General features: G+C 42.3%; 7 protein-coding genes, 1 long non-coding RNA gene and 1 other non-coding gene across 19 annotated transcripts; 5 read left to right on the forward strand and 4 right to left on the reverse strand.

The window, feature by feature from the left end:
* Positions 1 to 3,032: 3,032 nt before the first annotated feature.
* Positions 3,033 to 13,044, reverse strand: SOD2 (superoxide dismutase 2). Of its 2 annotated transcripts, none has more exons than XM_075146250.1 (5): positions 12,814 to 13,044; positions 11,029 to 11,231; positions 6,853 to 6,969; positions 4,917 to 5,096; positions 3,033 to 3,558 (listed from the first exon to the last, which is right to left on the reverse strand). In XM_075146250.1, the coding sequence occupies exons 1-5, from the start codon at positions 12,945 to 12,947 to the stop codon at positions 3,413 to 3,415; spliced, it is 780 nt and encodes a 259-aa protein (XP_075002351.1). In that variant the 5' UTR covers positions 12,948 to 13,044; the 3' UTR covers positions 3,033 to 3,412. The 2 variants fall into 2 exon arrangements, with proteins under 2 accessions (XP_075002351.1, XP_075002352.1); XM_075146251.1 differs by lacking the exon at positions 12,814 to 13,044 and adding an exon at positions 12,391 to 12,562.
* Positions 13,045 to 15,729: 2,685 nt separating this feature from the next.
* WTAP (WT1 associated protein) lies at positions 15,730 to 45,277 on the reverse strand. Of its 2 annotated transcripts, none has more exons than XM_075146249.1 (8): positions 45,012 to 45,277; positions 41,103 to 41,140; positions 40,957 to 41,012; positions 33,678 to 33,736; positions 31,592 to 31,719; positions 23,879 to 24,057; positions 18,904 to 19,058; positions 15,730 to 16,953 (listed from the first exon to the last, which is right to left on the reverse strand). In XM_075146249.1, the coding sequence occupies exons 2-8, from the start codon at positions 41,130 to 41,132 to the stop codon at positions 16,370 to 16,372; spliced, it is 1,191 nt and encodes a 396-aa protein (XP_075002350.1). In that variant the 5' UTR covers positions 41,133 to 41,140; positions 45,012 to 45,277; the 3' UTR covers positions 15,730 to 16,369. The 2 variants fall into 2 exon arrangements, 1 of the variants encoding a protein (XP_075002350.1); XR_012673046.1 differs by lacking the exon at positions 15,730 to 16,953 and adding an exon at positions 23,104 to 23,667 and having other exon boundaries at positions 18,972 to 19,058.
* A 9,182-nt stretch (positions 45,278 to 54,459) lies between these two features.
* On the forward strand, positions 54,460 to 64,033 carry ACAT2 (acetyl-CoA acetyltransferase 2). The gene is made up of 9 exons (XM_075146260.1): positions 54,460 to 54,598; positions 54,694 to 54,828; positions 56,062 to 56,243; positions 57,092 to 57,209; positions 57,964 to 58,107; positions 59,128 to 59,250; positions 60,895 to 61,049; positions 63,086 to 63,196; positions 63,792 to 64,033. Exons 1-9 carry the CDS (start codon positions 54,550 to 54,552, stop codon positions 63,957 to 63,959), a joined length of 1,185 nt encoding a protein of 394 aa, XP_075002361.1. The 5' UTR covers positions 54,460 to 54,549; the 3' UTR covers positions 63,960 to 64,033.
* Positions 64,034 to 64,214: 181 nt separating this feature from the next.
* TCP1 (t-complex 1) lies at positions 64,215 to 73,253 on the reverse strand. 2 transcript variants are annotated; one of them, XM_075146252.1, is made up of 12 exons: positions 73,063 to 73,253; positions 71,433 to 71,518; positions 70,519 to 70,647; positions 69,948 to 70,045; positions 69,479 to 69,589; positions 68,606 to 68,787; positions 67,835 to 67,961; positions 67,326 to 67,501; positions 66,452 to 66,575; positions 65,249 to 65,441; positions 64,769 to 64,932; positions 64,215 to 64,516 (listed from the first exon to the last, which is right to left on the reverse strand). In XM_075146252.1, exons 1-12 carry the CDS (start codon positions 73,133 to 73,135, stop codon positions 64,303 to 64,305), a joined length of 1,677 nt encoding a protein of 558 aa, XP_075002353.1. In that variant the 5' UTR covers positions 73,136 to 73,253; the 3' UTR covers positions 64,215 to 64,302. The 2 variants fall into 2 exon arrangements, with proteins under 2 accessions (XP_075002353.1, XP_075002354.1); XM_075146253.1 differs by lacking the exon at positions 73,063 to 73,253 and adding an exon at positions 72,094 to 72,149.
* On the reverse strand, positions 72,048 to 72,183 carry LOC142081515 (small nucleolar RNA SNORA29). The gene has a single exon (XR_012673377.1). It is a non-coding gene; the product is annotated as a small nucleolar RNA SNORA29 (small nucleolar RNA).
* Positions 73,254 to 73,457: 204 nt separating the features above from the next.
* Positions 73,458 to 77,234, forward strand: MRPL18 (mitochondrial ribosomal protein L18). Of its 2 annotated transcripts, none has more exons than XM_075146263.1 (4): positions 73,458 to 74,325; positions 75,074 to 75,254; positions 76,534 to 76,768; positions 77,032 to 77,234. In XM_075146263.1, the coding sequence occupies exons 1-4, from the start codon at positions 74,262 to 74,264 to the stop codon at positions 77,101 to 77,103; spliced, it is 552 nt and encodes a 183-aa protein (XP_075002364.1). In that variant the 5' UTR covers positions 73,458 to 74,261; the 3' UTR covers positions 77,104 to 77,234. The 2 variants fall into 2 exon arrangements, with proteins under 2 accessions (XP_075002364.1, XP_075002363.1); XM_075146262.1 differs by having other exon boundaries at positions 73,780 to 74,325; positions 75,041 to 75,254.
* A 664-nt stretch (positions 77,235 to 77,898) lies between these two features.
* Positions 77,899 to 90,343, forward strand: PNLDC1 (PARN like ribonuclease domain containing exonuclease 1). 7 transcript variants are annotated; one of them, XR_012673048.1, is made up of 19 exons: positions 77,899 to 78,328; positions 78,869 to 78,926; positions 79,043 to 79,116; positions 80,060 to 80,093; positions 80,216 to 80,339; positions 81,067 to 81,155; positions 81,446 to 81,546; positions 82,852 to 82,931; positions 83,921 to 84,058; positions 84,977 to 85,046; positions 85,302 to 85,387; positions 85,613 to 85,668; positions 86,744 to 86,811; positions 87,690 to 87,743; positions 87,957 to 87,999; positions 88,567 to 88,683; positions 89,152 to 89,327; positions 89,500 to 89,598; positions 90,168 to 90,343. XR_012673048.1 is itself a non-coding variant. In XM_075146254.1 (19 exons), the coding sequence occupies exons 1-19, from the start codon at positions 78,253 to 78,255 to the stop codon at positions 90,238 to 90,240; spliced, it is 1,599 nt and encodes a 532-aa protein (XP_075002355.1). In that variant the 5' UTR covers positions 77,899 to 78,252; the 3' UTR covers positions 90,241 to 90,343. The 7 variants fall into 7 exon arrangements, 5 of the variants coding, with proteins under 5 accessions (XP_075002355.1, XP_075002356.1, XP_075002358.1 ...); XR_012673047.1 differs by having other exon boundaries at positions 88,567 to 88,666; positions 89,500 to 89,738; XM_075146254.1 differs by having other exon boundaries at positions 88,567 to 88,666.
* A 9,367-nt stretch (positions 90,344 to 99,710) lies between these two features.
* LOC142080584 (uncharacterized) lies at positions 99,711 to 106,290 on the forward strand. The gene is made up of 2 exons (XR_012673049.1): positions 99,711 to 101,320; positions 105,683 to 106,290. It is a non-coding gene; the product is annotated as an uncharacterized LOC142080584 (long non-coding RNA).
* Positions 106,291 to 110,931: 4,641 nt separating this feature from the next.
* MAS1 (MAS1 proto-oncogene, G protein-coupled receptor) lies at positions 110,932 to 117,303 on the forward strand. The gene is made up of 2 exons (XM_075146261.1): positions 110,932 to 113,044; positions 114,745 to 117,303. The coding sequence occupies exon 2, from the start codon at positions 114,782 to 114,784 to the stop codon at positions 115,769 to 115,771; it is 990 nt and encodes a 329-aa protein (XP_075002362.1). The 5' UTR covers positions 110,932 to 113,044; positions 114,745 to 114,781; the 3' UTR covers positions 115,772 to 117,303.
* Positions 117,304 to 128,851: the final 11,548 nt, after the last annotated feature.

A 128,851-nucleotide genomic window follows, 5' to 3' on the forward strand; every position in this document is an offset into this window, starting at 1 on the left:
GCAAGTAACTTCATGCTTGTTGATGAGAGATACCCTGCACAGTTCAGATTGGAGACAACTTTACACACACAGCTACTGTTTTTTACCATTAGGGTCAGGAAGCTCTAGGTAGAACAAACTGCATTAGTAGTTTAATTTTTGAGTAACAGCTCTTAGACTTGTCTGTTCAGACAGGGCACGTGAGATCGGCTGTAATTATTTACCTTCCTGTTTCTCAGTTCATGTAGGGAGAGACACACCTGCCCGCCTCCACCCCAACTTTTGTAAGGCAAAGCGCTAGTTCTGAATAGCAACAGCGCTTCCAAGTTTACTGTCCAACACGGATTAGTATGAGGTTTATGCACTTTTACTGCCCAGACAGTTGACAGCTTTGCTAGCAGACTTGTTAAATTACAGGCACGTACTTCACTTCCTAGTGTCACAAGAACCACTAGGACTTTTTCCAGATTTCACAGAAGTTTGGAGTTAAGACAGTTTAACCAAGCCCTCCCTTCAAACAAACCACACAACCAGCCTTTGTCCTTTATAGTTGTCCACCAGAACAAGCATTAAATCATTTTCATTGCTTCAGTGTTCCTACTATTTGCCTTCAACATTTAGTAAATTTTCATCTTCCTATTCCACAAACATTCCTGTTTGTATACAGCTTTGAACTTTCTACATTCAGACCTAAAGACAGGATACAAGGCATCAGGACAAGTCCACTAGCTGGCTGTAAGCAGGAGATGAGCGGAGCTGCTTCTTAACCTGGTGCGCTGCAGAAACTCAGCATTACCAGCACGTGTTGGGTCTCACACTACTGGCTTTAAAGCCTCAGCAAGAGCTGGTCCTGCTTGAGGAGCTCTGCACGGTTTACCTCCTCAACGCCTTAACTTGGGCTTCCTCCGCAGCTTAAGCACACCCTTCCAGAGCACCAGTGTGTAGGCACGTTTACCTCTCTGTTTTTTAAGAGCATGCAGTACCAAGAAGATGCCCGACATATGCACTATGGCACTCGCCAACAAAGCCCTGCCTCGACATTCACTCACGGAGGAGGAGCACTCCACTAGGGTTTTTTGATCTCTGCTACGTGGTCTTTCACCATATCATATAGTATTTCACCATATCATATAGTCTTGAATAAGGAAAGAAAAAAGGACTCCGCTGTTTTCCTTTATCTTCAGGCAGACTCCACGGTAAACACAACATGCCTCCTCTGTACTTTGAAGGTACTTCCAGAAAGCAAGCAGCAAAGGATTCTCTTTATATCCGAAGTGCCTGTTCCTCCTCTAAAAAACCGCCACTGCTTCACCCCCACTCAATCCACCTTATCTGCAGGATTTCAATAAGCTGAAGTCTGACAACTAAAACCTAAGTATAGGCCTTTACTAATCCAGATGCCAACCCACCTTGCTTAAATTAAGCTTTATATCTATAGCTAGCTCCACATGATTTACAAGTTATGATACTGTTCCTTTCTACAATAATCAACAATATTAATCAACTCTGTAACTAATAGCAAGTCCTTAAAAAGGAGTTACCTCAATAGCCTTGCAACAAGAATACTGTGGGCTACATGATGTATTTTGCATTAATTTAAGCATTCTGAAGTGCTTAGAAGGAAATACACAAGGACAGAGGCTGGGAACATTAAGTTAGGAAGACGGGTTTCAAAATAAACTGATCACCCCAGTAAATAACTACAGCAAAGATTTAGTTTTGAATTGCCACCTAGAAAGTATAATTCTTTCTGCCAGAAGCTTCTGTCAGGGAAAAAATCTAAGTGATGCTAGCGTTTACCCAGGCTTCCTCTCTAAGAAGAAAAGCTGAGCATAGTTTGTGACAGAGACTTCGTTCCCCAGCTCTCCAGACTTACAGAGGATTCTGCAGACAGCGAGAATACGGACCCTTCAGTAGGCTTTTTTTTTTAAAAAAATCCAAGTCAAAAGCTGTCAGACTGATTACCAATAGACTTACTTTTCTTCATCACTGCTCTCACGCCCTCGGAGGCAAACCAAGGATGTGAGGGATGATGATGTAAGTTTTTAAACAAGATTATGAAGCAATCCAGACTTAAGCAGAAGCTCAAGCTGCAAACCTGAGATGAGAACTAGGCCTAGAGAAAAGATATTCCACAGTAGGAAAAAAACCCCACACCACTTTAAATGTGAAATAAGCCATGTTTGCATAACTCACTTTCATTTGCAACAGAGGTATCTCACCACTCGCAGCTTTGGTTAGTGACTAAAGACTGTTCCTATGGTGGTGGTAGTTTCCCTCCCTGCATCTGCTAATGAAAGACATCTTTCTTTACAAACACTTCTCCCCTTAATCTTACTTGATACTTCAAAATAGCAGCCTAGCAGTATGGTAATGTAAGCCTATTCCTTGTTTCCCTGAGAATCCATCCTGAACTTAAAGGAGCATACTAAGAAAGCGCAAAGAAAACTTAGGCGCAAGGTACTATGTATGTCCAGGAGCATCCACTCTGAAATACTTGCAACAGAATTAGCAAAAAAAAGTAAAACACACCAACAATTTCTTGTATTTTTCAAGACCTTTTGGGCATGCTCCTTTATACCCAATGGTACTTCATACCCGCCTGAAGCATTAAGTTTAACTTGTTATGATTGCTTCAGGAACTCATCTACACAGAGACAATTTATACTTGATATATGCACATCATCAGGCTCTTAAGTTAAAGGATGTTTTAGGATATACTTGAACAGCTAGTATGGAATGAGTATCACATGCTGTCATTCAGTTCCTATGAACAATTTAGCCTGACCCAGTACTGTAATCTCTTGCCCAGGGTAACAGTGCATCAGTGCCATACATGAAGATCTCACTTAAGAGATCCAGGAAAAGGTAGGAATGACCAAAAACAGTCAAGTCAGGCAGGCACCTATTTCCCTTTCACCTATCTTTTTAATCTGCAAGAAAGCTCCATACCCTCTAATACAACAAATTACAAAAGACGTTTCTCTTCTCCAACCATTTTCAAACCAAGTAACCAGACCAGCTCTTACTAAAAAGGAGTCTCTTATAGACAGTTATAGAAGATTCTTCTTTGAGTTTTATTTGTTTATAGCAACATGAAGTACATGTTCCCACTTAGGTATTTTAGTACAACAAGGAAATCCATTACCTCAACAAGCTTCAGCAAGGTGATCTATGTTTCTATATGCAATGGAAAAGATTATTTAAAGTGTCTCCCTTTGTTGCACAACAGTTCAAAGCTTCAAAAATCTAAGTAAATAGCTCTCACAGAATTAAACAAGCAGACACTTTGCTTGACTATGAAATGCTTTTGTTGGATGAGCTAAGTGTTTTCTGCAGTAGAGCAATTCATTTGTAAGCCACAGGCACTACTACAAGAGTGCTATCAGAGCAGAAGTGGTAACATTTTAGTAGTCTGTGCAGGAATTCCACTCTACTTTTTGCAGGTAGCATATCTTGAAGATACATTCTCCCAGTTGATCACGTTCCAGATGGCTTTCAAATAATCAGGTCGAACATTTTTATACTGAAGATAATAAGCATGTTCCCATACATCGATTCCTAGCAAAGGAATGAGACCTGGAAAAAAAAGAGGAGGATAAATTTTGTAAATCTGTGAAAACACTCTTTACATGTAAAGTCTTATATTGCATCTCAAAGTTGCATCCAATTTCTGAGTCTTTATCTGCAGAAAGATAAAGAGCTCTCCAGCACATAGGTGCTTATTGCAACACTTTACAGAATTATTTGCTCTCCACACATGCACGTATTGCATAAACCAAAAAGGCTGATGAAGATAAACACCTATGAATACTCTAGAACTGCCTTGAAGACATAACTGAAACGAGATAAAGTAATTTTTGAAAGGTTTACATCTTTTGCACAGTTATGCATTTTCATGAAAAGTTACACCATGAAGGAGTGTCTTGCCATGTCAATTTGCTTCCAATATTTTAATCACAAGTTATTAATTGTCTAATTACTTTCCTTGCTTTTGTGCTAAAATATCCTTCTCACTGAATTTTTAATGGAGAGTTTTCATGGGGGGGAGGGGTGAAATTTACCCATGTTATGCTGTATGTCCCTATAATAAAATTATTCTTTTTTTTGTCCTACTGATAAGCAATACATGGATTGCTGGCAATACATGAAATTCCTTGCCATTCTCTATGAATTCTACAGGACATGTTTTAAAGATACCTGCAATAGGATTTGGACAAACTGCCCCTGAGGGCAGGATTCTCATTGGCCATGAGCTCCTCCCTCTGTCAAGGGTTTCCAGCCTGCCATCATCACTGCCATGTCACTCTAAGCAAGTAAAAATATCTTCAAAAGTGATCTTAGCCAGTATTACACTGCTTACCTAGCTGTAAGATTTATCCCCATCCAAGGCTTATTTAATTGACACTCATTACACTTTACCAATATTAAGGAAGCAGATTATAAGCCATCCATTTTAAACCCAGCCTACATAGTAACTAAAGTTACTATGCACACCTGCCCCTCTCCTGTTGTCTGGCTACACTGCCAGTTCTGTGAATAGCCCCTCTGCCAGAGAAAACAATCTAAAGGCAAGAGGCTTAATCTTCCTTGATACAGGCAAGCTACTCCAGTTACTCAAAAATAATCCAAAGGAGCCTATGCTAAAAGTATTGTCTAAGAGAGAGCACTTTCACAATATGCCCCATCTATTTCCCCTTTGACTAGACAGACTTTAAACCCTACTGCTCTTCACAGTTTTTAAGTCCTGCTTTACAAATGCTGTTTTAAAAATTGCAACTGTTTCTCACTTCTGCTAGTAGTGATATTCAGTTTTCCAGCCCTATTTATCCAGCAATTTCTTCTCAGCATTTGTCGACAAACCCCTTTTCAGATCTCATACACTTGCCTATGAGATCTACAAAGAGAGAAGTAGAAGGGAAGGAGAGAAACCTGACCTGTTGTTCCTTGCAAAGGGTCTTGATTTGCACAAGCTGCTATTTGTAGGCGCCCCTGCTCTTTGTTATAGCCAAGCCACCCCCAGCCTGATCCTTGAACACCAACTGATACGGCTGTCAGCTTGTCCTTGAAGTTTGCGAAGGAACCAAAGTCACGCTTGATGGCTTCCATCAATTCTCCTTTAAAAAAAGCACAGAAAGATCACAGAATGTCAGGTACTTAACATCTTTCAATCTCCAGATATCACCTGGAAATAGAAGGAAAGAGGAGCAGAAGCATTTGGGCTCTGTGGGACGGAAGTGTCTAGACAGAGTACTTGCATCATGAATTAACAATTCTGTCCCAACCTGCTTCAGAGGGCAAGCAGACTGGAAAGAAATTAGTGCAGTTGTCAAACATGCTGTCCTCAAATACACAGTCAGGGTGCTATCAACAGGACACTCAGGTGTTTACATTCTTGTCTAAAAGGAAAGGAGGACTAGGAAAGAAGGTAAAGAGCTAGTTTGCACATCTAAAAGGCAACACTAAGTGGCTGTGATTTCTTTGTCTTAAAACAAAGAAGTATTTGGACATCTTTAGTATCAATATAATGAACCTACACATAGTAAGAGGTATTTAACCATTTCCCTCAGATTTTAGATTTACATCTGCTTCTACAGTTAACTAGTCTATTTGATATAGATCAGTAGGCTCTGTGATTAGATCTCTTCTTTATTATACAGTTAAGCTAACCTATGCTGGGGCAAAGGGAACAGAAACTAAAATCGTTTAGTGTAACAATGCACTGTCAAACTACTTCCTTTCCCCTAAACGCTAGCACACTTGTGGTTTTCAGATATTTAAGTGTTTGCTCAAAACCTGAAGGTATCTACGCTCCTCTCTAATTAGCATGTGTAAGAATACTTCATACAGTGCAACGCTGGAGAATTCTTCATTCTTCATTCCTTCCACCTTCAGACAGATGGTCTTGAAAATCTCTTGGTGATAGCTGCAAGTGCATCTTACGACAGGCTTTAGCAGGCTTCCTACCAAAGCCTTGGACCATTCAGTTGAAACGAAAAATAGCATTTTAGGCTTATTGACTTTCACAGAAACTTCACAGAAATTGGGAGACAAAAATCAAGGCTTTAGAGCATCTTTTCTGAGATTGTCATCTAAACCAAAGCTCTATCAGAAACGGACCGATACCAGAACTGCTTGTTGAAATTTCAGCTTCGAAGCTTCAAAACTTTATGCTCTAGTCTTAACTAGATCATCTTCACAGCATCTTTGTACTTCCATGGTAGAGTCAAAAGTCACAAGCAGATGTCACCTATGAACACTGAACCGGAGTACAAAGCACCTGAAGCCCACCAATTTAGACAGGCATATGAACCTCATTCAAAAACCCTCAAGTTTATCACAACAGCTTTTGTGAGATCTGTATTATAGGGCCTTTACTTTTAATTGCAGGTCACTTGTAGATGATCACTACTCTATCCTCCCAAAGGGGATTTCCTCCTTTAGGCTTTAACTGCTAAACTATCCCTATTTCAAATTGGAGCATAAATCCAGTCACTAGGTTGGGTGGTCTGCAGCACATTTCTTCCTTTTCTGTGAATCGAGTACATATATGGGAACTTAATTAGCATAGCTTTGGAAAACTGTTTTCTCATATGGAGATGAAAAGGGCAATATGCAGCAATAGCCAATTATTTTGCAGTGTACAGAACTGGCTTTAGAAATCAAAAATACTTAGCACAGGGCTAGCTTTTTATATTCTTGGCTTGCATCTGAAAACGGCTGAATTCCTCAGAACTGTTGTAACTGTCATATAGACAGGCAAATTAACTCTGAAAAATAAAGATCCTTTAGACTCCTTCAAAGAGAGAAAAGTTCATCAGTTGTATTCGTCAATTAAAATTGATGCAATAAACCATCATAACAAACACTAACCTTTAGGCTCTCCTCCTCCTTTAGGAGAAAGGTTTGTCCAGAAGATGGTGTGATTGATATGACCCCCGCCATTGAACTTCAGTGCAGGCTGAAGTGACACTTGAGCAGTAACATCACCTAAGGACGCAGAAGATAAAAATATATAGATAAATAAAAACATCATCATCACTACAGTGGTCACTAAGTTGCCACTAAACCTCCATCGATCTCCAAAATCTTTCAAGTGTTACTAACCTATAACATGTCTATGGAAAAGGTAAGGTTTGTGACTGTTACCCATGTTTCTGACATAAACTACATTAAAGTTTTCTTTGACCTTTCCTTATCCTGTAATGATATGTGATCTACCAATATTGCACCTATCAGGCAACCCATATTACACATATAAGATCTACCGCCATTCTACAGCAGAATAAAGAAACTAGTAGAGCCAAAACATTTTAAGGACCCAGCACTTATAAATTGCTCAGTATTACCACTACAAGACAAGAACATTGTTCACCCATTAGCTCACTGATTTGCAAATCAAGAATTTTTAAACGTCTTAAATGATTTACAGGGTAAACAGTTTGTGCTTCAGAGAAAGCTGATGAGTACAGTGAGCATGTACACGAACAAAATGTTTTTCTCCCTCCTATTTTTTGTTTCGTTTTGGTTTTTTTTGGAATGAGGTACTTGCAGGAAGAGAGTGTGACCCAGATCATTTTACTCCGCATTACTGCATCTGAAATCAAGATCAGACAGCCCTGTACTTCCTCCCTCTCCACAAAATGTCATATTCCTTAAAGAATCCACTGGTGCCTTGTGCCTCTAAATGGTGTTGCACCACTTCAACACAAATGTTTTAAATGCTGTTATGGCTTTTAAAATAATTGAAACATTTCAAAGGTTTTTGAAGCTTCTTCCACCACTCCAATACATTCTCTAATAAGAAATCAGTGGTGGCAGCTGTTTCCTCCACTCACTTTCAGGAACGAGTGGTAGAAGTCTTCCTATAGCAATAAATGAGTCATCTTAACACAGACGTGAAGGCAAGCCACAAAGCAGCAGCACACCTATTACTAAGGTTTTAATACAGGATTCCAGGTTCTCAGCATCTCCTCCTACCATTCAGAAATTAGAACAGCCCTGGTAAGCTTCATACAAATAAAGTATCTGGATGAAGCTCTTCCAATATAACTCACAAGTCCCCCAAAAATACAGAATTCAATGCTTTGCTAAAATAAATTACAGTAGCACTCAATCACACACCCGTGGCTTTTTGTTTTTGCTGGAAATAACCAGTTATAGTAAAGAGTTTCCTTAAGATGTAGAAACGAAACAGTTTTCTATAAACTTTTCTTAAGAATAATTTTGTCCCCACACCAATTCACTTTCACATGCAATACGGTTTGTTTTTTTTTTTCCCATTCAGAAAAATATCTGTGAGTTAAAAAACAGTCTATGACTAATGTGTGGTTAGGACCTCCAGTCCTAATAATACACAGAGCAACAAAACCAGAGGGGTACAAAGCATCCAATGCAGTTAGTACAAATCCTGCTGAATTCAGGTATCAAGTTAAGGGTGAGACAGCTCTTGCATCCAGTCAAACGGCATCTTTGGGACATTTTCCTTGAATTTCGCATGCCTTAATGACACTTTTAAGTTCATCCAGAGCATACAACATATCACAAGCCAGAAATCCAAAAATAACCCAGGATGTCTTTAATGTCTTTATCACTGTTTATTCCACCATTCCTAAGAGGAACCTATTCCCCAGGACCACTAAGAACCAGAGATGGCGTTTGACCATTGTCCTTAAAACACAGTATTTGTGGTGCTGTCAGATCAGTCCTGCTGAACTTTGCACTGGAAAAGACAATGGAAAAAAAGTAACTTGCCCTTAAGTTACAGCAAAAGTATCTTGGAATTTATTTGTATACAGAGTCCCTAGCCTTTGCTCCAGCTTACCACACTCCTCAACACAGCCATAGAGGACAATTCAGTAAACCAAGACAGGCAGGTTAGAGGTGCTCCAGAGACTAGTCCTCAGTTTCTCAGTCTACCGAGAGTCATTTGTTTCCTTGTAAGAGCAGTAAGTAAAGCACCACAGGTGATGCGACTGTCAGAAAAGAGCAGGGAAAATTCTGGTGGGCACAAGTTTTCACTTAAAGTAAGTTTCAAGTTTATATCCTTTGATTAGCCAATCCTGCACATTTTGATGAATCAGTAATCAGAACCAGCTTATGCTGAAATAAATAACAAAGTCCTGTGCTGCATCCTATCACAGAAGCGCATACTCATTTTCAAATGAGCTGACAACACAAGCCAATGGGACTCAACTCACAAAGCAGATATAGATAGGTGAAGAAGATGTTAAAGATGATCTGAAGAGAATACTTTACTTTCTATTGCTGAACAAAAGCCACTGACAAGGTTCTGTTATCCAGAAGAGATATGAGATAGTGACCAGACATGCTGTGTAACCCAACACTGAAATGCAGCACAGAAAGATTTTTGATCATTCTCAGATCCTAAGTATGGAAAAAGAATGAGGTGACAGTTCAGACTTTGCCCTTTCCTAAATCCTGGTCTTAGAAGCCTTCCTAATGAGGGTCAAAATATTACACAGAGTATACTGGGATACCAATTAGGGGGGAGAAAAAAGCCAAACCAAAACACACACAAATATCGCAAGCAAGTATTTGTCTGCTTTGATGTGCATGACCACCACCAGTACATTATCCATTTGCAAAATAATGCCTGCAAAATCCTTAACCTCTACCTCTAGATACACCATTTCCAACAGCAAACGATGAAAGCCTATCAAAGGATAGTATTTTTAAAAAATCTGTATCTCAAAGGATCCACAACACTGCAGATGTTTCTGCTAACCACAAATTTTGCCTCCACTAGTGGCTGAAGTCTTGGTCATTAAACATCATAAGTAACATCAGCAGCAGATCCACTGATTTCTTCTATAGTTAGGTTCCCTCCCCAATTTTGTTTGCACTAATCAAATCTCCAGAACACAACTTTCCTGGATCCACCACTGGCAGGACAAAGCAACAGCCAATCTTGACTGTCTGACTCTTAATTGAACCTCATTAGTTCATTTAGACTGCACAAATTATTTTTATGCTTACTTAGGCACTTGAAAATCTCTAAACTTACATAGGTAATCAACTTTCTCTATTCAAGCACACTAGCATTTATCAAGGGCTGCAGGGCTCAAGTTTACTCAGATACTGACAATTCTCACTTTCATCCAAGCCCAAGCAGTTAAGTTGCACTGTGAACCCACCTGGCAACCAGACAGAAGTGAGCCTATAAAGTAATCACTTCTCAGAGGTAAACTGATACTCTTTAGAAATATCATCACAATAGAAAAAAACTTAGAAAATATTCCACCTTCTTAAAAAGATATACACGTTATTTCACACATTTTCACCAGTCCAACTGAAAGAAGATTTGAAAAAAGTATTTCATGTGTTTCAGTGTTGCCCAGCTAGAACAACTGTAAAGTTTTCATAGAAGTCAGCATATCTCAAGATTCAATTTGAGATCTTAACAAAAAATTCCATGATGGCTTGCTGTATATTTTAGTGTCTCACACTGGCATGCAAGCTACGTGACTCCTTAATCGGATCCACTGGCAAATTCAGATCTCTTCACCGGCTGTCGTATACATTAACTGCCCGTTTGTCTTATGTCCATTTGTAGGCGACTAAGATTATCTCACAACAGTCAGCAGAGCATCTCATGTGAAAACAATCAAGGTGCACAAATTTTACTTCACATAAGTTTATTACTACCCTTTCATTACAAAGTATTTGTTTAGTAAAATCACTGCAATTTCCTATTGACTCAGTTTTTGGTTCAAGTTACTAATGTAAATACGGACTAAATCCACAACAATCAATGAATTTTCTTTTAGTTTTACAGTACTACAGAGAACAAAATTCATGCTTTTTAGTTACACATAGTTTCTAATTATCAGCACCACTGAAGCTTACAATGAAAGCTTGTTCCTAATACCGTATCATTTTATTAAAAAAAACCCAACTTGAATTAGATAATCCAAAACTTTTAAAAGAAACTATTTCCCCTGGAAAGAAGGGCTATACATTTTTTTTCTCCTGTATCATCTATCTCAACTAGCTTCCATCTCATCTGTTGACTGTGGATATACAAACCCTTTGCCAGTGCCTCTTTGTATTTCTCCTCTGTGACATTCAGGTTGTTCACGTAGGTGGCATGATGTTTGCTGTGGTGCAGCTGCATGATCTCTGCATTAATATGAGGTTCCAGAGCACCATAGTCATACGGCAAGTCAGGAAGAGTGTGCTTTTGCCTAGAGACCAAGCATCCCAATGGTGCTATCAACTTGGCACCGCTTCTAGAAGAGAAAAAACAGAAGTAATTAGTCTTATTCAGTACTTAGGCTTTACTGCTGAAACCATGACTGTTATGATCAGCTGCTATAAATACACAGGGTGATATCTTAGATAAAGAAGTCAAATGTCCATTTTTCCAGAGCTCAAAGCAAACACACTCTGTAGCTTAACTGCAGAGATGAATCCACATGAAGGTCACAGATCTAGGGCCATGCAATGTAAAGCTGCCATTTCTCAAATCCAGGCCCCCAAGCCACTGCAAAGAGTCACATGCCCTCCCAAGCATGTAGGCAAGGCAAAGGTGGGGAGTGGAAGGGAAAGCCAGCAGTAACACACTGACATTCAAAGCTTCACCTAATCTTCATTGATTAAAAATGGAAGCCAAGATGTTCCTGATAAGTTTCCCTACCTCACTACGCAAAAAGTCCCTGCATTGAAAAATAAAAAGGTTGAAAAACCTGGGCTCCCAGGACTGAACCTCTTTAGCGTTAATGTTCCTGTGCCAACACACATGCTTCCCTGTTCCTATGGCTGCTACTGGAAAAACCACACGCTGCGTGAGGATAGGGCAGCCGCATTGTCCAGCACAGAAAACCACGCAGGCTCTGGTTACCCTTCCCCGTTTTAACACCTTACACTTGTCATGAGACACGACAACGACCATGATAAAGGGAGAACCACTGGGCTGCGACGAAGGCTAAGTCCTGAGGCCCTTTTATGTTTCGCTGGTGACCTTGGCATAAAGCAGGGACAAACCAACAGCAAAAACCCTCGGGGCCCTGAAGAGAGGCCAAACGCGGCGACCCTGCCTAGCAAAGACGAGAGGATCTGGCAGTACCATGTCAAGCAACGAGAGCCCCTACGCGGAGGGCGAGGGCAGAACCTGGGAGGGCGAAAGGACAACCGCCAGCAGTCCCCCGGCCGCGCCGCTGCCCAGGCCGGCACCGAGCCCTGCGGAGCTGTCGGCAGCAGCGCGACCTCCCTCCTCCCGAAATGGCGGGGAGCCACTGAGGGGCAAGGAGGGGGCGACCCCACCGCCTTCCTCCTCCACTCCCACCCATCGCTCGGCCGCGGAGGACGAGGGCGGCCCGGCCGCCGCCTCACGCTGCGGGGCTCTGGCCGCCATTACGCTCCCCCACCCCACCGCGGCGCGGCTCTCACCTGCCCGCCGATGCGAGGCGGCACAACATGGCGGCTATCTCGCGGCCGGGCGCGCTACACCGACGGCGCAACCGCGTATCCGATCGCCCTCGGCGCCGCCCGCCGCGCCGGGCGGCGCCGAGGGCGGGCGAAGCTGAGGGGGCTGAGCTTCGCTCCCATGGAAGGTCGGTTGGCGTCGGGCCTTGCCCGCCTCAGCAGCTGAGGACGCGGACTAGCCTGAGAGGAGCCTCTACCAAGCAGAAAATTGCCTGCCAGGAGCCTCTGCCTGTTGAACGGCTGTTGGGCACCAGAGAGGATACAGCAGTACAAGACAGCTGTAGTAAGCTCTGAAAACCTGCCTGGCAAAGAAATGTTTCTGTCAGTTTACTGACCGGAGCAGCAGCACTTACAAATACCTTTTCAGCTATTTTGTCTACAACTTACTTTTTTTGGTTCATTTCTGTTCTTTTCCTCATTTTTGTGCGCATCTTGTTTCCCAACATCTGTTTTCCTCCTGGTAGCAATTCAACGGCCTTTAATGCTGATGAAAATCCTTCATTCCGGTACCTTAACCCCATCAGCTAAAATAATCGGTGTAGTTAGTGCAAATGAGTTCAAAGACACATTAAAAATTGGTTCTCCAGAAAAGGTCAGTGAGGGGAACTCTTCCCTCAGTGTTAGGAGGCACTCTGCAGACAAGACAAACATTAGGTAAAATTTTAATTGTATGGAAATAATCTCTGCTACCACAAAACCCTCAACCTTTCGGTTTTTGTCTTTTTAAATAAACACATATATTCTAAGATCTTACAGAACCCACATTTATCAGACTATAAAAACACGTTACAAAAATTCAGTAGGGGTTAGGTCTGAAAAACCTTCTTGAAAATAAACTACTTTATCTTGAAAATAAATTACCTTATCTTCGAAATTGCCAGGAAATCCACCTAGAGACCCCTATACAGGGAATCTCAGCCCACCGTGAGGCACAGTACAGTAGTGTGTGTCCATCCCCCCGCTCTTGAAGGACCCTAGAAAACCATGTTAATTTATTTTCAACTATCAGCCAGCGGTACTTTCCAGAAATCAGCAGTGAAAATAACTGCTTTATCAATAGATACGATAAAAGATGCATTGTCCCAAAATCAACAGGAGGTTTGGAAACAAGATTTTCCCTGAATGCTGAAAATCTATACATAAAGATTTAGGCAGTACCTAATTTTAAAGAGGAATATGTTGTATTTATTGGTGATCAATAAAATGTCATCATTTGTTAAAATGAACCAACTACATTCAGGATTGTTAAATGTCGTAATATAGGCATTGACAGCCAGGCAAGAACATGAATATTACTTGTTTTAGCATTTCTCTATGTATTACTATACTGCAATTCACTAATGCTTTGCAGTAAGTGTTCCAAGAAAGCAAGTCAACTATATGATGCATTTTGTTACTAACTGGTGCAGTTGTTGAGTTGCTTTCATTTTGAAAAAAGTCAAATAAAACACCCCAGCCTGCTTATTTAGAAGATACCCTCCAAGCAGAGAAAGACCTTGCCTTACAATTGTTCCTTCAACTAGTTAAGCTAACTTCTAGTCTGAGCATAGTTTGTATTTCTGATTTTAGCTCTTCAGCTAAGCTTTAATTTACTATTTAAAAATTAAGTACCACACACACTTGAGAAAATTAAAATCATCTTTATATGAGGTTTTAAGACATGAATGTCCTATACTAACAGATTTAAGTAGCAAGCTATCTCCACCTGAAATCTATGCTTTTTGTTAACCTTAGCACAATTAATAGCAATTACTGTAACTCTAAAGATATTTTACATCCTTCCGATTCCTTATATTAGGTGAAAAGATGTCTACCATTTTCTTGGCATGAGTTGCTTTCAGACTGAGATTTGAACCATGATCAGAGATTTCCCCACAAGGCTTTTTACCATCTATATTATCAGATAAAGCCATTGTTAAATCTATTATCAGCATTTTAAGCTTCTTACAAGTATTATATTCTACCATGTACAGGATCTGTACAGGGATAAACATATACACACGCTATGGATAATCAAGCAATATGACACTAAAACCAAATATAGTATCACCAGCAACTACAAATCTAGATCACCATCAGGGATTTTTGTTAACTAGAAATTACTTTGGTGCCAGATGCTGGTACTTCTTTGTATAGATACTTGTCACTTCCCTTTCATGCATTCAACTAATAATTACTATTCTTCAGGCAATGAGGGCTAAGGTAACAAAGAACAACCAGGTATCACTAATGGAATTTACGCTTCCAGTGACAACTACTAAGTGGCTTTAATACATTGAAGTGAACCCTATGATATTAAAATAGCAGTGGTACATGGACTAGCATGTCTCACATAGATGACACTAGCTAGTAGTATTGCAATTACATCCATTTGTCTCGGACAATACTACTGCAGATGCTAATGCTCATGTAATAGGCCACTTAAACATGGTACCACAGAAACCCTTCTATAGTCTAGGAATTTATTATAACTGTGTAAGTTTGAAACAAATTCAAGTATGTCCTAGAACTTTGGAGAAATACTGCCTTCAAACAAGAGTCTCGCTATTTCCAGTGAATTGCAAAGCTATAAGCTGTTTACTATTGTTTTAGTGGCTACATGAGATAATTTTATTAGTTATCTGGTAATTACAAGATTCACAGGTAGAAAAATGTTGAAACTGGACTTAAGTGTACCCAAAAGTATACTGCTAAGTACTTCTATTTTCCCTTTGAACAGTGCTTAAAAGCCAGTGCTTTTCCACCTCCTTGCTTATGTGCTACCATCACTAAACTAGTAGATAGAAAATAATCACAAGAAATTCAGGTTCTGAGAAATTCATAACTCCTTGCTACTGAACAATAGAAGTATGCTCAATTAAAGGTAATTTTTCATTCTCTGCACCTGTTAGGAAGTCAGTAGGCATTTAAAAACAACAGGAGTTACACCTGGTTTCAGAGGCTGAATTACTAACTCAAAGTTTTTTGATTTGTGTATGTACCTGTTGGATACTTCTAGCTCTTTTTTTTTTTTTTAATCTTTATAAAAGCCAGGTTCCAACTATAAGGTTTACTTTTATTAACTTTTTCCTTTTTTCTTTTTTTTTTTTCCTCCTTATCTGCCAGTAAGGACAAAATCTGTAGAATAAGTGCTATCAGGTTGGCCTGAAATTAGTATGATAGTGCACACCTGTAACTTCAGGTATTTGGCATAAGCTGTATCAGACAGGATCGACACAGGAACAAATTCAATAAAAAAAGCAAGTACTGTAAATACACTGCATACAAATAAGCTATGTAAGCCAATGCAGAACAATGAGGAAATTACATTATTAAAAGTTTTTATTTAGGTTTGGTCAGTACAGGTAAGATAATATTGGAGTCACAGAGCAATATGCATAAACAGGATACAACAGTTCTTAAAAACTGAGTAACTATGCACACAATTCATAAACATTCGGTCACCTAAGGAGAAAATGCACAGATGTATGGTGGGAAAAACTGTAATTAACACTGAAACTACTACAGGACTCCTTCAGTAAGTCCCTCTTTTAGTGATAAAACTACTGTACTGGGCAAACTTGGCAGTCATAAACCCACAGCTATTATGACAAATCTTGAAGGTGGTGTAAGTATAACAGTATGAGTAAGAATGCCCTTACACAGCACAGGTTCTAGATATACACAGATTTGTACAGACATCATTTATGTTATACTTTATGGAAATAATTTCCATTTCAACTTCACATTAACTCATATAAAAATAACTTGAGCTACACAAACGTCCTTTTAGCAACATTCAACGTAATTAACTGTTAAAATTTCCAAAGTGGCAGAGGTATTGAAGCAAAAAGAAACCCACAAAAAGGCAAAATTGTGACAAGTATGCACTAATTTAAACGGCTTCTGGACAGCATCCTCTCCCAATTTAAATGACACTGTATAAAAATGTTGCAGAAAAACGTTACAAAACTGAACCCTGCACATTTACACTGGAGTCCAAACCATTCTGGACATGACGAGAACCCACAGTTCTGTTACCTTTCATGCTCACTGTTTTCTCCTCTTGAGGATCATGATTGGAGTCTGTGTCATTTGAGTGGTGAGTGAGAGAGTTTTCACTGCCAGTGGGAGAGTCTACACTTTCATACCCAGTACTGAGCTGGTTTATGTAGCTACCACCTCCTCTACCAGTTCTATCTTCAGAGTGGTTGGACAGCTTATTACCATTCCCTGGAGAAGCCGGGAAGTCATCTTCCGTGCCGCTACCCTCCCTATAAAATCCAGGCCCAGACGTCCGCTGATGGGAGGAGCTACCATTGCTTGGTCCGTTTGCCAGGCGGCTGCAGTCTTTACCCACAGCCTCTCCCTGGTCTGTGGGCTCAGAAGATGGAGTCCTGCTGGTACCTGGGTTGGAGGCCTGGGACTGCTGCTGCTGGTACTGCGCCAACTGCTGGCGAGTCTCCTTCAACTGCTGCTGAAGAACTAGAATGGTACTCTGCATACCCTCTACCTCCTCATCAAGCTGGATGATGAAGTCATTCAACTCTATATAAAGAAAACACATTTGTTGCAAACACTTAATAGTCCATATATAGCTTGAATCTCAAGACAAAAAAATTAAAACCCTGTAACTCAACATTTTATGCTGTGATTTTTCAACAGACTATTGTTCAGCCATCAGGTATGCACTGGTTTTGATATTCTGCCTCTGAAGGAGGAAATGCTTAACTATTATCTACATACTTGTTATACTGCTACTCAGAATATATGAGAAATATAGGAGAAGAAATTAGTTTCTGGGCAAGAAATGAGGATATCTGGAAAACAGCTCAATTCCAACAATTGATATTTTGCAAGTAGATCCTCATGTATCTACTTTTACTCAAGTATAAAACCTCAGCAGAAATACTGTAAAAGTGCCCATGAACCACATCTGTATATAATACATCTGTATAATTACAAAAGCCTACTCAGTGACAAAACAAAGATTTTAGGCACATTTCAAGGAAATTTCAGCTCTTACTGCTCTTAATCCTTGAAATCCTGCATAACGGGACACTAAAAGAAAGACTTTCTTACCAAAAAAACCTGCTAACTAATTCCACAGGGTGTTTTATTACTTATGTACCAAGAAAAAGGATTTTACAATTAAATTGCATTTTGGAGCAAAACAAATTTGACCTGAAAACAGTGAAAGAAATACTGAATCCCTTAGTCTTCAATTCAACTGCATCATTGATATGATGGAGCAAATAAAATGCAGACTGCTTATTATTGTAAAAATTCATAAAATTAAAGTGTTCTTGCTGCTATGGAAAAAAAATCATTAGGAAAACTGATATTGCAGGATTATTATAGTCTTTGTTCATATGGAGAAAGAAGCAATAGGGGCTAAGAAAACACCTCAGTTCTGGAGCTTACTTTACTATACTGCATTCAAGAGCAGAAATCTTTAAAGAATGTCCATGCTTGCTTCAATTATGAACTTGATAAATTCAGATGAAGTGCATTATCGAAATAGTATTTAAGAAGCAACAGGGTAACTATTCCAACAACATGTAATTACAGAAAGAATAATTTACCTTAAGAATTCTAGTTATTGTATATTATTTTATACTGCTACTTTCTCAAAAATATGATCCTATGGCCAGGAGGGGAATCCTTAAAAATACAGGATATGTCAGACTTGGATAATGCCAAATCAAGTCTGTGCTATCTTATGGACTTCAGTTATAAAACAAAACATATCGAGCTTTATGTGTCTAAATAGCTCATGTCCCAAGACTTACTGTAATAATCGGATAATCTACTCTGTAACATTCTGCCAAAAAAACACTGATTCTATGCAGAACTCTCAACTGAAGATTTTTTGAATTTGCATTTTCCCCTCCATTTAAATTATGCAAGAGGTCAGAGTTTATAGGTAATTTCAATTTAGGTTTACAATGCTGTAAAATTTGGACTGTGAATGCAATAATGAGGTATTTTTGTTCATCTGAGTTACCTAAACAAAAAAAAATATCTATTTTTATACTTAGGCATTGTTAAAAAGTTGTTGATTTCTTAAAATCAATTTCAAAATGAGTCAGAGTTAACAAGCATTCTGTTCTCAGTGCATGCTTAGCTTCATGCAACGTTAACAGCTTTCATCTTACCAATTCACCAACAATGTGTGCAGTCTAAACATTCCCTATTAAATAGCAAGACCTACAGTACGAAATCTGGCAATTTCAAATTCAAACACTGCATTACTGGAGCTGCAAATCCCATCAGTCCCCCAAAGTTAAGTGTGGTGTTTTGTTTTTTTGTTTGGTTTTTTTTTTTTTTTTTTAAAAAAAAAAAAAAAAGACTACCAGTGAAGACTTACAATTGTCATATTTTACTCAATATTGCCTTTTCATTCTGGCAAAGATGGTTTTACAGTACGTGTATCATCAGGCAATGAAACTAGCAGAAGTGCAAGGCATCTTCCATTTTCTTAAAAAAACCCCTTACCATCCTGACTGCTTTTAAGTTCCTCACTATATTTCTTCTGTAAAGCCAACTCTGCCTCAAGCTGTGCAATACGTCCTTGGGACAGCTGCCTTCCAAGCTCTTGATTCTCCTGGATAAGCATTCGACACTTCGCCATTAACTTTTTGCCTGTTTGGCTGCAAAGGAAAGAGCCATCTATCACAAAATGAATATAAAACCTTCAGTAATCTTCCTCAATCACAATTACAGACAAAAAGGAGATGCAATTTCTGCATGTCACAATTCAAGGAACATTATGCCTCAACATAATTGTCATAGCAGAAAGTCTCCCTATAGTTACCACGTGCTGTTCCAACGCCAGTTGATCTTCTGTCGCTGTCCCATAAAGTGGAAGGCAAGTTTTATTACTGCAAATACGAATAAGCATATTGTTCTTTTTTTGATACCAACATCTGGATTATCAGTATGCACAATCTTGCATGTGCTAATTCTCAATGGAGTTAAATATTTGATTAAAGATGTGCCTTGTAATTCAGAAGATCAAGCACCGCATAAAAATTATACGTGTAAACTGAATTATAAACAAAAACCTTCTTCATTTATTGTGCTAGTAAAATTTAATATTTAAATTTGGGTGAAGAGAAGAAAGTTGCTTGGGGTAGAATATTAAATCCCATGTTCATTTTTCATAGTGACATCCATTTTCCTTTAAGAGGCTTAGACATTTTTTTGAATGCTGTCCAGGTACTCGTTTAAAAAATTAGATGTCTGTTTTTCAACTCAGTTTATATATTTGACAGTAATGTACACAGTCTGTTTCATGATTTCTATGGTCAGCTTTTCCTAAGCACATCTTGCATGGTGAGGAGAAAGTAAAATGTAGTTAAAAATTGGTAGGAAATTAAAGGAAGGAGTATATTATTAATCTACTTCCTTTAGAAGGACAGATTTCAGATGATGAGTAATGATCATTAAGATGTCCAGTTTCTGAAAGAAATGGGAAACACGCAGGAAAAACATATTTTGAACTGACAAGATTTTCTTTACTAAATGGGTAACATCACACATCTTTAATCTTCAATATAAAAATTGCATTGTAAAGCATTATAGGAAGTAGTATGCAAATTAATATATAGGCAATACAGCTGACTCCATAAAAGAGAAGAATTAAAGTCCTTTAAGACTCTTGGTCTGCCAAAGTCAGGATAGCAACCACAAACAGTTCTCCTTTTAATAGGCTCAGCAACATTATGAAGCTGTCCTCTTCTCTACAAAAGTGTAAGCTCTGCCAAAGAAAAAAAAAAAAAAAACCCAAAAAAACCAACCCAAACTTGAACAGGTTTATTGTGAACTCAATGGCAGGACTTGCATTACTTTTCAAGACCAAGAAGGTCATTGAATTTTTTGTTTGTTTGCTTTTAAACAAGTGACAAAGATTGAAAGAAATTTTGAGGATTGAAAAAGTAGAACAAGAAATTTCTGCTACAATTCACAGCCACGGTTCTCTCCTGCAACCGAAATACCCAACCGAAAGAATTTAAAATAATAATTTCCTTATCAACTACCTTTTAAGCATTCAAGCCTTAGTCAACTTTTAAGTTCTGCCAACTCTGCCCCATTTAACATTTTCCAACTGACTGTCCCAAATCTTTCAGATGGGCTGCTCCAGAAGGAATCTGGCTGTGTAAAGTCCTGGAAGCCTGAAACTCTGCTAAAGGCAGCAACCCGTTTTCTTTCTTGATGTGATGTCCAATGCCAGGTCCTTGAAGTTTAAATTGTGCTGACCTAATACAGTCCCAGGCGCACACTTAAGATGCAAGTTTCCTTAGAGATGTTCATTCTGTGTAAAGCAGGACCACTTTGGAGATAACCAATGTGACATATCCCAAAAGTTACTAGGCAGACATGCAATGATTTTTAGCCATTTGCAAATTCCTGTTACGGTATTCATGACTACAAGTTGAAGAAGTTCACAGTGCTTAAGTCATTTAATGCTCTTCTCTTCACAAAACAATGTCAACTGTAGAATTAGCAAGTACCAGTTACCTTGGAATTGGGACAATTTTAGAATCCCATTAATTTCTTCATGTTAATTCCTGCCAAAATGCAAAATATTTATTACCTGTATAGAAATTTGCATAGTTACCTATAATGCTATTTCTTCCCAACAAATTTTTCCAGATGTTCTGAACTAGTATGGCACCAAGTAACCTCCCGTGGCAATTTATAAAAAAGACAACACATGCAAGAATATAAAATCCAGTAACTATTAAGATAACTCCTATTAGCTGTAAAACTAAGTTTGGAATTTTTTCACAAATCCTCTTGAACACACATGCAACAGAACCTGTAAGAATATAAGTGGTTAAATTTCGGAAGACTAGTGTTTGTTGTACTAGGCTTACTGCAAATGACATTTCTATTAATTTTTAATCCAAGTGTATACTCTGTGTTTAATGATGGTTGAAATAGCTTAGCATAGCCATTCCTTTGATTACATGCCCTTTTATTTCTCCCTCCAGACATCAGCAACGATTATGCTGTACACCCTTATCTACGGTTAAGGCCCAGAACTAATACCGCTTAGGGCTGCAGTGAACACATTGCCCTAAGAACACCAGTTAGTGATCTGAATCAGAGCATCACCTCTTCCAAAAACTAAGTCAGATGCCGTGAAATAAGAGTAGTTGCATACAAGGATGGACAATTAGAGCAATTAAAAGGGGGGGAATGAAAAAAATCCTATAAATACTTTACATGAGTCATCATTTCTTTACCTTTCCAGAAATAAAAATCAGTAACATCTTAACCCAGTTAACGAAGACAGCCTCAATTATTTACCAGGAAATAACTCTAATTTTCTGTATTTCAGCTGCTGCATATATTAATTATGCACATTCACACCACTGACTTAAAATTGTATGATGCATATTAGGGTACATTGTAGCTACAGAAATAACAAAATTGTCTTTTGATACTTTTGCTTGAAAGAAGGTGGTAAGTTACTTGTCTCTCCTCAGTTGTACCCACGCATTTAGAGCCTGAGAAAACAACCAACCTGTATCTAATGTATTAAATAATTTTCTGAACTCCAAGTTAAACAAGCAACTTGCACGGCATGCCTCTATCCGCACATTATAGTGAGCTTTACAAATGGCTTGGTAACATGTTAACAATTTATTAATGCAAGTCTTACCTCTGTTTTGATGCTAGATCATTAAAATCTTAGATACTGCTATAGTAAAATCATTCCAGATGTATCCCTTTTAAAAAGGTAAAGTTTTTCTGTAGGTTTTTCTTTTGCTGTTAAGTCATTACTCATGCAAAAAAAATAAACCTGCGAAGTACACTACTCTTCGATCCCATATCATCTGAAGCACAAACAGTTAAGATACTTCTGAGTTAATATACTTCTGAGTTAAAAAATACGCAATGCCATCTTAATAAAAGTCATCAAAACAGTTAGAATACATCACCTTCTGTGTCAGCTGGATACCTTTTTTTTTTTTTAATTTAAAATTGAATTTTCTAGGATCAGACTGAGTCATAAAATGTTGCCCAACTGTTTTGAAAATAAAAATCTCAGATTACTAAATAGAACTCAATTCGCTAAGGAAAAAAATAAACACATAAATGCTATATCAAATCTGTATTTCGCTTTACACACCTCAGACATGCACTCCCACCTGTCCCGGATTGCTACTCTTACAAGTAACTTGGGACAACAGAACAGAGGCATCAATAGAGTAGCAAAGGCTCCTTCACTGATTCCACCGAGGAAAATGCATGCATTTACGTTTTTTTGGTTTGTTAAAATACTGACTTTGTTTTCAGAGAACGAGACAATGCAGAAATAACAACCTGTTCAATTCTCGTTCATCCCAGGAGTTTCACAATACAACAGTATAACCAGCAGTGTTCCTTGAACTATGTATTACAACTATTTCAAGGCACATTTTATATAGAAGTGCAATACAAAAAAACCCCAGGTGTACAAAGGAATAAAAACACCCCACCAACACTGAAGACAGATGCCATCGTGTGCCTTCTGTATTGAGCATTTGAAATCAGTTCTTAGTATAGAAGATTGAAAAATTCTCATTTCTGCATGTAAACATGCAGCGAAATACTTATCACAACCAGTTTTTCTTATACATGCTAGTTGTGATCAAATATATATTGCTTCCAACAATTTTAAACCTGCAATTAGATAGAACGTACATTTTCGTACAGTCCTAATTTTGAGGCGTCCACAGTATTACCAACCATCCAGAAAACAGTTCATTATTTAGCAACATTGACTTAAGGCTCCGTCAAGTGCTAGAGAGCCCAAAGGCTAAACAGTCAAATGTGTACACTACCACTGTTGTGATATCAAATAGCACTCTCACGGCTATTCAAAACTGGTTAGCAAGTAAACTCTTTAACGCAAAATTCACCTCATCGAGTTTTGACCCAGCAGTTCAGTGAACAAGCAGGAAGTCCACAGTCTTATTGGCAAAACTGACTTACAGTGTCTCTAAGTCACTAGGCTCAAGGTTAAGAGCGAAGCATATTCCACTTCTACATTTTACGGGAATTTTACATGTTCAATTCATGATTTATAATCTCTAGGTTCTCTCTCCTCCAAACTGTCTGTAGACACAGTGTGCCACAGACTTAAGACTTCTGTTTCTCCCTCTATTTTCTTCAAATAGAACAATTTTGCAAATGTCTACATGTTCTAGAAAAGATTTTTTTTCGAAGATGGCCATTTCTTCAGAATAGTCCGACGCCGTCAGGCCTCTGAAGCAAAGGGGGAGAAAAAAGCTGAAACACAAGGTTCATCTGGTAAGTTTTACATTAAGCATTACAAGCTGGACAGTATAAAAATGTGGCTTTTGCCTCAAAACGTCTGAGTCTTGGTGTGGAAACGAGTACTTGGCTGTCCCACCATAGCATTCTCGTAGTGGGACTGTCAGGGAAGTCTTGACTGGGGAGTATTTGTTTTGTTTACCTATCAGGCGTAAATTTCCAGGCACTCAGTTCATTTTGGGCTTGTTCCAGTTTGTCTTTAGTCTGTTCCAGTTCACCTTTCATTTTTAGGAAAAACAAGTTGATGGCTGGGTCCACCATTGTTGATCTCAGTTGGGCAACACTAGGCTGCTGGACTTGCTTGAGGTACTGAATCTGATTCTGCATAAAATAAGAAAAAAGACTGTTATTTATACAATATTAAATAAAACTTTAAAGTCATTTATATACAAATAAAAACAGTTATTTCAAAGATAACATCGAGGAAGCTTGCCTTCTTTCAACACTGTAACCTGAAAAAGGCAGGATAAAAATCACTTTTGCCCACCTGCACCCTATCAATGTGCGTATTCACCCAATCCCCCATCCTATCACCTGCCAAGCTTAAACTTTCAAGGCCAATTTTTTTTCCCCTCTCTCTGCTTCAAATTGTTTTCTACATGTCAGTTTACATTTACCAAAGCAATGATCGGAGCATTATAATTCTTCCTTTCTTTTATATCTGCCTGTAGTCTTTTTTTTGGGGGGGAAAAAAGTATATACAAAGAGTTATCTGCTTAAAACAGATCGCTAATTTCCATGTAACTTCAGTAAAAGTTATTATGGAACATTACAGCTAATATTAATACATAATATTTTTAAACAACTACTAAAAAAGTTTTTACAAACGTTTAAGTTTCTTGCGATAGGCACTTATGATGCAAGTTTGCATGTTTATTTTTTAAACAAAATAATTTAGAAATATTAATATCAGCTGAACAGATTTTGGTTGGATTTGATTCTCTTGCAATAACCACAACCCAAAAGATCTACCATGTTATAATTTCTAACCCAGAAGACTTACAATACAATCAAAATTTCAGAAGGAGTAACTGTGAGAGGATTCCTTTTAAATACAGCATTCATTAGTCAAAACTTGTATGTATTTAAATAGGATTAATGTTTTTGAAAGTTTCTTGTATTTTAATCCCATCACAACAATCTTAAAATGTACTAAACAGTACATGTTTAGAATCCAGCTAATCACTAAAATCACATCAGCCTACACAGAGAGTGTTCATTCTTAAGTTCAATTTATTATGCTCCCTGTATCATACACATTTCTTCATCAGCAAGAGGTGAACAAAATTACATGAGATTAAAAAACAAACATTAATTGAAAGTCGGGAGTTTTGCCTCCTGCTGCACACACAACCCTGCAATCAGACTTCATAGCAACAGAACTTCACTGACAAACAGTACAAGGCATCACCAGCAAAATCCCTCCGCACTTTGCTTTACTTGGGACAAGCAGCACAGCCAAAAGCACTGTCAGTTTAACCACTGGGATCGAGTGCACCCTCAGCAAGTTTGCAGGTGACACCAAGCTGAGTGGTGCAGTCAACACACCTGAGCGATGAGATGTCATCCAGAGGGACCTGGACAAGCTCAAGAAGTGGGCCCATGTGAACCTCATGACGTTCAACAAGGCCAAGTGCAGCGTCCTGTACCTGGGTCGGGGCAACCCCCAGTATCAATACAGGCTGGGGGATGAAGGGATTGAGAGCAGCCCTGCCAAGAAGGACGTGGGGATACTGCTAGACGAAAAGCTGCACATGAGCCAGCAATGTGCACTTGCAGCCCAGAAGCCAACTGTATCCTGGGCTGCATCAAAGGAAGCGTGGCCAGCAGGTCAAGGGAGGTGATTCTGCCCCTTTACTCTGCTCTTGTGAGATCCCACCTGCAGTACTGCGTCCGGCTCTGGAACGCTCAGCACAAGAAAGACATGGAGCAGGTCTAGAGGAGGGCCACAAAAATGATCAGGGGCATGGAATGCCTCTCCTATGAGGACAGGCTGAGAGGGTTGGGGTTATTCAGCCTGGAGAAGAGAAGGCTTCGGGGAGACCTTATCGTGGCCTTTCAGAAAGATGGGGACAGACTTTTTAGCAGGGCCTGTTGTGATAGGACAAGGGGTAATGGTTTTAAACTAAAAGAGGGTAGATTTAGACTAGATATAAGGAAGAAATTTTTCACAATGAGGGTGGTGAAACACTGGAACAGGTTGCCCAGAGAGGTGGTAGATGCCCCATCCCTGGAAACATTCAAGGTCAGGTTGGAAGGGGCTCTGAGCAACCTGATCTAGTTGAAGATGCCCCTGCTCATTGCAGGGGCGTTGGACTAGATGACCTTTAAAGGTCCCTTCCAAACCAAACTATTGTATGATTCTGAAATTTTCCTGTATATAGTTACTGTGTTACGGGGTCTTTACGCAGCAATGGTGAAGAGAAAGTGTAAGTACAAACGTTTAATTTACCTTAAAAATGTGCAGTGGTGACCTCAGTCACTTCTTGATTGAGGACAACATATGTTTTAATTTATTTATTGTTAAGTAGCAACAATTCTTGCATTTTATTTCAACTAAGTGATTTCAAAGTTATTGAAATAACTGAAATATTTCCATTGACTTCACATTAATCTGATATGATCAAAATAAAAATATTTAGCTACTTACAAAAAAAAATTGAAAGAATCATCATATTTTAAGTTTCAAATAGACAAACTTTTCTGTGTCCAGAAAGAAATATAGATAAATAAAGCACTGCATTAAAATATTTTCAAGAAATAAAGGACTCAAGAACCCACTTACAAGCATTACTTAGAAACAGAAAGTCCAAATTAAGATTATCCTAACATTTCTTAGATGGCATTTTACCCCCACAGGTCCTTTGCCTCACTGAATGCACAAAATGTTGCTCACTGAATAAAGATCAATCTAATTTATTGTTATTGATATATCTTTTCTATCCACTCAACTTTTTGACGCTTGCACTACTGGAAGTATTTCAACAACCTGTCAATTCTTTGTGAGGGCTAGCTCTAGTAGAGGGTGAAATGGCTAGTTTAACAGATGTCTGCACACATACAGACACTCCAGCTGGCAACGTATTCCAGGAATATAATTATGCTACAGCAACATGGTTCCCAACCTATTTTTAGACAGGCATCATTGATGAAAAAAAAAGACCACGTTCCTTGTCTTACCTAGGCCCAACTCCCTCCCTCTTCTACTGCCAGTCTAAGAACTGTAACATATTCCTTGGATGAGTAGCACAAAGAATTGCCGCCACCTGCTCCTCACTCATGCCAGAAATGCACTAAAACACTCAAGAGGACCCAGCTGATTCTGTGCAATGTCAGTTACTTAACAGTCTCATGTGGGTATCTCTACCTTATGCTCCTAGGCCAACCAGAGAGCACTTGCATAAGCTCCACATAACACCTCAGCTGTCATTCCTAAAACAGTAGCATAGAAAGAATTTACTTACTTGAGCTGAACAACCCTTGCTCATTCCCTCCCCAAACTTAAAGACCCCATTTTTCCAACTCAAATTTTCTCCATGCCTCCACCAGTGCTTTCTCCAGTTGTAACTTCACAGTTCTCACCTGTCAGGCTTTTCATCCACCCAGATCTAGCAACCTTTCCCCAATATGACCTGCTCCCAAAGCAAGCCCATACCTCTTAACCCTTCTGCCTACTTCCTTATTCCATTCTTCTTCCTGCTTAGCCAGTCCAAGCCCCTCCCTCTAACCACTCCTCTGGTATGTCTCTCCTCCCGTTGATATTCCAGGTAGTAAGGGGTGGGGAGCAGAAGACTTTGCCTGCATTCAGGACCAACTTCAGATTAGAGCTGAATATACAGGAATAGTCATGTCCAATGCCAGAGCCCAGGACGTATCCACTCTAACACCTGAAACACCCACTGGCTGTTCATATTCCCAAATGTGAAAGCACACACTAGCTAGTATTTTTCAAAAGCCCGTCAGATGGACAAATAGGGATGAATTTTCGCAAACAGAATAAAAACCTTGGTATCAGCTTTCCCTCTGCTCTAACCCAAGGCAGGAGAACACTGAAAGTAGTCTATTTAGAGGACATCAGGCTGTGTGGGGTTTTGTTTGGGTGGATTTTTTTTTTTTTTTAAGACAGACAATAACATTTTCAACCCCTCTGCTTCTCACATATTCTTCAAAACAGTTGAATCCTTTCAGCTGAAGTTGTCCAAAGACATCCCCAAAGAACAGACCCTCTGACATGAAGAATTTAACAGAACAGAATACAGGTGCTTAACAGAAAATGTAAGCAATCTAAATAAGTACAACTATACATCCTTCTTATAGAGAAGGAGTAGGAGGGAAGAAACTGTATAATGAAGAAGAGATAAAACACAACAGAGCTGTAACTTAAACCACAAGTAGGTTAAGAGTAATGACTATTTAGGTACTATAGTCCAACTGCACCCACAAGAAGCTTCCACTCATTGTTATCTGTTCCATGGAAAACCTATTTCAGCAAGTAGCAAGTATTTCCAAATGCCTTTCTGCTTATTAACCTACAGTAGCTGTGCAGTAGCTTGGGAGGGGGTTAAGGCCTTCCCCTGAAGTTGCAATAAATTCATCACCACCTCTGCCAGAAATAAAGCTTGATGTAGAAACAGTAGCCAATACCTCAACCTGCACTTCCCTAACAGCAGCAACCCCTTTTAGGGGGTTGTTTCTGCTAGGGGAAAGGTAGCTCAAGGCTGCTGCTGACAATAGGGCACATGAGGTATTGAACACCTAAACGTCAATCTAGTCCTTTCATTAGCCACCCTAGACTATACAGAATAAGTCTGCAACACCAGTCAGACTCTCAGTAAGCTCCTAGCTCAAAAGAAACCCATGTATTCTGCTGCTAGACTCGGCACAGAGCACAAGAATGGAGCTATACACTCAACTACCATCTTGTTTCTTCAACAAGTACTGAAACAGAATCAGGACAATGATTTTGCTACTCCTACTCTGACATGTACACCTATACTTTCGAGACGATGACTGGTGACTTTTATAAGCTGAAGTAGGTTTTGTTGTTTTTTATCTTTTTAAAAGAAGGGTACAAATTAAAACAGCAACTAAGACAAAGTCTATCACACCTTATTTTAAAACAGAGCTAGTATACTTTAACTAGCAAAATGTTTTACGCATCAATAATCAGAAAACTCACTTATGTCTTTGTCAACTATTACCATTTGAACATGGTATAGTATTTTTAAGTTTTTATCCATTTAAATTTGCAAGACCTGAATGTGATATGTTTGTAAGTATAAAACATGTCCAAAAATACATTAAGAGTAATATGAACAGTAAGTATTATATGGTAAATATTCGTCTGCAGTTTTCAAGAAGCTTGACACCATTGATGTTCAGTCTTTCTAATTAAGATGTGACAGGAAACATTGAAGGTTTACATATAAATAACTGTCACTGGTACATTTTACCTGTAAATATGGATTATAAAACATTGTTAACTATGCTAAAAATAGAAGTTATTTTATGGACTAATAACTTATCATATGGTGAATAGTTTTTGTTCATTTATGAAATGATTTAGCAACCTATAGCTTAGCTTTGCATCTCATCAAACATGATTTATTTTGCTACTGTTACTTTACTGGAAAAATACTATCTAATAATACAAAGCCAAGTAGTCCTCCAGAACTTCTTGAAACTATGTACATTTAAACTTGGAAACACTTCAAGGTGCCAATGCCTCTATTACAGCTTTTACCCCCCCTTCTTCAAGGATGCATCTTCCTACCTATAAGCCACCTGGGGGTAGGGGTGGGGCGTTTGGTTTTTGTTTCTTTTTGGTGCATTGCATCGTGTTCCCCCCCCCCCTTTTTTTTTCAAGTACACTGAAATCAATAAAAGCTCTTCAGAAGTTCTTCTACACAGATATTCCGGAAAGCCTATGCATCACAACTATAAACATCTATAACAAAATACAGCCAAAAATCCTATAGTCTTCATGATCTTGTCAAAACTCATAGTCTTAAATACTTGAAATTTTTGTCTAACTTATTCTTTTAGAAATAGGGAGGAAGAAAGGTAAAAATAGTACACACAAATTTGGTTTTGGTGAAAAGCTTACATTTCTTTTTATTTTTTTTTTTAGTATTTATTGCTTCAGCTATATGCTCAGAAGTTCAAAAGAAAAAAGCTCCTATTACTGCTGTTCCTCACAGCAGAATTTATCAGTAAAACTAACAAAAGAAGCAGGATCAATATAGTAGTCTTACTACTAGGGAAGTCTTGCAGTATAGTACCAGAACAGATCTTCATTAGCATCCTGGGCTGCCTTAGGAGGAGTGCTGCCAACAGGTCGAGGGAGGTGATCCTTCCTCTCCGCTCGGCACTGGTGAGACATCTGAAGTACTGGGTCCAGTTCTGGGCTCCCCAGAACAAGAGAGACATGGACATATTAGGGTGAGGCCAACGAAGGGCCATGAAGATGATTAAGGGGTTGGAGCATCTGACATACAAGCAGAGGCTGTTCAGCCTGGAGAAGAGAAGGCTCAGGGGGATCTTATCAGTGTGCATAAATACCTGATGGGGGGAGTAAAGAAGGCGGAGCCAGGCTCTTCTCAGTGGTGCCCACTGAAAGCACAGAAGGCAATGGACACAAATTGAAGCACAGGGAATTCCATTTAAACATAAGTAAATGCTTTTTGCTGTGAGGGTGCTTGAACACTAGCACAGGTCACCCAGAGAGGTTTTGGAGTCTCCACTCTAGGAGACACTCAAAACCCAACTGTGCACAGTCCCTTCCAACCTCAGTGATTCTGTGACTCATTTTTTGCCACTGCAAAGTAAACTTTACCCCCTTGTTTTTTCTTTTCATACCAGTGCTTACTACAAACTAAAGTCATTTTATGGTCTTAAAGGCAGTGAAAATAATGTGTACAGAGTTAAGCATCACACTACTATACCTGACAGCTCTGAAAACCTACAGGAAAAAAGAAAGGAAGGCTAGAAGAAAATAACAGAGGAAAGCTACAAGTTATTAGTTTTGCACAGAGCTTGTATTTTTCATAAAAGAAGCTCTCAGGAGTATGTTACACAAACTAGCAGTAAGAAGTTTTTTTACAATCTTCTCTCAGGAACTGCCAAATTAAAGCAGCAGGTGAAAATTATGTTAAGAAGGTAATCCAAAAAAAGATCAAAAGTCCAAAAGTGACAGAAAGTAGTTTCAAGAAACCAAAATGAAACACAGAAGAAAAAGTCACAGAAAGCCCACAGAAATAAAGGAGAGAGAAACAGAAACAACCACAAAAAAGGTATTCAGTACAAAGAACATTACAAACCCCAAGAAGCAGATCTGCCAAATTTCAAAAGCCCTGCCTCTGAAAAAGTCAGTAGCTCTTTCCCCTACCTAGCCAAATGGATGCAGAAGCTTACAAATACCTTGTTATCCAAATCCAATGTAAATATCAGCCTAAAACCTCCTAAATGAAACTTGGTAAACTCAATCTATCCTTACGTTTCAATTTGTTCCTGCATCCAGTGATAGTCAGAAGTAACATTTTTGGTAAATATGCACAGTTGATAAATGCTAGAAGAAAGTAAGCACAGCTCATGCAAGGATTAGCTTGGTTCTGAAGCAAAAGTCCTTCCAAGCACAACTGCTGCTGAAAAATCAACTGAAATAACCAATATTAAAAAAGCAAACTTTAAGGAATTATCTTTACTAGGTTCAGTGAAAATTTAAGTGCCCTGCCATTTCTTTCAGCACAGAAAATGGGATGCCATAGATATACAAAAAACATAGCACATGGGTACTGGCTCAAAAGCTGATATTCCTGTAACAGTCTGAAAACACTTATCCTCTCTAAATACTTACAGTACACTCTTGCATCTCCTGTTCCTTAGTTGCCAGCCTCATCACCAGAATATTTTCTCTTCGGGCAGACTCTTGCTGTTGCTGTTTCAGCTTCTCTTCAGATTCTCTCAATCCCGTCACATCATTAGCTAATACAAGTAATAAAACACAAAAAGCACATGTTTTATAGCATCCTCTCATGAACAGTTTTTAAAGACAGCTAAAAGACTCTGAAAACCAAATTCATAAACAACAGAAGAGCTAAATAAATAAGCATGACTATAATAAGCATAATAAGCATAAATAAGAAAAATAAAATATCATTAAGTATTAGAAAAGCTTGACAAGTTGGTTTTAAATACATCTTTCTGATCTTTTTTACAATCTTCTCTCAGGAACTGCCAAATTAAAGCAGCAGGTGAAAATTATGTTAAGAATGACTATAATAAGCATATATGACTATAATAAGCATAATAAGCATAAATAAGAAAAATAAAATATCATTAAGTATTAGAAAAGCTTGACAAGTTGGTTTTAAATACATCTTTCTGATCCTTCCTTAAGGCTGACTGAAGTTTTGAAAATGTTTCCATGTTTATATAGGAAATAACTTTTAAATTGCTGGCTTAACCAACTACTACTACAACTTGCAGTCTGAAACTCGGGAAGTTGGAACTGCCCTGCTATCTATAAGAAATGTTGAGGCCAGAGTGGGGCAGGGGGGAAGTCTACACTCTGGCAAAAAACAATCCGCAGTCTGTACAACAGTGCCGTTTGTGGTCTATCCTCAGACTGGTCTCAACACTCCATGAGTAAACAGTAAGACACTAAAGAACTTCAGAAATGGCAGTTCAGTCGCAACTAGAAGAATTCTTCTGATCCATGAATATTTATGAAAGTTTATATATGAAATATGAGAGAAAGCAGCACAGCACATTTGCAAATGACTCGTGCAAGCAGCCTGATACAAACAGTATACATTCACTCTACTACGTGTCACATATAAAATGATGAAAAATCTTAATTATTCCAATTTTCATTTTTTCTAATTACTTGAGAATGATCGCATGTAAATGTAAACTAAAACATCACAAATTGCTTCAGGACAATTTTTTCTAAATAATTCTTTGCAGATAATTCACTAATACTGGTTACTACAACCTGTATTAGTTTCTAAAATTGAGAAACTGGGAACATTAAAACAACTTATTTATCTATGTTATGACAGTTTGAGATTAGAATGAAATCAACTGCTTATATTTGCTATATTTCAGTCTGTCCAAAACTCAAATATTACAGGGTGGCAGCATAAGAGGGATGTAACAACAGAGAAAAGAGAGAGGATATCCATTTGGACTGACAGAAAAAAACCCTTCAAACTCAGTGGTACTAAGCCTGTAAGTATTTAGACTGAAAAGGTGAGCGGAAAACAGGAAAGAGCCCATCTCCAGCTGCCAACACAATTTTTAAAAGTGACTTAGGATTGGTGATTCAGTCACTTCCAGAACGTATCCAGCTTTTCTCATTTGCGAGTAGGATGTTTTTCCTATATTCTCTTGTGAAAGACTCAACTGCAGACCAAGTTTTAAAGACCACATAAGACTGACATTCAAATAGTTAATGTGCCTAATCAGATCAAACATTATTTGGGGACTGATTTTAGACCTTTACCTCTACAAACTATTCCCCCTCCCATGTGGTTTACAATCCTGTAAGACTACTGAAAACACAAATATTCATGGAGTATTTTGGTAGAGAATAACATTTCCTTTCTAACAGAAAAGTCATGAAAACACACCTATTTGTGGGGTTATGTTTTGGGACTTTTCCCCCCTAGCAGTCTGGGTACAGATGGTCCTACACACACAAAAATAGACTTTTCAGAAGCTGTGTAAAATCTACAAAGGAAAATAAGTGGCTGAGAAAGTTGGGAAATGCTGAAAACTTACACTAGAAAAAACAGGGATTGTTTTCCGGACAAAAAACTGACATATAGATGATTATCTCTTATTTCTAACAGTTTTAGAAAGCACAGACATTACTTGCACACTCTGCTTTATACAAACATTCAGGTAACTTGTACCATTTTGAAACTTGGCTAACTTACAATTAAGGTCTGTGTACTTGCCCTCCAGAGCTTGCACGTATGCTTCATACTGTTTCCACCTATTGCAGAGATGAAGAGAAAGAAGAATTTTCTGAGGCTCAGTTTATTAAATCAAGGCATCTCATTTCTAAACTTTCAGAGTATACATTTATACCATAATCAGAAAATGTCAAGAGGGAATTACACAATTGGAAAAAAGTCAATTCCAGTTTTAAAAATGGGCCTTTTAATCATGGAAATAGTTAAATCCACTTTGAATCTCAAAAGGCTAAAAAGGTAGCTGTGCGTTACAGCACTTAAAATTGACATCTTAAAACTTACTGTAATGTTTTCGACAAGCATTGCAATCAAACACTTACTAATTAGTTATCTGTGTAAAGTACTTAAGATACATCTCATTCTCAAAGCAGAACAATTCAAACAAAATTCTGTAACAGAAACCATAATACAAAGACAAGATCAAGTCTGTTACCAAGTGAACAAGACGACAAGCAGAAACGTATTACAATATACTAGAATTCAGTCTAGGTTAAGTAGTTATACCAGCTCATTCAAACCAAGACCATACTCTGATTATATTCATCAACCAGAAACCAAACAGTTTAATAACTCTTTTAAGGCATGTTATTTAAGCACTTAATCCACAGTCAGAAAACCTCATACTTAAAAACAACATTGCATCTGATACAAACCGTCAAATCAATACCAAATACAACTCTGCAGTAAAGCTTAGCACAACACGCCTCACCAAAGTTCACAGGATGACGTTTCAGGGATTTTTTGTTTGTTTTTAAAGAAGTACTTTGCTTCTATCTATGCATCTTCCTCACAATGGTACAATTCCACATTATGAAACAAATTCATCTAACAGCTTACCACTACAGAAGGGGAAGGTTTCTGTTCCCTCCTCCCAACTACCCTTTCTCCCTGCCACCTATTTTATGCCAGACTCAACGTAACTGCTCTATTTTAACTCCCTAACCTACTACACCACTACCTCAATTAAAACTATAAAATCTAACTCTAGATCATTTTTGACCATTTAGTGAATTCAAACAGCTTCTTAAAGAGTCTAAAAAGCATCAGATCTGTAACACCAAGTGAGATCACATCACTGGGAAAAGCAAAAGTAAGCACAAGATTTCTTCCTCCTAGCAGCAACAAAGTTTTGCATCTCTTCAGCTGAACATGAAATCACCATTAATTAATCCTCTTAAGCTCTGTAGAAGAGAGCAGTTGTATTCCCACTTAACTCTTAAACTTATCTCTCTGCTCTAACAAGAACATTGTTAGAAACAAAAGTTTCACTGTTTGACCACTAGAAGTTCTATGTTAGTTCAGGAGATTTCAATCCCCTAAAAGTAAAAATGAAACAGTCTACTAAATAGCAAACCCGGAAAGAACGAACCTAATTTTTACACGAAAGAATTACATGAAATAAAAAGAGTTGGTCTTCAAATACAGCTGCAGAATTACTTGATTTCTAGGTTATATCACACACACACACACACCGTGCCCCGATAACAGGAGCTATACAAAGAGCAAGTGAAATTAAGACCTGAAACACAAGGTTAAATAGATGTGACAGACCACCACCAGAAAACAAAAAAACCACATAGCCTATGGTCTACCAAGAACATTGGAGATAATACCTCTAAGTCACCTCTCAACAATTGCTACTGTTTAAGCAAGAACTGAATTCCTGGAAAAGAAAACCCAGAAGTGCGCTAGCCATGTCACAGACTTTTGAAGTCACGTGCCTGCCAAATCTTCTAGAAACATGACTCTTCAGACATAACGTTTTGGCAAAAACCTGGCGAAGACTGTTGCAGTTCATCTTCAAGAAAGTTTATGAAATTGTACAGAATAAACTTGTGATCACCACACTGACATACTCAGAGAGAACTCTTCAACAATCAAGCCATCAATTTTAAAACTTGAACTTTTTCTACCACAGTACCTTTAATTTCACACACATGCACTGTCTCAATTTTGCTACAACTACAGAAGATCTCAGAAGCAATTTTTTCTTCTAGCAATTAATCTGGATTTCACATCACTTCAGGCAAACCAGAAAGATAGCAACTATAGAGACAAAAATCATAAGCAGGCTTATTTCACATGATTTAAAAAATTTATTAAAACAGACAATTGAATAGACTAAAAGCATCAAAACAAAAAGTGAAATGAAAGTTTAAAAACATTCACATTAATGAAATAGACCATTCTTATAAATAACTTCAGCTCAGGAAAATAAGCAAATATATGGGTAGGCCCTTACTGAAAGGGGACTGATTCCTTTTCAATCAAACTTGCAGTTGTGATTCTTCATCTGATGTCTATATATTTTTGTAGTGATCTCAGTAATCCTAACATGTCAAAATATTTACTAAATATATCAACAAGACAGTTTCTCAAGAACATTTGTGAAACCAAGTTAAAGGAAGAAAAACAAAGATTTTCTTTTGAGGGACAACTTTGACTAGTTTTAGGTATTTTAAAAACAGTCTATTATGGCCCTGATAATTTTGTTTTCACTTAAGTGTCTATTAACTGACTTAAGACTTTAAACACCTTTTATAATTTCCAAGTTCTCAGTCTTCTCTTGTAGTAACTTTTGTTGTCCATTGCCTTTAATAACCTATTTTGCTAAATACTGTCTTTCCAGCTTATTTCACTCTGATTGTATTCTCTTGTTAACAGTAGTAGCACAGATCATTATTAAGGGAATTAAAATGGAATTCTGATCTTTGAAAAGCTAAAGTTCAAGTTGTAGCTTCTGAAGTTATGCAAAAGAAAATAAAAAGGAAAATAAGGAACTATCACAGAATAAAGCATTTTAAAAAAAGAAGATGCTGAAGATGACTGACAGTATTTTTAGTGCTCCAACTTTGAACATTGCTAACACCTGTCTTTTTATTCCTTCTTCTCTGTTTGTTATGTCTACACTGGTAGAGAAGACCAGATGATACTATGATCAAACAGAACAGGTGTAAAACACTGTATTTCTAGGTCTCGGAAGACTACATGAGTGGTGCTTGAATCTGTAACATCATTCTCTAAATGAACAATTCTCACAGAAAATCTGTTTTTACCTGAACAATAAAAGGGCAATATTTCTAGATGCACAACTTTGGTCTTGCATTGTACAACTGAATCTCCATGCATAACAGTTTTACTTCTATACTTTTTTCAGTAACGTGGACTCCCAGCTGCTGATATGCAAGGCTGAGGTGAGCCTGCATCCCCATTACATGAATCTCACTTGCTAAGTTTTCATACAGAGCTTGAAGGAGGTTACAAAGACAGCAAGTTTGTGGAATGTTGTGATTACGCCTTTGCTCAGTGATGGAATCTCAGCCATGCCATGTTGAAACTAGACAGCAGAAGCTGAGGCTAACCTAGCAGTGGATGTGGCATCACCTAGAAATGCCAGCTACCAAGCACAACTCCAGTACAGTCCAAGGGTTCAGAGCTACAAGTTCTTTTTTTTTTTTAACCAAAAAAAAAAGAAAAAAAAAAAAAAGGCAAGTATGATCTAAAGCCTCCATTAGGCCCTCCTGCTATCAGGAAACAGGTAGGAAAAGTCAACTCACAGATGTCACCATATACCACAGAGTAGGTCTTTATTTCAGATCCAGTTAGAAATTTTAATGCAAACTGTATCCAGAAATATTGTAATTCTCTGCATAAAAACATGCAACTTCCACATAAGACACCAGAGCACATTAAAGACCTCTGGTAAATTGTGAAAGTTTCTATATAAATAGCATTCCTAAAAATTACATCCTTCAAACGTTTTCCAGCTAGCTTGCATTACAAGCCCTTCAGGGAAAAGATTCTTGACCCTAAATACATTCTAAAGTTCAGTAAAAGAAACATGTTCAAAAAAATCAGTAGTGCTACAAACAGAAATATTCCCCCTCCTCCCCCGCAAAAAAATTGTCAGAATTAAAATTTGAAGATTGCTACTAGCACATCTTCAACTACAGGAGGAAAGCATTTCCCCCGGGAAACTTTTTTGCCTTACTTGAAGATGATACATCCCTTCTACCAGGTTTCATCTACATATAATACCTGCATTAGTTTAAACTTTTTTTAACAGACATAGGTAAAATCAACACTTACAGTGACATGAAAATCCAGTTTTTGGTTAACCTATTTAAGACTTTGCAGATACTTGCAAAAGTTTCTTTAAATAAACCAGTGACTTACAGGAACTTGCTGGCTAGAAGCCTTATGTCTAAAGCCTTTCTTCCCAAGATCCAAGAAAGAGAGCGTTCTCTTCACACTTGTAATCCAAGAGATGCATTGGTCTAAGCAAACTTGAGAGTTGCCTTGACCTCCTTACCCCATATTGCCCCTTCTGGTACATCTGTAGGAGACTCAGGCAGTTTATCAGTGAACTCGAGTGGGTAAAAAGACAAAGGCTAAAAGCCAGCTTTTTTCTCCAATCAGTTTGGTTTCACTCAATATCAGCTCTTGATCTGTTTAGTAGTTCATGTCAGTAAACTGATGGCTAAACAGTGACAATCTGAAGAGCTTCACTGAAGTGCTACTTGGAAAGGCACTAAAGAACAGAGACAGAGCTGTACACAGAACTAGGAATCAGCCCTGAATCCGATTTACATTCAAGGGGTCACTTACAGTGTCACAAGAACTGGAAGATAATTGGGCAGCATTATGTAGGTTAGTTAATTCCCTTCATTCTCTAAAAATATTAAGCAGACTTTAAGACTCCATGGCTTCAAAATACCTCCATAAATACCACTATTCTTCTTGGAGCACCCATTTTTTATGCTGAGCTTTGGGGTTCACTTTTTCCAAGAATAAATAATAAGCCCTTAGTGGGTAGGGCGCACACAGCATTGCACCTAAGCCGTTCCAAAAGTGACTGGCTGTAAGTCCATGTTGACTGAAGTTCAGTAAAAGCACTGTATTTCCTCAGAACTGCTTGTGTAAATCAGGGTGCTTCAGTGTTTTGCAGACTAACTCCTAGGCTAAACAATCACAGCGTTTTACAGACTAACTCCTAGGCTAAACAATCAGGGCAATACTGGTCAGATTTTTAGCTATGATCCAGAGTGCTTTGTTACTGTGTTCCTGGCTCTTCTTTCTTCACAGAAGCTCCTACACAGTCAAGCTAAGTAGCTACTGCATTAAAAAGGGGAGGGGAAAGATGAAGGAGATAAGTACACAGCAACAAGTAATGAGACAAGCAGAAATTCCCAAAAGGCCAGACTGAAAGGCTTCTTGTTGATCCTGCTCACTTTTAATCAACAAAGTTAAAATGAGCAAACCTGAATTATGTACTTCATGGAAAAGAACAGTGAAATTGGGATTCATGGCAGATGAACTGACAAAAAAAGAATTAATATTTTCTACATATGTATTTTATCAGTGCAATTGTACAGCGATGATGATGTATTACCTAAAAGATCAAAAGCAGGTACCACATGTCTGTATCTTAAAAAAGCATTTGCCCCACCAAAGCATGGGCCAAAAAAAATGCATTCCAAATCTTAATTTAAGATAATCCAGTAGTGGTCAACACATGCTTTTCTATGTCTGAAAGTGGTAAAGATGCCTTTGATTAAAATATGATATACATATAACAGTGTTATATTTTACTCCAACCTACAAATGAAGCCAGCAGTTAGCGTAGTAACTGCTACTTTTATGTGAAATCACAATTAAAGGTGAACTTACTATAAATCCATTAAATATGCACCCCATTCAGAGAAAAAACAACAGCATTCATAGGACTGCTTAATACAAGCAAATAAAATGGACACGGCCAAAACAGCATTTAAGTTTCCCCTTCTGGGTATAACAGACAGTTCTCCTTAAACCCATCAAGTGGCCTTTTTGAGAGCAGAAGTTGCTTTGTCTACACTAAGAAGATTCGATAGCAACACATCTGTCATTAGCAAATTCCCTCCTGTCTCTTGATTAACACAGTTTAGCTGCTGACATACTTTACCTCCTTAGGTGTATTTCATCACATTCTTACTTGAATATACGCTTGTCTTGTCTTCTGTGGTGGCAACTAATCATTGCAAGTTACAGAAACGGATTACAATTGGAAGCCTCTTTTTTGTTTTCACACTATCAATCAGAAAGCAAGTTGCACAGAATCTATGCTTTGGTACTTTGACAGGAATTTTATAGCTGGAAGTAAGGGCATAGCTTTACAGACTTAGGAGTTCACTATTCCTGGAGATAATCTTGAGTACAGAAACTTTTATGAAAAGGTTCACAAGGCCTAAAACACTTAACATCAAACAAGCATTTTTTCCTACTGTTTAAATACATTATCCTTTACTATCCAAAAGACTAGATACTCAGAGGAAGCCAGAAACCATTTTTAAACATATGGAGCCAGACTCCCCTGGAAAGAACTGTGACCCCAGAAGTAGCTGGCAGGATAGTTTGCCCAGAAGAGGGAGTAGTTGATCATATACATTAAGTGTTGCACTTGTATCCTCATGTTTCTACACGAGGCAAGTTTACTCTTTGGTCTATGAAACAGCAATATTTAACTTGACATTTAATATTAACATTTAATAATGCTTACAGTGTACAAAAAAACAAGAGCTGAAGTTTACCAAAACACACACACAAACTACTATAGCAGATAAACAGATGACCCACAGATGCCTAGTTTAGTTAGCTCCTTGTTTTCAAATCAGGAAATTTAGGTAATAGAGAGACAAGTGGCTTGGGTTGGTTTCTTTAAGCAGGCAGTCTGTGTGACGGGATTGCCTATTATTTTTTCCATGGTAACACTTAGCTTTCTAAAAAGCAAAGAAGATGGCCAGGCTCTTCTTTATGCAAGTTCTAGGTGATAAAAACCTCATTTTAACATTTTACTGTTAATAGCTGAACATGCTGAGAAGATGACTGTGCAGACTAAGAAAAACTAAAACCTATTGTAGGAGTAAGGAGTTAACATTTTTCTGCTGTTTAAAAATAACTTGCTATCTAGCAAGGAATGCAAGCAACCGTATCTTCTAAAGTTAAAAGTGAAGAAAAACACTCCTACTCACGTATTACAAAATATTGTTCAAGATTTTGTCTCTTTGGAAGGTGTTTCCTCCCAAGCTATACATAAAAATATTTGAGACAAGATGAGAACTTTACAGAAGAGATGTATCATGAAAACGATAAAATAGTTTTTCAGAACAAGGATGCTAAAAACAATGGAAGAGGGAGGTCACACATCTTCCATTAAAAGTTCATTAAAATGTTGAGATGGAAAAACTGCTTTTTACTTTACCTTAGGATGAGCTCGTCTCTAGGTAAAACCTTAAAATCTGCTTCACTAAGGCGAACCTATGGAGCAAAAGGAGAAGCACAACTTTTCAAGCTGTCGTGATGACCTGGGGGGGCGGGAGGGAAAGTCACAAGTATTTTTAAACATACCTTCTTTGGGAGAGGTTCTTCATTCGTCATTGTGAACTCTGAAGGAGGAGGAAAAAAAAGTTTTATTTAGTGTAGTCACTACTGTACATGAACTAGTCAGAAACTTGTACTTCTAGCCTTTTTTTTTTTAATTTACAATATCAAGACTACTGAAATATTGGTTCCACACAATGCAGAACCAGAGTACAAAACAACACTATGACAAATTTGCTGCTGTAACCTAGATACAAAGTCGGATGCATTTTTTCTAAAAATTAACCAAAACTTTCTTTAGATTTCTAAAGCCTATCAGTAATCAATTCTTCCTACTTAACTAAGCAAAACCACCCAACTTTGTCCATATTTATTTAGATCAAACTGATGTTTCGTATGTGCCTACATCTATTTAACATTGTATTTTACGAGGTAGAGGATAATCAGGGTTTAGGGAAAGCAATTTATACTACTACTTCAGTATCTCTGTGGAATAAAAGTAAATAATTCATGAATATTACCACTAATGTTTGGGTTATGTCAAAACATGTTCTTCCAAGTACTTATTCTCTTACTTTTAAGATTCTGATAAACAGGAAGTATTAAGCAGTTATTTTAAAATCCTTGTGAATATTTTTAGGAAAAGTAAGACGTCAAATGAACTGCTTCGATACACCGTCAAATTCAGTTCCTCTTGTGTGTATGTAGCATAACAGGATTGCATTGTGCTAGGTTAAATATTCACACTGCCTTGAGTTACAGGACATGCTTCCTTACCTCAAAAGGATAATACACAGTATTTTCTATAACTATGATTATATGAAAAATATTGAGTCTGCAAAGATTATAAGTACACAAATGACAATGAATGCAAGGTTTGCTAGAGGCATGCATCTCTGCAATATGCTTTCCAACAGAAAGGTTGCATACAATATTAAGATTCCCCAAGCTTGTAAAGCTGCTGCAATGCACGTATACCAGGGAAAGGATGTGTCAACTCCTTGGTTGTGAACGCTTAGCTTCACAAAAACAATGCTCTTAAATAGTTAAAAAAATATTTTATTTTCTCAAAAAGACTTTACAGACTACCTTAGGTATTTTCACAACGACACCCAAGGAACTAATTTAACTTTTCCAAATCCTACGACAAACAAATCCTAGAATTGTTAGTCAATGAGACAAACAAATACACACCCAATGAAGTAGAGCCTCTTCAATCTACACCAACCATTGACAAATACATAGCACTCTACCAAACAAGGCCCTGGTTTAAAAAAAAAGAAAAAACACCCCCAAAAAAACCCAAACAAAAAATCCCACACCAAGTACAGTGCACAGATGAAACAACTTCCAAGCCTTTCATAAAATAAAAACTGACATTAGAACCCATGGAAAGGTTTCCAAACACATTCAGTAGAAGCATTTCACTGATGAATGGCAGCTTCCTGTTCCTAGTCTAAGTAACACGCAGGCACTTAAGTGCTTCCCTAGCCCCTAAGAAGTCTTCCCCCTCCCACTCCCACCACCTTCCCTCTCGCACACAAGAAGTTACTAAAGCATTTTGCTTTAACTTCAGGATGAGCTCCTTATTTGAGACTGTTTTACCAAAAACGTACCTTAAATATATTCAAGCATAAGAGGCTGTCGATACAAACTGCTGGTGCCCAACTCAGTAACCCAAAATAACACTGAATAACTTGACATCACAGGGGGAATGCTTGTGACCCCTGTATATAGGTTGCCTATCTCTCCCACTATAATTTTCCTAAAGATTTCTAGAATCTTTTAACTCCTTCAGTATTTGGAAGTAGTCTTGAAGATCTCAGCAAGATTTAAATCCCTGCCAGAGAGAAACATGCTTTTCAGGTGTCCCACAGAACTACAGCTAACACAGATGATGTCAAGTCATTATTTGTGTGTTCCTCAGAAAAGTACCAGAAGCATACAAATACCAAAAAAGGTGAGATTCCCCAAAGACTTGGCTGCAGCAGCATACAACAATTATAAACGCTTGATTGCTCCCACAATCATGACTGAAAGAAATCAAAGGCTGATGCTCCATCTAAGGGTAGCCTACCTCCTATCTCCAGACCTTGCACAAGGTTCCAGCATTCAGTTCTCTACAGCAGCACCAGACCTGGCTGCTCTAACCTCTACGCCCAGCACACCACCATTTACAAAGCTATCTCTTGCTTTCCAACAAGTACAAAAGTGCTGAAGACTGAGCTTACAGGCCACTGCATTACGGACGTTACCGTTACTGTCTTACTGCCACCTATTATCACTTGTAGTGATAGAACCGTACACCAAAAAAACCACACTAGCTAAAAATATTCTGCAGGTTATTTTAGAAAAGCTAGGTTGATCACATCTACAGATAAACACTAGCACTCTTTCTGTATGTGTGAATTTCACCTCACTGCTCCCATGCAACAGCTTTTCTGGCACTTACAGTAACTTAGCAAAAGCTTAGAAATGTATTACTGCTATACATTTCTACCATTGTGCTCAGTGTTTTTCAGAAACATTAAGAGCATCAGGCTGACTACATCAGTTGTCACAGTGATTTGCCTTAGGTTTCTTTTCATGTAGAAATTAATTTGTATGCTACGGACAGTAACATTACAACTGAAATGTTCATTCTTTGAATTTAATACAGTAACTTTTAAAGCACTGTGCAGCAAGAGGTGCTTCTCATCACTTGGCTCTCCTCTGAAAGAGAAGATAACGTCTCTCCTACGCAGATCAGAAATATTTTGCAAGAGCATGATGAAGTGCCATTTTCTACAATAAAAAGAATCAACGAAAACAACATTCCTGTATAACTGGCTATAATTAACACAATTATATTTTGTGATTTATATGATGAACAGCTTAACTGTACTATCCTAACTAAGCACTTTCATGATTTTGGGGAAACGATGGCTGCTACATGCCACTCCTTCTGCATATCTGCTCCTGGCAACGAGCAATATAAAACCATATTCCATACTTAAGATAACATTGTCATGAGCACTGAAAGAATTTTCATGTAATCTCATCATGTTTTAGGCTTTTATGGCACTTCAAATATGAAGAGAGATGAAATAGGGAAAGTGCATTTTAATTTTGGGAACTCCAGTAGTCTGTACAGCTTTTATTACAATGTTTAGAAAACATGGGATTTAAGGATTAAAAAAAATAAGAAACAAAGTAATTAAATAACATCAGGTATGCTGCTTTACTAGTTAAACCTGAAGTAACTGCCAGTTATTTTAACGATATGAAAAAGAGTTCCGTGGGGAAAACCCCGGCATAGGCTACCGGCTCCCGAAATACGAAAAAAAGCTTCAAAATAACACTCTGCCTGGGCAGACTTCACACTCGCCTCAGCAACCGCGGTCTGAAGCCAGCTCCCGCGCCCACCCACCCCGCTACAGACAGCGAGGCCCCGCCACGCAGCCCCGCCTCCTGCGCGGAGACCCTGCCGGCTGCGGGCCAGGCGCAGCTGCAGGCCGCCGACCGGCTGGCTCGCCGCAGACGCTTGACAGACCCCGCTGCCGCCGCCGCCCCCCACAAGCTCGGGCACTGCCCGCCCCGGCGGGCCGCCCTCGCTCGTCTTCAACAAGGGAAGAGAGAAAACGCGTCTCCCGCGCCCGGTGGGGCGGCGGCGGCCGTGCCCGGGCGTGGCGGTTGCCGAAGGCTGGGGGAGGAGGATCCCAGCGGAGCAGCCGGGCCGGGCTCGGGGCCTCGCACAAAATGGCTCTAAGTGCTTCCGCTCCTCCCCCCGCTCGAGGTGAGGGATGGAGCCGCCGCCGGGGTTTGGCGCCCCGGGACCGCGAGGTGCCCGGTCCCTCCCGTGGGCCCCGCTACCTCCCGCGAGGGGGGAGACGGCGGCGCCGGGGAAGGGAGGCGGGGGGCTCGGCGGCAGGGAGGAGCGCTCGCGCGGCCACTCACCTCCCGCCCGCGGTGCGGAGGCCTCGCTCTCCCAGCACACTAGCTGCCTGGGCCGCGCCCGTCACATCGAGGGCGAAACGCCGCCACCGCTCACGCCTGCCGCCACCGCTGCACCCGCAACCAGCTCTACAGGGACCGCTGCTCCGGAGCCGGGGTCGCCGCCGCGTCCCCCCGCCCGGGCTCCCTCGCGCGCCGCTCCCGCCCGCTCTTTATTTGCGGATTCTCTGCGCTACAAAATGGCGCCCAAGGAGGAAACGAGCGCCCGGCCGCCCCGCCCACAGGCCGCCCCCCACGTTAGGGGCGGGGGGCTGCGCGCGCAGCTAGCGCGGGGCGGCGGGAGCCGCCGCAGTGGTGCGCGTCGGTGTAGCATGGCGGGCCCGGCAGCGGGCGGCTCAGCCCCAGCCCGCTTGCGGGGCTGCCTCTGGGGAGCTCGCCTCTCGCCCGCCCGCCCCGCCGGAAGGCGGTATCGGGGTACCCCTGCCTTGCCGGTGCGACGGTTTCCTTGGGTTATTTGAATGTTGATTTAAAGTCTGGCAGTTAAACAGGCAGAGGCGTGGGGCGGGAGAGCGCGCAGCGGGACGCGGGGCATCCTGGGGCGGGCGGAAGGATACCGGCTCCGGGCGGCCACCTGCTGGCGGGAGGCGGCGGCGGCGCCGCGCCGCCGGGCGGGTGGGCGGGAGTGGGGCGGCCCCCGGGGGCCGTGCGTTCGCGCCTCACTGCGCCTCAGCCTGCGCCACCGCCATGGCCTCCCCTGTGAAACCAGCTGACGGGGAGCGGCGGCGGGAGCCCTGGGGGGGCCGCCTGGGAAAGCTGCTTGGCGCCTTCTGGGAAGGCTGGCGGAAAAGATGGCATCTCTAGCAAGGAGAATTGCGCGTAGCAGTTAGTAACGTGCAAGGTGGGCGCCGGGCTTCCCAAACTGACTTCTGGGGCTTTCTGCCCGTCTGCCAGGTCGGGGAATGATCGTTTTCACCACTCGGTTACGCCGAGCTCAGCGGTATTAGTCAGCGTCATCAATCGACAATGAAAGAAAAGGCAGTTATATACCAGCAGCTTCCAAATAAATTGAACTTCACTTTCAGCATTGGGGAAAAATAAATAATAGAGCATACTGTTTTGCCTTAATTGCGGTCTAGCAGTGCACTGCTATTTCAAAATCAAATTTATCTTCCTTATTCTTCTCTCGAGCAATGTTACTAGGACAAGTGAACACGTTCCCTTCTTGCCAGCAAAGTCATAAAGCTTCTGTAGGCTAAATTAGTCTGTCAGCTGGGGTGTGCAGGTGTAATTGATTGTCACTCACTACGTCGCTGTTGAAGATGCTTCAGAAATACGCCTTCTTGGCTCTGTTACTGGTAGCAGAAAGAATGTATTTGCTACAGAGTAGATTCCAATGTACATGTCCCCATGTCTGTCTGTCTGTCTGTCTCTGTGTGTGTGTGTGAACACACAGATTTTCAGTGAGAACTTGAAACTTTGAAACCCATGCCACGCTTCAAGTGATTTGACATGGATACCCAAAAAAGGGTTAGGATTGTGTGATCAGTGACCACAAGGACAGAGGGCTTGAATTAATTCCTTTGAACTCTTACCTTGTTTTTAAACTAAAAAAGATCTGCTGTGATTACTGTTCTGGGTTTCCTGCTCCTGCCTTTGGTTTCCTCCAAAAATACCTTGCAGGTATTTGTTTTAAGCTTTCAAGATACTAATTAACAGATGAAGCCACCCGAGGATAAGGTAGCATGGACGAGGCGCTGAAATACCAGAGTAGTCCTTAATATGAACATTAACGTAGCAAATTCACTTGATTTCATCATGCACAAATGTAAACATTACAATACTAAAAATGCTTATAAGCCAAGTGGGACAAGAAATGAAAACTTTTTCCATATAAAAGTGATGCAGAGTTGTATATAAGGTTGTTTCTGTTCTGTGTATTTCTATTCTCTATATAAATTGCCTAACATTTTCTGTATATCAGTGGTGATTGATTTAGACACAAGATCTCCCAATATTTGCCTGGAGTTTGGCTATTCTTTATTATGTTCAGAAACCAGGCCTCCCTTGTGTCTTTTTAATAGCACAGATAAAGGTCTCGCTCAGATACACTGTAAGGTGCGGGACCTTAAACCTTCCACCAGTGCCTGTTGTTTGTGTTCATGAGCATGTAGAAAATATTCCTGCATTTTTTTTTTACCCCTTGTCAGCACTTAGTTTTTTAAAATTTATCTCTACAAGTGTAGATTACATTTGTGGGAAACATGCTAGCTAAGCAAGAGGCAGCCAGCCAGAGACATCTAGAGGTAAGAGGAATCAGTCTGCAGAGCTTTATATTCTGGCCTGCCTTCTTTCTATGCCTTCAAATTAACACGTGTATTATCGGCCTACACTTACACTCTTTGTTTGAGAAAATGAGAGCAGCAATTTGTTAACCGGTCCTCTGATACTTTTGGGAAGAGGACATATAACTGAAATAGTCTTTTATTCTCTTTGCACATGACCTAACGCAATGAGAACTAACCTGGGATTTTTTGGTGCTATTGGAATAAACATGTTGACACCTGCACTGGGTTGTGTTTACAGCGTGATAGCAGGAGTAAATTTGCTTTTCGAATAGGTGCTAGCACAACCCTCGGCAGCATCTTTTGTCCTCAGATGAGAGGACACATAACGACCTGTCCAAGCACCAACAAAAAAGAAAATTCATATATTCATTCATCTATAACAATAAGATGAAATAGGAACCAGATTATGAATGTGTGGGCAGTACAGCTTGCCATAATTAAACACAAGAAAAATATGTGTATGGTGAAAATAACCACTGCACTTTCATTAAGTATATTGTGTTTGTATCTCTGTTTAAGAGGTCACGTGAATTGTACAGAAAAATTGTTGCAGATTCTCTCTCTTCTACGTTTGGCTTTGATGGAACAGTCGATGTAAAAAAGAAGAATGTCCCGGCGAGGCGGTCGTTCGGCACTGGGGCAAAGCCCCTGCGCTCCCGCACCACTGCCCACGCTCCTCCTAGCGCCGCCTTCACCCTGGGCCTGCGCAGGGGGTGTTGATGGAAACGGTGCTTATTTGGGTGTTAAATCTGTTCGTGTTGTCTCATCTGGTTTTAGGTTCCTTGAATGACAGTGTGTTGTTCATTAACTTAATTGTCTATTAACTGGAAGGCTTGTAATTGTTTTTACCTGCCCAGTTCTGGGTTTCCTTTTCGCCCCTTGGTTTGGGATGGAAGCCAGCTGGAGCAAGGCAAACACCAAGACGCTCCTAAACTTGGAGGGATGCTGTTTGTCACCTTCTTTTTTTTGCCTTATTTTTCTGTTTGCAGTCTGTCCCGCCTTCGCATGTGCCGCTGCCCTCCCATGCCCGACGGCGGCTGCAGGGGGGGGACGCTGCGGCACCCCGAGCACGGGTCTCCGTGCTTCCCTCCGGGACCACGAGGGCCGCGTCCCCTGCTTTTCATGGCTGAACAGCGAGAGGCAGGTGAAAGACTGCAGCGTGGGAAACACAGGCTTTAAGAAAAACTATTCACTGGTATAAAAGACTCATAAAATAATAGTCTGCAGGTCATGAAAGCTAGGAAATAGGAAAAAAGTGAGATAAAGCATTGTTCAGAAGAAAAAAAATGTTTGGAGAACTGCTATGTACATTTCTTAGCATTTTAAGGTACCTCAAAATATCAGGAACTAAAGAAAGGCTAATCAGCTCTTGTAAAGGTTGTCCTTGAGTTGTAAGGACACGAGATGGAGGACAGCAAAACAGCCGTACGTCTGCTGCTGGAACAGAGAGTGAGCTCTTGGGGGACACTACAAAAGGCTGCTGTAGCCTACAGGTGTGGGGGGGAAGAGAAAATGTATGGATTGCTGCACTGTGAAGGAAGTGGTACAGAGAGGTCTTTCAGGTAACTACTAGGTAAAGATCTGGGCAGCAAAAAGCCCAAATTTGACATCCATGAACTCTCCCTCTCTTACAGAAGCTTCCTGAACAGCAGGCTGCAGGCTTAATGCTCTCTTTATATCCCCTGATAAGACGTTTTTAAGGATCTTACTGGAATTGTCACGTATTTTTCTTCCATTTTTAAAGCAAGAAGTAATTAGAACTTCTTCAGAAAGCTCTTATAAGTACTTCTCTTTTAATTACCAGTAATTTTTTATGATTATATATATAAAAGACTCCATGAAAGCATATAAAACCAGCAGTATGATAATGTACAGCTCCACAGAGCCAATTTGATATGCAGCTCTTGCCTCCAAGATGGCAGCACTTGCGATGCTACCGCACACCTGTGAATTGGTGTGTGCAACATAGTGGTCAGGAATTTTGTTCCTGATGGGGGCTGACCACAGCGGTGAGTGAACTCCAGAGCCTCTCCTGAAGACATCCCCTGACTGACAATCAATCAAGATACAATTACAGCCAAATGGTGATTCGAGTTAAATTCAGTTTTGGGATGCTTGGTAAATGCTGCAAGCTTGCATTTGAAGTACAGGTGTGCATATAGTTGCTAAGGGTATAAACCCAGGTATTGACTATACCTTTTTTTAAGCCATAGAAAGGCCATGATGGTCTTAATAATGCAAAGTTTTTCTGTCTGTGGGGAAGACAGCATTTTTTATTAAACACTGATTAGATTATGAGCTTTCCCTGACAAAAATAGATTCAAGGAAAACACAGATTGCTCTAAACACAGCCAAGAACATTTTTTGCCTATCAGGAACTTGATTTCCAAGGACCCAATCAGTCAGGTTGGTGTTTGAGATTGAGGAATTTTAGAAAATGTAAATCTCATCCTCACTGGGAAAACAGTTCATTCTTTGAGGCGTACCTTATGTGCTGAACTTACCCGTAGACAACTGAGTGTCAGTCCACTGGTAAAACCTGGAAAAAGAAAGAATTGTCTTTCTAGACCTGAGAAAGGTACTAAAGATGCTCAGCAAGCCTGAGTGCCCTATATATCCTGATACGATGTGGAGAAAGGGAAAGGCTTCCTCAGAACTTTCCCAAGTGAAAACGGCTCTGTTTTTTGTGAAATTATGCTTCTTGTTGAGCTTACTTGTTTTGGTAGCTGATTTAATTTTTTTAAGGGGGAAAAAAGGGTAACTTCGCTCTCCCTTTGTCAAAGAGCAAAAAGCTGGCTTTTTGCTTAGTCCAACTAAAGAACAATTCCTATTCCCTATCAGGAGTCAAAGTAATTTCAAACACAGACAAAGCACAGGAAACCTGTATCTAAAGGGTGAATGCCTCTTAAATGCTTTCAGATGAGAACTATGGACCCCAAAAGTATCAAGGATTATGACGTGTCTTACATAATTACTGTGACAAGGTTTGAATCCTGTCTTTGAAGACACCGGTTTTAGTGTACATTCCTGCAAAAGTAGTCAAGTGTGTTCCAATCTGCTGGCAAAGAATAAAAAACAAAAGAGAAATAAGGAAAATCAGGATACTTTTATCACTATTAGTAACAGAAGTCCCAAATGTTGGCCAATTATTTGACATTAAATGTAAGTATCAGAAGTATCATATCCTATAGCAAAGGGCCAATTCCATAAAATATAAAGATGGATCGCTTCTGCTTCAAAACTTACGTCTTGATCATGGGAACACATTGGCATTTGCTTATTTCATTGCCGTGAGCGTTCCCACACAGCTGCAGATCAACTGAGCACCGGAGAGGACGTGAATAATGTTGTACCTCCGTGAGTGACCGGAGTTGCCCACCAGTTTCTTCTGGCTGTACAGCATAGAATGATGCAAGGCAACATCAGCGGGGAAAGAGAGGAGCCACATCTCCTTCCCTGAAGAATCCCATGTGCATTTTTTTCTGTAAGGATCCCAACAAAGCAGATATTAGTACCATTATTTGTGTATAACATTTTAAAGACTAGAGAATTTCCTATTACAGGGAAGTTGTAAAATTAAGGGTTTTTTTAAATTATAGAAAGATCTCCTATCGAGATTTATGAATTTGAAGTAATTGTTCTTTGCCATTTTTTTGCCTATAAAGGGTGCAGCTTAGTTTTTATCAAACTCAGATCCCCAACAAAAGCATTTTTGTAAATACTCACTGACCAAGTGTCAGATTTATGGTAAAAAGCAAGGGTTTCACATTTTGGTAGCAACACTGATCTCTGTAAAGGTTAAATTTAGAAAATATTTTTTAGCAAATTAGTGAACACTGAAATGCTCTAAATTTTACCCTATTTCTAAAAAAAACTGAGCCACCATTACCAAACGAAAATGCCAAAATCTTTGCACTTTGAGTATTTCGCATAAGGCACAAGTCCATTTCATTGCGTTCATAGAAAGGTAATAAATAAACTTTGCGCAACATAGCCTTGCCCTACTCTTTTACTGATAGCAAGTAAGCTCTCTGTTCTGAATTGACATCCTAATTTTTACTGACTGACTTAATTTCCCAGAGCTTAGATTTCCAAGAAATGGTAAAATGTACTAGCATAGGGTGGTAGTTTGCTATTGAGTATTATGCTGCTTATTAACTACCCTGAATTTAAAAGCACAGCTGCATATGTTTAATAGGTTTTTTCCTACATTTAAATAACTTAACTTTGAACTGTACCATACATGTTTCATAATTGTTTGCCTTTGTGCAATTGCTACATTATTTTGTTCCTTTACATGTCCCTTTTATGCATTTGGATCTCAATCCTGGACGCCGTCCAAGCAGAGTTAGATAGGGTACTGCAAGTCTGATAAAGATACCAAGATAAAACTCATTCACCTTTGTTGTTTCAGGGTGGCCCAACGTCGTGGTCTGGTCCGTCACTCGTGTCGAGTTGCAAAACAGCTCTGCTGCCAGAGGCTGAGAGCGAGGGTGCAGCCGGTCGGCCCATTGGGATGAGCCAGCCTGGAGCCCCTGGGCCTGCTTCACATTCAAACTCTTTCCCTCTGTTAGTGGATTAAAGGTGAAGTGTGGGGAGGGAAGGGGCTGAAGCCTCGCTTTATATTCTATTCAGTGATTTATGATGATATCACCATTCATACCATTTATGGTGATATTTGTAAAGTTTTAAATACAAGGGAATCCTGTCTGTAAGGCTTACTTCAGGTGTATTGTCGTTTTTGGACTTTGCACACCTGCTAACATTTAGTGTTACATTATTGATTTTGTATTTGCATTCATGACCTTAAGTTGTAATCAGTCAAATATTACATTAAGAATGATGTGTTGGTATATGGTACAGTTGATAAACTAGCTTACTTGGTGCTGCCCTCATGCATCTATATTACTCATTCTCTACTGAATTTTGAAAAGATGCAGAGACTATATTCAGTTGTATAGGGTTGCTCAGGAACTGTACAATATTTTTCTAAAACAATGACTCTGTATTACTTAAAATCATATATTCCTGAGTTTTGCCTGTATGGTAGATCTACTAATTACTTACTGACAAGTCTTTTGAAAAGACACCAAACATGTTTTTCCCATCCAGATTTAATCTGAAGTCTTTGTTAGTGTTATCAGCTGCCCTGAGTGCACAGCATCCTTTAAGAAAAGCTGTAGCGCATGCCTGTTGCCAATTAATGCATCCTTAGGAGACTGGTAGATCGGTCCACCTGAAGATTTGGCTGCCCACAGGATTTCCCAGAGATTCCCTTTCCTGAAGACATCTGAGGGGATTCTTCTCTTGTCAAAAGCTGGAAACCCCAAAGTAACTGAAGAAATCTTATGACACATGGTTCCCTCCTTTGGCCTTACCCTCCAGTCAGACTGAAATATCTAAAAGGAGAAACCTATTTTGAGTGTTGGAGTTACTCTGATCAGCGTGGTTTAACAGAATTATTGGTGAGATCTAAGCTAAGTCTTGTGTTCCATAGCTGAAGTGGGGTTTTTCCGAATCTGGTAATGCTGTAGCTTTTAGCATTATAAAGCATGAGTAGTGACTGATAGGAGCCAGAGGAATCCAACTCGGGTATTGTATTGCTCCTGTTGCTCATGTTTCTACACAGAGGCTTCAGATACATTTTATGCACGCAGATTTAATACCACCAAGTTCAGATTAGCCAGCATGCGGAATGTGATTACAGGTGTATTGGTGCATCCGCTGTCATATATGTTTGTCAGTGTTTGTCATCACATACTATGTGCTTTTCTAGGACTTAATTTGTCCTTCTTTCCCTTCCCGCCCCGAAATCCTACTAAATTTTACCACATGGGTAGAAAAATGTATCTCCCAACTTCGTTGATACTCTGGCTAAGGTAGGAGCGACAGCACATTTTCTTACCATCTTCTTGGCCTTCAGTTGCAACTTCAGTGCGGTGCGTTGGCTGGCATGTCCGTGAGGCTGAGTACCTGTTCTGCGAACAAGTCAGCACAGGACTCGGCACAGGAAGGAATAAGGACTGAAGATCCAGGCTGTGAGATAGATGACTGATTTCAGCCCATCTATCCATCTTTTTTTACTGCTGTTACTTTTTTTGACTTAGGCTCTCGGGTCCCCCCTTTACTCTGTCCCTTCTTCCTCCAAATGTCTTAATATTGTTGCTCCCCAGCCCACATCTCTAGGCTTCCCAGCTACGTTTCCCCACAGAGAAACATGTCCGTCTGCCCGACCTGCCAAGGGTTGCAGTCATCGCTGCTGCCTCCTCCTCTCCTCCCAGCCTCTGCCTCCCTGGCTGCCGGGGAGCTCCTGCTCCCGGCTCCGGCTCCCTCTCGGCTACCCCGGCGTTCCCCTCGCAGCCCTCGCCTCCCGCGGAGGCGGCCTGGCGGTAGCCCCCCCGCTTGCCGCCTTGCGCAGGCCGGACAGGATCGGCTCTGGCGCCAGTGGCACGGCGCTGCCGCTGCTAAAAAAATACAAATACGTTGGGCTTCTGTTAAATTAAAAAAAAAAAACCAAAACCAAAAGAGGCTTGTGTTGGTAATCTCTGGGTGTCAGTAGCAGCTGCTGAGCAGATCAACCAGTGATAGGCAATTTCGTATAGTTTGATTTAATTATTCTGTTGGGTTTTTTTTCTGCTCACATAGATCCTGTGAAATGCCACCGTGAAATAAACGAACTGCCTATGGGCCAGAGTATAATAATAGAGCATTTGATCTGCATACTTTATTTTATAAAAAAGTAAACCGAGCATTAGCAAGAGCTGGCAAAAGGCGTTCAACACACCCCGGGTGCGTTTCCGGGCCGGGGGAGAGGGAGGCGACTGAACGCCCCCCGACGCGGGCAGCAGCCGCGGGCCCGGCGGGCGCAGGCCTGGCGGCCGTTCTTCCCACCGCCGCCGGGAGGGAGGTGGCAGAGGACGCCCTTACCCCATCGCCACCCGGAGGGACGGGTGGGCCCCGCCGCCGGCCGCCCGCCCCGCTCTCCCCAGGGGCCTGGCCACGAATCGCCCGCGCGGGCCCCCTCCGCCCGCCCCGCTGCCGGCAGCAGCCCGCCCCGCCCGGCGGCAGGCGAGGGGCGGGACCGGCAACGCGCGAGGGGCGGCCCCGGCGCCGGCCACGCTCTCGCTGCGGCCGCTGTTGTTGCCTCCGCTGCTCCGGGGCCGCAGCGCCGCTCCGCGCCCGCCACTGCTGCCGCCATGAGCGCGGACCCCGTCGTCTTCGTCTCCGCCGCCAGGACCGCCATCGGTGAGGGACCGGGCCGGGCCGGGCGGCGGGTGCCCCCCCTTGGGCGGGTGTCCCCCGGGGCCGGTGCTGAGCTCTCTCCCTCTGTGTCCGGCCAGGCTCCTTCAACGGCGGCCTGTCCGCGCTGCCGGCGCACGAGCTGGGGGCCGCCGTCATCCGGGAGGTGCTGCGGCGGGCCGGGCTGGCCCCCGCCGAGGTGTCGGAGGTGATCCTGGGGCAGGTCCTCGCTGCAGGTAGGCGGGCGGGTCTCTCTTCCCGCAGCCGGGTGGTGCTGGACGGGCTCTTCCTCTCTTCCTCCCGCTGAGGCAGCTCGGGCTGCGCGCCTCAGAACGCTATTCCTTGCCATTAAGAACACGGTTCGTTAACAAAGGACTCGAGCGGCGTTCTTGAGTCTTCGAGCCGTCCATCCACAGCTTCTCCACACGCTCTGGATGACCAAACCCATCGCTGGGTTTTTGGAAAGGATGTGGTGGGGGGATAGTTTGGTTTTTTTTTTAAATCCCCAAAGTAGCTAACAGCGTGTGTGTGAAAGTCAGCTTCCTTTCTTTGTTACAGCATCCCTTCTCTCGCATTGGTCATCTCCTCTCATAAATTTAACGTCATAAGTAATGGTAACTCTGAGATTTTAAGAGTGGGGCCTGCATTTGTGTTTATCTGCAAGACCCACCTGTGAGATCTGTGATGCTACTTGCAGGGAGACAAATATTTTGATTTAATGAAAATGTGGCTGATAGGCAATTGTTTGTTTTGAAATGGTCCTCTGCTTTTTGCAGGGTAATGTTTAATCAGCAGAGTCATAGGGCAGGTTTGTATTTTAAAGGCGGAGGAAGAAAATAAAGGAAATAAATATCTTACTTAAAGCTGATCCAGATTCCTGTGTATTTTTAGCTCCCTGAATGATGTGCTCTCCTTATGCGTTTCTTTACATACAAAGAGCTGGCATTACTTTGCCCTGGGGAGGTGCAGATGAAGAATGTTTTCCTTGAATATACTGTTCTGATTCTCTCCATCACGATTACAACAAAGAATGGGAGCCTTGGGAAGTGTCCTTGCGTAATGGTGCTTTTGGTTTCCGTAGGAACTTCTAGGGAAAGTTGTCTGCTGGTGACGTACAGAAGATGTCAAAAAGAAGCTCTTCAGCGAGCTCTCATCTTGCACACGTTCAACAGGCTAGCGCTAATCTGAAGTTGGTGTTTCACCTGACCTGCCGTCAAAAGCAGAGTTGCAGATATAAAACTATCAGTAGCAAGTCCCTGATCTTGCAGTTATTTTATTGATCAACAATATAAATGAGAGAGGTAACTGAGATCCTGTTTACAGATTACTGCTGGGAACTTCTCTAGCTACCAACTGAAAATAGGAGCAAGCTCTAAATTTTGGTGGAATCAGGGTACCTATTGTGAAAAGTGACAAGGCCCTTTGTTTTTTAAGAACAGAGAAAGGAAAAATCCTGCCTGTTCCTGCAGGTGCCGGCCAGAACCCCGTTCGGCAGGCGAGTGTTGCTGCGGGAATCCCTTACTCCGTGCCCGCCTGGAGCTGCCAGATGGTCTGCGGGTCAGGCTTGAAAGCGGTATGTCTGGCTGCTCAGTCTATACTGACGGGAGACTCCAGCATCGTGGTCGCAGGGGGCATGGAAAGTATGAGCAAGGTAAAGCAAACGGTTGCACTCGCATTGCGCCCATTTGGTGGGAACAAACAGCATTAAGTTACGTTGAAACACTGTATTTCTAGGCTAGTGCTCTGGAGGCAGATTGAAAGAGGAGCTTCAGTTTCTGCACTTGGGAATGAATTTACACAGGCAACAATTGACTTCAGCAGCTTTTTTTTTTAAAAAAAAGACCTGATACTGTAGCTACTGAAAAGGTGCCATGCAAACACACACCACATTTAAAATTCCATTTTAATTTCCATCTAGCCCTGTTGTGGTGAATGATTTGCTTGTGACAGCTGGCAATAGACAGGTTTTTTGTGTTGCAAGAAGCCCAAAGAAGGAATAACTGGAAACGTTATTGTTCACCAAGCAATTTCAGCTTGGAAAGGAAGCAAAGAGCTTTCATTTCAAGGTTTTCAGCCTAAGGCTGTATGGCAGTGGGCTAGTGATTTGATCCCTAACAAGGAGCGGCCTCTTCTGCCAGGGCTCGCTCACTGCCCACTCTGAGAGTGATGTTGGCGTTGGCTGGCTGCTCTAGTCGGGATCCACCTAGAGCAGACTAGTAGGATGGAGAAACCATGGCCATATGGCCGCAGGTACGATTAACTTGATCTGTGGAGAGAAAACATTTGGTGCTTGGTGATCTGTTGCCGGGGAAATGCACAGGCTAAACAGAGCATGCCAGCTGTCCGGAGGGAGAGATGGAGCAAGCAGCTGGGGAGACTGCTGGGATTTGGGGTAGCTACCTGCAGCTGCAAGGCAGGGGTCTGTCTCTTCAGCTGTCTGGCTGTGTTGTGCACTGGAGATATAAAACATCTAACTCCTTTCGAAATACCTTCTTGCAGGCTCCTCATGTAATTCACATGCGAGCTGGGGTGAGAATGGGAGAGGCGTCCTTGCAGGACAGTATAATCCTTGATGGCCTTACAGATGCTTTTTATCAGTATCACATGGGTATAACAGGTAAGTGGTGACAGTCCAGAAAATGAAGCTGTTAACTGGGGAGCGGGGAGAATTCACTGATACAAAATTTCAGAAATCTGAAGTTTCAAATAAGGTGTTTCAAGCTGTCCGTAAGTTGTACTTGTGAAAAAGAAAGAAATCCGTAACATTGAAAGGCATTGAAGGCATTTTCCGCTTTGTTTGTAAAGCTACTGTGTTTTTTATATCTGAGCTAATCTCACTGCATCTCTTTTGTATCGGAGCAATTTAATTTAATTTCAGGAAAAATAAACAATCCCTGTATGTAACTGAAGCATTCAGCAGCAGAGGTTTAGAGTGGGGGAATCATGTAAAGTGTACTGTGGATACACATGGTTCTGCAACTTCAGGTCATTGCATTCTGGATGGGATAGTCAGCCAACTGCTTTTTCAGACCCTGCTTATGAAACAGACTAACTTCAGAACTGTTCCCTCCTCTGAAGTAACTGTAGAGAGATCTGAGCATAATAATCCAGAGAAGCAATAGACTCGAAAAGCTTGCTTGCATGTGTATTTATCTTGATACACCCTCTGGGAGAAGATTCCGCACGGAAATTTTCACCCTCAAAAGAAAATAGAGCATCATGAGCAAACAAAACGAGGAAATCAGAATGAAAACTGTTCAACAGGCTTAGCTGCTTGCTACAGCAAACATTAATGACCTTTGTGCTTACAGTTTTACAACTTACAATTTTAGCATTTCCTGATGGCAGTTTGCATTTTGTTCCTATTTCAGCTGAAAATGTGGCCAATCAGTGGCAAGTCAGCAGAGGAGAACAAGACCAACTTGCTGTACAGTCACAAAACAGGGCAGAGGCAGCACAGAAAGCTGGCTATTTTACAAAAGAAATTGTTCCTGTTCTTGTACCTTCTAAAAAAGGTAGGTGTGAATGGATAATGAGAGCTGATTTTAAAGAAAAATCTGTTTTCTGCTACGTCTGCTATGATCAGTGGGTGGTTTCCCAGTTATACAGCCTTTTCTGTAAGCTGTTCTGTAAGCATGTAGCTTGTTGCTCTCTTTTTCAACTTCCAGTGGTTATATTTTGAAATGAGAAAGAAACAATGCAAATGTGGAATATCTAAATGTAGCTCTCTGCAAATACTACTCCTATCTGTTTTATCGGGGGATGTAATTACTACCTAGGCAAACCGCTGACTTAATGTAGGCTCGGCTATGGTACCAAAATCAGTATTTTCATTTTGTTAGACTCCTGATGCACCAAACTTAAAGCAGTCATGTTTATTTAGCAAACCTTGCCCACCTAGTAAAATACACAGTGACAATAATTAGGGTTATTAGTTAATTAACTGGGTCAGGTTACATATATTAGGTATGTTTCTCTTTAGGTCTGTTAGGGATATAAACAGACCTATTATGGTGCTTGAGCCAAAGGTCTGTTTCTAGAGCAGGGGAATTCCCCCAGCTCCTTGTGAGATAGATACAAAAACTGAACTTTCCAAACAGAAATCAAGAATCAGTTGTTCAACATTTGCATTGAATAGACCCTGTGGGAAAAGTTCTGGCATTAGGCGGGTTAGAAACTAATGACGGACTTTCCTGATAGCAGCTTAGATAATAAAATTTAACGACACTTGACTACTCTTTGCAGGAAGAGGAACAGCAAGGAACAGCAAGAACAAGATCTGCGTTTGTACAACTAGACAGTATTTTAGTTGTTAGTGTTTCTCTCGGAAAACCCAGATGTCTGTCCTGCTAGAAGCAGCTGGAGGGAGCTTTAACAAATTGCACTGAGTTGGAAGCTGTCTCTGACAGAATGGCTTGTTGGTTAAAAGGAATACAGCATATATTCCCCATCAGCCTGTTGTTTGTGCCAGATCTCTGTTCGAGACAAGTGCGTGCTATTAGACCCTCCTGTGAGTATAACGCTCTGTTTTTCAGGTCCTATAGAGGTTAAAACAGATGAACACCCTCGACATGGGAGCAACGTGGAAGCAATGGCAAAGTTAAAGCCCTGTTTCCTGACAGATGGAACTGGGACAGTAACAGCAGCTAATGCTTCAGGTTGGTCCGTCTGGCTAAAACTGAAATGGAAAAGAACAGTGGCTGCTTGTGGCTCAAGGCAGGGTCTCTGTGAGGGGTTGGCTGCCGTGGGGTTAGTGCTGAATATATTTTGCAGAAAATGGCAACGTGTTTGACAACATAGGTAGAACTTGAATATAACTGTGGTGGGGGATTTCTTTACAGATGAATCATAGAATCATAGAATCATTAAGGTTGCAAAAGACCTCTAAGATCATCAAGTCCAACCGTCAACCCAACACCACCATGCCCACTACACCATGTCCCTAAGCGCCTCATCTACATGTCTTTTAAATACTTCCAGGGGTGGTGACTCCACCACTTCCCTGGGCAGCCTGTTCCAAGGCCTGACCGCTCTTTCAGTAAAGAAATTTCTCCTAATGTCCAATCTAAACCTCCCTTGGCACAACTTGAGGCCATTTCCTCTCGTCTTATCGCCAGTTACTTGGCAGAAGAGACCAACACCCACCTCGCTACAACCTCCTTTCAGGTAGTTGTAGAGCGCGATGAGGTCTCCCCTCAGCCTCCTCTTCTCCAGACTAAACAGTCCCAGTTCCCTCAGCCGCTCCTCATAAGACTTGTGCTCCAGGCCCTTCACCAGCTTTGTTGCCCTTCTCTGGACACGCTCCAGCACCTCCATGTCCTTCGTGTAGTGAGGGGCCCAAAACTGAACACAGGATTCGAGGTGCGGCCTCACCAGTGCCGAGTACAGGGGCACGATCACCTCCCTGCTCCTGCTGGCCACACTATTTCTGATACAGGCCAGGATGCTGTTGGCCTTCTTGGCCACCTGGGCACATTGCCGGCTCATGTTCAGCCGGCTGTCAGCCAGCACCCCCAGGTCCTTTTCCTCTGGGCAGCTTTCCAGCCACTCTTCCCCAAGCCTGTAGCGTTGCCTGGGGTTGTTGTGGCCGAAGTGCAGGACCTGGCACTTGGCCTTGTTGAACCTCACACAATTGGCCTCGGCCCATCGATCCAGCCTGCCCAGGTCCCTCTGCAGAGCCTTCCTACCCTCCAGCAGATCAACACTCCTGCCCAACTTGTCTTTTGTTTGTTTTTTGAGTTGTCTTTTGTTTGTTTGCTTGCTTTCTATGAAGCAATGCAAGTATTTGGACAATAACAACAATATTTGATAGGCTGGAACAAGGAGAAACTACATCCTCTCTTTTTAAAACTAGCTGTCTAGGTTTCAAATATTGCAGGTCTGAACAAAGGAAAACTTAACAATTCATGTTTGAAAATGTTACTCCTGTAACTAACTCTCCTGCCACAGGCAGCTTTGAAACTTCTTCCTTGGTCCTTATGCTGCCTCTTCCAAAGTCTACCTAATAAATCTGATGTGCTCCTTTTTCAGATTTTGTCTCAACTCTTCCACCTGCTGCTTTCCAAATAGAAATCACAAAGGTGTCACATTTACAGCAGTACAGATATGTTACCCATTCTAAGTGTTTGTCAGAGGTCAGACTTGGCTGATCTGAAAAAAATACTGACTTAAACCAATAACAGATTTGTGATTTTTTTTTTCTTGTTTTGTCTAGATTATGAACTTATGCAAGCAGGAAAAAGTGACACAGTAAAAGCCACAAAACCCAACAAATCCATAAAAATTGTTTTGTCATTCCACAGGTATAAACGATGGAGCTGCAGCTGTAATTCTAATGAAGAAATCGGAAGCTGCTAGGAGAGGTCTTATGCCTTTGGCTCGGATTGTATCTTGGGCTCAGACAGGTATAGATCCATCTATTATGGGAGTAGGGCCCATTTCAGCAATAAAGCAAGCTGTAAGTAATTATCTATGTATCTATTGTTTAAAAACTCTTGCTTGTAATCGCTTGACATTTTCTGGCCATGTCTTGGTTTTTCTATATTCTAAGGAAAACTTAGAAGAAAAAATAGAATAAGTGAAAACAAGACTTAAAATAGTGGAGAGTATGTAAGATTAAGATTTCTAGTGCTACCAGGCTAGTGCCTACTTGCTGGAAAAAAAAAATGTATAGGTCTATGAATGGATTTCAGAACATAAACTAGTCAGGTTTGTGAAAGACCACCAAGATAAGGAGGCTAAAGATCAAATTTCATGGATGTGTATACTAACCTCATTTGGGGACGATTTGTTTCTGCCATGATATGGTTCCGATGCTGTGTCTGGCCAGGTTAATTTTCAGATCACTGCCTGATTGTATTTGCAATAGTACAACACTGAGAGAAGGGCTGGTGAGTGCATCTGCATTAGCAAATGTGATGGTGCCCTTTGTGTTTTGGTTTGCCCTGCGAAAGAGTTGGAGCACGCAAACTGGATTCCTTTCAGATGAAACTAAACAAGAAGGTGCACTCCAGAACCACATGTAACGTGCCCAAACCATTATTGCACCCACTGGTGCGCTCTCTGTTCAGTCCACAGGACAAGGTTCTCAGATAACATGTCCCGAGTGAGCAGCTGCTATGGTACCACGCTGCTTGCTAGTATAGACTTGGCCCATGGCAACCCCAGCTGATCGTTTGCTGAAAGTGAGCAATGAAACTGAGCGTGGAAAGAGCTCTTGTACAGCTGGCAAGGATAGATTTGCTTTAGTATTCCTTCTCAGTTTTATTTATACTGTGTAAAGGCCTTATTTTGTTCATCTCTGGAATGTCCTGGCAATGCAGAAGCCTGACCTGAACTCACCCAAGCTCTATGGCTTTTAATGGGAAAATCTGAACTGTAATGCTGGAGCTTTTTCTCATCAGATCTCAAACTGTTCTTTTAGATCAAGGATGCTATAAATGTATAGACAATACACATTTTTAGTTTGAATTGTAGAACAGACAAGCTGTACTTAACAGTACCTATAATTTTATAGGTACTCTGAAAAACAGCACGCTACTTCTTAATGTAAACTTTGTAACGGATGTTATCAAACACTTCTCATCCTCCATATATTATCAGTTTCTCTCTTCAGAATTTCATACTAGCACTTTATAGTGAGAGAATGACTAGGCCATGCATTTTAGTGTTGCACCAACATAGTAAATCTTTAAAAGATAAGATTTTTCCCAAAAGGTGAACGGTTTCCATACTACCTCTATCATATCTAATAGAAAGAGGCCCTTCTCCTTGACTATAGTCTTGGAGATGCACCAGCCTCGCTAGCTGGTTGTGAAACATCATTGCTGCAGGTGATTCTGTTGATAAAGCATTGCTGTTAGAAACAAAGTGAGTGGAAGTAAAAATGTAAATATAGGAAACATGCCTAAGCCTGTACCCAAGTAGGCAATTGCACGACAATCTCAAGTGAAACCATGAGCCAAACAGTCTTCCAAAATAACCTCCTGTGAAAAGCTTCAAGTGGCCACTTTCAACTTAAAGGCAGGGCAGACTGGATGAATTACACTTAGCAGCCATCGCTAATGGTCATTTCATTATTTTCTGTGTAAAAATCTGTATTAAGCAGAGAATCTCTAATGGAACCAGGCTTATGTTCTGAAAAACTTGCTTTTAATCTGTTAAAACCTACTTTTGAAACCAGTGCTTGTTCTATTAAGGGCACCACATACGGTTTGATTCCCACAATGGCTCCACCACCACTATGTGTGTAAAATTAGACAAGATTTTTTAGAGCAGCCAGCATGTTATAGCATGTCGTACTGACTTTTGCTGACACTGAATTTTTGTCTGTTGTCTTCAAGAATTCTGTCAACCCTGGCTATAAAAAGAGTTTTTAGAACTTTTTAGAAGTGATGGCTTCAAATCATCCAATTTAAGTCTTACAAAAAGCTTCCTCTGGTGCTGAGGAAAACCTAAAAGATAATAAACGCTAAATTTATTTTGTTTTCTCAGATTGACAAAGCCAGCTGGACTCTAGAACAAGTTGACCTGTTTGAAATTAATGAAGCCTTTGCATCGCTATCTGTTGCAATAGCAAAAGAACTGAAAGTAAATCCAGAGAAGGTAATGAATATATTTCAGGCCACAATTAGTTTACCTCCTGTAATTCAAAGTTGTTCCATTCTGTGCGTCTGGATTGTGTTCTAAAGAGGTGAGAACAGTCCTTTTGCAATCGCTTTGCCGTAAGCAAAAAGGACAGGAACCCCAGCAGGCGTTTTCTTATGCTGCTCTGCTGCAGGCTTGCTTTGCCAGCAGTTCCCCAGCTGAACAGGCTACAACTGTATGATAGTGGATGCGTATGCAACTCTGGAGAACTGCTTGAGCGTATTTGTAATTAACTTCAGAATCTGACCTCGCTGCTGGATTTGCCACTGTATTCTTCCAGTGATGGCAAAAAGCGCAGGTATTACTCTCCGCTCCCTAAATTCACCTCAGTTACCACCTTAATTATCTTCAGAGAGTAAAGATGGGCCCCTTTCCGAAGAAATACTAATTATTACAGCTGTTGTATTCATGTTCAATTTCTCCTTGAAATGGTGGCAGCAGTTTCAGGCTTACTCGCAATCAAAGACTATATCCAGTGAAGTAATTCGTGTTGAAATTCAACTAAATGATTTCTTAACTTGACCTTCTGTTTTTGTTTTTGGGTTTTTTTTAGATTAATATCCAAGGTGGAGCTATTGCTCTTGGCCACCCTCTTGGCGCCTCTGGTTGTCGCATCCTTGTTACCCTTCTACACGCACTGGAACGAACAGGTGGAAAATGTGGTGTTGCTGCTCTCTGCATAGGAGGAGGAATGGGAATAGCCATGTGTGTTGAGAGATGAATGTGAATCAGTGAATAGCTAGTGCTAACTAGCTTTGAAACAGTTTACTAATAAACTTCTAATCATGGAGCTTACGTTTGTTTGTCTTGCCTAAAACTAAATGAGCTTACTCCATTGCTTCATGCCACTCAATCATTGCCATGACAAGAAGATTGGTGGCTACTGCAGGCACTCTAGTTGTTAACACATACACAGCTTAAGTTCTCAACGCAAGGACCAACCTCACTTCCACAAATTAATTTGTTCACAAGAAAATAGCAGCAGCATTCAACTACCTGTTTTATTAACATTTTAGTTACAAGAGTGGGAAGTGTAAGTTAGACAAACATAAATAAAACCTAAGTTATTCTTCAAGTGCTCCAGAGTGAACTGCATCCTCATAGCACCCTCTCTCTTCTTTAGTTTCAGGATGCAGTTTAATAAGATCATCAATTCGAAGAATAGTAATTGCAGCTTCTGTTGCAAACTTCAGGCTCTTAGTTTTGACCATGGTTGGTTCAAAGACACCGGCTTGCTTGTTATCACGAGGTTTTCCATTGATCAAGTCAAGACCAATCCTGAAAAGAAGAAATATTGTCAGACGGAGGGGTAGAAAACGTTAGAAGTATAGTTGGGAGTACGCTGTTTAACTACTACTAGGTCCCAGTGATGCACACACAGGACTGAAGGACAGAGGGAGAAAAGTTCAGTGATAACCTACAACCTTTTTTTACATGCAAATTATGGTTCAGTAAACTGGCAGAACAATTTTCCATCCAAGTCACCAACCCACTTCACTTTTAATAGCCTTCCTACAGGTAGATACTTGCCATTTCAGATTTTTGCGATCCGGGTTAACTTGAGCCTCGTTGTGGAATGCTCTCAACTTCGCAACGAGATCTGTCGCATCTTGAGCGGCATTTACTGCCAATGTATTTGGAATTATTAAGAGGGATCTTGCAAATTCTGCTATTGCAAGTTGTTCACGTGATCCCTAGAAAGAGGAAAAAGTTTTTAAACCAATTGCTGCAACAAAAGAGGAAAAAATACAGCCATGATGAAGACTGTCAATAGTAGGTAGGGGTTTTCACATGCAAAACCTATTTTTAAGCCAAAGAACCATGTAGTTTAATTATCCAAGAAAGAGTAACTCATATCCTCCATTTTAAAGAAGCATCGTGCGTTCTGTAAGATGATTAGGTTTTAATGAACCACAGAACCAACTTCTAGTAGAAGAAAATAAATGCTGAAAAATTCATATTGTCCTAGTTTAACACATACACACTGTTACTTCTTCGTGCAAGACTTACCATGCTGGTTGCGTAATTTTCAAGATATATTGAAAGTGCTGCCTCTACAGCACCACCACCTGGGACAACAGACTTGGACTCCAATACCCTTTTAACAACACAGAGAGCATCATGGATAGATCGTTCCATTTCATCGCACATGAAGTCATTAGCTCCTCGTAAGATAATTGATGCTGAAGTACGAGCCTTTGTACTAGAGAAAAAAGGAATCAGAAGTCAGCTGTGTTGAACAGAATATAAATTAAAACTCTTCTCGCCAAAATTTTCCTTCTAAAGCCAAGTTCAATTGAGCCAGTTTCTTTCAATGTTTAAAAGAAAATCTTAACATTGTTATGCACCCTTGCAGGATATATACATTGTAACTTAGTAAGTCAGTATTTTAAGTTCTAATATGCAAAAACCTAGTTCGGGGTTTAGTCTTTTAGAGAAAGCTACCTGACAAAAGTATGACAGACAAGACGTTTTCCCATCAAGTAAGGGGAAAATTAATTACGTATTAGGAAAGTTCTCTTTCGTATAGCCATCAAGTGAGCTAATGATTGCCAACATTACAGGATAAGCAGTCATGTAACTGCCACAGAAGTGCCATGGTCAGAATACTTCATTCACACACAAATGAGACTACAGGAAGTTGAACACTGAGAAGGGTCTTCTTGCCCATTAAAAAAAAAAAAAACAACCTAAAAAAAAAAATCCTTTTAACAATGTGGTCCATTTCCTACTACCAAGCAGATGACTGATTCAATGAAACCAGCACAAGTGAACCCTGTCTTCCACTATAAAGATCTAGCTTGCACCGCCTTATTCAGGGGAAATTACTCAGATGGTACCTATTTCCCTTTACTGTCTGTAAAGGGAAGCCAGTGTGACTATACTGCTAAAAGCCAGGTAAAGGAACGCAATATGAATGCTGTAATAATGTCTCTATTGTAAATTTCAGGAAAATTTGTTTATGAACAAAATTTTAAGTCTATCTAGTAATCTGATTGTTTCACATTATGGTTGATGAAACAGGTGTCCAGCCCCAGCAGAAAAGATTAAATACTGATAATTTCACCTCTAATTTGCAGTGGACTTGTATACTCTTTCCCATGCATGTACCTACTCATACCACTGAGATAGCATGGAAGTAAATAAACGGAATTTTATCTCAAACTTAGTAGAAAGTGTACACAAAAAGAGTATTTTAAAACGGATCCTTACTTTTTGATTAAAATCAGCTCATCATCACAGATTCTCTCTTGAATCACCTCTTCTGCCTGTCCCAGCATTAATGCCTCAAAACTCTCCTCGCCTTCAAGGTTTGCAAGGGTTGAACATATGGTTGCTTTAACAAACAAACAAAAAAGTGAAATTAGCATTCAATTCCAGCACATCCTTTGCCAACTTCCCAGAACAGGCATACAGAAAAAAAACCAGAAATTGAAAACAGAAATAAAAACAATATAAGTAGATTTTTCTTAAATTCAACGGCACTTTTATTTCTCAGTTAGCAATTCAATATTCCTCAGTTTATAATTGATACTGCTCTTTTTGCTCAACTTTTACAGCACTTACTTTTCCACAGCTAGTACAAATTCCTGTGCTTTACCATAATGAAAATGCTTTCTTGCAAATTTAAGAATTGACAGATAAAATTTGTATAGGACCAGAAATTTTTTTCAGTATTTATTTAATGATTTAGGAATTCTTCATTTGTCTTTAACTATCTAAACAAGGTACTTAACACAACTCTCCAAACAGAGGCTTATGAATGTGTTCTTAATAGAGACAAATAAATACAGATTCTGGCTCCCACTTCCAGAAGACAACAGTCTTCCCAGTGCAAGGCAGCATTTTCTTCCCCACTGTCAGTCAGCTCTTATGGTACTCATCTACTTTGACAGAAGAGTCAATTAAAAGCACAGTAAAGTTAAAACCTAACAGGAGTTGCTCAGCTCTACTCATCCTCTCCTTGCATGGCTTGCATGTTAAGAAGCCACGTTCTGAAAATTAGTTACTAATACCTTAACAGCAGCTTTTACTTAAAAAAAAAAAAAAAAAAAAAAAAAAGAGAGATATTTTTATATATACATACCTCCTGATGCCTTAGCAATCCGCTTAAGGTCCTTTTTTACAACTCTTCGTACTGCCATAGCACCAGCATCAACAAAGTATTTCAGACACATATCATCAATACCTCCAGTGGTGAGAATAACATTGGCACCAGTGGCCAAAATCTTCTGGATCCTTTCTTTGGTAATATCTGACTCTCTACAAGGATAACGTCTAAGTTATAAAAATGGATTTAAAAGTCTACAATCACATTCTGTTAACTAATTTCCTGAAATCTTAATGTAGAACTCTGCAAGGATAAGGAACCATTGCACAAACATACTTGGATTTCTCTAAAACTGACTTAGTACTAGTTCTGCCTCCAAAAGTGAAGAGTTCTACCATTAGTATTTGGTATCATTGGGAAATGTTAACATTTAAAACATTTTTACCTCTTGCGCTCAGCCAAAATTACATCGAGCCACCTCAAATGAAGAGACCAAAACAAGCCTGTGAAACCCCACTGTCTCAGTTATCCAAGCTTCCACACACCTCTGCCTTATCTGGTCCAGCTTCTCAGGGTCTGAAATAACAACCTGAACACCAAGCTTCATTTTTGCTTTCTGCAGGCTGAAGTCAAGGCATGCAATCTTCGCATTAACTATTCTCTTGGTCATACCTGACGAGAGAGAACAAGAAAAAGGATTTTGTCAAATCGAGTTAACAGAACATCAAGTTAGCATTAGAGATTAAAACTAATGCTACTTTCACATTTCAGGTTTCTATTCAGTTTGCTTCTCTGCCTCCAGTTCTGCCCTAGTACAGAAGAATGCTAGCAAAGACTTTCAAAGAGAGAATTTAAAAAAAAAAAAAAAATCTCTACTATAACCTGTTACCTTTTTACAGACCCCACCTGCAAAATGTGAATGACTATGAAAAGCTGACCTATCAGTCTCGCATCCTTTAGGTTACCTGATCAAAACACAGCTCTGCTAAATGTAACAGTTCCCTACAACCTGACATTGGCTCCCCACAAGGGAGGTCCTTATATTCCAGAAGATCACAGTGTTACCATGCCGACAGTGAGCTAGAGAAACTACAGTAACTTACCAGCACTTCGTGGATCACTAGTAGCTGGCAGACCCTAGTCTAGAAACCACTGGTGAAGTGGTAAGGTTTTTTTGTGTTCTTGTTTAATTGTTCTGGAATTGAAAACCCACATGATCTGCAACTAATGCAAACTCTTCAGTAAGAAGAGCCATGCAGAAAGACTAAGAGGACTAAGTTCACACAAAAGCTTTATGAAACATAGCACGTTCTTACCCTGTGAGCCCACCACGCAGTTCAGAGCGTAACCGTTCACAAGTATGCTCTCTTTTTGGCTGCGGCCATGTGCCTTCAAAACATTAACTGAGTTGATTGGATACCGAGCCTGACCCTTCTGGTCTGTATATTTAACTGCCAGTGCAGCATCCACCACCATATTAGCAAAGAAATCACCATCACTGCAAAGCTGTTAAGGTTAAAACTGAAGAAGAAAACTAGTATTATGCTTAAGAAAAAAAAAAGTCACTGACAGTGCCCAAACTAAGACTCAAAAAAGGTTTCCAAAAAAGAACTTTAGAAAGGTACAGAAGTGCGAGCTTTTTTTACCATTCCCGTAAAGGAACAAGTAATTCTTAAAGCTGAAACACTGGCAAGAAAACTAGGACAGGCTAGCGTGATGCTTGCATTTTACGCACCTTTTGTTCCTTAACAAAAATACCTATCCTATGGTCAGTCTGCATTCCCTTGTTAGCACAAAGGCTAAAACCGCAGGTTTTTCTACTACTATGAAGTAAAATGCAACCTTCTGTCCCCTAGTTTCACTCCCCAGGTATCTGGCTTCTGTAATGCATTCTTCCATTCACACAATTCCTTATCTAGACTCGCTAACATGCAATGTCCTAAGGAAACAATATACTGTTAAAACTACTGTGATGTGCCTAATCAGGTTTAAATAAATTGGAAGAGTCTGAACATGTTTTCCCATACCAGATAATACCTGTGAAATGTTTTTCACACCCCTGTTATAAAAACAACAGATTGAATACTATATCCCATTCATAAACACTGCTGCAAAAGAAACTAGCCTAGCTACTCGAGCTCTCCCATCAAACACTCTCACTTGAATAACTTGATCAAGTTAAAGGATACATTCCGATAATTTTAGAGGACATTGATGTTTTAGCAGCATTAATTAGGCACTCCCTGCCCAATTCATCTGTGTTAATAATAAGATTTTCATTGATGTAGCGAACTGCTTCCCTGTAGAATAAAGACACATACTGGTAAAGAATTCCACCCCCAAAAAGACAAAAATCTTACATGTTTTCATCCCTTCTAAATGTTAACTCAAAGAACACAGGGATGAAATAAATTAATCTTCTAGGACAGTAAAGTGACATTTCTATGTGAGACTACAGAAATTCAAAATAAATTTGAAAAAACCCAAAACACCAAACCAACAAAAAAAGCCCAAAACACACCCCCAAACGAAAACACCGTATGCACTTTGCACCAGGAAGCCTGTATTAACGCAGTCACAAATACAGAAATAAGCAAAAAACATGCAGTTATTATACTTTTAAAAAGGCAATGTACTTCAACTGTATTAGTTTCTTACTTGCAAGCAAGTCGGTATCCACCAATAATGGAGGTAGGATGAATTTTCTGTTTCACTAGTTCATCTGCGTTTTTTAGAAGTTCTGCAGCAATAATTACCTGTTTGAAATACAAACACTAAATACATGTATTTCATACAAGCAAAATAACTACCTGTTGCCACTAAGTGGAAACGAGAATCACAAATAGTTGTCCAATGTCTACTCAGTGGAAACAAGTAGTAGTGGAATTATAAATAGTTTCTGACATCAGGTAAAAGCCACCTGATTCCCCCTCCCCTGCCCCAAGTTGTCAAAAGTCTCAGGCAAATTTTCAACACTCAGCATCCTTACAGTCCTAAACTTCAATTTCTCATGGTTGTTAAAAATTAAGAACCTTAATTCAGAATCTACCCTCAACCTTCAAGAAAGCAAAAAATAAATAATGAAACTGCAGCAAGCAAATTCCATTCCAGAGCACCAGCTGCGAACGGAAACTAGCATCTCTAGATTCATAACGGATAAATCAAAAACTGCGCTGTGATAACGGAACACTGACTTTTGGTGTATCTGCCTGTAAAACTTTCTATGTACCACTGATGTTGTCCCATCGCCAACTTCTTTGTCTTGCAGGTCTGCCAGCTCACAAAGAACTTTTGCAGCAGGGTGTTCCACTTCTAGCAGCTTCAGAATGGTGGCACCATCATTAGTAATGGTCACGTCCTAATTTTCAGAAATCGAATGTTAATATGAAGTATATTTCTATTATGTTTTTACTGTTGTGTTTCATAATGATTATGCAAATGAAAGTTAATTATTCTTTGTGAATGCCCATAAAATAACTATTTATACCAAATGTTTACTGCTTCTTTTTAATCAGGAGTCCCATTCTAACAACAGAAATGTTACCAGTGCAGAATCTGCACTTTCTTTTTATCAGAGAAGTCTTTATGTTACAGAAACTCATCAAACATTTTGCACATACCAGATAAGCAGCAGTGCAGACAATACCCTCTAATACAGTATTTTATTACAGCAACCTGTAAAATGGCAAACTTTCCTCATTTGCTTTAAATATTTTAAAATGTGAAATATGGAATATTGCTTTAAAATGGTTATGGAATTATTGGAATTCATTTTTATGTTATTCCTCCTAATGTAGACATTGGGATATACAAGTCAACACCACCACAAGGCGTGACTTCAATGGTGATATTCATTCCTGTGAATTTGACCAATACTGGTAAGTGGTGACAAGAACTTAAATGTACTGTATGGAGACAATTGACTACATAAACTACAGTACTAGATTAAATTAAAATGATGTAGCGTACATTACCTGATAGCTAGCATGGTCAATTTTACTAAAGATCTCCTCCCACCCCCTCTCAGAACCATGGAAAAAAACAGGTATGTGCACATTAGACCTATGAAGCACACTAAGTGGAAGCACTTTTACACAGGAACGCTGTATAAGCCCTCCTGACGCTTAAAGAAAGCTTACTTACCCCAATATCATCCACCAACATCTTATCCAGGCCAACTGGCCCAAGAGAACTCTTTACAATGTTGGCAATAGCAGATGCAGCAGTAACTGAATAAATGAAAGAAAAACAGTTTTATCTTCCAACTTTAGGTCGATTCAGGTTTACAAGAAAATGTGCCAAGAACCTGCGATTCAGAAACATTAGATAAAGTGACCTAATTTAGGATTAGGTTTCAGCCTAGCTAAACTAGTAATGGCTTGCAGCTACTACAAAATACAATCTGTGCCAATCCCCACTCTTCCCTCCAAGCTGGTTCAGCTAACTAACCTGGCAAAACTAACCGCTCAGAAGACGAATGGTAAGATGGAGGACACTACCGAGATCAGAAAAGTGGTGGCTTAGCAAAGGTTGGCAGCACTGTTTTGGCAGCAGCCAAGTCATGCCATGAAACTTCACTCTCATTTACTCCTCAGTTCTAGAGGATACAGAACAATGGTATCACCCTATATCAATTAGCAACACAACATTAGGTCTGTGACTGAAATAAAACTTATTCTCTAACTAAGTCAAGAAAGTAAAAAGTGACCTTTTAGTCACTACTAAAGTAACATGAAACCTCTAACACAGTGGCTTGTTTAAATTATGTTCTGCCAACTTCATATAGGAAAAAGATACAATCAACCTTTTCCTTCAGACCGTGGCAAGTTTTCCTCTGTCCCACAAGCATAGCCACTTAATCTGGAAATTGAAAAAGTGGTAGTATAATGGGAATAGTTACAACTCAGACCTTCACTTTGAACTTCAAACAACATAACTTTTTTTTTGTTTTGGAAGAGTAAGGGCAGCTTTCGGGAGGGGGGGGGGGAAGTTGTATCATCAAAGTTGCCATTATCAAGTATCTCGGCCATTGATTAAGATAATTTTCATTCTAAGTGTTCTGCCTAAAGTACCATCAGAGCTGCATGACTCTCGCGATCATCAGGAAGCAGGTCTTCAGCTTCTTCCTTTGTCTTTTACCTACTCTGAAGTTGAGAACTGCCTCGGAATTTGCAGCCTTTTCCCAAGACTTGGGATAAAATCCAGAGAAACGTGGAACGTTTTTGAGAACTACAGTTAAAGACACTTATCTTGAGGACAGTCCCCACTTTCAGAAGCAGGTTATTTCCCTGTGCTGGCAACCAGTAAGCTTCCCCCACCGCCCTTTCCCCACCAAGGCCCCTCAGCTAGTCTGCAGCCCGTGCCGGCTCAACGCCCTACGAGCTCGGCACGGAACCGAGCCGATCTCCAGTCAGCAGCCGCCCCCCTCCCAGTGTGTGCTTCTACTAAAGAAGGAGGAGGGATGCGGGATCACTTCGCCACTGAGACCCTTGGAAGCGGCGCGGGACCGCGCGAGCCCGTCGTCTCCTCGTGGAGGCTGTGGAAAAGGAGTAGTGCCACCCGCCCTTCCCGCCGGCAGCAGCGGCCCTCGCAACGGCTCCTAGCGGCCCGAGACTGAGGTAAGCTGGCGGCAGGGCGCGGCCCTTCCCGGGATGGGGAGGGGGGGGAGAGGCGGGTAAGCACATGGCGGCGGTTACGGCCGCGCCATATTACCTCCTTTCTGCCCCTCCCTCCACCGCTCATCAAACCCCTGCCGGCAGCGCGCGGCCGTTACCGTTTTGCGTGCGGATCGCGTCGCCGCTGGTCCGCTCGCCGAAGACAGCCAGGGGCCCCTCCATCGCCGCCATCTTCCCGCCCGGCCGCGGCACGAGACGTATCGAGGGCAGCGCGCGGAGCCGCGGAATGGCCAGAGGGCCGCAAGGAATGTTGGGTACACCCCCCTCCCGGGAAAGGGTGGAGGGACCGGGGGCGGCCCCGCGCGGGCGAGGGGCGGGACCACACCTGCCTGCCCAATCCAAGGGCGCGGTACGGCCCAGCCTCAAGCCGCGATTGGTGCGTGCGGATGAACAAAGCCGTCACGCCGAGGGACGGGCAGGAGGACTTCCAGGAGGTTCTAGAAGCTAGAGCGGGCTCGTGCGCACGCGCGCTGCCTCCCTCGCCTCTCAGGGGCGAGGCGGGGAAAGGGGGTGGGGGTGCTGCCGCCGCCGGAGGGTTCTCATCTGCCACTATTTGTCCCTTCGGGCGGAGCGTGCGCTCCGTGTCTCCGCAAACGGTGTGGGGTTTGTAAGAGCTCAGGATAGCCCTGCAGGGGCCGGGGAGCGGGATGGGCGGTTCGAGGTGGCGGAGCAGGCGCTGTCGCGGGGAAGGCGGTATCGCAGGCCTCCCGACGCCGCCTGTATCCGATTCAGTAGCAAAGTCTGCAGCGCGAAAGACCCGGTTTTGCGTTTAATGCCGGTAGGCAGTTCTTGTAGCGGCTCTGGTCTCTATCCCGCGGCTTTGATAGGCGCTGGGAGAGGAGGGGAGTCCCCCGCCTCTCTTTGCCGTGCGGGCGCGCCCGCTTCATGGGCCCAGCTGCCTGTGCCTTAGGCCCCGCTCCAGGGAACGGAGCCCCGGCCTCTGCAGCTCAGCATCTCCTCGCTCCCTTTTTCTAAGGGGAAAAATTACAAAGGGTCCTCCGAGTCGGGGAGGAGCTGCCTGCTTTATTCTGTGAGACGTGACTTAACAGCCACGGGCTTCCCCACGAGCTTGCCCGGGGCGTACTTCGCCAGCGGAACGGGAGCCGCTTCCCTCGCTACACGGGGAGGGGGGCGGAAAAGAAGGCGGTGCTTCCGTAGGGAAAGTGGGCGGAAGTCCTCTCGACGCCGGCTTCCGGGGGAAGGTGCTGGCTTCACCAAGATGGCGGCGCCCGGGTGCCCCTGAGCGGAGCGGAGCGAGGGGACTGCCGCCCGAGCCAGTGGCGGGCACCGGCTCCCCATGGCGCTGAGCAGCCGCAGCTGCCTGCTGCTGGCGGCCGGCAGGCTCCAGGCACGTGGAGCGGGTAAGCTCGGCCCCTCTGCGGCTCGCCAAGCCGGCCTTTCCCGGCAGGGGGGCTCCGCGTCCCCCGTGCTGCCGGCGGAGGGCCGCTCCCAGGGTGATGCGGAAGCCGGGTGTCTTGGTGGAGCTGCTCCGCCGTGCGCAGGCCCCGGTCTGTGCCGGGCTCCCGCTTGTAACGGCCGTTCGGGCTGCTGTGGGACGGGGGACTGCTGGTGCGTCTCCGGCCGGGGTGGGCGGTCTGACGAGGAGAGGCCCTGTCCGTCACTCTGGTGAGAGGTTCCCGCTGCCTCTCTGGCCCGAAACGTTGTGTAGCTGAGTGAGTTTACAAGCCTAATTCCAAATTCGCGTTTGTTAGCTTAATTAGTGACGATTAGCCTGACAGGACTGAGGATTTTTACCATGTTACTTGTAGCGCTGTCATCTGTTCTTTGTGTACTTCACTTTCAGTATTTTGTAAAGCCTTAATCCTAGGGATCTTCTAGTCATCCGTGAATTTATATTTTATGCATGGGTTTTGAACCGCTGTTAAAAACTTAATATACTTTTCACTTTTGGTCTACAGTTCACCTCATAATCTGGAGAAACAGGTTGAGCTCTGGTAATCCATCTATTTAGTGTTTAAAAAAAAAAAAAAAGCTGATCTTGCCCTGCTGGCTTTTACAAGCTGCATCATTCTGTATTGTATTCATTCTACTGTCTGCACTATATATTTTTTTAAGTCTGTGGGGTTTTATTTCCTGCTTTTCCTCAAGGTCTTCGTTTTGCGTCAACTACAGTCAGTCTCAGAACTGAGACTGAAGTGGACACAAGCGAAAATGAGGTTGTTGCTCCAGACTTCACTAACAGGAATCCTCGGAACTTAGAGCAGTTGGCCCTGGCTAGGAAAGAGCGTGGCTGGAAGACAACGTGGCCAAAGCGTGAATTCTGGCATAGGTGAGTCAGAAAGTCACCAGCAGAAATGAAAACTCCAAAAGAAATAAAAAACCCTACCAGGTAGAATTTCTACAAAATGCACTTTTTGGGTTGTTGAATCAGTCGCCTCCGTAGCTGTTCTTAGTTAGCAGGCATCTTCTGTGTTCAGAGAACAGTAGGCTGTCATCACATGAAAGTTAGCATATGTGTTGAAGATCTTTCCATCTATCGTTAAGGTAGCAGTAATATTGCTTAAGAACATTTTTTATGTATATTAAAGTTATATATTTTTATATATATATAAAAGCAAACTCTTTACCAATGCTTCTCAAAAAGTGGTGCAGAAATACAGTGTAAAAACACAGCCTCTAGTATAAGACTTGCAGTTATAGCAGCAGTTTCTAGAACATAAAATCCGAGACAAGCTACTGCGTGAAGTGGTAAGAAAGTGAGGTACGGTCCAGCCGAGCAAGGGGATTGCCCACGGGGTGCTGTTAACCTTGGTGAGAGAGACATCATGCCGTCAGCATCTCCATGGGGATCCATCCAGAGACGAGCCCTGTGCTGGGAACTTAGGATTCTCCTAGACCTGTGCTGACCATGCATCATTATTTTATTTGAGGCACCATAATAGTCTAGGTGGTTTTTTAGAAAATGCTGACTGCTTGTCCTCTGGAAAATCAGCTCATTTTAAGCTCGGGAGTCAAAATCCTTATTTTGTTCGTGAGGGACTACCATGCCTAGTTTGTTCATACCTGGAAATCTGATATTGTCTCAGTGCAATAGAAGATAGTTGCTGCTAATACTCTGTGGTCATGTGTTACGGCTTATGAAGTACTGCTTGATCACTTGCCGATCCCGACAAGTTGTTACCTGCTGTGTGAGCAGAAGCTTTAAGAGACTGCATAGCAAACCTAAGGTTACGTTTCTGCTGGAGTAGTTCCCCTGATCTAGTTCATAAGCACCCGTACCACATTGTGCAGGTGTACAGTGCTTGGTCTGGAGTGACTGCTGGCGTGAGGCAGCGTAGGACTGTCACCTGCGTAACTGGTGAAAAGTTGCTCTTGGAATTTCACTCTCTTGAACTGGTAAAATGAGTCCTATTTTATGTCCTAATAAAGTAAGCAAAAACCTGGATAAGATAATAAAAGCAATATTAAGAAATCATTATTGTATTAATAGCTCCAGTACATTGTTTTATTTAAAGTGAGTCACTTACACATGTAAGCATTTGAATGTGTTCGCTCTTTAGATCTGGAAAAGAGATCCTAATCCCATGTTATTTCTTTCCTTCACTCAGATTACGGCTTGAGCAGACACAGCATTATGTCGAAGCCTTCGTTGAGCGCTGTAATGGGGATGTTGTGGTGTCTGCCTCTACCCGAGAGTGGGCCATAAAGAGACACCTTTACAGTCCTAAGGGAGTAGCAGCATGCAAAAACCTTGGCCGCGTAATGGCACAGCGCTGTTTGGAAGCAGGAATCAACTTTGTGAACTTTAAAGCTGTTATCCCCTGGGAACGTCGTTGTGACTCGGCAAGTACCCATCTCCTGACAGTCATTTGGCCTTTTTTCCTTTCTAAGCATTAATTTCACTCCTCTTCACCATTGATTTTCTTATGTGGCTTGACAATCCCTTCTTGCAACACTCAAAAGGGTAACATTGACAAGCTGCGATTCCTGGCATTATGCTTCAGGGAGGCTGTTAACCTCTGCCCCCCACGTAACATGTCCCCACTGATATGTTGGTGCTGATAGATTTTCTTTGTACTTACTCGTGTCTCTCTCTTTTAAACAAGATTCAGGAATTCGAAAAAGCTATGGAGGAGGGGGGTGTCGTTCTGCGTGAGCCACGAAGAATCTATCAGTAAAATGCAGATCATTGGGAAAACTTCCCAAGGAACAACAATCACTTCTTTAGGTGTGTGTACCGGCACAGTGAAGGTCCAGAGCTGGAGAAAGTTGGAACATGGCATCTTACAATAAAATATTTTTAAATGCATGGAATTGGGTCACATTCTTGATTCTGAAATCATCAACACCTTTCTTTTAAGGCTAGGAGAAACTGTTGTAGTTCAGCCTGACAGACTAACAGCATTTACTTCAGAATTCAATAATTTTAAAGTATATTTTATTTATTTGATTTTGTGTTTGTTCTAACCTGAACTCTTTGAAATGTCAGTCTAATTGAGCAAAATGCAGTCATGATGTGAATGTTTAGAACTGTAATAAAGTTATGTGCTAAACTTGGTAAAAAGATTAAATTCCCCTAACTCATCTTTGCAGCTTTCTTGCAACCCTTAGATTCTAACGACTAAACCCTCGCAGGTCTAGGAGGGAAGCTGCACAAATGCCAGCGGTAGGGAGCAAGAAGCCCGTTTCCCTCCTTCTGTGTCTGTCTGCTGCTTAGGCGCCGGCCCCGCTGTCAGCTTGTCCGCCTGATGGATCGGCACGGCTCCCCAGTGCGCCCGGGCCCTGTCATCCTGCAGCGTGACCTGCCCGCGACAAGCAGCACAGGGCGGTCGCAGCGGGGCTCGGGGGGCCGGCCTGCTCAGCGCCGCTCCCGCGGCGAGGGGCGGTGTGCTGCCTCCGGCTGTTCGCGAACTGGGAGGTGCGAGGTGAAGGCCAGGGTGTGCCCCGCGGTGCTGCCCTCTGCGGGGACGCACTAAATCCTTAACGTCCAACTGACATCGTTCTTAAAAAAAATCCCAGTATTTTACTGAATTTTTACCTGGCCTTGGTGCTGTTTCATAATATTTAATGACTCGCAGACCCTGCTAGCCTTTGCGTGATCTTTATTTCCAGAAGCTGAAGACTCGGCCTACGCCCTCTCCCCCTTCTACGTTTCCAGCCTAAACCGCCCCCTCTATTCTCGGCGCGCTGCCCGCCCCTCGCCGCCGCCCTCGGGTCCCGACGGGTTCTGCCTTTTTTCTTTCTTTGAAGCCGGGTAAAAGCCGCCCCCGCCGGAGCAGCGCGGGGCGCGCAGGCGCAGCGGGTCGGGGGCGGTGCGGAGGCCCGCGATGGAGGTGGGGGCGGCGGGCTTCGAGCGGCGCCTCTCGCGCCTCCGGAGCCGCCTCCGCCGCGCCGCCTTCCTGGGTGAGCGGCGGCGGGGGCAGCTCTCGGCCGTTCACGGCGCCCTCGGCCCCTGCGGCCCGCCCGGCCCCCGGCCTCGGAGCGCGGCGGCAGCCCCTTGCCCGGCGAGGGGCGAGGCCGTGGCGACGCGGGCCTTGAGGTGTATTTTAGCAGATAACGGCGCTGGTGCGCAGTGGAAGAGCGGAGGCTGGGACACGGGGTTTCCAAGCAGGCAGCAGCGGTTGGAAAGTGAGGCCGCTCTGCGGGGCTGGCCTCGGCTCGGCGGCTCAGGGTGTCCGTAACGCAGGGGCAGGCTCCAGAGGGTGAGGCGGGCCCTCCCCGGCGTGGGGGCAGTGCGTTTCCGCTCCTCGTCCTGCCGCAGGGGTGAGGGCGCAGGAGGCTGCACTCCCACAGCAGTCGGTTGCCTTTTCTCTTGAGCTTGCTAGCGGTGGGTTTAACGCAGAGGTTACGGTGGAGAGAGGCGTTTCAGAGATCCTTGGCCTGATGTTGGTGAAATGCATGCTTCATGTTTCAGATTTTTTTGTGTTCTTTCCATCTCGACAGCCCTTGATATGGAGTTTACTGGCTTACATTCAACGTTCCCACAAAATAACGAGCCCAGGTAAAGCTGTTCGACTTGAAATGTGAGGGAGGCTTGCTGCTCTAGCTCTGTGAGAACAGCCTGTGCCTTGCAAACCTTCTTGTTTCCACTCCCCCCGATTCTGGTTTTGTTCGTAGCCTGTTTGATTCCCCTGTGGAGCGGTACCTGAAGGCCAGGCGGAGCGTTCAGCGCTTCACTGTCACTCAGCTTGGTAAGTGCTGTTCCGACACAGCAGAAAATGATCTCCCAAGGTCTTAGTGGTCACTGGCCTTTTGCCAGCTGGCGGGCCCTGCAGGTAGCTCTGGTCTTAATTCACTTGTTACAGAGACATTTGTTTGCTGTGGTAGGTTCCGCTCCGCCCCCCCATGTTTAATACTATCAACTTTTTAATATTTTAAACATATAAAAGTCATATACTTTTTACTGGTCTAAAGTTCTTCATATTTAAAGATTGCAGGTACAAAAACAGGGCTTTTAAAACAGGATGCAAGCAAGAAGTAGGTGACAGCAGCTCCTATTCAAGGCTGTGTCATTTGATATAGTGTATGAGTAAGGGGACTATCAGAGGAAAATGAAGGCTAGTATTTTTGATATTCCTAAAGTAATAAAAAAATCAACACAAGAAAGGACTAGTCGTGGTGGTGGAGGGCTACTGACACTTAAGAACCAGTTAGAGGTCAAGAAACCAGCTCCAAAACTGTTTAAAATATGTTCAAAGCCTATTTAAGCTTATTAATGTGCTTTTTAGGGATTAATAGAAAAAAAAAAACCCTAAGTAGTAAAAATCATGTTTCAGTCTTCTGTGGTGCCTAGCTCCTTCCAAATGCTTTTGTAGCGTAGTTGGACCCACAGACCTGTGTATGCGTAGTTGGAGATTTTCGTCACCAACTCCTCTCCTCACCCGTTGCTCAGTCTATTGGCTGTGTAATCAGACTTGACCCCTTTTCCCTCAGCACGGAAAGCTCGTCCCTGTTCAGCTCTCAGGGAGCTGGGGAGTGGCCTGGCAGTTGCTGTTGAGATTTGCACTGTGGCATTAGCGAATGGAAAACACGTACTCCATCAGGGGATCTCCACATCCCGTATCTAATTTTCACAGCATCTGTAGACATCCAGCTGAACATTGCCATTTCAATGGAGGTTTCTCTCTCTTGCAGGGCTGGCAATATTCTCAAATGAAAATTCAAACAAGTAAGTAAAAAAGCAGTTTCCTGTTATAATGAAGACAGTGCAGTTGAGATTTTATGCAGAATTCTCTGGGAGGAGTTGTTTCTTGTAATTATCTTCTAGAGAGATTTTTCTTTTCATTGTAGGTATGTGGTGCATTCATACAACTTTTTTCTCTTTCCCTCAACATTGGGGGTTACGGATGTCGAATTCACCCTTTCTGCATCTAGCATTCAGTTCCTGTCTCATTATGGCTTCGACTATAATAAGGTATGTAATCTCCCTGCCAGAAATCTAGAACAGAGGAAGTCTCTGCAATTACAAGAGAAATCAGGATTAATATCCGTAAATGCTACGTTTCTAGGGTAAATAGCATCTTGCTAAAGTATGAATGCATCATGTGGTTCATTATCAACAGGGAGAGTGAGTGCTGGTTTTTCTGAACTGCCGTAGAGGCAATAACCATATCTTTTGTCAGCCTAAGACAGATTTCCCTACCTCAAAAAAAGAAAACCTGTCTCTGGTGAGCTGAGAAGAGGAGTTACTAAACAGACCCCAGTGGGGGTCTTTACTAGCCATGAAGGTGGGGAAGTCTCAGTTTACCTGCATCTTATGTATTGCCATATTTCCCATAAAATTCGGACTATGTCATCACATAAGAGCACTGTTTAGCAATTTTGGACAGGCAGCATCGTGGTATCTTGAAGCACACTTGAAGTATCTCATAAAGGAAAGGTAAAAGCAGAGCAAAAAAATTTAATTACAGTTGATAAAAATCCTTTTCTTTCTTCCATACATAAACACGTCTTCCTTTATGTAAGAATGCATCTTGGATTACCTACCGTTTGTATTTCTGAAGAGAATATTCTGAGAATGAGGAACACCAGCATCTTCTAAGTATATGCTGGTTTTGGACCTGGTTAACCTGCTAGTCTCTAATTTGCTGCAGGAAAGTCCAGGGGAGACTAACTAACCTGGCATTTTTTTCCCCCCTCAGTTCCTCAAAGATGGAATCCCATACATGAATGAGGTACAGGAGGAGATCCTTAGCCAGCATCTCTTAGCGGGTAGCTGGAAAGTCAGCAGGTGAGCGCTATTCAGAGGTGGATCCTCAGTACTGACTGTATTGACAGCTCACCTTCACTCAGATCACATTTTGTGGAAATACTAAAGCCTATTGGTCTGAATGCCTCGCCGCCAGCTGTTCCAGCATGCTGTGGTCTGTCTGAAGGAAGATGGAGATCACAGGATGCAATCTGGAGAGTTGGGTGAATGTTGGGAAGTGATGCTTTTGCATTCCCACAGCAAGGCACAAGGCTCCCTCTTTACAGAGCTTTATCTCACACTCTGCCTCTTTCCCCCTGATCCTGCTTTAGTGCCCTGGACAGGGATGTGCTGAAGAAAGCTATTGATGAAGTGACCTGTTGGATAGCTGCAGCAGAGGAAGAGGAGACTATGGTTCTGCGGGATCTGAGTGGTATGAAACAGGATGCCTCCCTTAGGCACCTGTGGGCTCTGAGTGGCTTCATCGCTTCTGAACCTCTGGGGCTGCTACTGTCCTTTGCTGCCTGTTCTGTTAAACTGCTCTCTTGAGAGTGAAAGCATCTGTGCCCATCCTGCCTTTACAACTCTTTGCCCCTGTCTATGCTTCGGTTCCTGTCAGGCATTCATCTCTGGACCCTGCTTTTCTGCTCCCTTGTGGTGGTGGGTCTAGGTGCTTGGAGCATGCTTTGTGGTAACCAACTTCCATTTTGTGCTGCTTCAGAGCAGCAACTGGAGAATTTGTAGTTGCTCTGGATCAGGATAACTTTTGACCTGTTTTAAATTCTGGGTGATCTGGTTTTTGTTTTCTTCCCCTTGGAGAAGGGAAAGGTGGGTCTCCTTTCAGAGTTTGTTCCTTCTCATATGGAGCAACAAGGAGCCCCTCAGAAACACATATGTATGCCAGTGGGGATAAACAGGCCACTTAACACCTGTGTTACCTTTTGGGAGCACTGCAGCAGAGCTGAGGAATTTCTGTGCTGCTCTGGAGGAGTTGAGGGACAGGGAATTGTAGCAGAGAATAGTTTGTACGTTTGCTCGCAGAAACCAAATCTTAATCCTTTAGGTCGGGGAATAAAATACAGAAAAGGTTAGGAAGGACAGAAAGTATTTAAGGCTTTGTCTGTTGATGCTTTTTTGCAGAGTGTGAAATATAGGGGGTGGGGAGTGTGCTGTGTTTTGTATCTGCTAGGTCAGCTGCAGTAGATATGGTATTGATACTTTAATAGGGCTGGCAATGGTGAGCACCTGTGACAAGAAAGACATTTATTTAAGTTAGCCATAGACTGATTAAGGTGACTTTCTGCATGCTGTTCAGAAGAGGACTGGGTTAGTTCCTTATCAGCTGTGGGGGAAAATGCATTGGTACCTCTCATCTGTGCTGGGCTTCTGGGTCTGTTGCTCTGAAACCTTCCAAAACCATAGGCAGTCTTTTTCATAGTAGTAGCCTTCCTCCCTCTTCTTTTCAGTTAATTTTTTCCTTTCCTCTGTGTCCTCACATAAGCTTATTTGCCTGAAATTCTCACCGTGACTTTTTTGTTGTTGTTTGTTGTTTTTTTTCTTTTTTTTCCTGTCGTGTATGGTAATGTACCAAGATCATACATTCAGGAGTATTTTCTGTACACTGGGAGAGAAACATTTGGTCAGTCCTTCTGCCTAGAAAAATATGTTTTCCTAAATAGGCTTGTCTGCACCTCTGAAGTTTTTACTACTCTTCACCCCCCGCCTACCCCCCCCCCAGGCTATCAGATGTTTGAAGTTCAGCTGGTTCTGAGACAAGCTCTCCAAAATGTTTGGACACAGCCTCTTGGACACAAGAAGGTGAGACGGAAATGTGGACCTTTTGAAAAGAGGGTTTCTATCTAGGCAGATAGGACTGGCATTCTTGCAGGGACTCTGAAATGTTGCTTGTACTTTTAATGATAGGGTCCAGGAAGAGGAGAAGACAATGACAAAGGAATGTTCTGGGAAGTGTTGATTGTGGGATCCCAAGAAAAAGGATCCAGAAAACTGAGTAACTTTGGTTTCTTTTTGTCCTGTAGCCACAAAATACCTTGAGCTGGAAGTGCTTGTCCTTCGCGCGCTTCTGGAGGGACCCTCTCTATGTCTCCAGACTTTGTTAGGTCTCTCTTTCAATACCTCCACAAGAATGTACAGTTTTTAGCCTTTTTTTGTGGTTTTCCTTTGACTTTTGCCATGTAGTTGCTTTGAAGACTTTTACTGTCTGTTACATGGCTTGCTGTTTTGCTATTTGCTATTGCTATTTTACATTTGGTGCAGTATTTTCTGAATTAAACCTATGTGGACTTCTCAAAACATGAGTATGATACCAGTGAGTCGCTTAGAAGTGGATTTCGGAAGTCTTTTTTTTCCATTAGTACTATTTTGGTCTGATGACACTGGTCATCAGACATACTTACCCAGCCTTCTCACCTGAAGCATAGCCTTTGGGGACTCGGTTTGTGTGATTGCTGTTTGTTTCCGTTTTTTGGTGCCATGAACTTACCATGTTGGTGTCAAGTTAAATTGAATTATGTTCATTTGTGCTCCAAAAAAACTGTGGTAGGAGCCATCCTCTTAACAAGAGAAGCATTAATAAAACACCCTTAGAGCAGGTCTCTTTTGTTACTGGAGCACTGGTCTCCATATGGAAGAGAAGTGAGACAGTCCTGAAGTCCCAGGGGATGCACTGTTTCTCCATCCTTCATAGCCTAGAAGTTGAACTCATCCCCAGCATTACTGAATCCCAGTAAGCAATGTACATACAACTAGCATGGGAGGCTGAGATACCCAATGACTGTTCTTTTCAGGTAATGGTGAAAAAAGTGAGCCCAGAACATCGTCGGCTTCTGGAGAACTCTCCTTATGACTACTGCCAGAAGGAGCTCATTCTGCTGTCTGCCCGGGGCTTCACCAACCTCTTCCAGACACTTGTTAAAGCCAAGAAGGTAAAATGCCTCATCCCTGCTCTCATTTTTCATCTCTTTTTGATTTGCTACACTGGATGTAAAGGGATGATAAAAGATAAAGTAGTAATTTGTATTAAATGACTCAACTCATTCAGTGTGATCATCCTGTTTAGTTGTCAGTAAAACTGAGATGAATTCTTAGATTGCAGTCATGGTTAGAAAAAATGAGTGTTAAACATTACATCTTCTTACTGACCATGTCCCACTCCTAAGGCATGCTCAGAATTATGGATCCAAACACTAGATTTCCCTGTGTTACTTTTCTATTACTCCTGCAAACCAAGTGCAGCCAGGGGAGAGGGAGCCGGAACCTGTTCTGCAATGTGTTTCTTATGTCACTTGAGAAAACGCAGGAGTCCGCAATGTTGAAAATCATTGTGTTACCCAGCATAAGTCACCATCTAAGCAAGCTGAGCAGATTCTTTTGGGCAGGTTATGCTTTTCAGCGTGTGACAGACCAATTTATTGGACCATGTGGACCATTGGTCTGATTATGTGTGGAAATTCCTATGTTCTGTATGCAGATTATTGAATGAATTTCAGCTTCAGAAGACTATGGGTGATGTGCAGGCAAAGGCTGTCCCTCCCCTTGGGAGAGAGCCTATAAATCTGATGGCTGGAAGACTTTACCAGTGTTCAGCTGAACTGAGAATCCACCTAGCTCTTTAGGTCCACTCAAACTAGAATGGTGTTGAAAAAATACCCTCCTCAGAGAGTCCACAAGACTGATTTCCTGAAAGCAGTAGTCCTCCTGTGAGCTTTGCAGCCTGAATGACTTTTGGGTGAATCCACCGGAGGAAAGGATTCCAGCTGTTGAGCATGTCTAGAATTGGTTATCTTTGAGCTCTCTTCAAACACATGCTCCAATGGGCTGTTATGTTTATATTCTTCCCATAGCCCCTGGTGGGACACAACATGCTTATGGACCTCATGCATCTTCACGACAAGTTCTACAGGCCCCTTCCAGGTAATGCTGTACATAGCTGCTGTCCCCAGGCTGCTGCCTTTGCAACGGGAGTGGGACAGTAAGTACAGTGGTCATTTGCCACCACCAGCCACCCACGGTGCTTAGCAAGCAGCAGTGCTAGTTGCCTCTTCTGAGCTCTAACTGCTGGAGCGGTGCATCGTTCTCTGACTTCACCTCTCTTTTTTATTCATTTGAAATACCGTTAGCTTTTCCTCAGTTTTACGATGTCTTTCTCCACATGTGTTTTGCCTTCAGAAAGCTATGAGGAGTTTAAAAGGAACATTCACAACCTGTTTCCTGTCCTCATAGACACCAAGACTGTAACAAAATCCATCTGGAAGGTGAGACGCAAAGGTCTTTTTGTTTAGAGTTAAAGCTTGTCTTTCACCCGAAAGGGAGGATATCTTTCCTCAGTACCCTGTGGTTACAGAACTGTGACCAGTTCAGTGTTACCCTGACACATTCTGGTTTTAGATGTCATTTAATGAATCAGCAGTACCAGTAAATGAGCTCACGTACCATGAGGTCTGTCTTGGTTGGTTTTCTAACATGTTCTTCTTTTATAGAAATGTCCATTTCCTCGAGTATCTAATCTTTTGGAGGTGTATGCAGTTTTGTGCAGGTAAGTGGTGGGCTATAAAGCCTTCAGCAATCCCTTTGTTTTCTTGGGAAAGATATTTCAAAGTCAGTCATTTCACATGTTCATACTTTCCCTCCTCCCAAATGTTTTTCAGCTGGCTTCTTGTCTTTCTAAATTTAAGAGCAAAAGATTTGCTCATCTTTCTTATAAAGTAATTGTGCAGTAAATTATTTGTTCTAAGTCACTTCTCATATTGTACCACCATTACTTCATTGGTCACAAGTTTGGCTTGCAGACAGCCTTACATACAACTTTAGAATTGTATGTTGCTTATGTCATGTTACAGAAATGAGTGAGTTTCAGTTCTCGGTGAAAATATACCCTAATTTCAAATGCCAGCTCCCAAGAAAGAGCTGCACTGAGCCCAAAGCAGTAACTAGATACAATGTTCAAATGGAGCACATGAGTAGATACCATATCTCATGAGCTTAGCTATGATGTGGTAGAAGAGTTCTGTTTTTTACACTTTTGTGGATAAATTGTTTTCATGTCAATTTTGCTAAGAAAAGGAAAAATTTTGCTTCTTTCCCCTCACCCGCTACTCCCAAGAAGGAGATGCAAAATTAGTTCTTATAAAAACAGTACTGGGATTCCGGGTTTTGTGTTTGTTTTAGCAATTTCAGACTGCAGATTGTCACGAGTTTTTATGCTTCTTTGTTCTTTCTTTTATTTCTGTCATTCCACGGGTATCTGTTTATTAATCTGTCTCCAGAGTTCCCCATTCAAATAGAATTCATCATCAACCCCTTTCCTTGGAGTTTTCCATTGATTTTTAGTTCTGTTCACGTTTTTTGTATGCAATTAGAGCAGACTTGCTGCTTAGAAGGCTTGATTGGTGGAAGAGACTGAGGAAGTATTTAGGAGTAAGTTTACAGGAAGAAAACTGGTAGATATTATTCAGCTAAGCATCTCTGCCTTTTCATAGAATACTACTAAAGTTCCTTTTAAAGTCTTCAGTAGCTTTTTCTGAAATGAAGCCACAGGTCACTAGAGAATAGTAACTTGTCTCTAACATAATGAGGAAAGACAAAAATCTTATACATCCACTTGTCTTCAGCAGCAACCTAAATCCCAAAGATCCAACGTGCCCAGTGATAGCTCTTGCAAGTGACTGCTCAAGATACGGTATGTTCTTAAGCAAATCTTCAAAGTCGGGTAGCTAAAAAGGGTTTTAATCTGTGGACGTCCACATGCAAACATGAGTGAGTGCCCGTGGGTCTGCTGAATTTGCACCGAGCTGCCGATACACATTTTTATCCAGACCCAAAGCCTGGGCTCCCAAAACGTCGTGTGTTCTGCATGTCCCTGTTAGCTGCCAAGGGTAATGCAGGGCAGGTTTTCATCATGCTACTAGCACAAGCGGCATTTACGCTAAGTTGGGCTGAACTGGGCCCGACTTGGGGCTGTGAAGAGTCGGTAGCCCTTGGAAGGGGCAAGGGGAGGTGGGAAACAGTGGTCCTAGAATGGAAGGTAGTGGGGGCTAATGGCAGGGAGGTCCCAGAAAGTAGCAGGAGCTCGGTGGCTCATGTGCAGGATTAGAGGTGCTGCGTGTGCAGGCAGTTGTGTTCAGTACATGGTGTGATACTGGCTGCGAGGCAGACGTTTTCTGGCTTCTCCTGGCAGCGCAGTGTCCTGCGGCGCAGGGCCTCCTGTGTTTTGAAATGGTTCCCATACCATCAATAATGTATATAACACAATTTGGTTTAGCTCTTCATGAAAGTTAAAATTTTTTAATGTGCATCTTGCTAAGCTTTTCAGCCATTCGTGTAACTGCTGCCTTTTTGTTGGTATCGTTTTAAAATGCATGGTAGAAGCATAGACTTTCTATGGGGTGTAAAGGTTTCAGGGTGAGGAAGGACACAGAGCTGAGGTTTGGGGGGGTGGGGTGGGAAAACTCCAAAACAGAACAGTGGATCTTATGAAAGTTAGGATTCTGCAGTGGAGCAGTTTCCACAGCATGCTAAAGGTGTTTACTCCTTTTTGATTTTGTCGGACAATTACAGCTGAGAAGAAGTCTCCTCATGAGGCAGGCTATGATGCGTTTCTCTGTGGTTCAGGTAAAATGCTTCTTAAACACTTCTTGAGTTGTGTTGGGACTTGGCAATTCCTTTCCTGCTCTGTAGCTCTATTTGATGCTAAGAAATATTTGTTTATATACAGTCTGTTGCTCTTAGTAACTTAGCTGCACTCCAGTGAGTTTTTGCTTTCCATTTGTTTAGTTATGTTTCTTTAGCTTTGTTCTAATGCTACCTCATTATTCCTCCTTCTAGTTCTTCTGAAGTCAGCTCATTTGCTACTGTGCAGATCCACAGAGTGAGTGATGTTTACATGTTTACTGAAAATTGCATTACATGGATGGGTCCTCCGGAAAACAGTCATCGGTTCGCTCTGGCTGACTTCTTGTTTTGCAGGCTGGCCTTCCTTTTGGATAAGAAAACGTGTTATTGGAAATGTCACTGTTCTAATTAGATTTTTATTTTATAAATCTGAAAGTAGTAGCTTTATGTCAAAGCTGACATTTAAAAAAGAAATCAGGGGCCATGCGATGGCTCAGAGGTTGGGAAATGCCATTGTGACTCCTTTATCCTTGAACAAGCTCTCTCAAGTTCAGTTCACTTGGGTAACGGTCAAATCATTTTCCATTAGTTTCCATTTTTGAAATCTGTGTGATTCAGTGCCTTCAGTTAAGTTCCTAGGAGGCAACTGTTCAAATCCCTTCCCTTTGCTTGCAGCTTTTCGACTTCTATAGAAGATACCAAGATCTAAAATACCTGTTTTGTCACTAGTTAAAGAGCTTCTTCAGGAGCTCTGTGCTCCAGAGACTGTGCAGCAGTGCAGCGCTGGAGCAACAAAACTTTGTTCTATTTTGTTTTCTGATAGTGATGCAGTGGAGGCTGATCCTTCTTTCTCTCAGTATCTCACCGTGCTAGCCGAGTATCTGAACAAAGTGAATTTCATCCGAGGTGGTGTTTCAAGCATTGTGCGTATGAATTGCAGGTCTGTGGCCAATTTGTGGGGTGCGTAGGTCAGCAGCCTAGTTGATGGCTTCATTAGAGGAGAAAAATCCACCAGTGCCTGGGCCCACCTTAGCAGAAGTTGCCATCATACAAATGACACAATTGACCTTTCAAAATGGCAAATGAGTTGAATTTCTGCTTTGTGAAGTGTTTTAATATTGTTATTCTGTAAGATGGCACGAGTCAGTTTACATTGCCCTAATTCTCTCTGCTCTATAAGAGAGCTTGCAGTTTCTCTGGTGGTTTCTCCATGGTAATCATGACAGTTTGCTTTTATGACTCATGTTTAGAAAAATCTTGGGACAAAAGAAAAATAATTTTTGTACCAACAGCTGTGTTGTACAACCTGTCTTATTTGTGTCACGTTTTGCATATTTTCTGATTATATTAGTAGTGCTTCTATAGTATTTCCAAACTCAGATATGGCTCAGTATCGTACATTTTCCAGAATTTTTCTGGGGAAGATGCTCCCTGCCAACATCCCCCTCTCTTGGTTGTCCATGTCCGAGGCTGGCCAGGGCTGAATGAAAGGCAGATTTACCAAGAGTTTAAAGCTCTTTGTCGCTTTGATGTCAGACGGCTTTCAAACAACCAGTTCATTCTGCTCTCCAATAAATTTAAGCAGTAAGTGACCGGAAAGTCTTTGTTTCCTGTCCCTTGATACTCTTTGATGCAAGCCTTCATCCCACCCTCCCTCTGCTGTGACAACTCTCAGATAAAAAGATTCCTGTCCTGGGCTGTGGGGTGGTGTAACCAGCCTGCCAGCCACGGCTCATGACATCTGCTTTCATTACAGCGTCAGGCGTGTTCTGCAAGATTATAAGCATCACCCTCATCTGCGGGTTTCCATCTATCGCCACTGGAGGCACTCCCCGCGCGTGAACTGCCTGCTGCAGTGAGTTACGGAAATCACAGGAATGGGGAGGGGGAAAAGCATTCCTTTCAGGGTGCCTGGCCCTGTCACAGCAGCAGTCTGCCACTCTTTTGCGACGTCCTTCTGCCAGCCCTTCAGGAGAACAAGGGGTTCAGAAGCAGGTTCGCTTGCCGAGTTCTGGGTGGCTACTTGTGGGCTTTCAGCCCTGGGCAACTGGACTTTAACCCTGATCTTGATTAACTAGGGAATGTTACCCCATGGATAGGACAAAACTATGTATGTGCGATCATAAGACAGAGGGTTATCTTAATGAGCTGTAGTGCTAGCTCTAATAAGCTTGAGGAGAGAGAGGCAGAGTCTCCCAGGTGTGGGATGGATGTGTTTTTTCTACAACAGAGTTGAAAGCTCGGTAGTAGGAGAGAATTCCACATTCAAAGTGCACCCCTCTTGTGAGGCAGTGACAGCAATGCTCATGAAGGGTGAATTTCTGGCCTGACACAGTTTGGAAAAGAATCTCAGTGCTTAATAAGAACAAAATTAAGCCCTAAATACAAGTAGCCTAAGAGCATTTTACTATTCTTGCCCTTTAGAGTCTCTGGTATTGTGGCACTGTGGTCTCTCGTGGCCTTTGTACTCGGAGGAGCTCCTTGCTGTTCATTCTAAAGGACTGCCTTACAGATGAGACATGAGGAATGCAGATCTTTTCTTTTGTGTTTGTCTATGTTTTGTTTCATTTCATTCAATAAACTATGAAGAAAAAAAAAAAGCTATGAATAGTGTTTTTAATTGCTTTCTTGGAAATGTGTTTTTAAAGAGGATGTGTTAGTTTCCAATTTGTGGTATTTTGTAATCTGTTTAAAGCATAGTCCCCTCCCGAGGCGGGAGAAGTGGTTCTTTCAATGCCTAATTTACTTTGATCCTCTGTTGGTTCTTCACAGCTGTTCATAACCCCAGTGTGTTCCTGGTGCTCGTGCTGCTGCATAAGACACATTTCTGATGAAGTTCGGGAAGTTATGAAATGAAAGAGGCTATTTTTACCTTCAGTTGTAAAGCAGGGGAAATGTCCCTGTTTACCAAATGAAAATGGGCAGAGTTGATGGAGAAACCACTCTTGGGGCTCATGAAGGATTCTCGGGAATAGTAAATAATTTGCAGTGCTGTCAGTGTCGTGCAGTGGTATTTTCAGTGGCAGTGGAGCTGAGGGTAGATGCAGATAAGTGGAATTTATCAGCTTCCAATTTGTAGAATATACACAGGTCAGGTGAGTTGGCACACATTTCTGTTTGCTTCTAGTGCACAGCATGTGAGCAGTCCTTTATCCAAAAATATCATGAGACGTGCTTTGTTGATCAGTTTCCCTGATACAGCTGGAGTATTTGCCAGTCCAGGGACTGTGGTCTTCAGAAATTTTTCTTATTGATTTCCTTCTCTTAAAAACAACCTGCTGATCCATGGTTCCAAATAATGGTCCCTAGATTTCATCAGTCAGATCTAATTGGCTGGGGGCTCATGATTGTCTAATACGTAGAATCTGCCTTTAATTGACTGTAAAATGGGAGTTGCTGCAGGGGACCTTAAAGCAGCAGCACGGTATTGCGGTGTGCCTGAAGATGACGTGCTCTGTGCTGCTAACGGTTTGCTGCTTTGCTGCTCTTCAGGAGGAAAGGGCAGTGTATCTTCACACGTGGTTCTCGAGTTCTGCACAGCTTGTGGTTTACAGCTCTTGCTTCACAAGCCTGCTCCTAGCCAGACACGTAACTGACTTCTTGATGACTTTTCTTTTTGGTAACCCCTTCAGTGATGGGGTTCTCTGTTGCAGTGTTCCTTCAAACACCAGTGTAGGTATCTCCCTGTTTATTCTGAAATGTTCTTTTGTCTTTTAGCATCATTAGACACCCCCCTTGTGTCAAGGGGAGCACAGGCTCTGTGTGTTGTGTAGATTTGGGAAAATTTTCACTGGGTGTTACATGCAGTAACATGCATTTTTCCCATAAAAACCACTCTTCTTGGCTTATGATCTGGGAAACAATACTCTTGTTCTCTGGAGTCAGGATTCAGCTAGCTACTTAAAAGTGGGGAGATGCAGCCTCAGTTGCCTATAACCTTTACAATCTGGGGATCATGAAGATACAGATCCTGTTACCTTTGAGAAGCACAGCAGTTTTTAAGGGAGCGTGCACTGTGAAGGAACAAAGAAATTGTTTGTCTGCCTTTAAATTTTGCTCCCTTCCCCCCATTTTCTTCTCCAAGTGGCACACAGACAAATAATGAATTAGTTCCCGCAGTACTATTCTCTCTCTTGGTTCATCCTCTAGAGAAACACACTTCCCCGTGGAAGAAAGCAGAGATCCTCTCACCCCTTTTTGAGAAATAGCCCATGGGTCTGACCGTGCCTTCTCCGTTTGCAAGGGACAGACATACCTCATGTAGCAACATGCTGTAGTGAATCAAGAGACTTTCCTTTCCTGTATTATAGCTGGGATATCTTATAAATAACAATTGCTGTAGGTCTACTCACTATTCCTACTATAAATCAGTTAAGCTTACATGCAGAGTAAATACATGAAGAAATGAAAGCGGGTTGAGTATATTCTCATCTCCCTCCTAGGGGAGAATTTACAGAAACAAGTTGCCTGTCTGTAATGACCTAGGGTCACTTGCTGCTCAGAGCCTTTTAAAGACATCAATCAGATGTCCTAGCAGTCAATTCCCATGAAATGAGTTAGCTGGAGGCTAGTCTAACAAATCAGAGCAGCAACTTTTAGCTGTGGGAACAGATTTACAAGTTTTTCTGAGCAGCTGTAGATCAAGACAAAATCTCCCTGAGCATGCCGATCTGGCCATTCTGACCTCAGCTGTTGCTTTTGCTCTAGACTAGGGAATTGCTATTAATTGAAGTTGGAAGTATCAAAAGCAGTTCAGGTTATGCCTGTTCCTGCGTGTCTTCTGCAAGAAGTGGGGGGTACTTTTGATTCTTGTGAAGCCAGTTCAAGGTGGTGCAACCTGCCTCGTAGCTCTGGCTCTGAAGAGGTACGTGTCAACGTTGCTGAGTGGCTCCGGCAGCTCAGAAAATCAAACCTATCTCCCTAAGATGGTGATAAAACCACAGCAAAATCCCTAGCAGCAGTTATAGCACACCTGCTTCTCAGCACTATGAGAAACTTGCACTTTAGCTGTAAGGCTTGAAAGGATAATTCCAACCCTCAATGAAACAAGATGTTAGAATTCAAGTTGTGAAGGTGCGCATTAAAAGTATAGCCCTGCAAATAGAGCACAGCAGATCAGAATATATCTATTTCCAAGAACAATTTGATTTTTGATACATTGATTTTTTTTCCCACATGTTCAAGATTAAATATGTGTTTTTTGAGATAACATCTCTACTCTGGTGGGAAGCCTCTCGGGGCACCTCCTGCTGCTAAACACACAGAGTGGAAGTCTTGCAATGGAGGAGCTCAGCATTGTCTCAGATTAAAAGAAATACCATTACACCAGACTGTTGTTGAAGTTTTTATTTTTATCATTAATTTTGAAAAAAAAACTCCCAACAAACAACACTGTTCAATTATGCAAAAATGTCTATGGATCCATACAAGGAAAAGGCAAAACTATCTCTAAATATTTCTTAAAACATCGTTCTTGCTGCTCGTGGCTTCAGTGGTGATATGCCAGACACACACTGGCATTGGAGGAGAGCAGGATTTACCTCTCTTAAAAGTCAAGGTATTCTTTTTATATCAAAGAAAATTGTATATACTCCTATGTTTTCTAATGGTGTGAATCAACGATTCTTCTTAATACTATGCATTCATGCAAAATACATCATAGCTGAAAACCTTGGGGCATCTTGGAATGGCGAGGTTGCAGATGTCTTGCTGGACGAATCAAGTGAAGCAGCCCGGTGCTAAGTGCCGGCATCGCTCACCCCCTTGATGGGAGGTAGCCTAACGAGCCAGAATGGCGTTGGCTGTATCGCAGCACCGCAGCTCAGACAGAACTTGAAACGACTGAGGAAATTTCTGTATGCTTTAGACGTGGGAAAACCCTGCTGTACAACTGCTCCGTTAACACATTTTTGTGGTGTTCTCCATACGCAGCAGCAGATCTGACTTCTATTTTCTGGTTTTATCTCCCCCTTTCCCGTGGCTTTTCCTAACTGCCCCTCTCCACTGGTTGCTGTAGTCTCCACCACTGGAGAAAGCCCCCCAGAAGACTCATTGAGGGGGCAGTGCATGAAATGCTGTGGCCATATTTCTTCCAACAATCCTTATGCTTAAGGAAAGGGGGTGATTATACCCAGTCTGACACCTGGGACCCTCAGAAGGGGAGCGTTGTGTTGGCTCAGTCCCCTCCCTAAGGCAGGTGCGTTAAGGAGATACAGACCTGCGATGCTGGGGAGAGCACGGATCTCTCTGGATTTGCTGGAGGAGCCCAAAAGCAACGGATTAGAGCTGCACTGGAGGTTGGTGTGTCTCGTGGTGGGGATGGCTGACAGCTTGAGATGGCTGGCTCGCAGAGCCGCTGCCGGGGCTAGCCCAGGCACCCCAGGAGCGCTGGTGGAGAGCTACCCATGCTAAACACTGCGTGTTTTGTTACCAGGGCTGTGGCTGAGCAGCAGGGAAGGGGGCAAGCCGCCTCCAAGCCCTACCTGTGCCCCCAGAGACACGTGGAGCTCATGGGGCCGAAGATGCTGGCTGCGGGGCACAGGCTGGGGCAGGCAGAAAGAGGAGGCTCAGCAGGGACAGAGACTGGAAGGAGAACATATGCAGGCAGAGGTGATGGAAAGGAAGATTTTCTTCCAGAGGTCCCTGAGGAGCTGTGAGTTTGTTGCAAGGCAGGAGGCCATGAAAAATGGAGAAGAGTCATAGTGCCAGGATGCATGGAGGACGAGGGAGAGTTTATGCCCAGTGTCTCACCCAGCTCATCTATGCTTTCTCTTGCTGCAGAAACTACCTTGTTCAGATTTGTGGTTTTAACAAAACCAGTACTTCAAGTATTGTGTGAGCACCTTCGGGCTCACCTTCAGGGAAAGAGCACAGGCAGTCCCAGCTCTGAGGGGTACCTGGGCTGGGGTTGCTCACTTTTAAGAACCACTCCTGCCTGACATTCAGACCCCTGCCCTGCAGCTTGGGCAGGGGAATGAGACCCAGATCCTTGGCATGGGGTGATTCAAATGTGCCTCTCCCATCAGCATCCTAACAGACAGACAAGTAGTCAAATCCTCTTGCAACTTCTCCCCAGCCAGGTGAGCATATAGAGATGAACAGACAGATGTTTCACCAAGGGCAAGATGGAGATGGGGCTCCTGCACACCCTCCTCCCCGTGTAGGACAGCCAAGGGCCCCCTCCAGACACAGGACTGATTGACACTGGTTCTCCTGTTTCTGGAGCAAGTGTGCTAACCCATAGACCTATACAAGACCTTTTGCAGCCAAGCTTTAAAAGAAAATAGCAACAGCAAGTCTGTTGGCAAAGAACCTAATGCCAGTGCTGTAAGTTAGGCTTGCTTTTAAAATACCTAGAGATGGAAATCTACAAGACGTAATGGTTATGACGCAGGAGAAACACATGGTGTCCTGGCAGAAACACATCCAGTTAAAAAGAAAAAACAAAAAGTGCTATTTAGAACATGAAAATTGGTTATTCAACACCACCCAGGCACACACAAATTGAGGAAATCCTAAAGTAGTTCTAAGTCTGGACCTGGTCCAACCCACTGACACCCCTGGAGTTCACCTGGGTTTCTAAGCAGTGGAAGAGTAATCGGCAATCCTCATTCTGTATTTTGAAGTAATACAAACTATTTTATTTGTCCCATAAAACTTGGCACTAGTGATCAGACAGAGCTGTGGCATGTTCTGAGCTTGCTCTAAAAGATGCTGCTAGAAATTTCTGCTTTGCCTCCTTACCAAAGGTCACGCTGTCTGTAATTTCTCATTGTTTAACAAGCTGCTTGCTTACAAGTGCTGCCAGCGTAACCAAAACAGGCAGTCGTTCACTCACCCACTGGAACTCATCTCTCCTGTGCATGAAACACGTACAATGAACTTTGCCATTCCTACTTAAATACGAGCTTTTGCAAACCCACAGGCTCCCACAGCTGCCTGCAGTGCTGAAAACTTGCCCCCTCCCCTGGGATGTGGGACTGAAGCAGCTTGATGTAATTGTTCCATAGGGCCGCTGGGTCATGGGAACCGATGCCACAGGAGACATGCCGGGCTCCTGGGCCTCCCCTGCGGTCCTGCAGCCTCCAGCAGCTGGGAGCCTCCAGGGGATGAGCTGGGGCCGGCTGCTCAGCGAGGGGTGTCCAGGGGCTGCCTGCAGCTAGAGGCATCCCTGTGGAGGGGGGATGCTCTTGCTCCATAGCTTGCATTGATGAATAGCCTACCATAATTCAGTACAAGAGAAGAGCATGGTGATGGGGGACAGAAATGCAACCAGAGCTCTTCCTAATCCCATAGGCACCTGTCGCCATCTTTAGACTCCCAAATACTTGTACAGTCTGGCTGGCACCTGCAATTCCATACCTACTCCCTAGTGAGCTTAGCCTCCTTTACCTGTGCGCTTCCAGTGGTGTTAGTGCTGGAAGAGGCACCTGGAGGAACAAATCGTGCCTGTTGGTGGCTGCTGGCCCACAGTGGGCTCACATTGAGCAGGAGGCAGGGCTGCTGCACAAAGCACCGCTCCATCCCCTTGCTGCAGGCAGTTCCCAAGGAGGATGTGCTTGCCTGTCAGCTATTTTTATTAGTATTTGTGCTAGAGCAGTGGTCGTGAACTCCTGGCACGCATACCAGCCTCACTGCTTGCAAGGCAAGAGTACAAAAGGACCCTGGTCCCACCCTTTCTTCCCAGTTTTTGGTCCCCACCAGGTCCCAGGGTCAGCAAGCATAGGAGAGAGATGGGCTTTGCCTCTCCTCAGTGGGGGAGAGCGGCTGGGAGAAGAAGTTGGATTTGGAGAGGATGGGCAGGAATAAGTGACTGGTGATGTGAAAGGGTTTGCTACTGCTGATTTGCAGGGTGAAACTGGGCTCCAGCACAAGGCTGGAGATTTTGGCCAGCACTTCCCCCTTGCTGAAGGTTACCACTTCTCTCAGGGTTTTGCACATTCACCCTCTATAATCTGCCACATCAGCACGAAGCCCACCCGACCCATCAGAGACAGGCAAGAGGGCTGGAGCAGCCGACGTGAGGAGCTGGCAACCTGCAGCAAGGGCCAGTGTTTCTTTCCTGCTACTCCCCCCCTGCAGCTCTGAAGTATAAAAATGAATGCAGTTTTCTTTATAAGTATGGATTTCTCCTGCCCCCAATACTTCTTCTAGCGTGGGGGTAGTGCTCAGGGATGGTGCTCTGCTCTGTGTTTGCAGGTCTCCTATCCCCAGGCAGGTGTCCCGGGCCAGCTAAATACAGCCACGGTTGCCCCACTCTGCACCGAGCTCTCCACACGCACCAGAGCCAGCCTGGACCCGTGCCGGTGCCCCGGCACTGGGCAGCCTGCCCGTCCTTGGCCCTCCGCGCTGGAGCTGGTTTCCCTGCCCCCTTTAGTCGGCTCAGCTGGCTTGTTCCGTTGGGGGCTGGGAGGAAATTTCCCTCAAATCACTCTGGCAGGGACCCTGTGTGATTTTAATTTTCTAGCCAGGGAAAGGGTGCCTTGAACATTTTTTGCTTCCTTCGCTCCTTACCCCTGCAATACCCGAGTGGCAGCTTCCCATCCTGTAGCCACTTGCCATTTTTTGAGATGTGAAATGCTCTGTCTCATTAAAGTTTTGAGGATTTCGTGTTTTTTTTTCAAGAAATTCCAAATTCACCTACAAATGAGTTTTCACCACAAAAATGGGGAAAGTTTTGGAAAAAAAATAACATGGAGAGTTCATTTTAACTTTTCAAAAACTGCTTTTCTTTGCAAATGGAAAAATGTTTTGTTTCTGTCACACCATGAGTCTGACAACACCGCCTGCCACTTGTTTCACCTCCCTTCAAATCCACTTGTGCTGAAGACTCCGAAGCCTTCCTCGGTAATCTCGCATAGTGACTCACTGTCTTTATAGTCTTCACAAGTCCCTCTGCAAAGTGCATCCCCTCGAGAGGGTCTTGTAACTAAACTCCTGGGTTTCCAACCCGCCCTGGCTCTGTTTCTGCTCTCACCTTGCCCTCCCTGTCCCATCCTTTAAGGCTCTCTGAAGTGCTCTCTGAATGGCTTCTCCGAGTCTCATCTTCCTCTGTCCCCTGACACAGAAGGAGACCGGGGTGTCTGCATTCCTCTTGGTGATGTTGAACGAAGCAGAAACGTAAACGAGCCCGAATGGCAGCGATGTAGGAAGTGGGCGTTTCACAGTGCTTGCAAGTCTGACAGGCATGGCAAAGATGAGGAATGCCACTGACAGTGACAACGACGGCGAAGTCGAGCCTCATTTGGGGGCCCTGCTGCGGAGGCCTCTTTTGGACAGTGATGAACAAGATCAAACTGGAGGGAACCACAAGAGGGGTAAAAATGAGATAATTAATGACAGAAGTGAAGATAATTATTGCATTGCTGCTCCGAGAGCCCTCGGCGAGCAGAGCTTGCGAGTCCTTCATTTGGTGAAATCCCCCATCCCACTGAGAAGGCAGGACAGGCTCCGAAGAAGAGCACAGGCGCGAGATGAGAGGGGCTCAGGCCGACTGTGCCGGTGCTGTGTGGGGGACAGGACCCTCAGGCACCGCGCTGCACTGGCAGCTGTCAAAAGAAGGGACCAGCATTGTCCCCAGTGGGGAAAATTATGCCCAGCACCAAGTTGAGATAGCTGAGAAGCTCTCCTGAAACTGCAGGTGACTGCAGGTCCATTGGTGTGGGCATGGAGGTCACGTCGGCGATGGCCAGACTTAGGACATACACAGTGAATTTGCTCCTCTTCATCCTGGAGCACAGAAACCAGAGGATGATACCATTCCCACTGAATCCCAAAGTGGTGGTGGGAAGCGCTCACCTGACAAAGACTGCCTTCAGAAATAACATGCTGTCTTCTCAGCCCTTGGATTCGGTCTTGTTAGGCTTTGCTGGGTCTGTAATGAGGGACAACATGGTGTTTGGCTCTGTCATGGTGTCACTTGAACCGAGAGCTCTTTGTCAGCAAGCGGGGGATGTTCTGCCATCAGTTTGCATTACTGAAGTTGATGGAAAAATATCATCATCTTATTATCAAATAGTTTAAAAGTTCATAGGTGGTATAATTCAGAGAGATTGCAAACAACTTAATTTCTCATGAGTCCAAAGTATTAGGAACAGAATAGTCTCTGAATGTTACTTTAATCAAACAAATTACTTCACCAAAGGAGAAATGGGTTTATCAGACACCTCGGAGTTAAAGCCGATATGCATTTCATACTGCATATTCTATCACAGCTGTTTTACTGAGTGATTCCCAGTTCCCTGTTACAGCAGGGTTACAAAGATCTCGGCGCACGTAGGAAAAGGGGAAGGTAAATATAGTTTCTTGCAGAGAGAAAGCTGCTCATTGGAGAGGACTTCTGCAAAGGTTAGAAATAAAATTCTGCAAGTTACGCAAACGTCCAAGCTGACAGCATTGAGCTGATGGCACAGCAGAGATTCTCTTTTAAATAGCACTGCATGCAAAGAAATAACTAGAAAAAAAAATACGATGTGGGCCTAGTGATCTTACTTTTGTGGATGAGTATCAGGAATCCAGAGCCCCGAAGCAATGAAGAATGCTTCTTCTCTTGTGATAAAGACCCAGCAAATGTGACCATGTTAACAAATTACCTGTATTACAATGCGCTTTGTCAACTACTAAGTACTTTTTGTGGAAACCAATCTGATAAAATCATAACTACCATCAAAGAAAAAAATCACCACAGCTAGATCAAGTCTTGTTTATGTAACCAAAATGTTTGTAATTTTTTAGAGCACACAAAGTCATTGATCAAAATCATTTGTGTCCCTCTGTGTTAAAATGGCGATTAATGCATTGTGTTAAAACACAAAAATATGCAAGTATATACACGTAACTCACGGTATCATTTGATCTTGCGCCTTTTGCTATCTAGTATAGTTTGCTCATATTTATATGAAAAAAAAGTACCATGTAAAAGTACCAAGCACAAAGTACCAAGCATCTTTTACCCAATTTATGGTAATAACAGCTGATAATGCTCAGTGCTTTGTGGGACTGGGGCCTACATTTTCCACGAGTCATGAACTTTGTCGGAATTTGTCTCCAAGGATCTAACCGGGGATGCAACGCAGATCCCTCCAGCTCTGGCGTGCTGATTTCCATCGTTCTCTGTATCCAACAGAAAAGGGGAGAGCTTGTTTGTTTTATAGGCTTGTGCTCCCTGAGGCTGTGTCTCCTTGCCTTGAGACACAGCCTCAATACGTCTGTGGTGAGGAAGGGCTGGGTACTCAGCTCTGTCACCGTGACCTTCCCCAGAGTGTCCTGGGTTATCTCCTGTCAACAGAGGCGAAGGACCGCCTTATCAGTCTGCTTTCAGAGAGCTAACAGGGAATGCCCAGGGGCATTTTAAAAGTATATAAATAAGAATAAAACCCTACCGTTGCTCTTTAAAAATGAGACTATGAAAACTGGAACAAAAAAAAAGATTTTAAGTTTGGGATGAAATCTTCATTCTGGTGCATTTGATCTCTGAGTTTTGAACGAAATGGCAAAAATCCTTTAGGCAGTTTAAATACTTCTTTAGTATTTAATGTATACTCCATTAATTAAAAAGACTCAGAAAAATTTGAGTACTAGATGTCATTGATTTAAAACAATAAGCCAACCAGTATTGCAATTCAAATTACTTTTCTTCTTTCGTAAGCAAAGTAGGCCAGGAGGCATTTGCTAAGACTCTTGTTTTATGCTCACAGCGCCCACACCCACCATCCCCATGTCGTCCTTGCTGAGACAGAACGTGAGCCTTGTGGCAGCCTCACGTGCTTTTTCGGCTCCCTTGAAGGAGGAACTGTGGGCACAAGGGCGTAGACTTGCTATTGCAATTGTTTACGGCGGCTCTGGTCTACAGGGAATGGCAGGAGATGGCCGCCTTCTTTCTCATACAACTCTCTCACTTGCAAGACCTGCAAACGAAGCAAATGGGATGCTGAAGGCTCCACTGGTCGTACAGGAATGGAAAGTCCCAGACATACCCATGAACTAGATTAAAGCTAAGTAAGCAGACTTTATTAGTACCACTGCTGCAGACACAGTGCTCAAATCCAGAATTCCCAAGAGCAGAGCAGATGCAAAGGAGAATATACTGATTTTTTTTTGCACTAAACTGAAGCGAGATCATTAATGTGCTGAAGTATGTGGGAGCGCAGGACTAGAACGGAACTCTTACTTTCCAAAGACCGATTTCTTGTTATTGCATAAAAAAAAAAATCGCATATTTAAGCTGATCATGCTCCTTCCTAAAAGTATTCAGGATTTTCTGCCCCTTCTTCTCCCAGCTTGTCCAGAAACCGCGGTCCTTTAACAACCAGATCAGTTTCCAGCCCAGATGCACTATCATGCTGGAGGTGATACGATCTTGTCAGCCAGGCCAAGGCACTCTGACACTTTTAGATAATGTCTGACATAAGTAACCATGTTATTTCCTAACTGGAGGAAAAAATGTGCTGCACAGGCAGTTTTCCTCAGTTTTTCAGAACAAAAATATAAGTCAAGATTCAAGCAAGTTCCAGGCTGGGTCCTGTTCCCAGTCAAGCCAAGGGTGAGCTTTGCTGGAGGTTTTGATGGGAGCTGCTGAGGTAATGAAAATGTTTAAGATACATGCTTAAAAATAATTACTTTTATCTTGAATAATGCCAGCATGTCAATTTTTGTGGAAAATGGGTAATTGTGAAGAATTGCACGCGTTCAGTGGCAGCCACCATGCTCATGGCGAGGGGAACCCTGGCTAATCCAGCTCATGACTTCTTCGCCAAGCGGGTTAGTGACGTCCCACAGTCTATAGATGAGCCGTGTGGGAGAAGGGCGAAAGGCAAAGCCAAGGCAGGTCACCGTGTGCGCTCGGACAAGCTCCAGGGCTGATGTTGTAACTGGAGGGACAGCACAAAGCCTCCAAAAAGGTAACATTTCCTCAATGCTCAGTGAATCTAAAGGGTTAAGAGGAAAGAGAAGGTTTTCTTTTCTGCCTAAATTAGGAAAGCGAAGAAACTTCTGAGATTCCCTGTTTCATGTGTATGTCTGTGTCCTGGAAGACCTGTACCAAATAAAGACCTCATGTAAACAATCGGGCAAAAATAAATCGTCTGTCTGAGGTAGAAGGAGCACATTGTAAGAGGGGGTGAGGGCAGCCCCCTGGAGCCAGCGGGTGATTTTGGAATGAGCATGTATGGAGAGAAGAGCTTTTATTGCTGGTGGTGTGACAGGAGGAGGGCATGAAGCAGGTTATGATTAGACTGAGTGTGGAGACCTGCTGGGCAGAAATGCAATGATGGGATGTTGCAGGGAGATCCTGAAGATGCGTGCTCTCCATACTAGTTTTACTCGTGCTTTAAGGGCTCTGTCTGCATTGAAGTAAAGGAAAAAGTCACATGGCTTTTTTCTTCAGAGGTTTTTTCCTTTCCATCATTCCTCTCTTTTAATTTTCCCAATCTCTCACAAGTGCCTTGTCTGGCACTTCAAGTGGTCACAAGAAGGAAGTTAACATCTCTCAAGGGAGAGCTGCAGAGCATGTAGGTGATGAGAGAAAGGGCAGAGCAAAAAAAAAGGAAGAAAAGAGGAAATTAGAAAAAAAGCTGTGGACATTGGAGTAATATGGAGGACAAAGGAGGCACAACAGTCATTTTAGCGCTGCTTATTCTGCTCCTTTTGCTTGGTCCAATTCAACGCAGGGCTGAAAGTTTGAAGCCAATGCAATGGCAGAAATACTATTTTAAGGAGTGTTTGTTTTGAAATCAGCTGTCAAACAGACGATTTGGCAGCCCAGGCCTTTGCCTAGCCCCAGGAGGGCATCTCTGGCTTCTACATCCATCAGATTGTGAAGTTATCCAAGAGTAGAAGGGACCAGGGCAGAAGCCCAAAAAGGAAATGCTTCCCCTCCTTTCCCCAGAAGTGTTTCCAAATCCTCATCTGAGAGAAACAGCTTGGCTTTGGCATATGAGAATGAAATGACCCTAGAAGGGAAAGGCCACCTGTGCCTATTCCAGAAGGTTTTTGACTCTTATGCAATATTTTGTATGGAAAGAAAGGCTTTTCAAAGCACAAACATGCAATTCACCTCGTGGTGCTACAACAGCCATGTCCGAGAACGATACAAGCGGTCGATCTGCTTGTGATACAAGGGTGTACTTGAGATACGTGAGGAACAAGCGAAACTATGAGTATTGCCACTCCGGAAGATCATGCCTGTTACTGCAGTTGGGGAGTGCTCTCGGCTGTGAATTAGGGCACAGAATGTATCTCTTGTTGCATTAACATAAAGGCCTGTTTTTGGAAGCCAGAAGGTATAATTAGGCTTACTCAATCACAGGTTTCCATCGGGGAAGTCTGTTTCACCACTGACACAAGGGGATGAATGCTTGAAAAGCCTGGCCTTGTTTTGCCTGGCACGATATGCCTTCAGGAAACCCGCACTTACAGTTTAATGATCATCACAAGAAAGATTTGCATTTGCAATTATGGGACAGACAGTGCCACCCCCTCAGCTGTTTCTTCCCAGCTGATGAAAATGTGAAGACTGAAGCATTTAAGCCTTGATTGAATAAAGTGCCTGAACACAGTCTTGAATTTCGGTGATGTGATTTAAGGAATGCACTCATGCCATGCTGAATTGAGCTTGCCTTTCAGAAGAGTTAGTGGTTTGTATACCGTACAGAGCCTTTGTATTCAGAGGCCCCACCCTGATCCCATCCTCAGGTACACATACCAGCTTGCTTAAGTAGCTGAGAAGATGCAAGAAACCCCTGTAAAACTAGTTAGCTGGGATCAGGAAGCACCCTATAGCCTGGGGCTCACTCCCTGTTATTGAGCGCACAAATTCTGTAGTGTAGTTTAACTCTGCCAAAACAGGATTAGTAGATGTACATGGAGACTATCACAGGTGATAGGAACAAAACATGCATGTTTACAGGTCCCGGCCAGCATCCTCCCATATTGCCTCCTCTGTCACAGCACAGTCGTCAAACCGACGGTCATGATCCAAGAGACATGGGCTCCAGTGACTCGTCTGACACGTGAGGGATGAACCTCACTGCCTCGTCGTCCTGACACGGTGCCGCGTGCAGCTCTCACTGTAACCGGCCACTGTCTCCACGGCTCTCCTGGAGCTCCCCATCATGCACAGATCATCGCCAGCATATGGAAGCAGGAGAAGGTGAGCCCCACAACCTCCCTCATCATCACTGTGCAGGGGTATGACTGCTGGTAGACCCGTTAGCACCAGCTTCAGAAATTCATTCATCTGTACAGTCCCCGGCACAAGGCAAGCTGCGGCGGTAGCAGGCAGGTAGCGCACACCAAGGCTGCCACGGCAGCTCTGCGCTGGCGCTGGACGTCTGCGCCTTGCCTGCAGGGCCAACGGGGCGCTCCTGGCCCAGAACGGTGGTGACCTGCCGGCGGCTGACCGCTTTGAGACCATTTCCTTGCTCTGTGCTCTTGCAGTTCTCCTCCTCCCCTATTATTCCAGTCCATCATTTACTTGAAAAGGAGGGGGCAGCCCTCCAGCGCCCATTTCAGGACTCTGTCCCTCAAGTCACCTGGCAGCACTGAAGGATGGCACTCGACCTCTACGTGGTGTCAAAAGACATCACAATGTCTGCAAAAGTTTCCAGTGAAAGAAAGAGATAAAGTCCATCTGGCTGTTTTGCTAATCTCTTTACCTGCTTTTCTTCTTCTGACTAATATGGTTTCTACACCATCAACTCTGTTCTAGTCTCTTACAGATTCTTCCTTCCCCCATCCCTGTCCCCCAAAAAACAACACCAGAAACCAAGCCTTTCTTCACCCGGGAGAGTAGTAAGTTTAATTTTGGCAAGATGTATGTGTATAAATATTATGCATATTATATATTATACAGTCATCTGGAGTGTTGGTACATTCAGCCTGATGAGGAGGCGCTGTCCAGCTCTGTGACTGACACCTCGTTATCTTCTTCCATCAATCCATATTTAGAGGATACTAAGGAAATAGCTTTGCTGGGAATATATCTCAGATCAGAGTCTGGTTTCTTTGTACCGCAGCAGAACAGTCCGCATGACAACGTAGGTGGAGAAAACTCAATCTGTCATGGGTATTAAGTGTGCCTTGAGTCACGCGTGTAAACTCTGCTCCTAAATGAGAATGTATATTCCTATCAGTGGGAACGTGAGTGCATGTAAACCACAACAAGGTATTAAAAGATTAGGCCAGGAACTGGGAGAAAAAAATATAGGGCAGTGAGGCACAGAAACAGGACAGATGATACAGAGCTGCCAACCTTCTAGCTTTTTAACCTACGTGCCTCGTGAGCTGTTAAAGTGCAGTTAAGTGCCTCCTTGCCAGGACTACATCTTGTGGGTTTTACTGGGACTGTGCAGGCTGGGGGGCTGGTGGTAACCTGAACATTTCTGTGCTACCCTGGCTCTCCTCTGCACAGCCAGCTCAGCCCCACTCCACCCCACCCACCTGGAGACATGCCCTGAAGCCCTCCCTGCGGCTGGCTCCACTGTGGCCAGCAGCACGGATTGCATGGCCAAGAGCCAAACAGAAATGCTGGTGTGTTGCTTGTAGGGCAAGAAAAATCCTGTGTCCTTGACATCAAAAGATAAAGGGAAAGCATGACAAGGAAGAAAAAACATAGTCCTAGGAAATGTGTTCAGCAGGAAACAGAGGCAGCAATAGTCCCTGGAGCATCTAAATTTTGAGGAAAATATTTGTTATTAACAAAAGACTGAGATTTCAAGTGAGTCTGAACACATTTTAGTTGCTGGAAGTCCCTGTTAAGGGGAGGGAGAATGCAGTGGTGTCTTTAACCTCTCCACCTCAGAGGAAGAAGGAACCTGACGTTTTGATGCAGGAAGAAGTGGAATTCCTAAAAAATGCAGAACTTCAGTTTCTTTACCTCCAGCTGCAATTCAGTTGGTTATTGTTCACTACCTAACTTATTTGGTGTTACCTCATCTCTACAGAGCAAATGCTGTTACCAAACCAACCTATGAATAGAAGAGGACAAGTCAATACTGTTTCTGGAAGCAAACTGATGACACAGCCAATATAGATGTTCATGCTGAAGCTTTGGCAAGATGTACCACCACATCACTGTGGGAGCTAGGAATCCTGAACCTGGAGTCCTCAAGAGCACTGGAGGACTGGATCCCCTTGTTGCCTGGTTTACTGACACGGATTTCCATGGCTTTGTGATGATTTACCACAGCTGAGCATCTTGTTCCATTTCTGTCACAGGTATAAAGGAGAAAGTTGGAAAAGGTGGAAAAATAAAAAAAGCCAAGACCACTTGTTCTTACTGTAATAGAATCAAACTCTGTTCTTACTGTGTTAGTGAGGCTGAAGTAGTAAGTGAATTCCTTGTATTTTAAATATTTATATTAGTATGCTAGTTAAGCATCTCACAGATTTGAAGTTATCCTCCCAGTGTTCCCATGTTACTCCCATTTTGCAGAGGAGGGATTTTTACGAGGATGAGGAACTCTGAGACAGAGTAAACACGGGCCTCATGATTTCTACCCTCAGAATCATTGTTTTACTACACTTTAAAAATATCCTTTTGCAGAAAATATGATGGCTTTGTTTGATATTTTAGGATTCTAGATCCACTCCGGGTATATATGCTTGATAGAAGAGACAGAGAGCTCAGAGTTTTCATTCAGTGACCTTCTGGCTTTATGCAGTAAAAATACTGCATGAGCTTGTTTTGCACTTGTGCTCAAGCTAGATCACCTTGAAAAATACAAATTATCTCTGAGTCTATATTTTGTCTTTGAAAAGAGACTAGTATAGAAGCAGTTTAAAAATAACAGAAAAACTTTACTCAAAGGAAAATATTTGGCTACTTGAGATTTTTCATTTTAAAAATTCAACATTTGGGAAAAATCCTAAAGTAGAAAGAAGTATTTCACTTCTGAAATGATGTTTTCATGCACTGTGCTCTGGTTCATCTCTGTCAGGCAGGCTCCCAGTCGGACAGCAAGAGAAAAGAGGATTGTATTACAAAGTCCTATTCCATGGTGCCCTGTGGGAGCTTCATTCCAGTAAAGGAGAACTGAGACATGAGAAAACTGGGCTACAGTTTCCCTGTAGAACCACAATGTGATATCCACAATGAAATTTTCATTTTAAAATACTGAATTAATCCATGGACTTTTAGACCACTTTCACAGTTCAGATGGAAATTCCTTTATTAAATCCCAGCATCATATAGCAATACACAGCTCTTTCAGTCATGTCACTACAAAGCTCTCGTCTAATTACATCCATATACAGTAGTTATATCTGCAAGCATGCCAATAGATGACTTGTAAAGGTTTTGCCCTAAGGAGTCACACACCTGTCCTGGCTGAGTCCAAAGAGTGTTCAGAAAAGGCTGTCAACAATTCCTATGTCATCTGCCTTGATTTTTTGAAGTACTGGTGCCTCCATACAGCAGTTATCATCCTTTTAAATAATTTTCCAATAGAAGGGATCCTGAGCGCCATAGCTATTTCTCTTCTGTGTAGGAGCAGAGTGCAGGGAGATAGGTGGACCACCAGACTTCAGCTGAAAAATCATGAGAGTTCAGTGAACCCAACCAAAGAGACTAAGGTTTCACAGTAACAAGCATCAAGGATTTTACTTAACCACCTATTCCTGCAGTGAATAACGGCTAACTTCTGTGATAGGTTGGAAATGCATGTAAATGATGAATATGTGATACAGAATAAAAATAAAAAGAGGGGTAAAAGAAAGAAGACAGGCAGATTGGTACAATCAGGAGTAAAGATTATTTCAGGGCAGTCTTTCTTACTAGGGCAGGCACTTCACATAACTTATTCTGACCAGCAACTCTCTTTCAAGAAGGATTTGGACATCTGTTGATTGGAACCTCCAGAAACAACACAAGTTAAAGGATAGCGCACCATGGTACCAGACCCTTCTTTCATTATCTTTATCAGTAATACAAAATGTCTTAGTGGTATGCCAAGTATATAACCACACCATCTTATCCTAAACGAAGTAAAAGCTAAGTTTACTGGCTACTTGGCACTCCAACTTTTTCTTCCAACCTTTTGTCATGGAAAGCTCTGACTCATCTCTGTCATGTCTATCTCATATTTTCTAATCCTGTAACTTCTGCTTTGCACAACTGAAGTTAAAATGGTCTAAATTGCCTGTACTAGCTCATCATATATGCCAAGTTATTACTCCCATTCTTACCCTATTCTCTCCCCAATGGTTTCCTGTCTTACATATATAAAATTAAAATGTAGAATGAAAATACTATTTCCTGTATTGTCTTACACTACATAGCAGTGGTGGCCCTACTGCTTGGTAGCTGGTGGGGCTGCCAGCAGGCAGGTGCAGTGTATTTTCTCTTCTGATGTGGGATGACGTTGGGTTTGGTGCTAGCGTTTGTGCCATCGGTGACTGGCCCAAGAGGAAAATAAGAGTCAGAATGATTTTAGCAAAGGTAGATTCCTGCTGGGGACAGACCCCACTGTCCCCAAGGTAAGAGCTGCCACCTGCTACATGTGTTAGGACTAAAGGATAGGTCTACAAACAGTTGAGGAGCCTCTGAAACCCAAGGATAGAAGAGACCTCCTCACATTCAGCGTGCCTGAAGATAGGAGCTGTCTGAATAAGCCAGGTTTTGTGAAGGACTCATGGCGATTTCTCGTGAAGAGGGAGACAGGGAACAAAACGTCGGTGAGGCTTTCCAGGGGACTGACTGCTAATGACCAAAGACTCAGACAGGCGAAACGTAAGCAAAAGCGGATCAGAGTACAGAAAGATGCGAGGCTGGTTTGTGAAGAAAGAAGACAGCTGCTCTGTACTTCATTAAGGCCCAGGTTCACCCTCTCCATGACTCGGTATTTAAAAGACGTGTAGATGAGGTGCTTAGGGACATGGTGTAGTGGGCATGGTGGTGTTGGGTTGATGGTTGGACTCGATGATCTTAGAGGTCTTTTCCAACCTTACTGATTCTATGATTGGTGGGAGGCAGGCAAAGAGCGGGAACACATTTCCACTTGCAAAGGACCTTCTAAACCAACAGATACAGAAATATGTTATGGAGATTCTTTGAGAGGTGAACGCTTGTGGGTTTTAGTAAAGATATGTATTCTTTTCCTTGCCCAGGAATACCTTTTCCATTCACTTTTCATAACTTCTCAAATTTTATATTTTTTCCTCCCCCCCCCAAAAAAACACATAAAGATGGGCAATAGGAAACCTTGTTATTTTATATTAGTTTCTCCGAAGCTCACAGCATCACTAAGAGCTCCTCGCTTCCCGGTACTCTCCCTCCCCTCTGCTCCCCACCCCTCTCTGGTTTGGCAAACTCCCTGCCATTGCCCTCTGGCTGCTTCCTCACCACAGGACACCGAGGTACGAGCTCGGATCCAGAACATCGCGTGTGCTGCACCCAGGCGGGTAAACGCGGCCACCTGGTACCGTATCAACGCGTCTGTACAGCTTCTGTACCCAAACTGGCCCATTTCCCCTCTGGTTGTGGGGTTGCACAAGTGGAGTCAGCCTAGGGTTGTCCTCCCCCCCCCGGCAGAAACGTGCCCGGGCAGCAGAGGCCTCGCCCGGGTGCTGCAGAGCGGGAGCTCTGCTCCTCCTGCCGCCCGCACCGCCCCTGAGCGCCCAGCCCGGGCGTGCCAGCCGGGCCGCCCTGGTGGGGAGAAAGAAGGCGCGGCTGAAGACAGGAGCAGGAACATCTCCAAATCCTCCCGTGCTCACGTGACAGGCAGTCCGTAAGTTACGTGTAAACAACTCCCCCAACCTGCCACCAGTCTGGGCAACGCGGCAACGGGCCTGGCACCTCACTTTGCTTCCAGAGATTTCCAGAGCCCTGCACGCCGCTTTTGGGCCCGTCTACCCCTCGCTTTCTATCCGCTACTAACTACCCTTTTCTCATCAGCCATTTCAGAGCAGAACCTGAAATGCATGAATCATCCAAACCCATCTCTGACAAAGAATAGAAAAGTAATCTGAAAATAGCTTTACTAAACTATTTTAGGGGCCTGTATGGTCCCAACAGTAATCATAAACTGCCCATCTCTCACTAGCCGCCTTATTCTTACCTCTGATAAGGTTCTTCGCAGGTTCTCAGAGTACACCTAGTTTTCAGGCCCTCTGCCACAGGCCCTAAATCCACTTTCCTAAACAACACGCAGCGAGTCTTAACTGCCCAGAAAAAAAAATTATTAATTCACCCCTACCAACTTTAGTTGTCAAAATCTCTCAGTAGGATTTCAGGATTAAGCAGTAATCCTTGCTTTTGGAGCCTGCTATTCCATACTGTTCTCATAAAAACACAATCCTATGATAGCCATTAACAGGATTTTACAACTGGCCTTATAACAACTGAGCAGCCACTGAGGTGTCTTCATCCTAACCCTGATTCTGGACTTAGTCTTCTTAGTATCTTCTGTTTTCTTGAATCTTATCTCCTATCATAACTTTACTTTTACCTATGAACAGCTGATCCCTGCTGGCCTCAAAACTAGCTAGTGACACATACTTTCACCTTGCTTTGCAGAAGCCAACAATAAATCCAGCTCTCACACCTGTTGCCTATAAAACACCATCCACCAATTACCACCCTCTAGGGAACTGGGCATATGCTAGGATAATGGCTGATACAAGTAGGATAAAAGATGTCTAGCAAGTTCTGTGGTGGGTTTTGGGTTAGGGTAACCCTAACTCCTACTTTGACGATATTCTCATATCACCTATTGAGGAGTAACCATAAGTCATTCTGGCTCTTCTAGTATCTGTGAGCCTTAATAGATCTTAAGACACTTAGGACCCATGCATTTGTCCCCATTGTGCCCCAGAGTCCTCTGTTTGCTCTCCATAGCACCCTTGAGTCCTCTGATTGGGCTTTGGTCATCTTACAACCCCTCTGTTTTCCACTGTGCCCCTCAGCCCTGTTAGTTGTTTGAGCCCAGCTCTTCTTTTCCTCTGAAACCTAAGCCCAACTCCTAACTTTTGTTTAAGCTGAATAATTATGGAATGAATTTCAGCTGGAAAGTGGTAATGACTGAATGACCATCAGGAAAAATTGCACTGCCTGAAAGTGCTGCCGAAGCTCATCCCTTAGAGGTTTTTGTCATGGCTGTGTAAGTATATAATTAGGAGATCTAACTCCCAGGTACACAGAGGCTCTTTTATATACTGGCACCTATATCAACCACATAAACCCCTCTAATTTGGTTTAGAAATCCTAGGTTGTTGAGTTTTGTTTAATGAATGAATTGCGAGTCCTTTTCAGGTTGCCTTCTGCTTCCAGTAATTGGAGATATAAGAACATGGAATTATTCAAAGGCTCAAAGCAAAATGATAAAAAGGTAACACAGCTAGCTTTGTACATACAGGATATTTGAAATTGTTAGTACATTCAGTTTACATCCACTGCAAGGCTACTCTGTCCCACCAGGTAGTGTATGAGAGAAATTTTTTAGGATAAATTATCATTCATGTCACATATTGCTGTATATTCAGTTTAGATTGAAATTAACAGAGTATCTATATTGTCCATCATGTCTTTATTGTCAATACTAATTTCTAGTCCTAAGATCTGTTGGGGTTCCATGCTTCGTTCTTGTAGTCCCCTTGTTCAATATCTGAATAGTCGAACTGATTCAGAAATAGCCACTCCATCTCTTGGCAGCATCTGATATAAACACTCCAATGGTCAGCAGGCGCGGGGTCCCCCTATGCTATTCAACCATCCTGTTACTCCTGAAGTCTCCAAGGATAAGCTGTGTTCGTGATATATTCCCCTCAAGACAAGGTTTCACTCTGCTGCCCTGGCCATGTAGATGATGACTGATGGTGCCCCAGGGAGCAGTCATGAAGGAGGTGCTGTGTGCGTGTGAGAGAGGTGTCACAAACCACCCGCCCCGTGGAGACACGGGGGCCAGGGCATCCCCGATTTTGGATTGTGTTTGCGCAGCGGATTGAGTGGGCTACGAACCCAGGTACCTGGTCAATCTTGAAATGTTGACATGTTCCTACAATGACCCTTCTCATTACTCATATGCATATCTCATTTTATGGGAAAGGAACAGGTTTTTTTCTTTTTCAGAGGTAGCTTGAAATTTTTGGTCCCATAGCTGTTGAACGTAAGGTGGACTACGGCTTAAGCCAACAAAAGCAATTAGAAGTTGTTTTTATTTCACTTTATTTCTTTCCTAACTTTATTCTGACCCTCCACTTTGGGGTCATTTATTTCTCACATTAGTTAGTAGTTTCTCCCGTTTGGGGATTTGGTAGTTTTAGTGAAACATTGAAAGGAGAAGACCAAGCAAATTCTCTCCTTTTTTGGCTAAGAATGTTTGTTCTGCTAATATCTGAATATAAAAACAACCTAATACTTGGTGCAAAAGCAGGGGACATCCTCAGGGGACTTTTTCAAAGAGTTTATCTGCTCCTAGGCCTGTTTGAACTTTTCAGGGGAACAGATTTTCACTTCGCATAGCTGGGTTTTTTTGGTACAATAATCTCAAGATATAGTTTTTACCAAGAGGAATGGATGTATGAGACTAACACAACGATGTGGGTATTTTCTTTGCTCTGTGGTTTCTTTCTTTCTGTCTGTTTTCTTCATTCCATGAATTAGTTTTACTCCCTTCCTCCCTTCCCTCTTTTTCTCTCTTTTCTTTCTCTTTCCTTCTCTTTTTTCTCACCTTCTATCTTTTTTCTCTTTCTTTCTTTCTTTCTTCTCTTTCATTCTCCCTCTCTGTCTTTCTTGCTTTCTTGTTTTCTCATATAAAAAAAAATAAGGCAAATTTACAAATCAACTTCTATTATTTTAGATGGCATTTGGTGGCACAGTTCTAAATTTGAGATTTTTCCTTCTTCAGATCTTATAATCCCCAAATAGATTTCCTACTCACTTCGTGTTTGTTTGTTTAAACTATGTCTCTTGGTATTGTAGCAGCTCAGGACAACTTTCCATACACTGCCGTTCAGTTCCCACAAGAGTTAACTCCCAGGCTTTCAGCTAGATGACTTGCCAGTTACTGAGTGGTGATGCCATTTGAAGCACAGCCTCGGATGATGAGCCTGGGGCCCTTTGCTTGGCATGCCTCAGACATTTGGAGCAATGGGAGAACTGCACACTTCTTTTTGAGGAAGTCATGGTCAGAGTCAGTCTTCGCTCCCCCTTCTTACCAAAGGCAAATGGTTGGAGAAGGTAACCTTCAGCTTCTTCAAGAAAGTTCTTCAACAGCTTCAGGGAAATCTGAACAAACCATGGATGTATCTGGAAGGAGAGGACTCTTTCCATTCTCATCTCTGAATGCTCTCACGTGGGAATGACCTTAGTAAGTCCAGAACTTTTTCCTCTTCGTTTTACTCTCCAGACAGAAATACCCCATTTATACGGAGATATGAATGAAGAACTTTCTTGAGTCTTTTCGTGCTGTTCTTTTTTTCCTTTCCTATTTGTTTTAACACTTGAAGTAGATCACTTCTCCTCTCTTTCTCCAGTGAAGCTTTACTACACTTCCAGCAGCACAGTGTTTGAGCACCTTCCCTCTGCAGTTTTTGCAGAACACTGCTTTTGGGAGGCTTGCCACTCATTCTGGTCACTGCATTTACCTGTTGCATTCACACTCACTTCTCTACCACATTTCCAGCTGTGTTGTTTGTTCCCTCCAACTGAGTCTCAGACGGTGGCACAGTCAAGATCCAGGTGGTATCATCATTAACATTTTTGTGCAGGTTTAAATTCCAGCAAGCCCTGAGGCTTCCCAGGTTGCTTACTGAATGCTCTTTTTTAGACTGTGATGTTGTGTCTTAAGAAGCTGTTTTGAACCCAGGAAACCCAGGGCTCATGAGAGAAAATTTATGATTGGGGTCAATGGCTCTGTTTAAATAATCATTGCAAAAGTTAGCCCCAGTAAAACTTCTTTACTTTGCATTTGATGTTCTTAACTGCTTGAGGATACAGGTAAATTCCCATTATGGTATGTTAATGAACAAGGCTGCTTATACGGATGAACCAAGTCAGCTGGGCAAGCTTATTGCCAACAGTTAGTCCCCATTAACATCAGTAAATCAGCAAGGGTCCTGAACGTGACTCTGCATTATCACAGGGGCAGCCGGGAAGTTAACAGCGAAGGGTGCATGAAATATTCATATGAAAATCAGCTAAAGCCAATGCTGCTAATTCTTTGTTATGAGAGAAAAGAAGACATACAAAAGGAGAACTTGTTCCATAACTCAGCAAAACAACAGTTATAACCATTGTAACAATGACAGGGAACCTGAACAACTACTTCTCCTTGTGATGGGTTGGATTTGTAATGCTTGCAGGATATTGCAGTTGTGCTAAGTGTTCGGAGTGTGTAAACATGGTTAAATTATGTTATGCTATGATAAATGACACTTAAAGCTGGTCAAAAATAACTGTCTCAAAACAGTGGCATTTTGCTTTCCCTCCACCTCTGTACTTGGAGGGAATACAATGCTGAGTAACTACATATTATTTTTACTTACTTAATTAAAGCCCTTCCTGGAAAAGAGATGTTGGTATCAATTTTTTTAAAAACCAAAAAACTTATGAGCCAAATTCACTTGAAATACATGTGTTTAACTTAAAATTAATGTCATTAGCTTCAACGGGAGCAGAATAGACTTGTCTGGAAACAATCTAGGGCTCTAACAAGAACCACCAATGCTATCTGTGACCACTGTATCATGAAACTTTGCAACGTGATGGAGATGTTGCTTGTCCAAGAGCTCTTTGAGGATATCTCTTTAGCTGTGGTTTAGCACCCATATGCTGAACCCCATAGAGAAGAAAGCTCAGGATTTCTGCTGGCATGATGGGCTTAGCAATCTTTAACATTGCCAAGAGTAGTTCCACCTGGGTTTCAGCTAGTATCAGTATATCAAGGCTGGTTTTCCTTTTGCTAAGGCTTTCAGATATGACCAGAAAATGAGGGTCCACAAAACAGAAAGAAAAAGGGGAGGGGAGGAGCACACAATGCTCACAGTATATTTTTATACATATTTACAGAAGGAAGAGCTGTGCTATCCAAACTTGAGCTTTCCCCATGGATGAGTCAAACATAACGTTTCATCCCAGCGAAGGCACAGAGAACATCTCAATGCACAGAAACATTTCTACACAGGAAAGAGTCTGGGAGATATTGACCCCACTTTGGGTAATTATGATCATCTCCTTCCTGGGTTTTTGTGAAAATGGAATTGTCCTCTGGTGCCTCTGCTTCCAGATCAAAAGAAACCCATTCACTGCGTACATCACACACCTGTCCATTGCTGACATCTCCTTACTGCTTTGTACATTTATTCTATCAATTGAGTACATTGCCGGTTTTGGATTCGCATATGGTTTTTACTATTATATAACCACCACACTATCCATTATCTTCCTTCTTGGATATAATACTGGTCTCTATCTTCTGACAGCCATTAGTATTGAGAGGTGTCTGTCTATTGTTTACCCCATCTGGTACCGATGCCACCGGTCACAGCACCAATCGGCAATTGTGTGTGCAATTCTGTGGACTCTGTCTTTTCTGATGACAGTAGCCGAATACTTAACATGCAAAGATGATTCAATGAAGGAACAGTTCGACGATGGCAACCATTGCCAAGCACTGCTCATCTTCACATGGATCCTGACTTTCATGATCTTCATTCCTCTAATGATTCTGTCCAGCCTGATCTTGGTTATCAGGATTCATCGTAACTCCCTGAGACCTCATTCGTCAAAGCTCTACATCATCATTGTGGCCACAGTCATTGTCTTCCTCATCTTTGCCATGCCTATGAGGCTGTTGTACCTTCTGAATTACCACCACTGGTCGTCTTTGCTCAGCCAGCAGAACCACGTCACCGTTGTTCTCTCCACTGTTAACAGTAGCATCAACCCCCTTGTGTACTTCTTCGTAGGAAGCAGCAAGAAGAAAAGGTTCAAGGAGAGCCTCAAAGTGGTTCTTAGTAGAGCACTCGCTGATGGGTTGCGGCCGAGAAGCCAGGAAGTTGGCATGAGTTTGGATATAGCTGAAACAATTTTCTAAAGCTTAGGGGGGAAACTCTAGGAGCAAATAATTGGACTTGGAAGGTTTAATAAACCACTGCAAAACTAAAAACTTTTTTCTTCCACAGAATGTAAAAAGCAGTGGTGAAATGGTATGGTTATCTTTGGTGATTGAGCAATGGAAAAATATGGACTAGAATAAAGATAACTTTTATTTGTATTTTCTTAATTATTCAAACACATGCTACATCCTGATGTGACTATGTCAGTCAAAGATACCGCAGTGGAAAAGAGACAGGCCAACAGAGAATATAAAAAAAGGACACAGAAATATGTTATAAATAGTGTGACATTTATACAAGCACTGAGCACCCATAAATGCTATTGAAGTCATCAGGGCCTGTGTGTATTCGCATTTTTAAAAGTCAAACCCACTAAACGCAGGATTCATGTTACATACTGGGATTTAGTTTCAACTGTTTCCAGCTTGTTTAAGTGCGCAAAAGAGCTGCTCCCTGGGGGGGAACAGAGGAAGAAATCCACGTATGAGAGTAAGTCCCCATACATACCCACAAACATACAGTGTAGCTCTGGTGTAGCGAGACAGTTAAGTATGCACTAAATGGTCAAGTTCCTCTGTGGTTAAGGGACTACTTCAGAGCCTCTTTTCAAAGTATATGTTGCATAATTTCCAGTGACATCAACATTTCTGTGGGTCCTTGGATAGTTCGGTACCTGACACACAGGAGTAGCTAGCAACATAGCGATGTTGTCAACTCACAGAGGGCTTTTGCCCTAATTATGAAGGGTGGGGCTGGCTTATCCCCAAAATGTAAGTGTTCCTGTAGGTTTAGTTACTCAGGGAGTCTATGAGAAAGTCAGTCCCAACACTTGCTGTCCCAGCCACGTATTCAGTACTTAGCTGTTCTCTGGAGAATATATATTCCCCGAGTGGTCTCTCTGGTTTATAACGATCGATTTTAGATGAACGGAAAAAAAGAAGGGTGCCTCACACAATGCACGACCGGGGCTACACCCCAGTCACACTCTTCCAGCTGACTGCCTCCTTCTGTTGTACTCCCAGGGTACCGGGACTGGTATTTTGTGGAGTTTAATTCCCAGGGCCACTTGCCCAACTATAGCCAAGCTGCAGAGGGGAGAGGAAGACAACAGCAAGGAGGGGACGGGGCTAGGTCAGGTTTACCAGACAGACACAGAACATGGGGGGTCTGGGCAGTCAGAGAGCTGTGCCACTTTCAAAGAGGCGTCTGGGAGATGCATTTGCTTCTGGCCCCCACGGAGCTCCAAATTCAGCAGGAACCGAGACCTCCTGCCACAGGCAGGAGCAGCATCTTCAGCTTCCCGCCAAGTTTCCATTGGCACACTTAATAGCTAACTGGGGAAAGAAAAATACAACCTACCCCTCCTTTGTTGAAAGATTGCCAGTCCTGGAATAAGGAAGATGGTAGGTTAAGACTGAGGATTGGATGGGAATTCACATAGAGAAGAGATCTCAGAAGGACAAGTATTCCTTCTACGCATGTGCCCTTTTCTCCTTAAAGTGTTGCAGTGTGTCACTGCAGAAAAGCCTCAGGAAAAGGGGGAGGTTACCCTTATATCTTCCTAATTCCCTCACTCCATCGAAACCTTTATCTGTGACAGCCCCTCTATTTATCCCAGTTTTTCTCTTTGAAACTCTAGTCCCAGGCCAGTCACCTCTATTGATGTAGGTGGTAGATGAGTGCAGTCTGCTTCTCTCTTCGGGCAGTGATCTGCTGTACTGCTGGAATGAAAAGTCAGCAGAGCAGCTTCTCATTGCTGATGGTGAGTGCAGGATACGGCAAGCAGGGCTGTGGACACCCTGGGAGGGTCAGGGGGAATGAGTGGGTGGGATGTCCACATACATGTGGCATGTGTGTGCACGCGCCTGCTGGGGGCTGGGGGACTGTCGGGGAATTTGTCAACATTGATAAACGCCATAAACTTGAATACTAGGGGAGATCTAGCCCAGAAAAAAACGCCAGACTCTTCTCTAAAGCCATTCCCTACTCATATCTCAAGACCCTTTACAATAACCACATGGAGAACCAGAGAGAGGAGCAAATCTGCATGAAGCATGTTCAAAACATGCTTCTACTGTAACCCCACATGTAACGCGGCTCTCTCAAAGTGATTCAGGTGAGAGAAGGCATATTATTTACAGTGCTTCAACATACCCAGATTATTATGACAGTTCTGGGTTAAGGATCACTACGCATGCAGCCAGGGCAGTAGATCTGAAGAGGCAATAATATACAGCAGGGCAGTTTGAGTGCTCGTGAGCTGAATAGGTGCTCTAGGACTTTTAGCTTCTTACCCCTTTTCACCTGTGTCTGGCCATGCCCTCAAATGTTTCAGAATTTGGACAACTATCCATAGATCAGTTCACAGAGCAGACAAAATCAACATTCATCATGAGATGAACGTCCAGAAGGATGAATAAGAGTGAACAGCTAGTAGTTGAAAAATGATTAATGTTTCCCAGTCCACGGATAAAAATATCTTAGGGATGTTCTTCTTTATCACAGTGCATGATGACTCGACTCTGTGCAGACAGGCTGCAGTACAAGGGGAACTGATAAGCACGTTATTCCATCATTTAAAAAAAAACCAAGGAAAATGTGACACTTCATTTGTTGCACAAGAAGAATGTGATTCTCCACCAGCCTGCATTTTTAAAAATGGTTTGCATCTGTGGGAGAGGGTGAAATAACCCTGTGCAGGTCAGGCGGTGTTAATAAGCACTTCGCAGTGATGCACGACAGGAAAGATTGTCTTGTGGGTAAAGTACTAGCCATGGAGTTTAGAGATGTGGGTTCTGTTTTAATGCAGTCTAGGCATCTAATTTTTCTGTCCCTCCCTTTCCTGCCTATAAAATGAGGATTACATTATTTTGTTTCCAGTGTTGTGCCTTCACATTTACACTACAGATACTTCAGAACAGCAGCTATCTCTTGGTTATCTCTTGTAATGTCCAGGGCAATAAGGACCCAATTTTACTGTGCACTCATGACAAGGAATTGTTCATGGAAGAAATGCCTAGTATAATGCTTACTTCACTAAAACTCTCTTTACCACACTGCTGTTCTACTTGATACTAACGAATGTTGTGGGATATAAAAGTGTGGTCAGAAATGCAGAGAGGGAAGTCACCTCCCTTGGCACTGCACAGAGTTTTTTGCTGTTGTAGCTGCCCCCTGCGTGGAGAGGATGACGCGGGGCAGGTTGCTGTATGGGTTCAGGTCCAAAATGATGCGATGAGTTTATGCAGCAGCTTTCCTCTATAACTCACAGACTTTGTGATCCTTGTGACAGCAAGGCCAGAGGGGTGAGGAAGAACATACTGCCCAGTTTACATCTAGCCTGGAGCTTAGCCTGGGAAATCCTCTAAGGGAAGGTGAGATACTGTACTGGTTGCTGACGTAGAACAAAACCTCCCCTTGCTCCCTTTCCTAGCATGAGAACAATCTACAAGTGCACAGCATTTCCTGGTATAATGCCTCAGGTCTCTTTCCGGAGGGAGGATAGGAGGGACGGTTCAATTGCAGGGTCCTCCAAAAGATCCTAGGTAGATGTCCAGCAAGGTCCTAGGTAATTTCATCCTCCAGGAGCCTGTGATGCTTGGCTTTGTATGCACCTGGGAGAGACTCCTTCCCAAGTCCTCCTGCTCTGCCAGTCTCAGGGGAAGGGTGATCCACACAGGGTTTTGTGAGCAGAGAGGTTCAGTACAAGGGATCGCATATGACTCCTTGAGTTCCCTGTATCATGGATGCCTGATGAGACACTGCCCAGAGAGGCCGTTTGAATCCTTAGCTGACTTTCACCCTCTACATTCTGCAATTCTTACCCTGCACAGCTTTCTTGACCTGCAAATACCCACAGCCCTTAGCCTGTTACGCTAGACCTGGGCTGTGTACTCCGGTCCTTGTGGTGGGATGTACCCCTTCGGTACTCCCAGTGGGTACCGGGGTGAGACCCAGCTGAGTGCCCACCTCTCCTCCCCCAGCACTGCCGGGTTTCCAGCAGAAAGGACAGCTGCTGCCTGCGGCTTTCAGTTACTCCTTTAGTTTAAGCAGTGGCGTTCGTGGCCTGCTGATATTGCCGTAATTATGCTGGTCAGCAGAGGGTATTCTCAGATGGTACCTAGGTCAAGGGAAAGCAGAAAATCGGTGTGACCTTTCTGTGTAGCTGCCATAATATGCTGCCTGCCATGTGTGTGCTTTGCTGCTTCTCTTCCTAACTCCACGTAGAAATCATTTATTAAAATCCACTACTCGGAGCTTCTAGCTACCTACGCAACAGGAAGGCCAGTTTGATTTCCATTTGGTTGCCCGGGCGCTTATGTGATGTCCATGTGGAATTATTTTGCTTTTCCTGTTGACTCCTACAAGCCTAAAAGATGAAGCACCAGGATCAAGAAGAAAGTACTTTCAAAGAAAAGTACTGTAGGTGCAAAACTCTGAATTCAGAGAAGAGGTACAGAGATGAGGTAGCCTGCGTGATTCTAATAATTCTGCCTTGCATATAATAATGCAATTTTTAATTAGATGATTACAACTATTTTTTTTTCCAAACTGAACCTTTGCCTTATTAAATGGCACAGACTGGACCTGCTGCTAGTATAGTAAATATTTCTAGAATCCTTGCTTTAGTTGTTTAGTTGTTTCAGAAATATGGAGGGTAGGAAAGGAGAGGGAGTGGACGTGGCAGTGTCCATCTGGCCCCAGATCCTATCCCCAGCAGTGTCACAAGCGAATGCCTACAGAGGAGAAGAAACAGGCAAACACATACCACACTTCCTTCTCGTCCTCTCCAAGCCTTCAACAGTTTTCAGCTCAGAGACTTCCTGCTGTAGAAATCTTTGTATTTGGTAACTTTCAATGGATTTCTCTTCAACAAATACATCCGACCGCCACTGGAGGCCACACAAGATTTTTGTGTCTTCAACAACCTGTTAAATGTTTCCTGAAAAATATCCTCCTTTAGGTTGTTTCGAGCTGCCACTTCCTAGATCTTTTAATGCCCCTAATTCTTGTATTGGAAAAAACATGAACAATCTGCTCCAACCTGCCTTTCTGTGCCACTTGTGATTTAACAGATCTCTGTTCTACCTCCCAACAGCTATTTCCCCCTCAACTTCCTTTTTCAAAAAATCTCCTCATTTTTAAGGAGCTCCCTTCTTGACATTGAGTGCAATTGTACACAATTTGGTTGCTCCTGCAAGGATCTGAATGTGTTGTAGTAGCTCCGGCCCAGCAATGTTTTGACAGTGGCATTTTGAACCAGGTCCTATATGCTACTTAGTCAAGTCGAGTCAGGGGATGCTTTTCTCCTCATGGGCCCCTGCGCCAGCTGCTCCGTGGAGAGTCGCTGACTACCTGAAACAGTCGCCTTGGCCCCACGCTCCGACACGACAGTCACTCTACTTGGCCCCCGCCTCGCATTACTGCCCTGTGCGCTGCCTTCACCGCATCTTTGATCGCCGCCAGCACCTTGGCTGGGCAGTCAGTGATACAGGAAATAGAAAAAATGTATTTTTCTTATTCCAACTGGAATTTTGGTCCATAGGTTTGAAATCTAGACTAACATGTTAATTTGTTACAGTGATTTGTATCCTGAACTTTCTTCAATTTGCTACAATTATTCCACCACTAACACTGTCTACTTATCTTTCCTCTATAGTCTGTACCTTAGTATTTCATGGTCACCCTGAAGAATTGTCCTCAAGGGTAGGAGAACTAAATTCTTACTTGGATTCTATCATTCTAACACCACTAAGCAAGAAGTGACACTAAGCAACTAATTTTGGTTTGTTTGGGTTTTTTTAGAGCTGGACACAAAGTATCTCTGGAATAGGAGTAACTTTAAATTAAGTATTTATTTATGCCATTAACTATTTACTTTATGACAAATATGGGCCTTGACAATTGGACATTAGAGCAAATAAATATTAATTTTAATGATAAAAGGTAACAGATTGTTGACATAAAGAATAAATTAAAATATTTATAGTAGCATTTTTATAGTATTTTTATGTATAGAGAGTTCTACAAAGAGATGTAAAACTTGTAACAGCTGTACACAGAAGATGGAGTGAACACCCTGGTGTCACTGTTCTATCTCAGAAGAAAAAAACATTTGCTTAAATGCATTGGAGGAGGGTGCTTTATGCTCTATCTTGTCTTTGATCTATCTGGATTTATTTTTTGACTCAAAGAGTAACATACATGTTTCAGATATAACTGTTTTATATTATTTATAGGAAGAAAGTTCTCTTTATTACTCTAAGCTCACTGAAGATACTCAATTACATACTACAGCAAAGTACAATTATTTTGGTGAAAATAAATATATACAACTGACAATTTTTGTTTTGGCTAATTCTGATAATTTTTTCCTCAGGCCTGGTTTGGAAGGGACCTGCCCCTAGCCAGGGGACAGGCTGGGCCAGTCAGACCAGTGTCAGAACAATGAACAATGTCTCTATTGCTAACCTTGGCATGGCTGAGGTCCTCTGTAAATATAAGTCTATTTGCTAACTATATTCTTTATTATCAGCTCTCCTTTGGTTCATTTATCTGTTAGCATATACCTTTTTGAGCACAACACTGGCCTCTTGTTTCTTAGCAGCCTTCAGCACTGAGAAACTTTTATCTGTACTTTTCCCGTCTGGATTTGATGTCACCTCCCAAAGCATCACTCAGCCACTGCGTGTGCCACCCTGTGGGTTCTCCCTTCTTTAAGCCCTACAGCAGAAGACTTTAAGCCTGCAGCACAGCTATTTTAAGTCCTTGGGCAGTCACAGCGAAATATATGCCACGCATCGCTCATCTTCCTATCCATCCTGAGTTTCCTACTGTGTACTCCACTCACACCGTCCCCCCCCAGTTTGATCTTTAGTGTAAGACTTGTAAAATTCTGCAGAAATCGCATGCCTCCCACCCTGTCTCCTCAGTGACTGCAGCCATTACCTTCCTCTCTTGGCCACGCTCATGAGATCACGTACCTCCTGGAGCATGAGGATAACAAAACACTTCCAGACGGACTGAACAAGCTTTCAGTACTGCTGCCCATCGTCAAACACAGTGCCGGTGTCGTGGTTTAACCTGGCAGGCAGCCAAATACCACGCAGCCGCTCACTCACTCCCCCCGCCCCCCAGTGGGACGGGGAGAGAATCGGAAGGGTAAGAGTGAGAAAAACTCGTGGGTTGAGATAAAGACAGTTTAATAGAACAGAAAAGGGAAAATAATGATAATAAATAATGATAGAATATACAAAATGAGTGATGCACAATGCAATTGCTCACCACCCACGCTGACCGATAACCAAGTAGCGATCAGCACTTCCTGGATCACGCCTACCATTCATATACTGAGCATGATGTCACATGGTATGGAATACCCCATTGGCCAGCTGGGCTGGCTGTCCTGATTATGTTCCCTCCCACCTTGTGTACCTAGCTCAGTCAGTAGGCACGGGAGCTGTCCTTGGACTAGGAGGGCACTTAGCAACAACTGAAAACACCAGTGTGTTATCAACATTCTCCTCGTACTAAATCCAAAACACAGCACTAGGAAGAAATTTAACCCTATCCCAGCCGAAACCGGGACAGCCGGTCTCCTCATCGTTGCTTTGTGTGGAGCGGCAAGAAGAAAAGATACAGAAAATCCCTCCAAGTAGTTTTACTGAAGGCTTCAAAGATGAATTGGTGCTAGCACGTCAGAAGGCAGCAGGTCCTCCAATACCCTTTTCAGCGAATGCTCTGAGGCTCGAGTGCACATTAGAACACTGTGAAAATGAAAGTTAAGGCAAATAATACACAGAGAAAACTATTTTCTCTCTTGTGTGGCACAAAGCTTCCATCGTATTTTGGGAGAAAACATACACGGTATTTCCTAATATTGCTTTATTTAAGCCGCTAAGGAAATAACTGTCTGGAAATATCAATATTTATCACTAGTAAATTTTCCACCACAGTTTTTATTCACTCCAGTAAGGGTGAACTGTGAGATTTCCTTCCCCATGATAACAATTATCATATCTTTAAATTTCATGTCAGTACATGATGAAATGCCAGAAAACTCTTCAAGACAGTTATCATTCCATGTCAATCTGATGCATATTTCTTAGCACATTCACTATCATATTTACACATGTTCTGTTCATTTAACTCAGGTTCTGACTGAAAAAAGGTAAGGAAAATCTGGATTACTTCCACTGACTCAGGTGGAGCTATTACAGATTTAAAACAGTGCAGTTTGGAGATCTCCTTGTCTTGTCATCTACATGTGCAATCTATTATTATAATCTAATGTGAATCTTTAATTGAACCATTTATACAATATTGTTATTTGGCATTAATCCTGTAATGGCTTAACTGGGCCTTCATATATACATTGCTATTGATATTTATTTTTCTGTACCCTATCTCCTTCAGCAACTTGTGAATATAAAACATACAGGGAAATGTGGTATCTATTATTAAAGAAGCAGATTGTTACTTTTCTTCTAAATGAGTTTATATGTAACCTTATTTCTTATTCTTCTACTTCAGATATCTTAAAATGTTTTACAGACACAAATATAATGGAAATAAAATGCATATCTAGAAGACATTTAATATTGGCCTAAACATATTTATGAATGTGGCTATGAAAACAAATGTGTATACATGGACAGAATACATAAATATATTCTAGCAAGACAGGGTGATAGAAGAATAGACTGAATAAATTATACCACATATTTTAGTCCTCCACAAATAGCACATTATGCAAGACATGTCTTGCATAGCTTCTTTCTCCTGAGAGGAATATGAAGAAAGAAAATGCAGGTTGAGCCTTGATGCTTTAAAGAAAACTGATTTGGTCATTTCTCTGCTGTGTATGAAGTTTGTTAATTTTTAAGTGTGATGCTGAAGATGGCATTTTCATTTTAGTGTCCTTCAGTTACAAGGGAAAGAATTCACACTACACAGAGCCGGGAAGAATGAAGCAAACCAGAAATTTATCAGCTACCTTGTGACAATCAAGATGGAACAGATGACAACTTATTGCCATACATAGTACTAATGAATTAGGCGAAATAACGCCTGAATTAGAAAAAGAAAAGTTGCTTATTGTCTCAAAATAAAAATACAACATGATGGGGCAATAAGTCTTCCAGATGTAAGAAGTTTCATTTATTCACTTCAGCTCCACAAGAGATACCTGCAGTTTTTGCCATGGCAAGTGGTCTTTAGTATCTTGTACTAGCTTGCACTTCTCACAGCAGAGGAACCAGAGCTGTTTTCAGCCACTGTAGGTGAGGGAGCAGGAGGTTATCTTTTCCCATTATCACATCCTTCTGTGCTGAGCTGCAACTTACATTGAGATAATTATGTTACAGATGAGGTCCCAGATGCAGGAAAGAGAAACACTTCATCTCCAGGAGTTAAAAAGTGATTGGAAAAATCAAGTTACTGGAGAGCAAAACATGATAGATTATCATATTTGGAAAGAGATGGTGATATTTTTGGAGTACATGGTTAATGACAACAGATAACAGCCTGGGAGATTGCTGACAAATGTAAGTCGGGAAAGGGATAGAGGGAACTGTCAGAAAATAATTCTGAAATAACAATTACGTTTGGGGACATTTTCATTTCCAAAGCCTGCCTTGCAAGTGGGGGCTGTGTTTGCTACCACCACACTTATATCTGCTCATCTGACAGAATGCTCTCTGAGAACACAGCCGGGTCAGCAGGAGCAGGTTTGCGTTGCATGCCTGTCCGGTATCGGCACAGGTCGCAGAACCAAAGGATGGTGGCTAGCTCAGAGATGGCTGTCAACAAGAGACCTCAGAGACAAAAGCTCCTGGGAGAAGAACAGACCAAAGTGTGAAGAGCGACACTGAGGGAAAAGCGCCCAGGACTGGGTAACAAGGTTTAAAACACTGAAGAGTCTTTCACTCTGCATTTACTGCCTTGGTAAGGTGCTTTGAGGTTAAATCGTTTGTGATAAATTTCTAGTAGGTGCCTCAAATGAAACAGGATTAGCAGAGAAATCAAATCATATTCCTCTGACATAAAAAACTTGTGCTAGTGGAATTTCATTGACTACCAATGAAAGTACCATTGCTTTACTCTGGTGAAGTGGTTTGTATTTTACAGCTCTTGCTCTACTTGCTGCAAGTCCACCAAGTAACCTAGGCGCTAGCTGGTGAATCAGATCCTTCATCACCACAAAATATTGCCCCAAGCATAAATAGCCAAGAGTCATATTCCTTGAAAGCTAGACCAAAGATGTGAAAAGAGATGGAGGAATACAGAAAAGCTGCTATAGACTTGCTCAGGCAATGACTCAAGAACGGCCTTGAGTAGGGCTGTCTTCTAATCTTCTAGGCCACAGTACAAAACAGTGCCCTTTTCAGCGCATACACCGAGTACAGCATGTAACGACTTTCCCAACAAGACAAAGATTTCAAATTAAGTCAACGTGTTTAGACAAAGTTGATATTCTTTTACAGTTTCATTGAACAATATCAGCTAGATTAAGAAATGTCATTAATTATCTCTCTAACTGCATTGGGAAGCCTAAACCTAAGTCTGCAAAACAAGGTCATCAGGCACCGTTTTCCTCAACAGTCTTATTTTAAATCATTATAAAGTAGGATAACTCATCATAACAAATCAGGAGGTAATTCTCATCAAGAGCTTGCCTTTGAAAAATGCTAGAGAGAAAGAAACAGGAAGAGTAGCAGTGGAACAGAAAAGGAAGGAAAAGGAGTAGGAAGAATTAGAGAAATGGTGAAAGACTGAATGAGCCGCAAAAAGAACAAGGAGCATTCAGAAATAATGGCAATGGGTGTAAGATTAGGAAGACAAAGTTTAGGTGTAGCGAGCAAGAAAAAGGGAAAGAAGAGAGAACAACCCAGGGAGCGGTGCCTCTGTGCTTTCTGAAGAACAGCACGGCGCCATGGAAGAGCCTTATGAAGTTTTCACAAAGTATAAAAATAATTATTTTATTATAGTGTAGCTTACAGACAGCCAGAAATAAACTGACCAAACCTCACTGGAGAAAGAATTTTCCACAATCAACTGTAAAAACAGCTCTGGATTCTGAAAGAGTTTTTGTTCCTATTTATTGAAAAGACAGAGATCAGATATGAGTGTTAAAAGGAACTGAGACAATAGCAGTAGAAACGAGCTGCCTCTCAGCCAGCCTGTACTGCACAGCTGATACTGGCCACATGAAGCAAGACTGTGAATCAGAAGAACATGAAATGATGTGACATTTGACACCTGCCAAGCTGCAAGGAAGAATCCTACAGGACCTATGTATTCATCACTTATTCATGATACCCTGCCTACTGAAAACCATCCATAACTTGGAAGTTTCAGCGTAAGTTTCAGGTATACCGGGATTTACTGCAACATAACTAGCGGTCATCATGCTGAACCTCTCCTGAGGAAAAGGTAAGATTATGAGATTACATTTCAGAATATTTTAACACTGTCCCATGGTATCCAGTTAGCTGAGATGCCGATATCATTAAACATGGGTGGTAAATATTTAAATTATTTTTTATAAATGATATTAAAAATGAAACATTCCTGCCTATTTGCAAAACATAGTTTAGGATAGAAAAATGACTGACACATAGTTCCCGACAATTTTTATACATGTACTTAGCTTTAAACATGGGAGAAGTTCCATGGATCTTGAGAAAACCACTAGATCCCCCAGATTATAAAAGTTAAGGCAAATATATAGGAAATGGAAACAGTCACAGGATTGGAATCTGCATACTTTTACTTTATAATTTTATTTTAAAGGTATTTGTATTGACAATGTATATTTCAGTATTTATGCAGCTCCATAGCTATCCTTGCTGTGTTGCAACTTTGATTCATTATTAGGTTGATGCATATGTATTCGTACTGCAGATGAAAGTAGAATTTCTGTTTTTTTCCTTTCTAACTGTTTTTTTTTTTCTGATGTTTCAATTTCTTTCCTTCTTGTTAGGTAGCTGTTCACATACTTTTCTCTGTATGCAAAGAAACTGCTCTGCAGTCTCTGAGCCTTGTGCAAATATAGAGGCCTACATATACAAAGCAGCGTGCAGAATGAAGAATGTATCTTGTATGAACTTCTTCGTTCTTTTGTCAGAAAACAACTTTGAATTAGCTCTTATTAGATAACTGAAATTAACTGTTTATACACTGCCAGGCCCTAACACTGCAGATCTTTATATGCATTCTTAATGCTAGCAAGGTCAGCAGTCACATTGTCTTCAGTGGAGTCATTCACGTGCTTAAATGTACCCAAAGATTATTTCAGGAATAAAGCTCTATTTGCAGAAACTCAGGCAGCTAATATGATCAGAAGCTACAGTTTGTCTGCCTGTACTGCTGTCTGCAGTGAATTTCCTGGTCAATGCATTTTTAATTCAACTTGGTAAGCAGAGACAGAATTTACCAGCAGGTCTTATATACTTGCACTGCTCTGTCTAGAGTGAGTGATGCTGGTACTGCCAGCACAGCAGCAACATTTAAGAAACATAACCACAGAAATAATAAACTTGGTATTCCTTTAGTCTACCGCTTTTGTCTTCTTTTGAGCCTTTGAGTTTGTGCCATCAAGCTTATCTTTAAATTATACAGCCTAGAGTCTTAAAAGCAGACAACTGGGATTCTTGGATAACCAGATTTGGAGCTTTAAGGAATCCACTGAAGGCTAAAACCAAAGAGCAAGAATTGGCAATAATCCATCATATAGTAATAGAAAACTGCCAAGGATAACAGCATTTACCCAGTCCTTTTCATTTTTTTTTCCTTAAGTTCTGAGCAAAGATAGGTTGATTATAGTTTCATGTCACGACTCTCTTTCCAGCATAAAGATTTAAGGTCTTCCTCTCTTCATCAGCTGAGGACATTGCTATTAGGTTAGGTTGTGATAACTCTAAAAGCTACGTTGCCACCACAGCTGAACAGACCAATCAATGCGGTCCTCTTTCTGCTTTACCTTCCTCTTGCTCCTCTGCCCTTGTACCAGGATTCATCACTTCACTCAGCTGCTACAACTGCTGAGCCAGCAGAAC

The sequence above is a fragment of the Calonectris borealis genome, chromosome 3, assembly GCF_964195595.1.
Source record: "Calonectris borealis chromosome 3, bCalBor7.hap1.2, whole genome shotgun sequence".
In the NCBI taxonomy this organism is placed as follows: domain Eukaryota; kingdom Metazoa; phylum Chordata; class Aves; order Procellariiformes; family Procellariidae; genus Calonectris; species Calonectris borealis.

Excerpts from the sequence above, each read along its gene's own strand:
- ACAT2 (XM_075146260.1), top strand. The coding sequence starts at position 54,550 with ATGAGCGCGGACCCCGTCGTCTTCGTCTCCGCCGCCAGGACCGCCATC. Across the intron at positions 57,210-57,963 it reads GTATCACATGGGTATAACAG|CTGAAAATGTGGCCAATCAG; the intron begins GTAAGTGGTGAC and ends TTCCTATTTCAG. Across the intron at positions 63,197-63,791 it reads TGAAAGTAAATCCAGAGAAG|ATTAATATCCAAGGTGGAGC; the intron begins GTAATGAATATA and ends GGTTTTTTTTAG.
- SOD2 (XM_075146250.1), bottom strand. The coding sequence starts at position 12,947 with ATGGGGTTAAGGTACCGGAATGAAGGATTTTCATCAGCATTAAAGGCC. Across the intron at positions 6,970-11,028 it reads CAAAGAGGCACTGGCAAAGG|GTGATGTTACTGCTCAAGTG; the intron begins GTTTGTATATCC and ends CTGCGTCCTTAG. Across the intron at positions 5,097-6,852 it reads AGGAGGAGGAGAGCCTAAAG|GAGAATTGATGGAAGCCATC; the intron begins GTTAGTGTTTGT and ends CTTTTTTTAAAG.
- MRPL18 (XM_075146262.1), top strand. The coding sequence starts at position 74,262 with ATGGCGCTGAGCAGCCGCAGCTGCCTGCTGCTGGCGGCCGGCAGGCTC. Across the intron at positions 74,326-75,040 it reads GCTCCAGGCACGTGGAGCGG|TCTGTGGGGTTTTATTTCCT; the intron begins GTAAGCTCGGCC and ends TATTTTTTTAAG. Across the intron at positions 75,255-76,533 it reads AAGCGTGAATTCTGGCATAG|ATTACGGCTTGAGCAGACAC; the intron begins GTGAGTCAGAAA and ends TCCTTCACTCAG.
- PNLDC1 (XM_075146254.1), top strand. The coding sequence starts at position 78,253 with ATGGAGGTGGGGGCGGCGGGCTTCGAGCGGCGCCTCTCGCGCCTCCGG. Across the intron at positions 82,932-83,920 it reads AGCCTCTTGGACACAAGAAG|GTAATGGTGAAAAAAGTGAG; the intron begins GTGAGACGGAAA and ends TGTTCTTTTCAG. Across the intron at positions 86,812-87,689 it reads AAGTGACTGCTCAAGATACG|CTGAGAAGAAGTCTCCTCAT; the intron begins GTATGTTCTTAA and ends GGACAATTACAG.
- TCP1 (XM_075146252.1), bottom strand. The coding sequence starts at position 73,135 with ATGGCGGCGATGGAGGGGCCCCTGGCTGTCTTCGGCGAGCGGACCAGC. Across the intron at positions 71,519-73,062 it reads CGCGATCCGCACGCAAAACG|TTACTGCTGCATCTGCTATT; the intron begins GTAACGGCCGCG and ends TCATTTATTCAG. Across the intron at positions 67,502-67,834 it reads CTGGACCAGATAAGGCAGAG|AGAGTCAGATATTACCAAAG; the intron begins GTGTGTGGAAGC and ends TTATCCTTGTAG.
- MAS1 (XM_075146261.1), top strand. The coding sequence starts at position 114,782 with ATGGATGAGTCAAACATAACGTTTCATCCCAGCGAAGGCACAGAGAAC.
- WTAP (XM_075146249.1), bottom strand. The coding sequence starts at position 41,132 with ATGACGAATGAAGAACCTCTCCCAAAGAAG. Across the intron at positions 41,013-41,102 it reads AAGAACCTCTCCCAAAGAAG|GTTCGCCTTAGTGAAGCAGA; the intron begins GTATGTTTAAAA and ends TTTGCTCCATAG. Across the intron at positions 19,059-23,878 it reads TGGAAATTTACGCCTGATAG|CCAAACAGGCAAAAAGTTAA; the intron begins GTAAACAAAACA and ends TTTCCTTTGCAG.